This window comes from Apium graveolens, chromosome 8 (genome assembly GCF_009905375.1).
Source record: "Apium graveolens cultivar Ventura chromosome 8, ASM990537v1, whole genome shotgun sequence".
Lineage (NCBI taxonomy): Eukaryota > Viridiplantae > Streptophyta > Magnoliopsida > Apiales > Apiaceae > Apium > Apium graveolens.
Genome location: NC_133654.1, coordinates 62,841,424 through 62,985,602, shown reverse-complemented (window position 1 = coordinate 62,985,602; position 144,179 = coordinate 62,841,424). Strand labels below are relative to the sequence as shown.

The 144,179-nt window shown below is 37.4% G+C and overlaps 1 protein-coding gene and 1 non-coding gene across 2 annotated transcripts; one reads left to right on the top strand and one right to left on the bottom strand.

The window, feature by feature from the left end:
- The first annotated feature begins 8,278 nt into the window (after window positions 1–8,278).
- On the top strand, window positions 8,279–8,385 carry LOC141681500 (small nucleolar RNA R71). Its single transcript, XR_012558929.1, has one exon. It is a non-coding gene; the product is annotated as a small nucleolar RNA R71 (small nucleolar RNA).
- Window positions 8,386–91,310: 82,925 nt separating this feature from the next.
- LOC141679640 (uncharacterized) lies at window positions 91,311–132,956 on the bottom strand. Its single transcript, XM_074486087.1, has 3 exons — window positions 132,773–132,956; window positions 91,939–92,108; window positions 91,311–91,862 (listed from the first exon to the last, which is right to left on the bottom strand). The coding sequence occupies exons 1-3, from the start codon at window positions 132,954–132,956 to the stop codon at window positions 91,311–91,313; spliced, it is 906 nt and encodes a 301-aa protein (XP_074342188.1).
- Between the last annotated feature and the right edge of the window lie 11,223 nt (window positions 132,957–144,179).

Genomic DNA, 144,179 nt, shown 5'->3' with positions numbered 1-144,179 from the left:
AATAAATCCGTTGCAACCCCATGATCACGATTAGCCCATAATAGAACTTATCGCCAGCATGGCTTCATATGAAATCATGACAAACAAACACAAGAAAATAATAACTAAACTAATTATATTAAAACAGAGTACGTCACAAGAGTAAATAAGTCAAAGCAAGAAAACTAGCATCCAACGTTACAACGAAACAAGAATCACAAGAATATATGCTTCCTCTTCGTTGCGGTGTGCTAAATCGGTCTTCTTCCTTATCTCCTTCGCTTCTTGCGTAAAACACAATCTAAAACATAATCCCCTTAATACTCTCTGTGAAAACGTCTCAAATCTACCTATATAATAGTCCCATAAAACTCAGATTACATAGAAGTTGGAAGCCAAACAGAAGTAGAAGTCTAAAATAATTTATCTTTTCCCCCGACCCTGCGCGGCCGCTCAGCATAGCTGCGCGGGCGCGCAGGTTGCTGCGCGGCTGCTCAGCATTGCTGCGCGGGCGCGCAGGCCTCTACTGGAAAAAATCTAGGTTTGCTCCGTTTCTTCGCCGTAATCTGCCCATTCCTTTCCTCTCGCAATGGTGAACACATGCCAAGGCTTATTCTTGATGATTCCTCCCCCGAAATGCAACTAATACCCTGAAATGCATAAACACTAGAAAAACGCATCAAATACACAAAATAATTGATTTCAAGACACCAATTTAAGCCATTTTAAGACGTTCTAAGTGGTATAAAATGCCACTTATCACACCCCCAAACTTAAATCGATGCTTGTCCTCAAGCGTCACAGACTCAAAAACAAATAAAAATATGCATGAATGCAATCTATATGAAAATGCAACGATCCCCCTTACTACAATTAACCAACCAAATTGTCACATCTCAACGAATGCAGTTAGACAACTAAAGATCAATAAACTCATGCAACCGGACATACAGCCAGAAACGTGGTGTGTGCAAATGCTTAACAGATATGCTTCAGAACTAGACCAATTACTATGACTAGACTATCCTCAAGGCAATCCTACGATTATACAAAGAATAAAAATTCTAGGCACAAAGTGATATACAACACTACAAGAACTCTGGAGCTTACTACGGAATCGTGCTTTTTATTTACAACTCAAATGCTTATTTGACCGTGCAATGAGTGAGGTCCACAAAAGACTTATACAATGGTATCCATGTAACGAGCGTTAGGTTAGCGGATCCCAGACTCTAAAAGCCTTAGGTCACTAGGCACAAAGTCCCCTAAGAACTTAATAACTCGAATACCAAAGAGCCCACTCTTGATCAATTATGCAAAAAATATTTTTTTTTTATAACTTCTGAGCAAGTGCGTTTCGCTCCATCTTGCTCAACCCTAGACTACTCGCAACATATGCGAGCCGGCTACTAGCCATTTGACGCCTAGCCACAACTAGCAACAATTTCCATACTTTTTTCTCCAAAATTTTTTCTTTTTTCATGTCTTTATCACTAAGAACCTATAATCGAATTCTAAGCATAATAAGTAGATTGACCTTGAAAACAACCAAATCATAACAACAATCTAGCCCTTACGCACTCTTTAAGACTTAGTGGACTTACAATTGTTTCTAGCATGCATATCAACCTACACAACTTAATATCACTTTAATGCTATCACTACACTTGCATCAATATCACAATTCAGTCGATAACTTATTGCAAAAGGGATCATGGTAAATGCATGAGCTACATGACATTCATAAAAAAAAACTAAATGGCATAAATTATGCAACTATATGAACTAAACTATCATGAATATGCAACTAAATGACACACACACAATATTCCTTAACTACCACCCCCAAACTAAAAATCTTCACTGTCCTTAGTGAAAGTAGTAGAAAGGAACACAGGGTATACCTACTCGGAGTCATCATCATCATCACCCTCAGTGGGTGGAGTATCAGGCGGTGGGTATGCAGAGTCCTCACCAAAAACTGGCCACTGGATATCAGCTCCAAGGCTTCGAAAAGCAGTCCCTAACGCAAGGGTGAGCTCCTGAGCAAACCTGCTCTGCGTCTCATACATGGCATCCATCCGCCGTGAAAGCCTCCTATACTGGCATCACCCATCCCAGCACCCTCCTGAGCTCTCGACGAACCAGCCTCACCACGCCCTGGCCTAGCCATAGTAGCACCTCGTGCTGGACGCCCTCCTGGAAGACGATAACCCAGCCCATGCTCCTCAGGCTCACCACCGGTCCACTCCTGCATCCCATTCAGAGTGCCAGAATCTATCGGAGCTGCTGGCAACTGCAACTGCTCATGAGCCGGCCAGTTCACTCCCACTGCTCGGCATAGCTTCGTAACCGTGGATGCATAAGGGATGTTCATATGCTTTGCTCCCCTCAAAAACTTCAGAATTCCTTGGTAGATAAACTCACCAAGGTCCACATAGTATTCCTCATTCAGAATTCCCCACAACAGCTGTGCTCTCTCAACTGTGACCTCGTGTGCATGTGAAGAAGGCAAAATATTAGCACATATAAATGCATTCCATGCACGGGCATACCTGTTCATGGAGATCGCCGGAAAGTGACGATACTCATTATTGGCTGGACTGTGGTTCCAAATTGTGCCCGGTCGACAGAGAGTCGCACAAATCAAATCCAAGTCAAAATCCTCAGCAGTTTTTTCATTCCAGTTCTCCTCCTCGGGCTTCCTCTCTCGCTGTCCAATCACACGGCGAATCACCGCAGGATGATAATCAACCGTCAGCCCACGGACTACAGAAAACCCATTCTTTTCAGCCTTCGCATTCGCGTAGAACTCGCGAACAACGCTCATCGGTACTGCTTCGGGTGACTCACAAAAAGCTATCCACCCCTTCTCTGCAATCATGGGCAACAACTCACCATCCCTCCCTGATGGTAAAAACCCCCTCTCCTTCAGAATCGGCTTCCCCAACAGCCTAGTGTACTCCTCCTCCGCAGCTCTGTCAGTTAACCGAGGCCTTGCAGCAGTACCCCTCGATGAATCAGCAATAGGAACTGTGCTGCTGCTGTCAATAGTGCGTGCTCTCTTGGGTGCCATTGATTCGTGAATAAAAGTGTGTAAGAACTGATTTTTGATGTTTGTGAGAAGGTTTAAGTGTAGGAAGTTTTGTGGGAGATATGTAGGATAGGTGTATGTATATATAGGGTATGGATTAGATTAGGGTTTGGGAATTAAGGGCTAAAATGATGGGGTAGTGGGAACAATTCGTGGGTTTATGGGCTAAAACTGTTTTTGTGTTTTTGTTTGTTTTTTTTTTCTCTGAACTGTAAAAAATTTTCTGGAACTCGACCCCTGCGCGGCCGCTCAGCATTTCTGCGCGGGCGCGCAGCAAGCTGCGCGACCGCTCAGCATAGCTGCGCGGGCGCGCAGAGGGTCTCTGGAAAAAAATTTTTTCAGCCCCTGTTTTCTGATTTTTTTGTGTTTTTGGATAGGTTATTAACTTCTAAGGGTTCCTGTAACAACAATTCATGGGTTGCCTCCCATGCAGCGCTTCTTTTTCATCATTAGCTTGACGTTCCGTACCTTTCTCAAGTAGTCAACAAAATGGCATTAACCACCTCTCGGTTTGCCATGTCCCCATAGTAGTGCTTCAACCGCTGACCGTTAACCTTGAATGCATGGTCCGAATCATTCTCAAAAATTTTCACCGCTCCATGTGGAAACACAGTTTTGACAATAAAAGGTCCAGACCACCTTGATTTCAACTTCCCAGGAAAAAGTCGGAGCCGAGAGTTGAATAAAAGAACTTGTTGCCCTAGCACAAATAACTTAGGATGTAGCTTCCTATCGTGCCACCTCTTCACCTTTTCCTTATACATTTTGTTATTCTCGTACGCTTGAAGTCGAAATTTATCAAGTTCATTAAGCTGAAGCATTCTTTTCTTACCAGCTGCATCTAAATCCAGGTTCAATTTCTTCAATGCCCAGTAGGCCTTATGCTCAAGCTCCGCCGGTAGATGACATCCCTTACCGTACACCAACTGAAACGGTGACATCCCAAGTGGAGTTTTGTATGATGTTCTGTAAGCCCAAACAGCTTCATCGAGCTTTAAAGACCAATCCTTCCTTGATGGACAAACAACCTTCTCTAGAATGCGCTTTATCTCTCTGTTAGACACTTCCGCTTGACCATTTGTTTGCGGATGATAGGCAGTAGCTACTCGATGATTCACATTATAACGCTGCATCATAGAAGTGAACTTACGGTTGCAAAAATGCGATCCTTCATCACTTATGATTACCCGAGGTGTTCCAAACCTTGTGAAAAATTGCTTATGAAGAAAATTTAGCACTACCTTTGCATCATTTGTCGGTAAAGCTTTAACTTTGATCCATTTTGAGACATAATCGACTGCCAGCAAGATGTACTGATTATTGCAAGACGCGATAAAAGGCCCCATGAAATCGATTCCCCACACATCAAAGACCTCGACTTCAAGCATCACATTTAATGGCATCTCATCCTTCCTTGACAAATTTGCTACTCTTTGGCAACGATCACACCTTACAACAAACTGATGAGCATCCTTGAACAAAGTAGGCCAGAAAAAACCTACTTGCAGAATACGAGCTGCCGTCTTCTCACATCCATAGTGTCCACCATAAACCGTGGAATGGCAGTCTCGTAATATCCCCTCCGTCTCACAGAACGGGATACATCTCCTGATGATCTGGTCAGCTCCCTGTCTAAACAAATATGGTTCATCCCACATAAACCACTTCACCTCATGCAAAAACTTCTTCTTTTGAGCGGATGTCAAATGAAGAGGCATTATATTGCTGACAAGATAGTTTACAATATCTACAAACCATGATTCTTCCTCCTGAATTGCAAACAACTGCTCATCCGGAAAAGATTCATTGATTAACGTCCTATCTTGTGAAGTAGAATCGGGATTCTCCAACCTAGAGAGATGGTCAGCTACTTGATTCTCAGTACCTTTTCTGTATTTGATCTCTAACTCAAATTCCTGAAGTAAAAGCACCCAACGAATGAGTCTCGGCTTCGAATCCTTCTTAGAAACCAGATAGCGAATAGCTGCATGATCAGTGAATACTGTTACTTTCGTACCAAGCAGATAAGATCGAAATTTCTCAAAGCCAAAGACTATAGCCAAAAGCTCCTTCTCAGTAGTGGTGTAGTTCAATTGGGCACCATTTAAAGTCTTACTCGCATAGTAGACCACATGGAAGAGATTTTTCTTGCGCTGTCCCAGAACTGCACCTACCGCATAATCACTCGCATCACACATCATCTCAAACGGTTCTGTCCAATCTGGTGCTGTAATAACTGGTGCAGTGATCAAACTCTTCTTGAGAGTCTCGAATGCTGCCAAACATTCATCATCAAATTTGAACGGCACATCTTTCTCAAGCAAATTGCACAACGGCTTAGATATCTTTGAAAAGTCCTTGATGAATCGCCGATAAAAACCCGCATGACCAAGAAAACTACGGATTCCTTTCACAGAATTAGGTGGGGGAAGATTTTCAATGACTCCCGCCTTGGCCTTGTCCACCTCCAGACCCTTGCTAGAGACCTTATGCCCAAGGATAATGCCTTCACGCACCATAAAATGACATTTCTCCCAATTAAGCACCAAATTAGTTTCCACGCATCTTTTGATTACGGCGCGCAGATTATTCAAACATTCATCATATGAGTGTCCAAAGACGCAGAAGTCATCCATGAACACTTCGACGTTATTTCCAATCGTCAGAGAATATAGCCATCATACATCTCTGAAAAGTGGCCGGGGCGCCACATAACCCAAACGAAACTCTGCGAAAAGCAAATGTGCCAAATGGACAAGTGAATGTAGTCTTTTCCTGATCCTCTGGTGCAATACAAATCTGATTATACCCGGAATAACCATCCAGAAGACAAAAATACTCATGACCCGCTAATCTGTCAAGCATTTGATCAATAAATGGAAGGGGGAAGTGATCCTTCCTTGTGGCTTTGTTCAATTTTCTATAATCCATGCATACTCTCCATCCTGTAACTGTTCGAGTAGGGATGAGCTCATTCTTTTCATTTGCGACCACAGTGATACCTCCCTTCTTAGGTACACATTGTACGGGGCTCACCCACGAGCTGTCAGAAATAGGATAAATGATGCCTGCATATAACCATTTCAGAATTTCTTTCTTCACCACCTCCTTCATGATGGGATTCAGTCTTCACTGCTATTCCACAATTGGCTTACTACCTTCCTCTAGCAGAATTTTATGCATACAATATGAAAGACTTATCCCCTTGATGTCTGCTATGGTCCATCCTATAGCCGATTTGAATTCTCTCAAAATCCTTAAGAGCTTGTCTTCCTCACTACCTGAAAGGTCAGATGAAATAATAACAGGTAACGTAGATGAATCACCTAAAAAAGCATACCTCAAGTGTTCAGGTAATGTTTGAGCTCCAAGGTAGGTGCTTCCTCTATTGATGTTTTGAGCTTCCCTTCAGCATTCTTAAGGTCAGAAGTACCAAGAGATTCAAATGGTATGTCCAGCTTTCGCTTCCATGGAGAAGCGTTCAGATATTGTAATTGCTCGTTGCTATCTTCATCATCGCTGTCAAAATCCCCCAATAAGGCCTTTTCCAATGCATCAGACATTAGCATGTGATCGAGTTCCGAAGTAACCGCAGTATCAATCACATCCACCTTTAAGCACTCCTCATCTTCTGTAGGGAATTTCATTGCCTTGAATATATTGAAGGTCACATCCTGATCTTGGACCCGCATAGTAAGTTCACCTTTTTGCACATCTATCAAGGTACGGCCAGTAGCCAAGAAAGGCCTTCCCAAGATTATGGGAATCTTCTTATCTTCCTCAAAATCCAGAATAACAAAATCTGCTGGAAAGAAGAGCTTATCCACCTTGACGAGCACATCCTCAACTATGCCCCTTGGGTAAGTAATGGAACGGTCCGCCAATTGTAGCGACATGTATGTGGGTTTTGGATCAGGCAGATCCAGCTTTTTAAAGATCGACAACGGCATCAGATTAATGCTTGCTCCCAAATCACAAAGGCACTTGTCAAAAGTTAGATTGCCAATGGTACAAGGAATGGTGAAGCTTCCTGGATCTTTCAGTTTTGGTGGTAACTTTTGCTGCAGAACAGCGCTGCATTCTTCCGTGAGAGCAACGGTTTCAAGGTCATCCAGTTTCACCTTCCTTGAAAGAATAGTCTTCATAAACTTCGCATAACTAGGCATTTGTTCCAGAGCCTCAGCGAAAGGTATATTGATGTGAAGTTTCTTGAACACCTCCAGAAACTTCCCGAACTGTCTATCCAGCTTTTGTTGCTGCAATCTCTTAGGAAAAGGTGGTGGAGGATAGAGCTGTTTCTCCCCTGTATTAGCCTCAGGCAGAGTGTGTTCAACAGTAGTCTTCCTTGGTTCCGCCGCTTTCTCCTTTTGCTTAGATTCTTCTTCTCTAATTTCAGCTTCTACTTCTTTTACCTTTTCAGCCTCAGCTACTTTTCCAGACCTTAAGGTAATAGCCTTGACTTGCTCTTTAGCTTCCTTCCTGCCTGGTACTTCCGTGTCACTGGGAAGAGTGTCAGGTTCACGATTGAGCACTGCATTGGCTAATTGACCGATTTGATTTTCCAAGGTCTTGATAGAAACCGCCTGACTCTTGCACAACAGCTTAAGTTCCTCAAAATCAGCACTAGTAGGTGCAGCTGCACTTCCCTGTTGAGGATATGATTGCCTTGTAGCATACTGCTGTGGTTGCTGGAATCCAGGTGGGTTAAACTGTTTACTCACTCCTTGCTGATATGGTGGCTGAATAGCATTCTGATTATTCCCCCAGCTGAATTTTGGATGATTTCTGTTATTAGGATGATAGGTCGCTGGCACAGGCTGCTGTTGTCGCTGATAATTATTCACATACTGAACAGATTCGTTGACAAGAGAACACTGATCCGTAGCATGAGAACCTGCACAAAGCTCACAAACCATAGCTATTTGATTAACTCCATACATAGCCAGAGAATCAACCTTCATTGATAGCGCTTGGAGCTGGGCTGCAATAGCGGTGGCTGCATCAACTTCCAGAATACCTGCGACCTTGCCTGACGTCATCCTCTGAGTTGGGTTTTGATGCTCATTTGCAGCCATCGTCTCTATAAGATTATACGCCTCAGTATAGCTTTTAGCCCATAAGGCTCCTCTAGCTGCTGCATCGAGCATGGGTCGAGATTGGGCCCCCAAACCATTATAAAAACCAGTGATCACCATCCAATCCGGCATTCCATGATGTGGACATTTTCTCAACATTTCCTTGTAGCGTTCCCAAGCCTCGCACATAGATTCTGTAGGTTGCTGCGCAAACTGAGTAAGAGCACTCCTCATAGCAGCAGTCTTTGCCATTGGATAAAACTTCACCAGAAACTTTTACGCAAGATCTTGCCACGTAGTGATGGACCCAGCTGGTTCAGAATGTAACCAGTCTTTAGCCTTATCCCTCAGTGAGAATGGGAAAAGCCTCAACTTGATAGCCTCATCAGTCACGCCATTATACTTAAAAGTGCTGTAGATCTCAACAAAATTCCTTATGTGCATGTTGGGGTCTTCAGTTGCTGCTCCTCCAAAAGAGACAGAATTCTGCACCATCTGAATAGTGCCCGACTTGATTTCAAAGGTGTTAGCTTGAATAGCCGGATGAAGGATGCTTGACTGAATGTCATCAATTTTAGGCCGAGAAAAATCCATAAGAGCTGGATCAGCTTGAACAATACGATCTCCCATGTTTACTGGTTCTTTCTGCTCAGTTCCTGAATCCGAATCCTCAAAATCTAACTTCTCCAGAATATCAAGAACTTCGTCTGTCTCCTCAGCTGTATCTAAAGTCCTCTTGCGAGCACGAGAACGAGTTTGCATAAACGCTTGCTAAAGTACCTGAAACACAACCGAAAAGAGTAAGTAACTACTACGTCCTAATCACTGAGTCCTAATGACCAATGATGGTAAGTACATAAACTAAACAAATACGCCGAGTCCCCGGCAGCGGCGCCAAAAACTTGTTAGGGCGAAAACACGCACTAATATTCACGCAAGTATACGCGTTCGCAAGTAATATAGAATACTTTCTAGTTCGTTCCCTCAGAGACTCAGACTAAATTATTGTCTAATTAAACTCACTCACCAATGTATGATTACTTCTCAATGTTTAAGATAATAACACTTAAAATTGTTGATTAAATATTAACTATAATTAACTACTCAATTAACCACTTAACTAACACTTCAATTTATCAATAATAAAACACTCATGAGATCACAACTTCATTATTACTTCCTTCTATAGCCATTGTTATTACCTTTAGCATGTGACAGTGATGATATTAATCGAATAACACGAAACTGATAAAAGCCAACTTTCATTGTACTAATACCATTCTACCAAGCATCCACAATTAAGATAGAAGTTGAATAGTCATCAATTATGTTGAGTTCCTATATGTCTACAGAAATTGACAACACAACGATTTAAGCACAAGTTATCCCTTTTGATTACATAGGGCAAATAAAACTGTTAGAGTTACCCACTAATCATGCTCAACGTACATGAACCTATGCTAGCATGGCAAGTTCTAAATCTCAAGATCCACCGTCGCTTCACAAGAGATTAACACCCTATCTTATATGTTCGCGACGCACATAAGACGAATATGCACAACCAATACTAGATATCATGCAATCATCACACACTAAAGTATTAAACAATTAACTAAAGAATTCCATAATAAATCCGTTGCAACCCCATGATCACGATTAGCCCATAATAGAACTTATCGCCATCATGGGTTCATATGAAATCATGACAAACAAACACAAGAAAATAATAACTAAACTAATTATATTAAAACAGAGTACGTCACAAGAGTAAATAAGTCAAAGCAAGAAAACTAGCATCCAACGTTACAACGAAACAAGAATCACAAGAATATATGCTTCCTCTTCGTTGCGGTGTGCTAAATCGGTCTTCTTCCTTATCTCCTTCGCTTCTTGCGTAAAACACAATCTAAAACATAATCCCCTTGATACTCTCTGTGAAAACGTCTCAAATCTACCTATATAATAGTCCCATAAAACTCAGATTACATAGAAGTTGGAAGCCAAACAGAAGTAGAAGTCTAAAATAATTTATCTTTTCCCCCGACCCTGCGCGGCCGCTCAGCATAGCTGCGCGTGCGCGCAGGTTGCTGCGCGGCCGCTCAGCATTGCTGCGCGGGCGCGCAGGCCTCTACTGGAAAAAATCCAGGTTTGCTCCGTTTCTTCACCGTAATCTGCCCATTCCTTTCCTCTCGCAATGGTGAACACATGCCAAGGCTTATTCTTGATGATTCCTCCCCCGAAATGCAATTAATACCCTGAAATGCATAAACACTAGAAAAACGCATCAAATACACAAAATACTTGATTTCAAAACACGAATTTAAGCCATTTTAAGACGTTCTAAGTGGTATAAAATGCCACTTATCAACTGGCAGCAGGAATGGCACGTCACTGCCATTCCTGATGAGATATGGGACTCTGTCCCACAGGAGGTACTCACCCACCTCCTGTTCTTCTATATGGATTACCATCGCCGTCTGGAGCGATTGGAGGAGGAAAGGCTGGAAGCTTTCCGCCAGCAAGAGCGAATCATTCGACTCGCCATTCTGTTTGTTGAGAGTAGGAAGAATAAATGATTTATTTTCTTCTTCCTGTTTTTCTTCATCATCAGCCTTGCCCTGCTTCTTGAGCTAGGACAAAGGCTGTTGATGTTAGGTTTAGCAGCTTAGGGAAATCTTGTATAAGTTCTGATGTAATTTCAATTTCATGAATGTATTATCTTGATATATTAATGAAATTTGTTTTTGTTTCAAGATTTTGTCTCTGAGATAATTTGTAATGTATTGGTAAATCCTGATAAATAATCATATTCTGATGACCATATAAATTCTGTTTTAATTTAAGTTCTGATTTTCCTTTATCAGTACTTACTCATCTGATTTATTTTGGTCATTCTCACTCGACTTTATTTTCAGAATATTGATGTTGCAGTGAGAAATAATTAAATAAGTGGGAACGGTTTCAATTTTGAATTAAAACTGTTTCACCGTCATTAATGGAATAACTGGGTAAGTGAAACGGTTTTTCCTTGAAAAACTGCAAGTGGGTAAGTAATGATTACTGTTTTCTCGAGCCCAGTAACTATCCGTTATTACTGCATGTCTGACAGGTGTCCAACGGTAACATTTTTTTTTAGTATAAGTAAGAGAGAGAGAGGACTTTTTAATCCTTTATTTTCCTTCATACTTTTTCTCTCTACTTGCTTTTACTCTCCTTCTTCATCTAACGTTGGTTTTTCATACAGACATTTTATCAAACACCTAACAGGCACTCTTAAATTTCAATTTTTCACATGGCACCTAAGGATTTAATCATTGATGGAGCTAAATTTGTTCCAAACAACTATGCTGCAATTCTTGATCATGCTGAAGCTCCATCTGAATTGCATTTTGTGCAAGATCTTCTTGCACACAGTGAGATTGGGTATGCATTGACCCAACCTTCATTCTTTTCGAGCCAACAAGTTCTGACATTTTGGCGGACTGGGCACTTTGATAATGGTGGTACACATGGCACTCCCAGTATTGTTTTCGAAGTGGGTGATTCTTCATATGCAGTCACTCCTGGTACAATACGCAAGGCTCTACATCTCCCAGAAGGATGTACCTTTTCAATTCCAGAGGAATCAGCACTTCAGGAGTTAATGGCCAATTTGGGGTATGAACAGAGTTTGGCAAAGCTTGGGCATTTGAAACGGGCTCATATCAGAAGAGAATGGAGCTTCTTCTTCGACTGCATCACTAAAGCTTTTGGGAACAAGTGTTCGAATTTTGATGCTATCCCTATTATGAGTCAGCACATCGGGTATGCTATTATTAACCAAACTCATTTTGATTTTGCAACTGCTATAATTGGTTTTATTGGGGATAGGATTATAGAGGATAGGAATGTTGTCTACTTTGCTAGATTCTGTCAACTTATATATACTTTTTGTACTGATGAACCTCACTAGTCAGTTCCTCAACTCCACCTTTTAAGGTTACAAAACGTTACTTTAATGACCTGATAAATGCTGACACTAAGAAATCAGTGGTTAGACCTTTACAGATTCCTCAGTCTATAAAACAGATCTTAGTAAATGCTGATCCTGATACTTATAGATCTGTTTATTCTGATGTCCAACCAACAATAACCTCCCAAACACCACAACAACCATCAGCACCTACCACTCATTCTACTCAACCTACCCTCAGGCAATATATCAAATCCTATCTCTCCACTTCACAGAGAGTTCAACCCTCATCCTCAGCACTTACTGTGAAGCCTTCATCTTCCAAACCTAAGAGGACAAAGACTGTTCCTCAAACACCTCAAAAGAGAAGGAGGATTGCTTTGAGAGATGAATCTGATACTGAGGAACAGGTTCCTTCTTCAGAACCTGTTGTTAAAGAAGCTGAGAAAGTGACTTCTCAGACGGATTCTGGAATTGGGGGATCTAGGCTTCTCAAGAGGCTTAGAAGAATGACAGTTCCTGAAACTCCCAAGGAATCCAAATCTTCAAAGAGATACAAGAAACAGAGGGCAAAAAGACCTGTTTCAGATGATGAAGAAGCAGCAACTCAGGAAGGGGATCAGGAATCTCTGATCTCACAAGAAAAGGAATTTGCTAAAGTCACTTCTTCTCCATCAACTCCATCTCAGGAAGCTGTTTCTGAAAAGGTCAACACCCCATCTGTATCTCCTGTTGATCCAGGCACAAGTGCTGATATTGATGTTCCAACCTTAGTTGTGCCTGAAGTAATTCTCTTAGAAGCTCCAACAGCATATAATCCATCAACAACACCTGTTACTGATGCTGTTCAAACTCCAGAGTTATCTACTACACCTTCTCTGCATCTAGATGCTGATGATCAGAATATAGGTGAGCATCAGGATATGGCTGTTGATCAAAATTTCGAACCAGATCAACAATTAGAGGATGCTGAAGCCTCCATTGCTACTCACACTGTTGTGTTATCAGAAGATACTGATTCTGTAAGTTCTGATGCTGCAAATGCTAGAGATACTGGTGATGCTGCTCCAAATGCAGATGCTGATGCAGCAGGTCCTTCAGGACATGCTCCTCAACAAACTATTCTTAAGTCTGAACTTGTTAAGAAGTTTGTTACCAGAGAAGCACCAGTTCCTTGGAGTGAAACTTCTGCAGGACATGAGTGGACTAAGGAATGGAACTCAGTTTCCTGTGTTCCAAATGAAAAGCATCTTGTTGAGCACTTGACTAAAGCTGATGAAATGTTAAATTCTGATGATTTTAAAACCCAGCTTAGAGTCACTGCATTGAGTACTAAACATCTACAAGGTCTTCATTCAACTACTCATGCAGAGCTACACAAGATTCAGGAAGAATTCATCAAACAGGAACAAGTTCAAAAGATTGATAAGAAAAAGTTCTTCCAACCTACCTTTGACAGGATTGCTTATATTGAGAAGACTCAAGAGAAACAACAAGCTCAGATTAATAATATTCTGAAAAATCAAGCTTCTCAGCAATCTCAACTTACTGAAATCCAAGCCTCAGTGGAATTGCTTGTCTCTCTTCTACTTCCTGCTGATGCCAAAAAGGGGGAAAAAGTAATTAAGTCCGAATGCAAGACACTGAAAGGGAAGGATAATGAAAAGGATGATCAAGGAAGCTCTGGAATGGGTAGAGGTCATAGTCAAGGTAGAGGTTTCACATCAAGAAAAGCTAAAATCACAAGTCACAGGACAAGTTTTGATACTGGGAAAAGAATAAGTTCTGCTACTGGTAAAAGGATAAGTTCTGATGAACTTTTAGATCTTGATGAAGAAATGTCAAGACAGTTATTTCTTCAGGAAAATCCAGGAATGAACTTGGAGAGTTTAATGGAAGAAGAAGCCAGACTTAAATCAGAAAAAGCCATATCTAAATCTGAAGCTTCTGGTAAAAAGACACTTCCAAAACTCAAAGGCATTGTGATAAAAGAAAGGACAAATGTTGAAGCAATATAGGCTAAATCACAACCGAAGATAGATCCAAGATCCAAGGGTAAAGAAAAGGTTGGTGAACCTATCAAGGTTTATGTGCCTCTTGAGAATGAAGAAATCACTAATGAAAAGGATGATCTTGCTCTGACTTCAAGAAAAGTTCTTAAAATAACCTCTGACATGGCTCAAGTTGTTCAGAGTCAAGATAAAGTAAGTTCTGATATTTCAAAGAAGCAAGTAACCTCTGACACAGCTCAAGTTAACTAGATATCAGAAGATAGACCAAAGACACTCCTACCAGGATTCACTAGTAAAACAGGCTCAACCTTTGAAGACTGCTGCAAGTGGTTTTGAAGCAAGAGTAGTTACTGGAAAGGAAGCAAGAGATAAAACTGGATTGGGAAGTGCTGATGAAAGAAGAATACAGAACACTACCAATGATCCAACTTCCTTGAGTGAACCAGGTATTGGAGCAACTCCTGAGAGATTGAATCAACTAGAATCTGTACAAATGGTTTACCATACCTACTTGAAAGAACACATCTTGTTGTACTTCATGACAGATGGTAGGGTTTATCATATAAGGCAAAATGCCATTCCATTGAAGTATTTTGAAGAACTGGAGCATGTACTATTCTTACTTCAAGTGGATGACATATTGACAGGAAGTGCTGCAAACTATTTGAAGGATCATATTCAGAGACAGAAAAGGCTTTATTCTGTTAAGTCTGATAGCACATATGTTCCAAAGTACAGAGATCACAAGGATGATATAGTTGAAATGAAGCCCAACACTGCTAAAATTATAACTACCTTTCTAGGTTACAGGGCTGTGGAATTCAATCTTGAGTCTGATAAAGCTTATTTGATCAGACTGGATCAGGATATAAGAAAAGCAAAGATTAATGATCTCAGGGCTGTAATCTTTCAAATTGGTGAAGATACTGCAGAGCTTAAAGATGCTAAAAGGAGGATGATTGATGAACTTAGATATGCTGAGAGATGTTTGTTGAAGAACTATCTCAGAACAACTCCTGACATCAGAGAGATCAGAAGATGAAGCCAAGTCAAGATCTACAACTGATTAAATTCTAATATTTGTACAGACTGAAGCTGTTATCAGAAGTTAAATGTTGGTAAAGCTTTAAGGACTGTAAGTTATAGTTATCTAGTCTAATTCTCATGCATTTGTACTTAATGTTTTTGACATCATCAAATATCTGTTAAACTTGTATATTATGATAATTTACAAGTTGGGGGAGATTGTTAGATATATTTGATAATGTCATGGCTAATATGATTTATGTTTAGTTTTCAGATCTTACTTAACAGGACAAATCAGTACTTAACTGGGAATCAGTACTTATACTGGAAGTCAGGACTTAAGGATATCAGTACTTATATTATCAGGAGATAATCATCAGAAGATGGATATCAGAACTTAAGTGCTGAAGGACGTTCAGATAAGGACAGTAGCTGATTAAAGGAAAGAAGATCAAGATAAACATAAGAAGAGATATGCATGAAGAAGGAATTCTATGAAGAATAGAATACTTGGAAGAAAAGATATCTGATTGATATATTTTAGGAAGCAGAATTATATTCCATATTAATTAGCGATTATCTTGTAACTGTGTAGTATATAAACACAGACATAGGGTTTACACTATATGTGTTATAATATTCGAGAAGATTATTTATTGTAACCCTAGCCGCTCTCGTGATATTTGTTCATCACTGAGAGGTAACAGTTCCATACTGTAACAGAGTTTATTGTTTCAATAAAGTTTGTTTTTTGTTACTTGAAATATTAAAAGTTCGATTTGATTGTATTTTACACTGTATTCACCCCCTCTACAGTGTGTGTGACCTAACACTCGCCAACCTGAGAGGCATTATGACCTTGTCATTGAGAATGACAATGAGTTGTCAATCATTTATGATGACGACCCTGTGACCTATAATGAGGCTATGAGTAGTGTTGACTCAGAGAAATGGCATAGTGCCATGAAATCCGATATGGAATCTATGTATACCAACCAAGTATGGACTCTGTTTGAGGCGGCTGAAGGTGTTAAGCCTATTGGGTGCAAGTGGGTATACAAAAAAAAAGATTGGAGCAGATGGGCAGGTGGAGACCTATAAGGCCAGGCTCGTGGCAAAAGGATTCAGACAAAGGCAAGGGATTGACTTTGATGAAACTTTTTTTCCTGTAGCCCTGTTAAAATCAATTCGGATTTTGCTTGCGATTGCTGCTTACTACGAATATGAAATCTGGAAAATGGACGTGAAAATGGCCTTCCTCAATGCGAAACTTGAAGAGGAAGTGTATATGACACAGCCAGAGGGTTTTCTTTCCAAGGGAAATGAACACCTAGTGTGTAAGCTGGTGCGAACCATATATGGTTTAAATCAAGCTTCTCGTAGATGGAACATCCGTTTTGATGAGACAATCAAAGAGTTTGGTTTTATCAAAAACATATATGAACCATGTGTCTACAAAAAGGTTAGTGGGAGTGCGGTAACATTTCTTGTATTGTATTGAAAGAGGAGACATCAAGAGAGTTAACACACATAACAACGTAGCAGACCCACTCATAAAGCCACTTTCTCAAAGTCACTTTGATCGTCATAAAGACAAGATGGGTATTAGATACCAGAGTGATTGACTTTAGTACAAGTGGGAGATTGAAAGAGATGTGTCTAAGTCCAATCATGTATGATGATTTAGGAATAACTTTTATGTAATCTGTTTTGATTTCATTGATATTAATAAAAGACTTGTTTTGGTTTTATTGCGGGCTTTATCTATTTAAGTGTTTAAATAAGATATACCATAGTTTAGAGTAAAGCTTTTTATGGATTATGATGAGATCATAATAGCGAGACCTAAAAGATGATAACTCTAAACTTAAATATTTCCTGGTCGTAGGATTACTAACTGGTAATTAGTAATCCGCAAAGATTGGTACATACTATGCTTGCTTCATTATGAAGGATGTCTGTTCTCATAGACATTTGTGTGGTGACACTATAGCTAGTATGTAGGTGCTTATTATAGAATAAGTTCACTGAACATGACTCATACAGCTGAACAACTGATGGAGTTCACTCACATGTCAGCAGTTGTTCACATAGTGATAGTTGTACAAGTATCCTTAGAATTGAGGTCATCATAGTCATCTTGTGTACACTGAACTATTCTTTGGTTTAGTTCTTAGTCTCCAGGGATAATTATAAGGGCTCTACTAGGTATAGGAATTTGTACACGAAGATAGTGTATGATCAATAAAGGATCTACCCCTTCCAGTGAAGGAAGAGAATGTTCAATGCTGATCCACTTATGCTAGTTCAGGAATCTCTGCCCAGAGTGAATGAAATTAGTAAGGAGTTTCTAATTTCCATTAAATAGAACTAAGCATAGTGAATGGAAAAGAAAATGATTAAATAAGATAGGCTTGACACAAGTTCCATGCCTTGTATTTAATCGTGACATTACAGGGTAGCAGGAATTGATTGTACGATAACTACTCACTGAATAGGTTCTTGGTATTCTAAGCAGTGAATTCGTATTATCCGGATAGTCGCGATATGCTGAGAAGTATCCCTCACGATGTAAAATAAATATGATTAATTTATTAATTAATCATATTTAATGAATTAGAGAATTTATATAAATAATGATAAAATAGTTTTATTATTATTTATTTCTACTACCGGCTTAATATTGAACCTACAGGGTCACACCATAAAAGAGAATGATTTAATGGTGGAGGAATTAATTAATAATGGCTGGTAATTATTTATTTGTGAAATAAATAATTATTTGCAGATTTAATAATTGATTAAATGAGATTTAATTAATTCTTAATATTATTAATTAAGAATTTAATTTTGGAAATTAAATCAAGTGAGAGAATTATTTTTCTAAAGTGTTTAGAAAAGGGATTAATGATTAAAAGGTGTTTTAATTATTAGTTAATTGGTTAATAAGAATAATCAATTAAAGGGTTAATAATAATAATATTTTATGGAAAAATTTTAGCTGAAAATTTTGCCTATAAATATACTATTATAAGCCCTATTTGCCTCAACCCCAAATAATTAACCCTAATTCTAAAGTAGAACAAGATGGAGGCAACTAATTCTCTCAACCTCTTCCTCCTCCACCTCATTGTACTCTTGATGGATACCGGTGGAGTGCTTCACACTTGAGGAGCAGTTGCTAGGGATTTCCGTTCATCGTTCTTGGATCGCTATTAAAGACCTCCATCTTTCCATTAACGTAAAGCTTCTTAAGGTAAACATACTGAACTACGAATTAAATATTATTTTTCACATGGATCCTGCGGAGGGTTTCGGTTTTTTTTAAGATTTAAATTTACGTTTTCGTTGCGTTTATATGCTAAAAACCCTTCAATAAATTCTTGATGGTGATAAGAAAAAGGAGAATATTGCATTCCTTTCAAATTTAATTTTTCCCCTCAAGTTTTGCTTTTTAATTGGAACAAACAGTGTTATGGTGAGACGCTTTGTCGGAATGACGAAGAGTCGGGTGGGACGCCACCTAATCATGTGTTGTATGCCATATGGTATGAAAGACTAGCCATCTTAAGTACCAATGTGGTTGTCTCATTCATATTCAAATCATTACTTCTTCTTTCTTTTCAATTCTAAGTTTATTGAATTATGGATCCTTCTAGTTGTTTTGGTGCACTGTTGTTCTTTACCAAAGTCTTCCAAACAAAAATCAACCTATCATGAACCAAGCGGACAAAGTCCCAATCATTGAGTTTACATGCTTTAAATATTGGAAAACCAGGGCATATGGAAATGATTGCAAAATCACCAGCCTCAGTCAGTGATGCGCTAAGAATCAAGGGAATCTACTCTGATAATGAATACGTCTCCAAAAGCGAGAGCTTACGATATGTTTGTGGAATATGTTATTCAGAATACGGATGTGACAGCAGGAATGATTATTGTAAATACCTTATGTGTTAAAGTATTGGTAGATGTGGGAGCAACTTGATCGTTTATTTCTCAAGGTTGGTTGATAAAATGAACTACCCTGTTGAGTTGTTAGATAAGGTCATGACCATAACTAGCAAATCAAGAACGTGTAATTGTTAAATAAGTATGTACCAATTGCAAAATTGAGATTTCTAGCAATAAGTTTGTGCTAATATGATACCATTTAAGACAGGAGAACTTGACATTCTCTAGGTATTGGACTGACTATTGAAGCGTGATGGACCGTCATGATAAGAGGATAATTCTGAAGATGCCATGTGAGAAAGTGGTGACGTTTATGAGGTCAAAGGCAAGTATAGAAGTTTTTAACAATGATTCAAACCAAAAGGTTACGGTGACAAAAGATGCGAGCACTATGTTGATTACATGATAAATAGAAGCCAGGAGCCAGTAAAACTTGAAGATTTTATAGTAATCAATGAGTTCCATGACGTGTTTCTAGACGAGTTACCAGGACTTCTTCCAGATTGAGAAATTAAGTTCGCGATCGACTTAACACCTGAAATAAAACCATTGTCCAAGGCCCCGTACAGAATGGTGCCAGTTGAGATAAAGGAGCTAGCAAAGCAATTGCAAAAGTTGTTAGAAAAAGGAGTGATTAGACCTAATGTACCCCATGAGGTGCACCGGTATTAATTGTTAATAAGAAAGATGGAAGCATGAGACTATGTGTCGACTAGCAGAAGCTCAACAAGTTTACTATCAAGAGCAAGTATCTGTTACCTCAAAGTAATGATTTGTCTTATTAGTTGAAAGATGCAAAGTATTTTCTAGGATTAATTTAAGATTTAGGTATCATCAATTAAAGATTAAACCTAAGGATGTGCCGAAGGCAATTTCAGAACTAAGTACGATTATTATGAAATTTTAGCAATGTCATTTGGATTGACCAATATACCAACAACATTTGAACTTGATGGACAGAACCTTTAAGGAGTATCTGGATAAGTTGTATTTGTGTTATAGACGATATTTTGATTTACTCGATGTCAACGGAGGACCATGCAAAGTATTTAATGATAATTTTGGGAATTCTGAGAAGGAAAAAGTGTATGTTAAGTTTTCAAAGTGTGGGTTTTGGTTGCATGAATTTTAATTCAAAGTGATGAAGGAACCAAAGTGGATCCAGCAAGGATTAAAGTTACTATGAATGGGGAAAGACCAAAAGTACCAACAAAAGTGAGAAGTTTTTAGTATTGGCAGGATATTATCAAAAATTTGTTCAAGATTTCTCGAAGATCGCAACACCTTTGGCGAAGCTTACTAGGAAAGTGAAAAGTTTAGATGGAATTAATAAGTGTGAAGGAAGTTTTCAGGAATTGAAGAAGAGATTAATCATGGCACCTGTTTTATCACTTCAAGATGATCAAGGAGAGTTTGTAGTCTATAGTGATACTTCTCATAAGGGAATATGATGTGTGTTGATGCAGCACAATAAAGTTATTACATATGCATCTAGACAACTGAAACCTCATGAGCAGAAGTATCCTACTCATAACTTGGAACTAGCAGTAATAGTATTCACTTTGAAGATTTGGAAAACATTATATGTATGGAGAAAGGTGTGAGATTTATACAGACCATAAGAGTTTGAAGTATGTATTCACGAGGAAAAGCAAATGTAGTGGCAACGCGATAAGCAAAAAGGAGAAAGTGAATGTAGTGACTGCACCAGAAGAATTATCTGTGGAATTTCCGAAGTTGGAGTTGGAAGTCAGAATTTATAATCCAAAAGAAGCAAGGATGTATAGTATGACCCTTCAGCCAGAGTTGTTAAGAGAAGATAAAGAGATGTCAAGAGGAGATAATGGATCAGGATGTTAATAGTTTAGTAAGAGGAAATTTATGCACTCAGAAGAATGATCATGGTATTCTCAAATTTTCTTCCAGAACTTGGATGCTACAAGTGACAGAATTAAAGAATGAGATCCTACAGGGAACTCACAACATTAAGTATTTAATCTATTCAAGAAATACCAAGGTATAAAGAAATTTAGAGAAAAATATTGATAGCCAAATATGAAAAGGAAATTTCAAAATGGATTAGGAGGTGTTAGGCATATCAAAGAATTAAGGTGAAGTGTCAGAGACCTAGTGGATTATTACAACCATTAGAGATGCAGAATGAAAATGGGAGCATATTACTCTGAATTTTATAGTCAGATTACCAAGGATGAAAGCGAACCACGATGCCAATTGGGTTATGGTGGACCAGCTTGCTAAGTCAGCTCACTTTCTACCTATTAATGGAAGATTTTCATTGGACAAGTTGGTTCACATGTAATTAAAGGAGATAGTCATTCGTCATAGAGTTTCCGTGTCTATGGTAGTTGACCAAGATTCAAGATTTAATTCAAGGTTTTAGAAAAGTTTCTGAGAATGTTTGAGGAGCTAAGTTGAATATGAGTACAACTTATCATCCACCGACTAATGGCCAAAGCAAAAGAACGATTCAAACAATTGCAGATAAGTTATGTGTTTGTTTTTAGAAGAAATTGAGATGGAGTTGGGAAACGCGAAATACTTGGATTAGAGATGGTATAACAGATAAAGGATGTTGTCGAGATTATTTAGAAAAGGTTAAGTATAGCACAGGATCGTCAAAGGAAATGTGTAGATCAAGCTAGAAGAAGTACCGCGTTCGAAGAAGGAGATTTATTATTGTTAAAAGTGTCACCATGAAAAAGGGATCATCCACGATCGGAAAGAAATGAAAGCTGAGTCCTAGATACGTTGGACCTTTTAAAATTTTGAAACGTGTCAGTAAGATAGCATACGAATTAGCGTTACCTCCGCATATGCAACGTATTCAAAATATTTGTCATGTGACAATGTTTAAAAAGGTTAATCCATAATTCTAGGCATGCGATAGAATATGAGCCGATAGAACTTCAGGCAGAATTGTTCTATGTTGAGAATCCAATAGAAATCCTAGAAAAACGAGAGAAAGTGTTAAGAAAGAAAGTTACAAAGTTAGTAAGAGTATTGTAGAGAAACCCAAGGGTTAAAAAGTCAACCTGGGGTTTAGAAAGTGATATACGTAAAATAGTGCCCTTAATTATTGCTTAAGTGATTCTGATGGTAGAATCCTTTTAAGGGGGGAAGGATGTAATATCCGGGATATATCGCCTTAAGGGCAGAATTCTGAAGGCAAAATCCTTTTAACCGACTTCAACCGTTTTTACATTTTTACAACCAGGAAGTCTCGGGAAAACTCCTTCCTAACCTAATTGCAATATTCCAAGCATTTTCCATGTTTTGACTTCTTCGATCCGGAGTACGGTTTACCCTGTACGGGTCCCGGCGCTAAATTTTTGATACAATATTCGCTTCGGTAAATCGATAAAACCCGTACTTTCGAGAAATGGGATCTTTTGATTAAACTTGTAATATCCGGGATATATCGTGTAATTATGTTATTAATAAATGATTAATATATATGTTCAGTATCCATTATGTGAATTAATTGTTAAGTGTTAAATGTGTTTGGATGTTTAAAAATATTATCAATTGAGTATTTTAATTTTTATATGTCCAAAATAAAATATAGATAATTGTCATATCTTCCTAATTATTTTTATGTTGATTTATGGATTTATAAGGATCATATGAAATTTATAAAATCTTTTTACGAGTATTTAAAATCAATTTTATAAAAACGGGAACCAATCGACGTCATCCGTTGTTACGTTTTTGGAACCCAAAATTTCTCCAAGAACTCCTTCCTAACCTAATTGTAATATTCCGAGCATATTCCATGTTTCGACTTTTTCGATCCGGCGGACGGTTTGTTCTGCGCGGGTCCCGGCGCAACATTTGCGATACAATATTCGTTTCGGTAAATCAATAAAACCCGTATTTTCGATAAACGGGAGCTTTTTATTAAACTATTCCAATTATCACCTCGTAGTATGTGTAACCAGGCGCTGAGACCAAGACCGCAGTACAAATTGTACTAGTTTGGATAATTATCCCGAAAACCGATACCGTTTGTATCAGTTTTTATAAATAAACGTACCGTTTTATATCCGGAATGATCAAACGGGATACTAATTTTCTGTAATTATAAATAGCCTTTTCCCGTATTTTATTTCGTATCAAAATCATTTGCAGATAGTTAATTTTATAATTTTCAGAGAAAAATCCTAATTTCATAAACTGTTTTAAGAATCAAACAACAAAACGAAGGCGTTACCAATCTCTGTTTTCAAAGCTCGAGTACTCAATCCAAAGGATTTAAAGTGTTCTATCAGATTCTGAGCTTCGTTTTACTGCAGAAATCAAGGTTTATTTTCTATATTTTTATTTATTTTCGGATTAATTTTATTAAAAATATGATTTTTTGTTCGGATGATTGTTTGTATGATTTGATGATTGCATGTTATAAAGCTTGTTTTCCTGATGATTTTGATATATTATATGTCCGATTTGGAGTTCAATAACATGTTCAAATTTGAGTTTGATTTTCGAATTTTAAAATTAGGGTTTATAACCCGTATGAATGTTCTTAATTGAAATTTGGGGGTTTCTTATTCTGGAATAGATAGATGTTGTGGTATAGTGGATAGTGTTCTCTGTGAAATTTGCAATCCAGTCGTATAAGTTTCATGAATCAACGAGGTCTGTAGAGAAGGGAGTTGTGTTTTGAATATTTTCGAAGTTCGCCGGAAACTGGCAAACTTCACGGCCAAATTCCGGCCAACTCAGGGATTGTTAGGTTGTTTTGATTGCATGATTGTGTTCCTGGTAGTTTGTAGATGTGATCTGGAGCTTGTGGTAAGGTGAGGAGACCGGAATCGTGTTCTCCGGCAACCCCTACATTTTCCGGCGACGGAGGTGTAAAATTGCAGTTTGATACCTGAACTTTTGGGGACGATGCAGTTTAGTCCCTGAAGTTTCCAGACTTTGCAAATTAAGGATTCCTGTTTTAAAAATGTTTAAAAATCATATTTCCTATTTATTTTTATTATAAAAATTCGATTTTAATTTCTGAAAATTCTAAAAATTATTATTTTAATTCCGAAAATTATTTTTAATTCAAAAATAAATCTGAATTAATTAGTTAATTAATTTCAGTTAATTTTTAATTGATTAATCGGTCAATTAATTCGAAAATTAATTGATTAATTGATTTAATTAATTATTAATTGATTTTAATTAATTAATTAATTATATTTAATTATTTAAAATGATTTAAAAATTCCGAAAAATAGTTTCGAGTTTTAAAATGTTATTCTAAATTATTTCCAAGGCTCGATAATTATTATAAAATTGTTTCGAAGCCAGAATTGGCCAACCGAACCCTGTTTGTTACCCCGAAATTGATCCAACGGCCCGTTTTAATTCCGAAAAATGTTTTAAAAACCATTTTAAATACCAGAAAGCCTATTTATGACCCGAAATGTCTTTATAAATGATATGTCATTGATTATGTGAAGTATTATGTGTTATATGTGATATGTTGGTTGACTGTCGGTTTATATATTCGATGTTTACTGTTTATTGCGTAACTTTCAATCCGATAATCGGATTTAGGTGAAACGAAGGGTAGGTAGAAGTATGTGTTGAATAGAATCCTATGAGTTAAATATTGATAGATGCTTATTATGTGAGCAGAAGAGACAAGGCGTAGGAAAGGGAAACAGGTAGTTGAGGAGTAAGACGGTTGAGATTGGAAGCGAGTGCAGTGTAGTAAGCTAATACCAGGCAAGTGTTCTGAACTTTCTCGAGATATTGTCGTGATTGATATTCCTGTTTTATATTGCAAGTGCTTTGAAGCACCGAACCCTAAACTTTGATTCCAGTTATTGATCTTGAGCCGTAGCCTGATTCTTTCTAGACCGTTGATTGTTGTATACCCAAACACGAACCTCAAATATACGATACTACTCCACAAATACATACAAACTAAATACTATACACTAAATCGAGTTACCTACATACTCAAACCATTGTATTTTCTGCTTTGAAAGACCAAATCCTTGAAACCCTGAAACATTGATTCATTGTTATCCAATTATTTCACTACCTAGCATCCAAACTTTGAAAATACTCTTTTGATCGTTATACAGATTAAAACCATTTCATTATGGAACATCAAATGTTGTTAATGATTCTGGTTATTGTTTATTATTGTTTATTCTATTATTATGTTAGAATTGGATTGTTTTTATAAAATTGTGGACCAGATTCGTGGTCAGACCATATAATGGTCAAGTTAGGCCAATGTGTGCCTTGGATCCAGTAGTTAGAGCAGTGTTGTGTGCTTTGCTCGGGGTTAGTGCATGACTGATCAGCAGCCTAACCTTGGTTTTTAACATAAAAATATAATTTCCAATTCTAAATCATAATCCATTATTTACTTGATATCATAACCATGTTCACCTGATGATCATTATTCTCAGTTTTGTCATTGTGACTTGCTGAGCTAGTTAGCTCATTTGTGCGATATTGTTTCTGTTCTTTTCCAGTTAAAAAGGAACCGGTTGGTACAGAGGATCCCCAGTCCAGCGTGAGAGCTAGGGGTTCAGGTTGATTGAGCTGAGCTTGTAGGCTTCTTTTGGAATAATTAAGTCTGTAAAAGTTATAATAATGGTTAATACTCAGTTTTGAGTTTGGAATAGTTGGGATTTAAACGCTTATAATATAATAGTGTGTTTGGCTTGTCTGCATACTTTAACCTATTGCGGTCCGTGGTGGTTGGTAAGTAGGGTCACTGCATATTATCATTATCTTTATTATTGTTATTAGCAGGTTATAAATAAGGTGTGTGGACCCCAAACTTCTGACCCGAGTTTGGAGGGCGCCACAGGTTTGGTATCAGAGCTACAGGTTATAAGTCAGTGACACAAGCCTAGGCTAATGGGAATGGGTAGAGGGTTAGGATTAGAAGTAAGGAATAGAAATATAGAACATCAAGAGGTTGGGTGTTTTGGTATATCAGGTATTAGTATAATTCGCGTTATGGTTCGAGATTCTTATGTTGCGATATGATTTCAAATAGCAGCGATGGCCGACTCTTTCATTCCCATATCAGCTGATCACTCAGAGCCTTCAGTTGGAGTGCCGTCTTCGGATCCACGTCCTGTTATTCCACTAGTGTTGGCTATACTACCTCCACCTGTGTTGCAGCCCGTACCACTGCAGGCTATTCCACCTCCAGGCATGAGGCCTCCTGTCAGAGGACCCCCACCTGCTGATTCAGGCTTTACTAGTCATTCAGTTATAGGAGTACCTTTCCAGTTCTCTTCCTATCCTGTCCCATATCATCAGTTTGAGGCTTGCCTTATGGAGCAGCGATTCCTACAGGGTCAAATCCAGGAGTTATTGCATATCATGCGTACCAGAGACGTTGAGAGTGGTGAGAGGCGACTTAGAGAGAGGCTCCAGGTGTTTCGTAGAGCAGCTGCTATGAGGATTGTTGAGGCTACACATGAGGACATCACTCCTGATTTCCTAGTGGAGTGGGCTAAGTGGGTTCTAGAGGAGCTTGAGGAGATTGGAGGTCCAGACTTGCCATGAGCCAGAGATTTAGAGATGGAGATGCTGAGCAGTATTGTGATGGTTATGTAGTATGTACAGTAGTGTGTAGTGTATATCAGTAGACTTTTGAGTTGTATTTATAGACTAGCTATGCTGACTAGTGAGTAGGTTGTTGTACCCTTTTGCTTTTACTTCAGAAGCGTCTTTACGCTTGTGCTACCTAAAACTTTTGATCTATATATCAGTATCTTTTTCCTTTCCAGCACTGTCATTTACTTTATTGCACATGTTTTACCTTACCTTATTTATTGCACCAGTTATACCCCTGTGGTACCATGTACCCTATTTTTCATAACTGTTTATATTCTGTAAAGAAGCATGCAATTTACTTAGTTATAACTGTTTTCAAAAAAGAAGATATTTTTGTTTTATAAAACTTTTCTTTTCTACAAAGATTTTGGTTTAAAAGCTAAATAAGTTGTTTGATTCTTTACAGAAAAATGCCTTCTAGAAGAAATACCCGCACCAACACCCATAATGAAGAAACCAACAACAATAACAACCAAGATGATACAAATCCAAATGTGAACCCAGGACCTATAGACCCAACAATAGCCCAGATTCTTCAAATCTTGGCCCAACAAACAGTTCACCTGGCACAACAACAACAAAGACAGACCAATCCCCAAGTAACTTTCAAAACTTTTCAGGCAGTGAACCCACCAGAATTTAAGGGTTCCCTAGAGCCGATTGAAGAAATTATTTGTTTAAAGGAAATAGAGAAGGCATTTGCCTTAGTAAAAATAAAGGAAGAACAGAAGGTTGAGTTTGCAAGTTATTATCTGAAGAATGAGGCCACCTATTGGTGGGAGATGGTGAAGACATTGGAAGGTACAGATGTTATTACTTGGGAGAGGTTTAAGGAATTGTTTTTAGAAAAGTATTTTCCTCAGTTTGTCCAAGATCAAATGGAGTTGAAGTTTTTAGAATTAAAGCAAGGGAACATGTCGGTAACAGATTATGAGAGTAAGTTTGAGGAATTGTCAAGGTATGTGCCGTCGTATGTGGACACTGACAGGAAGTAGGCTAAAAGATTCCAGCAAGGTTTAAAACCATGGATCAGAGGGAAGGTAGCCATTTTTGAATTGGATACCTATGCAGGAGTGGTACAGAAGGCGATGATTGCAGAGACAGAGAGTGAGATATTCCAGAAGGAAAAGGAAAGCAAGAAAAGGAAATTTGAAGGGAATGAGGGCCAGTCACAACCAGGGAAGTTTCCAAATTTTAAAAAGGGCAAGCTTCGGCCAGAGAGGAATTTTTAATTTCAGGAGACAAAATGCAAGCGACGGAGGCTAGGGCAACCGTCCAGTTAATGTGAATCAGCCGAATCAATTGAGATTAACTTTTCCAGATTGTCAAGTATGTGGGAAGAAGCATGGGGGAGTTTGTAATAAGTTGAATGTAGTTTGTTTCAAGTGCAACCAGAAAGGGCACTATTCAAGGGAGTGCCGAAATCAGCCGACAAGAGAAACAGCAAATAAGGATCAGCCTATCCGGAATCCAGCAGTGAAGGTTCCAGCCATTGGATTTACGTGCTTTAAATGTGGGAAGCCAGGACATATAGCCAGGGATTACAAGACACCAGCCCCAGTCAGTAATGCATTGAGGATTATGGGATCTACCCTAGCAGTGAATGAGACTCCAAGGGCTAGAGTTTTTGATATGTCTGTGAAGGATGTTATCCAGGATATGGATGTCGTGGCAGGTACGCTTAATGTGAATTCTTTATGTGCCAAAGTGTTAATAGATTCAGGAGCAACCCGATCGTTTGTTTCACAAGATTTTGTTAGCAAGTTAAATTGTCCAGTTGAGTGTTTAAATGAAATAATGACTGTGGAATTAGCAAATGAAGAACGTATATATGTTAATCAAGTTTGTGGGAATTGTGAGATTGAGATTTCTGGTAGTAAGTTTTGTGTAGATTTGATACCATTTAAGTTAGGGGAGTTTGACGTTATATTAGGAATGGATTGGTTATCTAAGCACGATGCCCAGATAGATTGTCGAGATAAGAAGGTAATGGTGAAGACGCCAGACGAAAGAATAATAACGTTCAAGGGCCAGAAGCAAGTAAAGAAGTTCTTAACAATGATTCAAGCCAAGAAGTTATTATGGCAAGGATGCGAGCATTTCGTAGCATATGTGATCGACAGAAATCAGGAGCCATCAAAACTTGAAGATATTCCAGTAGTGAATGAATTTTCAGATGTGTTTCCCGATGAGTTACCAGGACTTCCTCCAGATAGAGAAATTGAATTTGCGATCGACTTAGCACCTGGAACAGAACCAGTATCCAAGGCCCCGTACAGAATGGCGCATGTTGAGATGAAAGAGCTAGCGAAGCAATTGCAAGAGTTGTTAGAGAAAGGAGTAATTAGACCTAGTGTATCCCCGTGGGGAGCCCCGGTATTATTTGTCAAGAAGAAAGATGGAAGTATGAGACTGTGCATCGACTATAAAGAACTCAATAAGCTTACAATCAAGAACAAGTATCCGTTACCTAGAATTGACGATTTGTTTGACCAATTGAAGGGAGCCAAGTACTTCTCCAAAATTGATTTAAGATCAGGATATCATCAACTGAAGATCAAGCCAAAAGATATACCAAAGACAGCCTTTAGAACAAGGTATGGACATTACGAATTTCTAGTGATGTCTTTTGGATTGACCAATGCCCCAGCAGCGTTTATGGACCTGATGAATAGAATTTTTAAGGAATATTTGGACAAGTTCATTATTGTGTTTATATATGATATTTTAATTTATTTAAAAATGGAAGAGGATCATGCGGAACATGTGAGAACAGCTTTGGAGATTTTAAGGAAAAAGAAGTTATATGCTAAATTCTCGAAGTGTGAGTTTTGGTTACAAGAGGTTCAGTTCTTAAGACACATAGTCAGTAACGAAGGGATCAAAGTGGACCCGACAAAGATCGAAGCAATTACGAATTGGGAGAGACCGAGAACACCCACTGAGGTAAGAAGTTTCTTGGGATTGGCGGGATATTATCGTCAATTCATCCAGAATTTCTCAAGGATTGCAACACCACTGATAAAGCTTAAACCAAAGAATGAAAAGTTTATATGGAACGACAAGTGCGAAGGAAGTTTTCAGGAATTGAAGCAAAGATTAATCACGGCACCTGTTTTGTCACTTCCAGACGATTAAGGGAATTTCGTAATTTATAGCGATGCTTCTCATAAAGGACTAGGATGTGTTTTAATGCAGCACGAAAAGATGATTGCGTATGCGTCAAGGCAATTGAAACCACACGAACAAAAGTATCCTACTCATGATTTGGAGCTAGCAGCCATAGTTTTCGCTTTAAAGATTTGGAGACATTATTTGTATGGAGAAAAGTGCGAGATTTTCACGGATCACAAAAGCTTAAAGTACATATTTGTTGGATTTTAACGCAGCGGGGGCATGGCAAAACACTTTTACACATACAAAATCCAAATAAAAGCATATAAATCGTGAATAAAAATTCGAGGGATCGAATCTAACCTTTTAAAATAATTCGGAGACAACGATCAGAGATCCTTAGCAGTTGCTCCTCAAGTGTGAAGCACTCCACCGGTATCCACCAAGAAAACGATGTTAAGGAGGAGGAAGGAGGTGGAGAGAATTGGGTTTTCCAAACTTTTTGGGTTTTCGGATTCGATGTGGGTTCAAATAAAATAGGGTCTATAATAGTGTATTTATAGGCAAAATTTTCAGCTGAAATTTTTCAATAAATATTATTATTATTATCCCATTTATTATTCTCATTAATAATTAAAACACCTTTTAATCATTAATCCTTTTTCTAAACACTTTAGAAATAATTCTCTCTCTTGATTTAATTTCCAAAAATTAAATCTTTTAATTAATAATATTAAGAACTTTTCTTAATTAATTTATAATCAATTAAATCTCATTTAATCAATTATTAAATTTGCCAATTAATTATTTAATTCACAAATAAATAATTATTAGCCATTATTAATTAATTCCTCCACCATTAAATCATTCTCTTTTTATGGTGTGACCCTGTAGGTTCAATATTAAGCCGGTAGTAGAAATAAATAATAATAAAACTATTTTATCATTATTTATATAAATTCTCTAATTTATTAAATATGATTAATTAATTAATCACATTTATTCTACATCGTGAGTGATGCTTCTCAACATATCGCGACTATCCGGATAATATAAATTCACTGCTTAGAATACCAAGAACCTGTCAGTGAATAGTTACCGTACAATAAACTCCTTCTACCCAACAATGTCCCGATTAAATACAAGGCATGGATCTCGTGTCAAGCCTATCTAATTCAATCACTTGCTTACCATTTACTATGCGTAGTTCTATGCAAATTAGAAACTCCTTTCTAATTTCATTCACTCTGGCCAGAGATTCCTGAACTAGCATAAGTGGATCAGTCTTGAACATTCGCTTCCTTCACTGGAAAGGGTAGATCCTTTATTGATCATACACTATCTTCGTGTACAAATTCCTATACCCAGAAGAGCCCTAATAATTGTTCCTGGAGACTAAGAACTAAACCAAAGTATAGTTCAGTGTACACAAGATGACTATGATGACCTCAAGTCTAAGGATACTTGTACAACTATCACTAAGCGAACAACTGCTGACACGTGAGTGAACTTCATCAGTTGTTCAGCTGGGCGAGTCATGTTCAGTGAACTTATTCTATAATAAGCACCTACATACTAGCTATAGTGTCACCACACAAATGTCTATGAGAACAGACATCCTTCATAATGAAGCAAGCATAGTATGTACCGATCTTTGCGGATTATTAATTACCAGTTAGTAATCCTACGACCAGGAACTATTTAAGTTTAGAGTTATCATCTTTTTAGGTCTCACTATTATGATCTCATCATAATCCATAAAAAGCTTTACTCTAAACTATGGTATATCTTATTTAAACACTTAAATAGATAGAGCCCGTAATAAAAAACAAAACAAGTCTTTTATTAATATCAATGAAATCAAAACAGATTACATAAAGAGTTATTCCTAAATCCTAATACCTGATTGGACTTAGGACATATTCCTTTCAATCTCCCACTTGTACTAAAGCCAATCACTCTGGTATCTAATACCTATCCTGTCATTATGATGATCAAAGTGACTTTCATAAAGTAGCTTTGTGAGGGGGTCTGCTATGTTGTTATGTGTGTCAACTCTAATTCAATACAATACAAGAAATGTTATTGCGCTCCCACTAACCCTTTTGTAGACGCATGGTTCATCTACGTTTTTGATAAAATCAAACTCTTTGATTGTCTCATCAAAATGAATGTTCCATCTTTCGAGAAGCTTGCTTTAAACCACATATGGTTTGTAGTAGCTTACACACTAGGTTTTCATTTCCCTTGGAAAGAAAATCATCTGGCTATATGCCAGATCTCATAGTCGTAGTAAGCAGCATTCGCAAGCAAAATCCGAACTGATTTTAACAGGGCTACAGGTAAAAGGTTTCATCAAAGTTAATCCATTGCCTTTGTTTGAATCCTTTTGCCACAAGCCTGGCCTTATAGGTCTCCACCTGGCCATCTGCTATAATCTATCTTTTGTATACTGTATACATAGATTCCATTATGGATTTCATGGCACTATGCCATTTCTCTAAGTCAACACTACTCATAGCCTCATTACAGGTCACAGGGTCGTCATCATCAATGATCGACAACTCATTGTCATTCACAATGACAAGGCCATATTACCTCTCAGGTTGGCGAGACACTCTCCCTGATCTATGAATGGGCTATTCCACAAAAGGTTGTTCAGTCAGAACAGGTGTTTCCACTTGATCCGTAGTAGTTTGTGCTTCTTGAACTTCATCAAGTTCAATTTTGCTCCCACTGTTTCCTTCAAGGATAAACTCCTTTTCCAAGAAGGTAGCATGTCTGGAGACAAACACCCGATGATCGGTGTAAAAGTAATACCCTAAAGTCTCTTTAGGATATCCCACAAAACTACATTTTACGGATCGATATTCCAGCTTATCTGGGTCAACTTTCTTGACATAATCTGGACATCCCCAAATCTTAACATGTTTAAGACTCGGTTTCCTTTCTTTCCATATCTCATACGGAGTTTGAGGAACAGATTTGGAAGGCACCTTATTTAGTAAATATGCTGAGGTTTCCAATGCATAACCCCATAGGAATACTAGAAGATTTGCATAGCTCATCATGGACCGAACTATGTCTAACAAAGTTCGATTTCTCCTTTCAGATACTAATCTGGAGGAGTCCACTGGGAGACTATACCATTTACTTTGAGATAATCCAGAAACTCTCCGTTCAAGTATTCACCACCTCGATCTAATCGAAGAGTTATAATACTATGTTTGGTTGTTTCTCCACTTCATACTTATATTCTTTGAACTTTTCAAAGGCCTCAGACTTGTGTTTCATCAAACACATATCCGAATCCAGATCTATCATCTATGAAAGTAATGAAGTATGAAAATCACCCATGGCTTGCGTAGACATTGGTCCACATACATCTGTGTATACCATTCCTAGCAAATCTACAGCCCTCTCTCCATGTCCACTAAATGGAGACTGCAGTGCCACTATGAAGTGAGATTTTCATCATCTCTTTTCTTTTATTAGTTTGTTCAATCTGAAGCAAATTATGTCACATATATATACAGACCATTATTTAAAGCACCACGTCCATAAAGAATATTATCTCTAAGAATAGAACATTCATTATTCTGAATAATAAATGAAAATCCAGCCAAGTCTAACATGGGAATAATATTCCTCACAATCAAGGGAACAAAATAACAATTATTTAAAACAATAGTCTTGCCCGTAGGCATATGTAAATGAAATGATTCTACATCTTCAGCAGCAACTCTTGCTCCATTTCCATCAGTAGAATCACCTCCTCTTCCTCAAGAGTCCTACTTCTCCTTGGTCCCTGCAACAATTGCAGATATGAGAACCACAGGCGGTATCTAATACCCAAGTAGAAATTTGATTTAATGACATATTCACTTCTATCATGAGCATACCTGAATCAGAAGCGGTAGTCTCACTACCCTTCTTCTTCTTCAATTCTGCAAGGTAAACCTTGCAGTTCCTCTTCCAGTGCCCCACCTTGTTACAGTGAAAGCAAACAATTTTGCTCTTGGGGTCTTCAGCTTTTGGTGGAACCGGCATTTTCTCACCTACTTTCTTCTTCTTGGAAGAGTTCCTCTTCCTTTTCTTAGGATTGGAACCTTCACCAATTAGAAGAACAGAACTCTTCTTAGGGGGAAAATTCGATTCCGCAGTCTTCAACATGTTGTGGAGTTCAGGCAGGCTGACATCCAACTTATTCATGTGAAAGTTCATAACAAACTGCGAGAACAAACTCGGAAGCGATTGCAAGACCAAGTCTTGGCTCAGCTCCCCATCCATGGCAAAACCAAGTTGTCCAAGACGTTCAATCAAATTGATCATCTTAAGTACATGGTCATTCACAGATGATCCCTCAGACATCCTACAACCGAACAACTCCTTCGATATCTCATATCGAGCTGTCCTCCCTGCCACATCATACAACTCTTGTAGATGTATGAGGATAGTGTGAGCATCCATATGCTCATGTTGCTTCTGTAGTTCAATGTTCATGGAAGCTAGCATGATGCATTGAGCAACATTTGCATCATCTATCCACTTACGATACATAATATGTTCATCATTATGTGCATCACTAGCAGGTTCAGTAGGCTTAGGTGAGTCAATCACGTATTCCAGCTTCTCAGTCCTGAGAACAATTCTCAAGTTTCGAAGCTAGTCAACATAATTAGGACCAGTCAATTTGTGAGCATCTAGTATGCTCCTGAGTGATAGTGCAGAAGACATAACGTACAAAGTAAATCTGTAAATGATAAACACATAACAACACTTAGCAAATATTCGATTTCATTTCAAAACACTATATGAATCGGGTCTTTATTCATAAGTGGCTCCCACTAGTTTTCCTAATTTATTCAACCCCTACGTGAAAAATTAAGCATTCATAATGCTAGTGGGAATAGGGATCCTACATTCCATTACACAACCCCGGCTGTGGCACGAAACGCCATGTAATGTTCAATAGGCAGACAACTCTTGTCAATTACATCTAATGTTATTCCCTAATCAAACTTTAGCCTCTTGAATAATTGAGTCACGACTGTGGCACGACAAACTCAATATTCTAAGTCAAGTCAAACCCAACATTCCGTACAATTGAATCAGTCCCCAAAGGCCCACGGCTGTGGCACGTAACGACCTTTAGATTCTTATTCAATGTACGCATCTCTATGTAATAGACAAGTATTTCTTATTTCGAAATCAAAGCCCTCGGCTGTGGCACGAAGCGACAATGATTCAAAAATAAGAACTACTTTCTACCATGTTGGAAGGCTATGACTGACACAAGCCCGTTGTATCATTGGCCAATTACTACTTGATATTATTTAATTTTAGAGGGATTATATTACGTTACAATCATAATCATATTATAAAGAGATTCTTCCTTTTAAATTAAATATTTCAAATCAATAATCAATAATCAGATGATTCCCAGATCGGGTGGAGCATTGTCAAGAGGCGTCACTTAATAACCCTTTCTTACAGATAGAAATCTGTTGTTGACAGAATCATCCTTTCTCTCATATCGAAAATTCATATTCAATTACGTGTTTCATAAACACAAGAATCTCATGATTGTATTCATAATATTGTTATTAAGGTTATGAAATAATTTCACTATACTAGGTTGTCTAACAAACACCTTATGTTTATTTAAGTTCACCGCATGATAAACTAAACATATATCACATATATCAACATGAATAAACATCAAGGTAGACATGTTATATCATCTATCACATTAGTCTAAGCATTATACATCTCTATGTATCACATGAAGCATTTAAAAGCAATTAAAACAGTCAAAAACAACTTTAAAACACTTCATGGAAATATAAACAGTTCAAAACTTTTATATAAATTAAAATTGATCACTCCATTAGATCCGTCTCGGAAAAATGAATCCAACGGTATATTGCACGCCCAAAACGGAGTTACGAAACTCCCAAAAAATCAATTTTAAAATCAACAGAAGGGCTGTAACGCATTACAGGAACGCGTTACAGGACCTGTAACACATTCCGGTGATGCGTTACACCCCTTTTAAGCCATTAAAGGGTGTAACGCATTCCGTGAATGCGCCACAGGTGTGTAACGCATTCCCGGAATACGTTACACCCTATATTTTTTTTTCTTTCAGCAGCCGTCTTTTTCTTCTCGGAAAACGAGCCTGTCAGTCTTCTCTTTCCGTGCACAACAGATGTAGCAGACAAGGACAGCAGTACAGATGGTTTTCTTTTACAGCAGCAATACAAACATATATATATATATATATATATACTATATACACATATATATATATATATATTTATTTATTTACGAATTTAATTGTAAGAAATTCAAAAATTCATAATAAAAAATCTATACATCATAAAATTATGAAAAAAATACCCAGACGATCTACAACACTTGTAGAACCCAGATCAACATTCAAAATTATTATGAGAAATGATTTCTCATCAGACAAAATTAATCCATAATATAACTTATAAAAATCATAATTAATTCCTACAAGCACATAAAATTCTGAAATTTTTACCACAGATCTATATGCATACAACCTATGCTCTGATACCATTGTCGGATTTTAACGCAGCGGGGGCATGGCAAAACACTTTTACACATACAAAATCCAAATAAAAGCATATAAATCTTGAATAAAAATTCGAGGGATCGAATCTAACCTTTTAAAATAATTCGGAGACAACGATCAGAGATCCTTAGCAGTTGCTCCTCAAGTGTGAAGCACTCCACCGGTATCCACCAAGAAAACGATGTTAAGGAGGAGGAAGGAGGTGGAGAGAATTGGGTTTTCTAAACTTTTTGGGTTTTCGGGTTCGATGTGGGTTCAAATAAAATAGGGTCTATAATAGTGTATTTATAGGCAAAATTTTCAGCTGAAATTTTCCCATAAATATTATTATTATTATCCCATTTATTATTCTCATTAATAATTAAAACACCTTTTAATCATTAATCCTTTTTCTAAACACTTTAGAAATAATTCTCTCTCTTGATTTAATTTCCAAAAATTAAATCCTTTAATTAATAATATTAAGAACTTTTCTTAATTAATTTATAATCAATTAAATCTCATTTAATCAATTATTAAATTTGCCAATTAATTATTTATTTCACAAATAAATAATTATTAGCCATTATTAATTAATTCCTCCACCATTAAATCATTCTCTTTTTATGGTGTGACCCTGTAGGTTCAATATTAAGCCGGTAGTAGAAATAAATAATAATAAAACTATTTTATCATTATTTATATAAATTCTCTAATTTATTAAATATGATTAATTAATTAATCACATTTATTCTACATCGTGAGTGATGCTTCTCAACATATCGCGACTATCCGGATAATATGAATTCACTGCTTAGAATACCAAGAACCTGTCAGTGAATAGTTACCGTACAATAAACTCCTTCTACCCAACAATGTCCCGATTAAATACAAGGCATGGATCTCGTGTCAAGCCTATCTAATTCAATCACTTGCTTACCATTTACTATGCGTAGTTCTATGCAAATTAGAAACTCCTTTCTAATTTCATTCACTCTGGCCAGAGATTCCTGAACTAGCATAAGTGGATCAGCCTTGAACATTCGCTTCCTTCACTGGAAGGGGTAGATCCTTTATTGATCATACACTATCTTCGTGTACAAATTCCTATACCCAGAAGAGCCCTAATAATTGTTCCTGGAGACTAAGAACTAAACCAAAGTATAGTTCAGTGTACACAAGATGACTATGATGACCTCAAGTCTAAGGATACTTGTACAACTATCACTAAGCGAACAACTGCTGACACGTGAGTGAACTCCATCAGTTGTTCAGCTGGACGAGTCATGTTCAGTGAACTTATTCTATAATAAGCACCTACATACTAGCTATAGTGTCACCACACAAATGTCTATGAGAACAGACATCCTTCGTAATGAAGCAAGCATAGTATGTACCGATCTTTGCGGATTATTAATTACCAGTTAGTAATCCTACGACCAGGAACTATTTAAGTTTAGAGTTATCATCTTTTTAGGTCTCACTATTATGATCTCATCATAATCCATAAAAAGCTTTACTCTAAACTATGGTATATCTTATTTAAACACTTAAATAGATTGAGCCCGTAATAAAAAACAAAACAAGTCTCTTATTAATATCAATGAAATCAAAACAGATTACATAAAGAGTTATTCCTAAATCCTAATACCTGATTGGACTTAGGACATATTCCTTTCAATATTCACACAGAAGGAACTTAATATGAGGCAAAGGAGATGGTTAGAATTGATCAAGGATTACGACTGCTCGATTAATTATCATCCCGATAAAGCGAACGTTGTAGCAGACGCGTTAAGTTGGAAGGAAAGATTAAATGAATTATCAATAACTGAAGAGATATATAAGAAATTTCAGAAATTGGAATTGGAGATTAGAATTTGCAAGCCTGAGGAAGTGAAAGTGTACAGTATGACTTTCCAACCGGAGTTATTGGAGAAATTAAAGAAAGGTCAGGAAGATGTAATGGATCAGGATATAAATCATTTGGTAGGTGAAGAATTATGCACATAAAAGGATGATCAAGGTATTCTGAGGTTTTCAGCTAGAATTTGGATTCCACCGGTGACGGAGTTAAAGAATGAAATTTTACAAGAGGCACATAGTTCAAGATATTCCATCCATCCAGGAAGTACCAAGATGTACAGAGATTTAAAAGAGAATTATTGGTGGCCAGATATGAAGAGGGAAATTGCGGAATGGGTTAGCAAATGTTATACCTGTCAAAGAGTTAAAGCAGAACATCAGAGACCAAGTGGATTGTTACAGCCATTGGAGATTCTAGAGTGGAAGTGGGAACATATTACCATGGATTTCATAGTTGGATTACCAAGGACAAGGGCTAATCATGATGCCATTTGGGTTATAGTGGATAGACTTACCAAGTCAGCTCATTTTCTGCCTATAAATGAAAGATTTTCGCTCGACAAGTTAGTCCATATGTACCTGAAGGAAATCGTAGTTCGTCATGGAGTTCCAGTGTCTATTATATCTGATCGAGATCCAAGGTTTAATTCAAGATTTTGGAAGAGTTTTCAAGAATGTTTGGGAACAAGACTGAATATGAGTACGGCCTATCACCCCCAGACGGATGGCCAAAGTGAAAGAACGATCCAGACAATCGAGGACATGTTGCGTGTTTGTGCTATTGATTTTAAAGGAAGTTGGAACAAACATTTACCTCTGGTAGAGTTTGCTTATAACAACAGTTATCATGCCAGTATTGGGATGTCACCCTATGAAGCCCTTTATGGACGCAAATGCAGATCTCCAGTGCATTGGGACGAAGTAGGAGAACGCAAAATACTTGGACCTGAATTGGTGCAGCGGACAAAGGAAGTTGTTGAAGTGATCCAGAAAAGATTAATAGCAGCACAAGACTGTCAAAGGAAATATGCAGACCAGTCCAGAAAAGACATGGAATTTGAAGAAGGAAACTTGGTACTACTGAAAGTATCACCATGGAAAGGACTAACGAGATTTGGAAAGAAAGGAAAGCTAATCCCAAGATATGTCGGACCCTTTGAGATTCCAAAGCGCGTTGGCAAAGTAGCTTACGAGTTGGCATTACCCCCGCACATGGAGCACATTTACAATGTTTTTCACGTATCAATGCTTAAGAAATATAATCCAGACTCCAGGCATATAATAGAATATGAGCCAATAGAGCTTCAGGCAGATTTGTCATATGTAGAGAGTCCGATAGAAATTCTAGAGGAAAGAGAGAAAGTATTGAGGAATAAAGTGGTAAAGCTAGTAAGAGTATTGTGGAGAAACCCAAAGGTTGAAGAGTCAACCTGGGAGTTGGAAAGTGATATGAGAGAAAAGTATCCTCATTTGTTTTCTTAGGAGATTCTTAGGACAGAATCCTTTTAAGGGGGGAAGGGTGTAATATCCGGGATATATCGTGTAATTATGTTATTAATAAATGATTAATATATGTATTCAGTATCCATTATGTGAATTAATTGTTAAGTATTAAATATGTTTGGATGTTTAAAAATATTATTAATTGAGTATTTTAATTTTTATATGTCCAAAATAAAATATAGATAATTGTCATATCTTCCTAATTATTTTTATGTTGATTTATGGATTTATAAGGATCATATGAAATTTATAAAATCTTTTCCTGAGTATTTAAAATCTATTTTATAAAAACGGAAACCAACCGACGTCATCCGTTGTTACGTTTTTGGAACCCAAAACTCTTATGAGAACTCCTTCCTAACCTAATTGTAATATTCCGAGCATATTCCATGCTCCGACTTTTTCGATCCGGCGTACGGTTTGTTCTGCGCGGGTCCCGGCGCAACATTTGCGATACAATATTCATTTCGGTAAATCAATAAAATCCGTATTTTCGATAAACGGGAGCTTTTTATTAAACTATTCCAATTATCACCTCGTAGTACGTGTAACCAGGCGCTGAGACCAAGACCGCAGTACAAATTGTAATGGTTTGGATAATTATCCCGAAAACCGATACCGTTTGGATCAGTTTTTATAAATAAACGTACCATTTTATATCCGGAATGATCCAACGGGATACTAATTTTCCTTAATTATAAATAGCCTTTTCCCGTATTTTATTTCGTATCAAAATCATTTGCAGATAGTTAATTTTATAATTTTCAGAGAAAAACCCTAATTTCATAAACTGTTTTAAGAATCAAACAGCAAAACGAAGGCGTTACCGATCTCTGTTTTCAAAGCTCGAGTACTCAATCCAAAGGATTTAAAGTGTTCTATCAGATTCTGAGCTTCGTTTTACTGCAGAAATCAAGGTTTATTTTCTATATTTTTATTTATTTTCGGATTAATTTTATTACAAATATGATTTTTTGTTCGGATGATTGTTTGTATGATTTGATGATTGCATGTTATAGAGCTTGTTTTCCTGATGATTTTGATATATTATACGTCTGATTTGGAGTTCAATAACATGTTCAAATTTGAGTTTGATTTTCGAATTTTAAAATTAGGGTTTATAACCCGTATGAATGTTCTTAATTGAAATTTGAGAGTTTCTTATTCTGGAATAGATAGATGTTGTGGTATAGTGGATTGTGTTCTCTGTGAAATTTGCAATCCAGTCGTATAAGTTTCATGAATCAACGAGGTCTGTAGAGAAGGGAGTTGTGTTTTGAATATTTTCGAAGTTCGCCGGAAACTGGCAAACTTCACGGCCAAATTCCGGCCAACTCAGGGATTGTTAGGTTGTTTTGATTGCATGATTGTGTTCCTGGTAGTTTGTAGATGTGATCTGGAGCTTGTGGTAAGGTGAGGAGACCAGAATCGTGTTCTCCGGCAACCCCTGCATTTTTCGGCGACGGAGGTGTAAAATTGCAGTTTGATACCTGAACTTTTGGGGACGATGCAGTTTGGTCCCTGAAGTTTTCAGACTTTGCAAATTAAGGATTCCTGTTTTAAAAATGTTTAAAAATCATATTTCCTATTTATTTTTATTATAAAAATTCGATTTTAATTTCTGAAAATTCTAAAAATTATTATTATAATTCCGAAAATTATTTTTAATTCAAAAATAAATCTGAATTAATTAGTTAATTAATTTCAGTTAATTTTTAATTGATTAATTGGTCAATTAATTCGAAAATTAATTGATTAATTGATTTAATTAATTATTAATTGATTTTAATTAATTATTTAATTACATTTAATTATTTAAAAATGATTTAAAAATTCTGAAAAATAGTTTCGAGCTTTAAAATATTATTCTAAATTATTTCCAAGGCTCGATAATTATTATAAAATTGTTTCGAAGCCAGAATTGGCCAACCGAACCCTGTTTGTTACCCCGAAATTGATCCAACGGCCCGTTTTAATTCTGAAAAATGTTTTAAAAACCATTTTAAATACCAGAAAGCCTATTTATGACCCGAAATGTCTTTATAAATGATATGTCATTGATTATGTGACGTATTATGTGTTATATGTGATATGTTGGTTGACTGTCGGTTTATATATTCGATGTTTACTGTTTATTGCGTAACTTTCAATCCGATAATCGGATTTGGGTGAAACGAAGGGTAGATAGAAGTATGTGTTGAATAGAATCCTATGAGTTAAATATTGATAGATGTTTATGATATGTGAGCAGAAGAGGCAAGGCGTAGGAAAGGGAAACGGGTAGTTGAGGAGTAAGACGGTTGAGATTGGAAGCGAGTGCAGTGTAGTAAGCTAATACCAGGCAAGTGTTCTGAACTTTCTCGAGATATTGTCGTGATTGATATTCCTATTTTATATTGCAAGTGCTTTGAAGCAATGAACCCTAAACTTTGATTCCAGTTATTGATCTTGAGTCGTAGCCTGATTCTTTCTAGACCATTGATTGTTGTATACCCAAACACGAACCTCAAATATACGATACTACTCCACAAATACATACAAACTAAATACTATACACTGAATCGAGTTACCTACATACTCAAACCATTGTATTTTATGTTTTGAAAGACCAAATCCTTGAAACCCTAAAACATTGATTCATTGTTATCCAATTCTTTCATTACCTAGCATCCAAACTTTGAAAATACTCTTTTGATCCTTATACAGATTAAAACCATTTCATTATGGAACATCAAATGTTGTTAATGATTCTGGTTATTGTTTATTATTGTTTATTCTGTTATTATGTTAAAATTGGATTGTTTTTATAAAATTGTGGACCAGATTCGTGGTTAGACCATATAATGGTCAAGTTAGGCCAATGTGTGCCTTGGATCCAGTAGTTAGAGCAGTGTCGTGTGCTTTGCTCGGGGTTAGTGCGTGACTGATCAGCAGCCTAACCTTGGTTTTTAACATAAAAATATAATATCCAATTCTAAATCATAATCCATTGTTCACTTGATATCATAACCATGTTCACCTGATGATCATTATTCTCAGTTTTGTCATTGTGACTTGCTGAGCTAGTTAGCTAATTTGTGCGATATTGTTTCTGTTCTTTTCCAGTTAAAAAGGAACCGGTTGGTACAGAGGATCCCCAGTCCAGCACGAGAGCTGGGGGTTCAGGTTGATTGAGCTGAGCTTGTAGGTTTCTTTTGGAATAATTAAGTCTGTAAAAGTTGTAATAATGTTTAATACTCAGTTTTGAGTTTGGAATAGTTGGGATTTAAACTCTTGTAATATAATAGTGTGTTTGGCTTGTGTGCATACTTTAACATGTTGCGGTCCGTGGTGGTTTGTAAGTAGGGTTACTGCATATTATCATTATCTTTATTATTGTTATTAGCAGGTTATAAATAAGGTGTGTGGACCCCAAACTTCTGACCCGGGTTTGGAGGGTGCCACAAAACTACTATATTATCTTCTCGTAATACGTGTAACCAAAGTGCTAAAACCAAGTCTGTATTTACAAAATGTATAGATTTGGATAATTATCCTAAAATCGGTACCGATTTGGATCTGTTTTATCAAATAAATGTAATATTTTATATCCGGTATGATCCAACGGGGTACCAATATTCCGTAATTATTAATAGCCTTTACCGTATTTTATTTTGTACAGAAAATCATTTGCAGTCAGTTAAATATATAATTTTTCAGAGAAATACCCTAAATTCATAGTGTTCTTCATAATCAAACCTAGATTTGAGGGCGTTACCGATATCCGATTTTGGAGTTCAAGTAACCGAATCGAAGGTATTGAAGAGTACTATCAGAATCAAGGACTTGTTTTACTACAGAATCAAAGGTTATTTTTCTATATTTTTTATTTAATTTCGAATTATTTTTGAATTAAAATATGATTTTTTGTTCGAGATGTTGTTTGTGTGATTTGATGCTTGAATATTGTAGATCTTTTCTTCCTGATCATTTGGTATATTATATGACTGATTTGGAGTTCAATAAGATGCTCAAATATGTGTTTGATTCTCGGAATTAGAAATTAGGGTTTATATGAACTATGAATGTTTTCAATTGAATTTGGGCGTTTCTTTGTTGAGGGTTATCCGTTGAAATTGATTACATGAATGAATAGATCGTGGAACAAGCAATCGAATGGTATAAACAAAATTAACAGACGATTCCTGGAATGGGTTGGCCGGAAAATGGTTCGAACCGGCGGCGGGATTTGCAGGCGAAGATTTTGTCCGTTTCATTGATTTGTTGATGATTTAAGTGCATACCTGAGTTCCTGGATGATTATAGTTTAATTCCTGTGATTTTGGCTGAGTTTTAGGTTAGTTCTGCGTCGCCGGAAAAGCTCGGGGTCGCCGTTAATGGCGACTGCCGGCGGGGACGACGGTGACGGGGGCGAAATTGCATATAAGCCCCTATAGTTTGCCAAAACTTGCAAAACTTGGACTTCTATTTTAAAACTGTACAAATATTAGATTTCTGTTTTATAAATTTATAAAAATTAGATTTCTGTTTATAATTATTTTCAAAAATTGTTTTTAATTATTTAAAATTGCAAAAATTCATTATTTTTAATTCTGAAAATTATTTTTAGTTTAAAAAGAAATTCGAATTATTTAATTAATTAATTTTAGTTGATAACTAATTATTTAATTGGTCAATTAATTTAAATAATAATTGATTATTTGATTTAATTAGTTATTAATTAATTTTAATTGATTATTTAATTGAATTTAATTATTTATTTTGATTTAAAAATTCTAAAAAATAGTTTCGAGCTTTAAAATATTATTTTAAATTATTTTCAAGGCTCGATAATTATTATAAAATGATTTTAAAGCCAGATTCGGGCAATCGAACTCTGTTATTTGTTATAAAATGATTCGGAGACCTGTTTTAATTCCAAAACATGTTTAAAAATTCATATTAAATACCAGAAAAATCTTTTTAACTTCAAACCTTATTTGAAAAATTATTTATATCGAATACCTTGCATGCTATGTGCTACGTGCTATCTGATTAATGTGATATATGGCTATGTGCTTATTGATTGGCTGCTTTAGTCATAGCTTTTAATCCGCAAATCGGATTTGGGTGAAACGAAGGGTAGATAAAACTTTATGACGTCTATGTGATGATTAAAATAATGTGAAATGAATATTGATAGATACTTATGATACCTAGCAGAGTAAGCGAGACGTAGAAAAAGGAAGCAGGTGATCAGAAAATGGAATCGATGCGTAGAAAATAAAGCAAGTGATCAATGAATAGAAGTGAGGCATAGAAAAAGTAGACAAGTGGTTGTTGAATAGAATCATTAGACAAGTACAAGTGAAGTTGGAATCATTTGAGATAAGGCAAGTAATTCTCAACCTTTCTCGAGATACATTATAAATATTTCTAAACCCTCTCGTGACATATTACTAGTATTCAAAATAGTTCTGCTTTATATTGTAAGTACTTTAAATCATTCAGTCATGAACCCTGATCATATCATTGGTTCTTGAGCTGTAAGCCTTATTCTTTGTAAACCATCCATTGTTGATTTACCAGATACTAAACCACACACAAATACGATACTACTCCATAAATACATATCCACCATACACCAAAAACTGGAACAAAATTGCTTGAACATACAAAAACTCTTATACTCAATCATACCTTGTAACATCAATGAACTAAACCTTGTGAAATCATTGTTCAGTTAAGACCTGATTCTTCTACAGGCCGGAAGCCATTCCTCATACATACCTTTATATACCCTGGTGATACTCATGAATTGCATTACGCTTTTATACAAATGTTTTATCCCTGTTGATTATGATCCTATTTTATTGAATTATATTGTTTATCATACTGAACTATTTTAGAATTGGATAGTTTTCTTTATGTGGACCAGATTCGTGGTCGAATTAGGCCAATGTGTTCCTTGAATCCAGTTTATAGAGCAAATCCGTGTGCCTTGCTCGGGGTTAGTGCGTGACTGATCAGCAGCCTAACCTTGGTTTTAAAATTTGAAATGAATATCCAATTCTAATGATTGTTTAACAAAAAACTTGATTCTTCTGAATCATCTCATTTGATCATTGTTTAACCTCATTTATTGTTATTATGACTTGCTGATCTAGTTAGCTCACTCTTGCGAATCTATTTATGTATTCTACAGTTAAAAAGGAAATGATTGATAGCGAGGTTTGCCAGTCCAATGTGCGAGCTAGGATTCCAGGTCGAGTTGGATCGAGCCAGCAGAAGCTTTAAATTATAGATGAGATATGCAAGCTTGTAAGAATAATTTCATTATCAGTTGTAAGTTAAACTAGTTGGGATTTGGTACGATGTAATAAAATTTAAGATTGTGGCTTGTTTTCATACTTTAACCTATTGCGATCCGTGGTTGTGTAAATCAGGGTCATTACAAATAATATTTTATATACAGGTTTATATATTGTGTGTGTGTGTTGTAGACCCCAAACATTTGACCCGGGTTTGGAGGGCGTCACATTCAATTTACACATGTAAAGAGTATCACAGTCTGTACTTTAATTATTATGAACTGAAACCCTTTTTAAATAAATCAAAAGTTGTTTCTACATGTGTAAACTCTAATATTAAGAATGTTAGCATGAACTCTGATTCAAAGTCTTCTGCTACAAATGTTAACAAACTTAAAAAGGCCAAAGTGTAATAACCCTAATTTTTGAAATTTTTGAAACCCTGATGAATAGTACTTTTGCTGATTTTGCTGATAAAGTAAAATTATCAGACTACACTATATAGGAGTACTGTTATGGAAATTCTGAGATCGTATTAGTATTCCATAAAGTAAATGAGTGTATATAAAGGTCATCAGAATTCAAATTCGAATACTTTGATTTTTCCCGAAAATCTGCCAGATACCGAAAAAATTAAGTATAAGGTAACATGATTAAAAGGAATTTAATTCAAGGATTATAACAGAGGATCATTAAAGGAATATAAGATATTGAGAAGGGCTTAGGGAAACTCAAGTAATAAGATCCCGGGTATGATCCCTCAAACGATCAACGAGAACGAGAGTTAAGCGAACCGTAAAACAAATAAGCGACCAAGAATCAAGCTTGTACAAGAAGCAAGGGAATTAAACAAGTGGATTAGAGCAAGTGACAGCATCACACCACAAAGAGAGGACATTTGGCTTATAGATGATTTAAGCAAAGTGATGCAAGCACTTTAATAGAGATATTTAGCAAATAAATCACTTGGTTAATTCATAACAAAGCATTTCATTGCACAAAAACCAAGGCAACAAGCAAAAAACTCTCTTCTTCTTCTCCCCATTCTTTCACTTCGACTTTTTCAAGGAAATGGAAGATTGAAATTCAAAACTCAAGCTCTAGGTCAAGGAAAATTACAAGGTTTGTTTCTTTGGATCCTATAATTCATAACTTAGTTATACCATGAGTTTAAGATCAAGATTCCATTATTCATCAAAGATGATGATGACTAGTAGTGAATAGTAACTTATTTTAATTTTCTTCATTTTCATAAAAACTTAAGGTTGATTAAGCATAGATCAAGGTTCCTAGAGGCTTGTTAGTGACTACCTACACTCCAAGAAAGGTATAAACTCTTGAACCCTTAGTTTTAAGTTTGGGTTGTTTGGATTATAATGGTGTTTAGATTAATGGGTTTGTTTGGTGTTGATGGATGTTGGATTGTTGTTGATTGATGGTTGATCTGGTATAGTTTAATTTTCGAAATCATGAGTTGTAGCCATCGTAATGCCCGATTTTCCAATGACTGTTTTGTATATAACTTTTGAACTTAAAAACCCAGCTGTTAAAGCTAACCACTGCTATGATTAGCTATATTATCTTTTAATCTTCGTTTTTATATGTGGATCGCTTCAATCAGATTTACGGTTTAGGAGAAATGATCATTTTAAGTAACGGCGTTTCGCGAACAAACACCTACCCCTCGAGTAACTTTGAGACCATGTTTAAGGCCCCTAAAAGACTTATCAGAACATGAAACAATTATGTAAATATTCTTAGGAAGTTAGTAAGGTCCTTGTGAAGGATTTGCATTAAAATATTTAACGGCCAATTTTATAAAAATGGTAGAGCCGATTGTACTCGAGCAACTAATGTAAATCCTTAAGCGTAGAATCGAGGGTTAGGATTTGCATGAGTAAAGCTCAGTTTCTTAAGCGACTGAGGACTAATCCCAAGTTTTGATACTGTTTATAGGTTATCGTACCAACCCATGACCCTCGCAGTCGCATTTGCATTTGTAGTCGCATTTGCATTCGCATCATTGAGGCAAGACTTCTATCCTTTAACTATTAACTTCTTGACTTTATGATATTGTTCATTATAAAGTGTTCATATGTGCAGATATATACATATATATATATGCATAGACTAGATATGAGTTGAGAATTATTTCGAGGTATGAACGACTCCTCTAAGATATGTATGTATGTATAAGGATTTGTGAATCCCTAGAATTGGAAAGAGTAATTAAGTGAAGTGGATTCAGATGAATGAGAAAGTTGTTAGTTAATTATTTCTGTTTTCATTATGTCGACCGGAAGTTGACCTTTCTTCTGACAGTATTCATCTTAGTTCAAAGATTGTTCCTTCGAATATTATATGATTGTATATTATTCCTTTCTTGGTTATCAGAGTTTGAAGTATTTAATCTTATTAAATACCAGAAGGAGAATAACAAACAAGTTTATCACAACCTAAACTCATAAAGACGATGTAGTCATAAATTCATTATCTATGTATTTTTCAAAATATTTTAGGAATAATGAAGGATTTAAGATGGACTTTGGTAAATAATGATTAAACGATAATAATTAATTATTTAAATAAAATTATTTTCTTTAGTTTAATTATGTTGAAATATTGGTTAAGGAATCTTAATTGATATTCAAATGAAGGCTAAATTCTAAAAGTATTATTTTAAATCAGAGAGTAAGAGTTTATTAAATATTTTAGCAATTATTAAGGCTTCCTGGTCAAATCGAGAATGTTCTTTGATTGATAATATTCCTTGATGGATAACAATTAATGTGATGACTGTTAAGATAAATAACAATAATAATGAGAATAAAGAGATAAGAATGATGTGATTAATATAGAAAAGATTGAGAGGTAATGAAAAGCAAAGATCCTTTTATAATGCATGGGACTCGGTTAGTGCAGGGATCATTGTACATGATGCCCTAGCAGATGGGACCGGATTGGTCAGCATACTATTAAAACTAGATTACGGTTAACATGAACGTCGGTACCGTGGACTGAGAATACCTGAAAGGCGGTACTTCCGCGTAAGTGGCCGTGTCTAATCAGTTCAGCCATTTTTAATTATGGCCCATGTGCTGCCAAAGGATGTGATCAAGTTCGAAAAGTGTTCTTGTCCATCATAAGGTCAGGATTCGAAAAGTGTTTTTTCCTTGGTCAAGTTCGAAAAGTATTCTTGTCCATCTACTAGTAGTAAAAAGGTTCCTCGGAAGGACATGATTGAAATGACTGATCATCATTTAATCATATCCAGTTGGTTGAAAATCCTAGTCCCTTAGAAAATAAATGTTTAAAATGTTTTTATATTGAATTGTCATCGATAAATGCTAATAATAAACAGAATAAATAAATAGCCTTATATCTAACAACATATTGGATTGTTAAGATTGTTTGGTAATGGAACATCTTAAAACTGATGTTGGTTGTGGAAAGAGGGAATGAGTAATTGTTGTTTTTAAATTATAGTCCAACTAAGTGATGGATAATGATTCATTAAAGATTGATTGAATGAAAAGTATATCATATAGTTACTTGAACTATTGGAGAACTATAAAATGGTTTGAGGTTTATGAAAGATGTTGAGGTTGAGGAACAATATAAAGGGTATAAAGGTTTGATTTTTTTCCCTATTACTCCTATTGAATTATATTCTATTTTTATAAGTTGATATTTACTGGTAGAACTTGCTAGGAATTATTTGCTCATTCTTGTTTTTCATCTTCCAACCCCACAGATAGCAATATGGACATACCATCGACAAGTAGCAAGGAAGTCGGTGATATCTATTAGTTCATATGACTTGCTTGAGGTGAAGGATTAAGCTGGTAGGCGACTAGTTATCCTAACATGTTTTTTTAAGTTAGATCATGTAAATTGTTATATTCTTGGGTTAAGTCTATATTGGACTGTTGATTATACTTCATCTAAAAGTAATAATCAGTAGTATAACTAGAAGAGATATTTGGAAGAATGTAATAATTATTGAATCACCGTATTTTTATGGTTCAGTATTGTATCGATGTGTTCTCTGAGAATATAGCATGTGTTTGTGTAAAAGGTAGGGGCTGAGATTGAGTAATTGGGTTGATGAGAATTATAAAGGAAATGTTTGAAAAAGGATTTGTAAATTTGATCGTGACAACCTAGATTCTTGACCCCGGATTTGGGGGTGTTACAGAATGGTATCAGAGAAAAGGGTATAGTACTCAGAGACGTGAGCGTAAGGAACTTAGTTATAATTAAGAGGACCGGGAATCCATATCAGATTCATAGTCGGACTACTGGATGTAGTACTGGCAGGTGAGAGAAAGATGTGAAACCTTGAGGGAATATTTGTGAACAAAAATTATTAGGCTCCTTATAATATTATAGGGGAACCCAAATGACTCTTTCTTAATAGAGTGAGACATATAATTGATTGATATGGCTGACAGAGAGCTTATAGCAATGTTGAAGAGTGAGATTGATATTGATACGTTTACTTTGGCTCAGATAGAGGGGCAGCGAGGAAGTTTGATAGAGCAAGAATCAAGCATCAAAAGAGAGATAAGATGGCTATTGTGCTTTTGTTCCACTTCTGACTAGAGTACTATATGAGGCCGACCCTTCAAGGGCACAAGGCGAGGATTATGAGAATGATGAGAAGATATTTTGAAACTTTTATGAATTATCCAAGGAATTGATATAAGATGGAGCAGAATCTCAAGAGGCAGTTGAGGTAGAGACAGTAAGTGTCTGGATGACTTAAATAGCATGAAGTTTTTTGCTCTTAGTCATGTATAGTTGTTCAGAGGGAAACGGTATATATGAGGACCAAGACCTTTAACTTCTCTGTATAATTAATGTTACTTATTACATGGAATAGGTTAAGGAATTATTTTGTATGCGAGATTCTAAATTCCCTGCGAACCACGATTTCACCAGGGATAGAGTTTACCATAGTATTCAGGACATTGGTTCCTTTAAGGAAGATTTATTATATACTTTGAGAATGTTATCAGGAATATACCTAGTATAATAGACCATGATGGATTACCTTAGAAAGTATGGATATTGGGAATGGACGGTCTGACTTTAAAAGGTTGTATATGGGTGAAATGAGTGAGACAATGATCTTAGAATCTACTAAATAAGAAGACCAGTGAATCTACGATGAGTCTTAATAAGACTGTTATAAGATACTAAGTATATGGTTTCTTCAATTTTAGATAAATGATGTGCTAGAAGTCCTAGTTATATACTTAATTCAGGGAGATATAAAATTCTTCTTTTCTTAAGTGGATTATACTATTTTTATTACATTATTTCGACGATGAAATGGAAATGGATCGAGTAAGGTGATTAGTCACACCCCCAACTTTAACAGCATAATAAATATAGCTATTACAATATTTTAAAAGAAATAATGCAACAAAATCCAAGATCTTACAGTTTAGGGTTTGGAACAGCCCAACACTACCAACTATTACATCTGATTACAAATACCGAGTCCTCACACAACTATTATTACTTATTCTACCTGAGCTCGAACATTAGCATCAGCATCACAGGTCTTACGGGCAGTCTGCTTGAATCTAACCATAGCTGCTAGCTGTAATATCAGGGTAAAGCAAGAAGTGAGCCAAATGCTCAACAAGTGCTAACAGCACAACACAAAACATAATTCGAGATATACTTTTAAGAATGCCAATGGAGAGACATAACTAATGATAACAAGAGATCAAACTATGTGAGATGGCATCATTTTGCTTGTATCAAAACAATTTTAAAAAATCATGTCTTAATCAAAATTATTTTATGACGCTACGGATTACAGCCGGTGATCAGCCGCGAAGTAATCCCGAACCTCGCTGGGTTCTAAAACATTAACGGGAATCCCTAGGCAAATTTTAAGCCTAATATAAGTGTGGAAAGGACTCGCGTCTCAGTCCAGATCCACTATTCAAGAAAACATTTATCCCCCTTTGGGACTGAAAACCCATATTTTATTTATTTCAAACGCTGATGCCGAATTGTAAAAAAATCTCTTTTAACAGTACACATTTTTATTAAGGGAATATAGATCAACTCGAAACACGGGAAATATGGTACTAAATCTCAGGGCCATGATTCACAAAACTTTACTCTATTAGGGTAACCAAAAGGTTTTCATATGTTAGAACTTGGACAGGAAAATATGGTGAGACTAATGGATAATATGAAGGGGTAATTCCAAACTGGGCTTAAAGCAATGGTTTCTCGTCAATGTACAGGTGTTGGATCATTAAGAAGATAAGCTTCACGAATACTATGGGTGTTAAGGTAATGATCTCTAGCTCAGGATGAATGTATATATCAGAATTGTCAAGCTTTAGGATAGGAAAGAGGGTATCAATCAATGAGGAATCATGTTGGTAAGTTTCTGACTATCAAAGTTCAAGGTAAGGTTCTATAGGGGTTCAAGCATCAGGATGAGATATCAATACTTAGGAATCATCATCATGTTAATCAAGAGGATCAATCAAGTATTATAACAACTCTTTATTTTATCATGGCATTTAACTATCATGAAAAGACTTTTGAACTACTTGCAATACATACTTGAGGGTTCATGGCATCTCTATGTAATTCAAAGATAAGCGAGAGATACGCTTGATTTAAACATATCAAAATGACTCAGGATAATTGCATCGATAAATATGAACAGTTTATAGTAAATATGAAGGTCAAGTTGAATCACTTGCCTTGAGATAGGCTGGTCTGGTCTGACTGGTAGGAGCAACTGGAGCTTCACTCGACTTTTATGGCAAGTTTTCCCTCGTCTCGAGATCCTACATAAATAATAATAATCCTTATTATAATATATTCTTACCATCTCAACCTATTTACAACCCGAAATTAAACACGGATGGCACTTAGGCCTATATGCACTTAATTTATATCCACCTTTATATTTCAAATGTACACACGTAGCCACATAATCACATATCGTATATTAATACCAAATAACACCATAATGCAACACTAGGCTTGGATGATCTCGACTCACAACTTAAGTCACTTGGTTGCTAAACTAGACAAGATCTTCAAATTTTGGCTTCCTAACTCGATGTGCCTTTCCTAAATTATCCAAAACCTATTGACCCTCACTTGTGCCTTTTTCTCTACTGACCTTATACTATCTTACAACTATGGTGGTCGACCTAATACTCACTTCTAAGTGTTCTAAAACTATGTGATAAGTGAAAATGCTCACTGGTACAAATTTCAGAATGACAACTATGGTTTCTTCAGTACATTAGACACTCTTAAACTACAAGTTTTCCTTCAAAACTTTTACACAAGACTCTCCTGACCTAAGGGCATCTCAAAAACTTGATGTGGCTCAAGGTCCTGGCTTGGGCCTTCTTGGGCCTAAGCTAAAATCCAAGGTTCCCCTGTTTTTCTGGGCAGAAAATGCCCTGACTTGAATTAACTTGTGACACATGGTTCTAACTCATATCCTATGAAATATGGTTGGAAAAACTTCTCTGACACTCCCTCTAACTAAGGCTCAATTGGACCTAATGAGGGCCTACCCATGACATGGACAAATCTCCCTATTTATAAGTTGCAACAAAACTGTCCCCTGCTGGACAGATTTTGTTATTCTACTTGTGCACCTAACCAAATGACATGCAAACCTCCAACCAACTCCTAAAACCTTTTATATACTCCCAATACTAACTTTGGTATCTTGGGCCTCAAAGTGCACAGCAATGACATGGTCAAAACTCACTCTAAACCTCAGGGTGCTATACTGATTTTTCTGCAGAAACTATAACTCTCTTTTTCCAAGGTTTTGACTTGACAAACTAAACTAACAACGACTCAATACTTAAACCAAGACTTATACATGGTATTCTACTGAACTAACTCCCTTATTCTCAAAATAACCTTGGTGAGATCATCCTTACCTAAGGTACAATTATGGCAAAATAAAAGAGACTACACTTCACAAATCACAAATCTTCATGCTTTTAAAACAACAAGATATATATTTTTATAAAAGATAACCACGAATTATTACCATGCAACAAGAAGCATAAATCAATATTAACACATTATTCCTACTGAAATTAAGGCTCACTAACAAAATCTTTCCAAATGATCAAAATCTTACAACATTCTAAGAGAAATCCACATGCATGCATGCCTTCGGGTTTTTCAAACCAAAACAACACATTTTCTACATATGTTCTATCATAAAATTGACATGCAAGCCTAGCATAAGATATACCTAGATGATCACTTAGCATGCAAAGAGTTTTATCAAATTTTCACCATAAAATTCAAGTCATTATCACATAAATATGCAAAAATTGATTTAAGCAATAAGAATAGTCTTAAGGACCATTCATTCGGCTCCCATATGGTCATGGCCGAATGAAATGGATGGGAATGGCCATTTAATCATCAAGAGTTTCCCTCTCAAGATTTGGTACTTCTCCATTCCTTGTAGTCCTCCCAAAAATAACCCTAAACTCACAAGAATCAAGGTTGTATTTTGAGTTTCACTAAAACCTTTACATGCAACCTTTAAACTTAAACTTTTCACTCATCACTCTTTGAATTATGTATGATCAAGATATAGGAAGTAACATTTACTTGATTGCAAAGTGGGTGCTTGAATGAAGAATGAAGAAAAGGGAGGGGGGTATGGCTTCGGCCAAAAAGCCGAGAGGAGAGGGGAGAGCCGAGAGGAGGGGGAGGAAAGGAGGAGTGTGGAAATGGTGGGGTGAATGTGGAGTAATAATCATGTTAGTTTGGTTTTTATTTGGCCAAAAGTGAGTGGATTTGAGATTTTACAAGAGTAACCTTCCAATATAGTTAGGTAGATTTGCATGCAAGGGTAAAGTGGTAATTTGGTTAGTAGAATGAAAGTGAGTGGGGTTAGAAATGTCTTCCTTGCCCCTTAGTTGAATTGGAAGAGTATTTGCATGCAAGGGTAGCCATGTAATTTACTAATTATAACAAATAAAATTTATAAAGATTTATTTTTATAAAATAAAATACAAGTTCAAAAATTATAAAATTTATACCATAAAATAACTTGGATTTTTAGAGACTTTATAAAATCGTTTTCAAAAATTGTGAACAAAATACCTTTTAAAAGAAAATTTTTCCAAAGCTTAGAATATTCCTTATAAATTAAAAATAAAGAAATTAAATAAACTCTTGCTTTGAAAAATCATATACTACACAAAGCAAATTTATAATGCAGAAATTTTCACTCACACTAGCGTACAATCATTGAATATATTTTCATTTGACTTTAATATTATACCCAATCCACAAATAATATTACATAAAATGCCGGTCGTAACATCCTCTCCCCCTTAAGGGATTCTGTCCCCAGAATCTAAGAGAAAAGATGAGGATGCCAGGAACGCATATCAGACTCTAACTCCCAAGTCGACTCTTCGACCTTAGGGTTCTTCCAAAATACTTTTACTATCTTTACTGACTTATTTCTAAGACTCTTTACTTGCCAGTCGAGTATTTTAACCGGTTGCTCCACAAATGACAGGTCTGCCTGAATTTCTACAGGTTCATATTCTATCACATGGCTAGCGTCAGGATTGTACTTCTTAAGCAACGACACATGGAATACATTATGCACATGCTGATACTGAGGTGGTAAGGCCAACTCATAGGCCACCTTTCCCACTTGACTCAAAATCTCAAAAGGACCTATGTATCTAGATGCTAACTTCCCTTTCTTGCCAAATCTCATCAACCCTTTTCTAGGTGACATCTTCAGCAACACAGCTTCGCCAATTTGGAATTGAACGTCCTTACGCGCTGGATCCGCATACTTCCTCTGTCTATCTTGAGCAGCAAGCAACCTTTTCTGAATTAAATTGACCGAGTCATGCAACTGTTGTACCAATTCCGAGCCGAGAATTCTTCCTTCTCCCACTTCATCCCAACTTGTTGGTGATCTACATTTTCGCCCGTACAAAGCTTCGTATGGTGGCATGCCGATACTGGAATGATAGCTGTTGTTATAAGAGAATTCAATCAACGGAAAATGGTCATCCCAACTTCCTGCAAAATCGATTGCACATCTGCGCATCATGTCTTCAATCGTTTGAATTGTCCTTTCACTCTGGCCATCAGTCCGTGGGTGGTACGCCGTGCTCATATTCAACTTTGTGCCAAGACATTCCTGAAATTGCTTCCAGAATCTCGAGTTAAATCGGGGATCTCTATCTGAAACTATTGATACGGGTACTCCATGCCTTAGTACGATTTCGCGCACATACAGATGAACCAACTTGTCCAGTGAAGACTTTTCATTTATTGGAAGGAAATGCGCCGACTTCGTAAGACGATCAATTATAACCCATATTGCGTCATGCCCGGATTTCGTTCGCGGTAGTCCCACTATAAAGTCCATAGCGATATTTTCCCATTTCCATTCAGGAATCTTCAGGGGCTGAATTAATCCGCTTGGTCGTTGATGTTCTGCCTTTACTTTCTGACAAGTATAGCACTTCGCAACCCATTCTGCCACGTCTCGCTTCATATTTGGCCACCAAAAGTTCTTCTTTAAGTCTCGATACATCTTGGTGCTTCCCGGGTGGATTGAAAATTTTGAATTGTGGGCTTCATGGAGGATCTCATTCTTTAATTCAGGTACATGGGGAATCCATATTCTGGATGAAAACCTTAGTATCCCTTGCTTATCCCTTTGAGTATTAATCTCCTCTCCAGATAACTGATTCTTCTCTTTTTCCATTACTTCCTCTTGACACTTCTTTATCTTTTCCACTAGTGTTGGATGAAAGGTCATTGCACGACAAACTTCCTCGACTTTTTCATAAGCACAAAGTTCCAATTCCAATTTTTCGATTTCTTCAAATAACTCTTTTGATGTTATCATCATATTCAATCTCTTCTTCCTACTCAGAGCATCGGCCACTACGTTCGCCTTTCCAGGATGGTAATTTATCGAGCAGTCATAGTCCTTGATCAATTCCATCCATCTCCTCTGCCTCATATTGAGCTCTTTTTGAGTAAAAATGTACTTTAAACTCTTGTGATCCGTGTAGATTTCACACTTCTCTCCATAGAGGTAGTGTCTCCAAATCTTGAGTGCGAACACTATGGAGGCTAGTTCCAAGTCATGCGTCGGGTACTTTAACTCATGCGGCTTCAACTGTCTTGACGCATATGCGATCACTTTACTGTGTTGCATCAACACACAACCCAAACCCTTATGTGAAGCGTCGCTGAATATTACAAAATTCCCTTGATCATCTAGAAGTACCAACACCGGAGCTGTTACCAGCTTCTGCTTTAACTCTTGAAAGCTATCTTCACATTCTGCACTCCATTCAAACTTTTGATTCTTTCTGGTTAACTTGGTCAATGGCATGGCGATCTTCGAGAAATCCTTGACGAATCTTCTATAGTATCCGACCAATCCTAGAAAACTTCACACTTCCGTAGGAGTCTTTGGCCTCTCCCAACTCATAACTGCCTCAATTTTTGCCGGATCCACTTTAACTCCCTCATTTCCAATAACATGCCCCAAAAATTGAACTTCCTTTAACCAAAACTCACATTTGGTAAACTTGGCATACAACTTCTCTTGTCGGAGTATCTCCAATGCTATCCAGAGGTGCTGCTTATGTTCTTCTTCCGACTTAGAAAAATTAAGGATGTCATCAATGAATACCACGACAAATTTGTCCAAATACTTCTTAAATACCCGATTCATCAGATCCATAAATGCGGCCGGAGCGTTGGTCAATCCAAACGGCATTACTAGGAATTCATAATGCCCATATCTAGTCCTGAATGCGGTCTTAGGAATATCTTCTTCTTTGATCTTTAATTGATGGTATCCCGATCTCAAATCAATCTTCGAAAAGCATTTTGCTCCCTTCAACTGATCAAAAATGTCATCTATCCTTGGTAGCGGGTAGCGGTTCTTGATCGTCACCTTATTCAACTCCCGGTAATCTATGCATAGACGCATACTCCCATCTTTCTTCCTTACAAACAGAACAGGTGCTCCCCATGGTGACGTACTTGGTCGTATCACTCCTTTATCCAATAATTCTTGTAGCTGGCTTGCCAACTCTTTCATTTCTGCTGGTGCCATCCTATATGGGGCCTTTGAAACTGGTTTCGTGCCTGGAGCAAGGTTGATCTCGAACTTAATTTGTCGATCTGGTGGTAAGCCTGGTAGTTCGTCGGGAAACACATCGGGGAACTCGCTAACTACAGGAATATCTTCCATTCTGAGGCTGCCTCTCTCTGAATCCACTACATAAGCTAGGAATGACTCACAACCTTTTCTAAGTAACTTCTTAGCCTGAACAATTGTAAGAAATAGTTGCTCTTGCCTCTGCCCCTTAAATACTACCTTCTCTCCACTCTTCGTCTTTAAATACACTCTCTTGGTCTTACAATTTATCTGAGCGCTATTCTCTCCTAACCAATCCATTCCTAAAATTATATCAAACTCTCCCAACTTGAAGAGTATCAAGTCGGCTGAGAACTTATACCCTGAAATATCAATCTCACACTTTGGACAAAATTGATTCACAGGAATCTTCTCTTGGTTCGCAATTACCACATTTACTACCTCACTCATAACCATTTTATCACATTGGAGCTTATCAACAAAAGATTCTGATATGAAAGATCTTGTTGCTCCCGAATCAATCAATACTTTAGCTTTGACATTATTGAGTAAAAGTGTACCTGCTATCACCTCATAATTCTGAACAGCATCCTTCATCTTCAAATCAAATGTCCTTGCTGTTGCTTGCGGGGTTGGTTCAGGTGGTGGAGGTAATGCCAATACCTCAGTTGGCACGCTTGCACTGGTACTTGCCACGTTCATCAGAGCTTTGACTGGTCCGGTTGCCTTACACTCCCTAGCCATGTGTCCAGTCTTCCCACACTTGTAGCACGTAACTTCTGGCTTCGGCATCTTACACTCATTCGCCAAATGTCCCTTCTGATTGCACCTATAACAGGTCATGCTCAGCTTATTGCATACTCCGGGGTGCCTTCTTCCACAGTGCTTGCATTCCGGTCTCTGGAACCTGTTTTCTCCAACTTGCCCTTGGCTTGCCTGGTTGTTCCCTTTTGATTCTTGCCTTTTGCCCAAATTTCCCTTCTTTTGAAAATTTCCGCCCTTCTGGAAACCAATCCTCTTTATATTCCGATCTTGCGAACTTCCAGCTTCAGACTTTTCTCCATAAAATAGAACCTTCCTCTTCTTGTTATCCCTCTCTTTCATTGACTGCATCCCATTATTCTCAATCAAAGCAGCTTTCTGTACTACTCCCGCATAAGTTTCAAGCTCAAACATAGCCACCCTATCTCTGATCTAAGGCTCCAATCCTTGCTGAAATTTCTTTGCTTTTTCCTCCTCAGTGCTGGTATACTTTGTCACAAACCTTGACAACTCAGTGAACTTCTTCTCATACTCCAATACAGTCATATTCCCTTGCTTCAACTCAAGAAATTTTAGCTCCATCTGATTTTGCATGTACTTAGGGTAATACTTGTCCAGAAATAACTTCTTAAATCTCTCCCAAGAAACCTGTTGAGTGACTTCCATATCTTTTACTGATTCCCACCAATAGATGACTTCTCCCTTCAAGAAGTAAGTAGCATATGGCATCTTCTGATCATCTCCTAACTGTACCAACTCAAAAGCCCTTTCCATCTCCTTGATCCATGTGTTATCTATCACTGGATCAGTGGTATCATGAAATGCAGGTGGATTCACATTCTGAAAAGCCTTGAAGGTGACAATTTGTCTAGGTGGTACTGGTGGTTCAGGTGGTTAGTGTAGCTCACGCTTATCTTGGTTTTCAATTCATTGTTGAAGAGTTAGTTATTGTTGAGCTATAGCATTGGTTTGCTGTTGCAAGGTTTCCAGTAGTCGAAGAATATTTGGGTCTGTGGTGGAGGTGGTTGTTGGGTTCTTCTTTTTGGGAGACATGATCCTGAAATAAGAGTTGTGTCAAAACAGATATGAATGATAAAATGATTCGAGGGTATCGCATGGCATTCTCATTTACATATGGGGTCAAGTTTCCAAATTAAGCAGATATGATGATAAAAACATAAAATAACAGTTGAGAGCAAATGGAACAATAGCACATAATTATTGAAATTTTAAAGGTCACAGTACATAGGATTGGGACATAGTCTGATTCTAGGAATAACAGGCTTATTTAAAGGAAAAACGGAAACAACTGGGGATTCCATAGAGTCTGATAGTACAACAACATGAAAGGTAAATGGAAAGAACTAAGGCTCCACTCCATCTGAACGGGGCTTGGTAGTCTTTTCCTCTCGAAGCGTCTTCACAATGCTCTGGAGCTCATCTGCCACCATCTGAATGACATACTGGCTGGTACGGTCCCGGTGCGCTGGCATCTCCTCAAGCTTAGTGTTGACGTACTGAACCAAGGTCTCAAGTCTCGCAGTCATCTGCTCCTTAGGCTTCCCTTCGTAGTTTCGGCTGTCCGGATACACGTTCTTCAGTCGGTCGTACTTGCCCTGAAGCATGTCGAACTTGCGCCTCAACTCAGCATACACTGTGAAAGCAATAGTGTCATCCGACCCAGAGGATGATGAGGAATGTGCCCTTTGCTGACAACCAATAAGAGGAGTATTAATATTAATTTACTTAACCTACTCTCTCGTATAATATCTATAACCTACACACAAATCCTATAACCTATTTGGGCTGTCCAGGGACTCTAAACCGTAGCTCTGAAACCAAAACCTGTCACACCCCCAACTTTAACAGCATAATAAATATAGCTATTACAATATTTTAAAAGAAATAATGCAACCAAATCCAAGATCTTACAGTTTAGGGTTTAGAACAGCCCAACACTACCAACTATTACATCTGATTACAAATACCGAGTCCTCACACAACTATTATTACTTATTCTACCTGAGCTCGAACATAAGCATCAGCATCACAGGTCTTACGGGCAGTCTGCTTGAATCTAACCATAGCTGCTAGCTGTAATATCAGGGTAAAGCAAGAAGTGAGCCAAATGCTCAACATGTGCTAACAGCACAACACAAAACATAATTCGAGATATACTTCTAAGAATGCCAATGGAGAGACATAACTTATGATAACGAGAGATAAAACTATGTGAGATGGCATCATTTTGCTTGTATCAAAACAATTTTAAAAAAATCATGTCTTAATCAAAATCATTTTATGACGCTACGAATTATAGCCGGTGATCAGCCGCGAAGTAATCCCGAACCTCGCTGGGTTCTAAAACATTAACGGGAATCCCTAGGCAACTTTTAAGCCTAATATAAGTATGGAAAGGACTCGCGTCTCAGTCCAGATCCACTATTCAAGAAAACATTTATCCCCCTTTGGGACTGAAAACCCATATTTTATTTATTTCAAAAGCTGATGCCGAATTGTAACAAAATCTCTTTTAACAGTACACATTTTTATTAAGGGAATATAGATCAACTCGAAACACGGGAAATATGGTACTAAATCTCAGGGCCATGATTCACAAAACTTTACTCTATTAGGGTAACCAAAAGGTTTTCATATGTCAGAACTTGGAAAGGAAAATATGGTGAGACTAATGGATAATATGAAGGGGTAATGCCAAACTGGGCTTAAAGCAATGGTTTCTCGTCAAGGTACAGGTGTTGGATCATTAAGAAGATAAGCTTCACGAATACTATGGGTGTTAAGGTAATGATCTCTAGCTCAAGATGAATGTATATATCAGAATTGTCAAGCTTTAGGATAGGAAAGAGGGTATCAATCAATGAGGAATCATGTTGGTAAGTTTCTGACTATCATAGTTCAAGGTAAGGTTCTATAGGGGTTCAAGCATCAGGATGAGATATCAATACTTAGAAATCATCATCATGTTAATCAAGAGGATCAATCAAGTATTATAACAACTCTTTATTTTATCATGGCATTTAACTATCATGAAAAGACTTTTGAACTACTTGCAATACATACTTGAGGGTTCATGGCATCTCTATGTAATTCAAAGATAAGCGAGAGATACGCTTGATTTAAATATATCAAAATGACTCAGGATAATTGCATCGATAAATATGAACTGTTTATAGTAAATATGAAGGTCAAGTTGAATCACTTGCCTTGAGATAGGCTGGTCTGGTCTGACTGGTAGGAGCAACTGGAGCTTCACTTGACTTTTATGGCAAGTTTTACCTCGTCTCGAGATCCTACATTAATAATAATCCTTATTATAATATATTCTTACCATCTCAACCTATTTACAACCCGAAATTAAACACGGATGGCACTTAGGCCTATATGCACTTAATTTATATCCACCTTTATATTTCAAATGTACACACGTAGCCACATAATCAGATATCGTATATTAATACCAAATAACACCATAATGCAACACTAGGCTTGGATGATCTCGACTCACAACTTAAGTCACTTGGTTGCTAAACTAGACAAGATCTTCAAATTTTGGCTTCCTAACTCGATGTGCCTTTCCTAAATTATCCAAAACCTATTGACCCTCACTTGCGCCTTTTTCTCTACTGACCTTATACTATCTTACAACTATAGTGGTCGACCTAATACTCACTTTTAAGTGTTCTAAAACTATGTGATAAGTGAAAGTGCTCACTGGTGCAAATTTCAGAATGACAACTATGGTTTCTTGAGTACACTAGACACTCTTAAACTACAATTTTTCCTTCAAAACTTTTACACACGACTCTCCTGACCTAAGGGCATCTGACAAACTTGATGTGGCTCAAGGGCCTGGCTTGGGCCTTCTTGGGCCTAAGCTAAAAGTCCAAGGTTCCCCTGTTTTTCTGGGCAGAAAATGCCCTGACTTGAATTAACTTGTGACACATGGTTCTAACTCATATCCTATGAACTATGGTTGGAAAAACTTCTCTGACACTCCCTCTAACTAAGGCCCAATTGGGCCTAATGAGGGCCTACCCATGACATGGTCAAATCTCCCTATTTCTAAGTTGCAACAAAACTGTCCCCTGCTGGACAGATTTTGTTATTCTACTTGTGCACCTAACCAAATGACATGCAAACCTCCAACCAACTCCTAAAACCTTTTATATACTCCCAATACTAACTTCTGGTAGCTTGGGCCTCAAAGTGCACACCAATGACATGGTCAAAACTCACTCTAAACCTCAGGGTGCTATACTGATTTTTCTGCAGAAACTATAACTCTCTTTTTCCAAGGTTTTGACTTGACAAACTCAACTAACAATGACTCAATACTTAAACCAAGACTTATACATGGTATTCTAATGAACTAACTCCCTTATTCTCAAAATAACCTTGGTGAGATCATCCTTACCTAAGGTACAATTATGGCAAAACAAAAGAGACTACACTTCACAAATCACAAATCTTCATGCTTTTGAAACAACAAGATATATATTTTTATAAAAGATAACCACAAATTATTACCATGCAACAAGAAGCATAAATAAATATTAACACATTATTCCTACTGAAATTAAGGCTCACTAACAAAATCTTTCCAAATGATCAAAATCTTATAACATTCTAAGAGAAATCCACATGCATGCATTCCTTCGGGTTTTTCAAACCAAAACAACACATTTTCTACATATGTTCTATGATAAAATTGACATGAAAGCCTAGCATAAGATATACCTAGATGATCACTTAGCATGCAAAGAGTTTTATCAAATTTTCACCACAAAATTCAAGTCATTATCACATAAACATGCAAAAATTGATTTAAGCAACAAGAATAGTCTTAAGGACCATTCATTCGGCTCCCATATGGTCATGGCCGAATCAAATGGATGGGAATGGCCATTTAATCATCAAGAGTTTCCCTCTCAAGATTTGGCACTTCTCCATTCCTTGTAGTCCTCTCAAAAACAACCCTAAACTCACAAGAATCAAGGTTGTATTTTGAGTTTCACTAAAACCTTTACATGCAACCTTTAAACTTAAACTTTTCACTCATCACTCTTTGAATTATGTATGATCAAGATATAGGAAGTAACATTTACTTGATTGCAAAGTGGGAGCTTGAATGAAGAATGAAGAAAAGGGAGGGGGGTATGGCTTCGGCCAAAAAGCCGAGAGGAGAGGGGAGAGCCGAGAGGAGGGGGAGGAAAGGAGGAGTGTGGAAATGGTGGGGTGAATGTGGAGTAATAATCATGTTAGTTTGGTTTTTATTTGGCCAAAAGTGAGTGGATTTGAGATTTTACAAGAGTAACCTTCCAATATAGTTAGGTAGATTTGCATGCAAGGGTAAAGTGGTAATTTGGTTAGTAGAATGAAAGTGAGTGGGGTTGGAAATGTCTTCCTTGCCCCTTAGTTGAATTGGAAGAGTATTTGCATGCAAGGGTAGCCATGTAATTTGCTAATTATAACAAATAAAATTTATAAAGATTTATTTTTATAAAATAAAATACAAGTTCAAAAATTATAAAATTTATACCATAAAATAACTTGGATTTTTAGAGACTTTATAAAATCATTTTTAAAATTTGTGAACAAAATACCTTTTAAAAGAAAAATTTTCCAAAGCTTAGAATATTCCTTATAAATCAAAAATAAAGAAATTAAATAAACTCTTGATTTGAAAAATCATATACTACACAAAGCAAATTTATAATGCAGAAATTTTCACTCACACTAGCGTACAATCATTGAATATATTTTCATTTGACTTTAATATTATACCCAATCCACAAATAATATTACATAAAATGCCGGTCGTAACATGATCAGTGGGTAGGAGATGATTGGGAATATTTTTAAAAATTTAACCTAAAGGTGTAATTAATGTAAATATTTTGGAAATTTCTGAATTATGCCACGCGGACAAAGAGTTATAAGGGTACTCCCTGAACCAGAGAATGAAGCCAGTAAAAACAACAGTACTTCGAATGGAGATATCCTCGAAGATTTTAATGAACATGATAATGAGCATTACGAAGAAGAAAAGGACAAAGACACCGGGAACCAGAGAGGTGACCCGGAAGTAAATCCCATGGATCAATTTATGGACTTGCTGAGGCAGAATTTAGATCGCCGCCCAAATCCAAGACAACCACTTGTTCCCCAACACACTGTGGCCAATTCCTTTCGAGCCTTTAAATCATTGAAACCTTCCAAGTTTGAGGGAACAGCAGACCCTGTGGTAGGTAGGGCCTGGATGATGGAATTGGAAAAGTCCTTTGAGATTATGCAGGTAGCTGAGAATCAGAAAACTATTTTTGCTACCTACTTGTTAATCCCTAACAATACAAAAAGAATTACAGAAGGGGGGTTGAATGTAATTCTGGCTACTTTTTAAGATTAATGAAAAATGGTTCTATCTTAATAATATATAAGTGTTTGATTTACAAAGTGCGGAATGAAGAATTAGATAAATCAAAACACAAGTAATAAAAACACAAGTCTTTAAAACTTTCTAGTGGATTTGAATGTATCCACCAGATATATATATATATATCAAGAGAACCCTGTGAAGCTTGAATAGCTCACAGCCAAAAGGCCTCATCTCTAAACTTACAAATATGAACAACTAAACTTACAGAGAAATGCTACAGGATTCAGCTTACAAATGTTTCTCTCAGAATGTATTTTCTTAGTCTTGTTGTTGTTCTACTTGCTACACTTGGTTTATATATCACCAAGACTACATAGTAATAAGACAAGATAATAAAACAAAACCCATCAAGTCTAATACCATGCTGTTTCACTACTCTATTCCAGCATCTTTGAATATCTTCATAATAGCATGGAAATGGTAATACTTCTTTGTTCTCAAAAATCCTGCTAAACAGGCTGCCACATTCCTTTTGCAAACACTCGACGCATGTGACTGTGTTGTCACTGTCAACAGCTATTTGAATTGATCATCCGTCGGGTACATGTTTGTTATCCGTCGGGTAGCCTTGTTGATCATCCGTCGGGTAGCTTTGTTGATCATCCGTCGTGTAGCCATTTATCACTTGACTCCATTTCATTTGTGCAGAATTACAAGACATCTTATATTTACATTTAATCAACCTATTCTGCACATCTACTAGCAGTCTACATGATTCATAAGCTACTATAGAATATATACAAAGTTGTTTGCAGAAATGTGCTACATTACTTATTGTTACATAAGCTACTCACCCGGTGGATATCAATTAGTTATCCGTCGGGACTATATTGAATCATCCGTCGGGACTATAATTGATCATCCGCCGGGTGCTACAAAATTTACTAAGTTAAATCTACTAAGGTGTTTTGTTTAGCTTATCATCAAGTACACAACATATTCCTAACAATCTCCCCCCAATTTATGTCTACTGGAATTGTAGCCATAAATTAAGAGAAACTTGATGATAACAAAACATTCGAAAGATACAGATTGACAAATAGTACATGAAACTGATAAGTGCTATAAATTTGCTGAAAGTTGAACAATGCAAAGTACACAAATAAATTTCTCACAATTGTTATCAAGATGCTCCTCTAGTCTGAGCAGATAAATCTATTTTCTTGATTGTCTGGATTTCTTCCCAAGCCTTCTGTTGTTTTCTTCAATTTGATTCTGAAGTTGTCTGTGGAATTCAAGTTCATCAGCTTCTGAGAGATCTAGCATTTCTTGCATTTCCAATAGAGTCTCACTGCTAGAGATACTCAATTGGTCCTCCAATCTGAAAAATCTTTTAACACCTTTTTCATCCTTGAACTCCATCAGCCAATAGGGCCTCAGATGCACTCTCTTTCCTGTAAAGGGAATAGATAGAGTTCTTGGAAGTGCATCTTTGGCTCTAATACTCCTTAGCTCCTCAATCTTCTTTAGAACTTGTCTTCTTGCAGTCACATTGTAACTAAAGTTCTTTTTGACTGATGAGTAGACCTTTATTAGCGCATATTGGCTTTCTAGGAGAATCCTGTTAAGTGGCCATGTGAACTCTCTTCCTCCCTTGTATTTGAATACTAGTCTTTCAGGAAGACGTCTGTAAGCATCAATTCCTCTAACTTCTTCCAATTCATCTAAGTAAAGGTTGATGTCGGAATACTCCTTGATGTCATAGATGTACAACATGTCTCCCTTGTTTACTATGGGTTGGGATTTGGTTAGCTTTGGATTTGAGAGATACAGGCTTCACTTTCTTGCTAGCTCTAGTTTTTGTCTTCTTTGTCTTGAAGATGGGTAAATTTAGCTCAGGAATTGGTAAACTATCCCAGTCTACTGGCTCATCCTTAGGAACAATTGGTTCACCATGAATATTTCTTGTTGGATCAACCACTTTGAATTCTTCAAATACCACTGAGGGTTTTGATGTCTGAGTTGTAGTTGTAGGCTTTTTGGGAAATTGGTCTTCCAATTCCACATCATTAAAGTTCACTTTCCTCTTGGAATGGAGTTTGTATCTAAATCTTCTTTTCTGCTGTTATTCTTCTTGCATTTTCAGATCCTTAGGTTCAGTAATTGCAGTTGGTTGTACAGGGAGTTCTGTTGTAGTTTTTACAGCTTGAAGCTTGGCCAAGATAACAGCTTGTTTTTTCTTTTGCTTTTGCTTTTTAGCATCCAAAGCAGCTTGTTTCTTTTCTAGCCTGATTCTTTCTTTCTCTTCCTTCTTAGCTTCCACAAATAGTGGGTGTCCAACCACCACACAAATCTCCTTACCATTTCTGTAAATTTTAGCAATTCTATTTTTAAGCACTGAATCAGTTGGATCCTTGTAGAATGCAATAGACCTAGCCAGCAGCTTCTTCTCATCTGGCCTAGGTGTTTCAAACACTGTATCCATAGGATTCTTGTCTGAAAACTTAGAGTAGTTCTTTTTGGCCTTCATAATGAGATCTTTCTTTGGAGATTTGATGCAGGAAGTTTGACTTCTTTCCAGATAGTTCATACTTATATCATTTACAGAAATTTTCATGACTTTGGAATGATGATTGAAGACTTTGTCTAGCTTCTGAATTGGCCCAAACTTTTGTTGAATATCTGCATCTAATTTTCTCCATTGTTCTTTTATTTCCTTTTCTAGAGCTGTAACATCAATCATCTTAGAATTTGATTTCAATTCAAGCTTTTCAACTGCTCTTTGGATTAGATCAATGTTATCCAACACTGGTGGCTTTGTGAAAGCAATTGTTGGCACAATCACTTTGCTGACTTGTATGTTTAGCACCTTTTGCTCCCCCTCACTTCTTGATTCCCCTTGACTGAATAAGACAATTGAGCTTTCTTTCTCCCCCTTTTTGTTATCAGCAAGTTGAGTAGAAGAAGAGGTTTGTGCTGCCACTAGCCTTTGAAGCAAGTCTATTTGTTATGCTTGGTGTAGATGAATTGTTGTTAGAGAAGCTTCCATTTCTGTCATTCTTTTGTCCAAGGAATCCACCTTGGTTGCAAGATCAGTGTTCTTCCTTAATTGACTTTTGATATCAAGCATTGTAGCTTCTGGAAGTTTTGTATCTAGTCTATCAGCTATATCTTTCTTCACTTGAGTGATCTCTGTTTGAATAGAAGTGATATCCGGATTGTGTTGGAAGCCTTGGATTTGCTGTAGTTGGAGAGAAGCAAGATGTGCTTGCAGAAGCTTCTTGGTGCTAGCATTTTTGGATGATTGGAGAGCAGACTGTGTTTGAGTGATAAGTTGGATGAGTCTGGTCTTTGAGAAGGCCCATGATGGCATGCCTGATCTGAAACTAGGGCCTACTTCTCCACCTATGTCCAATGGCTCTTCTTCACTTTTTTCATCCTCACTACCAAAGAAATCTTCTGAACCACCAGTCTCATAGTCAATATCACCAGCTGTAGAGGGCAGAGCTGTGATTGCATCCTTTGCTCTTTGCATAGACTGTGTGGTGTGCACCAAATTTAGCATTCTTTCTGCATTGTCATCTAAGGAGGTAGAATCTATAACAGCTTGACTTTGCTGAGATAGTCCCTCCCTGTTTGCATCCTGGACATTTATTAACTCACTTGCAATGACATCCAGCCTTATATCTCCTGTACCTGCATTTCTCTCATTATCTCTCTTTTTTTGCATCAAGGTCTCACATTGGCTCCCCACCCTTGTAACACCCTCCAAACCCGGGTCAAAAGTTTGGGGCCCACAACACACACACACACACCATATTTAACCTGTTATGAATATAATAATATGTAAATAAAATGACCCTACTTACCATAATCCACGGATCGATGCAGTTTAAAGTATGTCCACAAGCCACAATCTTATTTATTACACAAACGTACCAAAACCCAGTTTATTTATCTTACATCTGAATTTTCAACTTTATTACAAAATATAAACACAACCAAGCCAAACATCATCTGCTAGTCTATTCCAATTCAACCTGGATACCTAACTCGCACACTTGTCTGGGGATCCTCCCTACCACCAGTTTCCTTTTTCACTGGAAAAGAATATAAACAGTTTTGCAAGAGTGAGCTAACTAGCTCAGCAAGTCACAAAGACAGAAACTGAGATTAACAATGGTCAATTCATATGATAAAAGGAAATCAAGTTTACTGATAAGCAATGATTAGAATTGGATATTTATTTCCATTTTAAAAACCAAGGTTAGGCTGCTGATCAGTCATGCACTAACCCCGAGCAAGGCTCCCAGCTTTGCTCTATATACTGGATCCAAGGCACACATTGGCCTATTATGACCACGAATCTGGTCCGACCACGAATCTGGTCCGTATTTAAAAACAATCCAATTCTAGAATCACAATGTGATAAGCAATGTAACTCAATAGTTGAATCATAATTAACTTTTACTTTGAAATATAGGATGATCTGTAATTCCATTAAATAACAAGGAAATCACAAAGGTTGGGTTTCAATCAAGGAAAGAAACAGAAAGCAGAAGACCCAAGGGTTCAAGGGTTACAAGAATTGGTCTTCTGTTACACAAGATATAAGGGTTGGTATGATAGGCAATTTCGTATCAGGAATCAGTATGCTGTAGGTATGTATTTGTGAAGTAGTATCGTGTAGGTGGGGTTGTATATGTGAATTCAACAATCAACGGTGTATGAACAAACAGGCTGATGGCTCAAGACCAATAAGAATTAGGGTTTGGGGTATGTATTTCAAAGTACTTACAATATAAAATAATAACCGTTTAGAGTATTTACAACATAATGAAGAGCGTTCCAAATTACTTGCAATATAATCAAAAGGAGAAGAAACACTTGCCTTATCGATTCGCTTTCACTTTACTAGTACTTATCAATTGATTCCCACTCACTAATTACCTGCTTTCCCTTTCTACGTCTCGCTTCCTCCGTTAAACATCATATGTACTTATACATACTCATTCTCATTTCGTTCTATTCGTTACAAGCTTCTAACTACCCTTCGTTTCACCCAAATCCGACGTACGGATTGAAAGTTACAGCAGAAACAATCAAACAATGCACAAACAATCATTCTACATAGCAATCAGGTCACATATAACACATAGCACGTAAGATATTTAATCCAAATAATTTTTCAAATAAGATTCGGGGTCAAAATGATTTTTCAGGTATTTAATACAAATTTTTGAACATTTTTCGGAATTAAAATTGGACTTCGAATCATTTTATAATTAAATAATAAGGTTCGAACACCCGAATTTGACATTAAAATAGTTTTATAATAATTATCAAGCCTTGAAAATAATTTAAAATAATATTTTAAAGCTGGAACTATTTTTCAGAAATTTTAAATCAATTTTAAATAATTAAATCTAATTATTAAATTAATTAAAATTAATTAATAACTAATTAAATTAATTAATCAATTAATATTTAAATTAATTGACTAATTAAATAATTAATTATCAACTAAAATTAATTAATTAAATAATTAAGATTTATTTTAGAATTAAAATAATTTTTCAGAATTAAATATAAATTTTTAGAATTAATAAAAACAATTTCTGAATTATAAATAATTAAAAGGAATTTTAGAATAAAAGAAATTAGATTTTTGATTTATTTTTAAAATAAAAAATCAGAAACACTTTTTTTAAGAATTCACAAGTGGTTTTACATATCGAAACCGGGTCAGCAATTCTTATAAACGGGTCGGGAAGAAACCCAGAACCCGACCAGAAGAATAGCAGAATCCGGCGGCCGGAGCGTTTTCGCGCGGGCTCCGTTCCCCCCCCCCAAATGCCGCGGTTTTGCTTGGATTTAACGGGGCTTTTGTTCAACATCTCAGCAGAAATCGTATCATGGCAATACCCGCGAGAAATAGCCTCTGAAATGAAGAAGCCTGCGAATCGCCATTAACGCCGGCGAAGCTCCAAGCTTTTCTGGCAGGTCGATTCCGGCTCCCAACAGAAAAATTAACGACATGAATCAACTTATTTTTGAACGATCTATACACTGGTGGCCTTAGTTTTTACCCAGAATCAATAAATCGAGAGTTCCCAATTTCAAATGAAATTGTTCTTGAATAAACTCTAATTTTCATATCCGAGAATCAAAGTCACTTTTCTACATGATGCAAAGCTCAAAATCTGACATATTATATACCAAAATGATCATAAAAATATTATCTACATGATTATAACATCAAATCACATCAACAACATCAAGAACAAATTTTCATATTTAAATTCATAATAAAATTCGAATTAAAACAATTAGATAGAAGATTACCTGATGTTTCTAGGTTTGATTTGATGATTGATTATGATTCTATATTTCGAGAGCTTCATCTTGATATATTGTACGCTTGAATCGGAGTTCGGTAACGTCCTCGTTCGTGCGTTTGATTCTCACGAACGTATCGGTTTCTAGGGTTTTTCTCTGATGTACTATATTCGTACTGGTTGCAAATGAATAAACGAATAAAATGAAATAATAAATAGGCTATTTATATTTACAGAATATTAGTTCGTTTTGGATCGCATTGGATCAATAAAATAGTTGCTTAGCCGCTAAGTAACTGCAATAACGATCCGATTTGATATCAGTTCTGGATAATTATCAAAACAGGACTTCTTATAAAATACTTTATACGATAATAATGTAATATTATCCTGTCTTTCGAGAACACGGGCTTTATTGATTAACAAAATTGGTTAGCGTATCGAAAATTTTGCGCCAGTACGCGCACGGGTCAAACCGTAATCCGGATTGAAAAAGTCAAAACATGGAAAATGTATGGAACGATCATATTAGGTTAGGAAGGAGTTTTCGGAAGAGTTTCGGGTTGTAAAAACGTAAAAACGGTTGAGGTTGGACGATTCCCGGCTTTATAAAGTAATTTTGTAATTATTCATAAAATAATTAATAAATTCATAAGTCAATATAAAATCATATAATACTCCAAAAATTACCAGAAAAATACCTTAATTATCTATATTTTATTCTGGACATAATAGAATTAACACACTCACATTTTGTCACATATATACATCTAAATATTATTATCAATCAGCAGATAATTCACCAAAATTTACATAATAATTACATAAAAATCATTTATTGATAAAATAATTACACGCGATATCCCGGATATTACATCCTTCCCCCTTAAAAGGATTTTGTCCTCAGAATCTCCTAAGTAAACAAGTGAGGGTATTTTTCTCGCATATCACTTTCTAGTTCCCAAGTTGACTCTTCAACCTTTGGGTTTCTCCACAATACTTTTACTAACTTTACAACTTTATTCCTCAATATCTTTTCTCTCTTTTCTAGAATCTCTATCGGATTCTCTACATACGATAAATCTGCCTGAAGTTCTATCGGCTCATACTCAATTACATGCTTAGAATCTGGATTATATCTCTTAAGCATCGATATGTGAAAAACATTATGAACATGCTCCATGTGTGGGGGTAACGCCAATTCGTAAGCTACTTTGCCGACACGTTTTAGAATTTCAAATGGTCCAACGTATCTAGGGCTGAGTTTTCCTTTCCTTCCAAATCTAGTAAATCCTTTCCACGGTGACACTTTTAATAACACTAGATCTCCGTCTTCAAATTCCATGTCCTTTCTGGATTGATCTGCATATTTCCTTTGACGATCCTGTGCTACAATTAGCCTTTTCTGGATGACTTCCACAACTTCTTTTGTCTACTGCACCAATTCAGGTCCAAGTATTTTACGCTCTCCGATTTCATCCCAATATACTGGTGATCGACATTTGCGTCCATAAAGAGCTTCATAGGGAGGCATTCCGATACTAGCATGATAACTGTTATTATAAGCAAATTTCACTAAGGGTAAATGCTCGTCCTAATTTCCTTTGAAGTCAATAGCACAAACACGTAACATATCTTCAATAGTCTGGATTGTTCTCTCACTTTGGCCGTCTGTCTGCGGATGATAAGCTGTACTCATGTTTAACCTGGTTCCCAAGCATTCCTGAAAACTTCTCCAAAATCTCAAATTGAATCGTGGATCTCGATCAGATACAATAGAAACAGGGACTCCGTGATGAACTACTATTTCCTTCAAATACATGTGAACCAACTTATCCAGTGAAAACCTTTCATTGATAGGTAAGAAATGAGCTGATTTGGTTAGTCTGTCCACTATGACCCAGATAGCATCGTGGTTCATTTTCGTTCTTGGTAATCCTACTATAAAATCTATAGCAATATGCTCACATTTCCATTCTGGAATCTCTAATGGTTGTAACAATCTACTTGGTCTCTGGTGCTCTGCCTTAACTCTCTGACACGTATAACATTTGCTGACCCATTCCGCAATTTCTCTCTTCATGCCTGGCCACCAATAATTCTCTTTTAAATCTCTGTACATCTTAGTACTTCTCGGATGAATGGAATACCTTGAAATGTGAGCTTCGTGTAGAATTTCATTCTTCAGTCCTGCCACTGGTGGTATCCAAATTCTGGATGAAAATCTAAGAATACCTTGATCGTCCTTCTGAGTGCATAACTCTTCTCCAACCAACTGATTGATATCTTGATCCATTATTTCCTTTTGGCACTTTCTTATCTTTTCTAACAACTCTAGTTCAAAAGTCATACTATACATATTTGCTTCATCATGTTTGCAAATTCTGACTTCCAAATCCAATTTCTGAAATTCCCTGTATAATTCTTCAGGTATCGTCAACATGTTCAGTCTTTCTTTTCTGCTTAATGCATCTGCCACCACATTCGCCTTTCCTGGATGATAGTTAATCGTGCAACATAGTCCTTAATCAATTCCAACCACCTTATTTGCCTCATGTTGAGCTCCTTTTGCGTGAATATGTACTTCAAACTTTTATGATCAGTATAGATCTCACACTTTTTTCCATATAAGTAATGTCTCCAAATCTTCAAGGCGAATACTATTGCCGCTAGTTCCAAGTCATGAGTACGATACTTCTGCTCATGAGGTTTCAGTTTTCTCGACGCACATGCAATAACTTTATCATGCTGCATCAAAACACAACCTAATCCCTTATGAGAAGGATCACTATAGATAACAAAATTCCCTTGATCATCTGGAAGTGACAAAACAGGTGCCGTGATCAGTCTCTTCTTTAATTCTTGAAAGCTTTCTTCGCATTTCTCGTTCCATATAAACTTCTCACTTTTCCTGGTAAGCTTTGTCAAAGGCGTCGCAATCTTCGAGAAATCTTGAACAAATCATCGATAATATCCTGCCAGTCCTAAGAAACTTCTTACTTCTGTTGGTGTCTTTGGCCTTTCCCAATTCATAACATCTTCAATCTTTGCTGGGTCCACTTTGATTCCCTCATGACTCCTAACATGTCCTAAAAATTGAACTTCTTGTAACCAAAATTCACATTTTGAAAACTTGGCATACAACTTCTTCTTTCTCAGAATTTCCAAAGTTGTCCTTAGATGTTCCTTGTGATCTTTTATTGTCTTGGAGTAGATCAAAATATCATCGATAAACACAATTACAAACTTGTCCAAATATTCCTTGAAAATTCGGTTCATCAAGTCCATAAATGCTACTGGAGCATTGGTCAATCCAAAAGACATCACTAAGAATTCGTAATGACCATATCTTGTTTTAAAAGCTGTCTTTGGTATATCTTCGGGCTTAATCTTCAGTTGGTGATATCCGGATCTCAAATCAATCTTAGAGAAATACTTAGCTCCTTTCAGCTGATCAAACAAATCGTCAATTCGAGGTAACGGATACTTATTCTTAGTCGTAAGCTTATTGAGTTCCCGATAGTCGATGCACCTCATGCTTCCATCTTTCTTCTTAACAAATAAAACTGGTGCACCCCATAGGGATACACTGGGTTGAATCACTCCTTTCTCCAATAGTTTTTGCAATTCCTTTGCCAATTCCTTCATTTCAACAGGCGCCATTCTGTATGGGGCTTTAGATACTGGTTCCGTGCCAGGTGCTAAGTCGATTGCAAACTTAATTTCTCTATCTGGAGGAAGTCCTGGTAGTTCGTCTAGAAATATGTCTGGAAATTCATTTACCACAGGAATATTTTCAAGTTTTGCTGGCTCCTGACTTTTGTCTATCACGTAGGCAATGAAATGCTCACATCCTTGTCGTAATAGTTTCTTAGCTTGAATCATCGTCAAGAACTTCTTTGCTTGCTTCTGACCTTTGAACGTTACCGCCTTCTCGTCTGACGTCTTCAAAGTTACCTTCTTGTTATGACAGTTTATCTGAGCATCATGCTTAGATAGCCAATCCATTCCTAAAATAATGTCAAACTCTCCTAACTTAAATGGTATCAAGTCAGCGTCAAACTTATTGCCAGAAATCTCAATCTCACAGTTCTTGCACACTTGGTTCACAGATATACGCTCCTGATTTGCTAATTCTACCATCATAAGCTCACTTAATAATTCAATTGGGCAATTCAACTTATCAACAAAATCTTGAGAAATAAATGATCGAGTTGCTCCCGAATCTACTAGCACTTTAGCACATAAAGAGTTCACTGTAAGCGTACCTGCCACAACATCTGTGTCCATGATAGCATATTTAACAGACATGTCATAAACTCTAGCTCTGGGAGGTTCATTCACTACTAGAGGGGCTCCCATGATTCGCAATATATTATTGAATGGAACTGGTGCTTTGCAATCCCTTGCTATTTATCCTGGCTTTCCGCACTTGAAACAGGTATACCCATTTGCGAGAACCTTTCCTGCCTGATTTCTGGTAGGCTGATCCTTGTTGGCTGGCTCTCCGGCTGGCTGATTACGGCACTCCCTTGAATAGTGACCCCTCTAGTTGCACCTGTAGCAGACCAATTCAACTTGTTGCAAATTCCACCATATTTCTTTCCACAGACTTGGCAGTCAGGTATAGTTGGCCTCTACTGGGTTGGCTGGTTCCCAGTGGCTGGACGGTTACCCTGGCCTCCGTTGCCGGTATTCTGTCTGTTGAAATTTCTTCCGGGTTGGAACTTGCCTTTCCTCTAATTGAAATTTGGAAATCTCCCTGCTTGAAACTGTCTTTCACTCCCTTCAAACTTCCTCTTCTTTCCTTCCGTCTCTTTCTGAGATATTTCACTTTCTGTCTCCGCAATCATAGCTTTCTGCACAACTCTCACATACGTGTCCAATTCAAATATGGCCACCTTCCCACAGATCCATGGCTTGAGTCCTTGCTGAAACCTCTTAGCCTTCTTTCTATCAGTGTCCACATAGGATGGCACAAACCTGGACAACTCCTCAAACTTGCTTTCGTAATCTGTCACTGACATACTCCCCTGCTTTAACTCCAGAAATTTCAGTTCCATTTGATCCAGGACAAACTGAGGAAAATATTTCTTAAGAAACAATTCCTTGAATCTATCCCATGCAACATCATCAATACCTTCCAACACTTTAACAGTTTCCCACCAGTAGGTGGCTTCATTCTTCAGATAGTAACTTACAAATTCAGTCTTTTGCTCCTCTTTTACCTTAACTAAGGCAAATGCCTTCTCAATCTCCTTCAACCAGACTTTTGCCTCAATCGGATCTGCAGAACCCTTAAACTCTGGTGGATTCACCGCCTGAAAGGTCTTAAAGGTCACCTGAGGGTTAGTCTGCCTCTTCTGTTGTTGAGTCAGGTGGACAGTCTGTTGGGCCAAGATTTGATGAATCTGGGCTACAGCTGGGTCTATGGGACCTGGATTCACATTCTGGTTATTGCTGTCTTGGGTATTGTTGTTGTTGTTGGTTTCTTCATTTTGGTTGGTAGCACGGGTGTTTCTTCTAGGAGGCATTTTCTGTAAAGAATCAAACAACTTATTTAGCCTTTAAATCAAATCCTTTTAATGAAAAGATTTTGTAAAACAAATATATTTCTTTTTGAAAATATTTTCAATCATTGAACTAAGTAAATTGCATGCTTCTTTACAGAATATAAACAGTTAAGGGATAGGGTACATGTTATCGCAAAAGTTCATATCTGGTGCAGTAAGATAAAATAGGTATAGTAAAGTAGATTAACATACTGAAAAGGAAAGGTACTGGTGTATATCAAAGTTTGGTGGTATAAGCGCGTAATATTTTATTGAAGGCAATGGTGCAACAGGTCTATCCATTAATCAGCTAGTCTTGTTTATTTATATTCCCACCAGAGGTCTGATCTTACATATCCCACATTATTATACACATATCAGCTATCACATCATCTTCGTCGTCTAGTTTCAAGTACTCTCTGAGTCACCTGAATCACATTCCGAAATTCCCTCACATTCCTGTCGACATCTAAAGTCCTGATAACGTGTTGTAATTCCCAGATCTGTGCCAACAGAGCTTCTCGTGCCAAAAAGAAGAGCCTCATACTAGAGATTACTGAAGAAATTCATTGTCATAGAATACCAAATGAAATTTCAAAATCAAGGAAATCGAACGAGAAGGAATAGTGAAGAAGATGAAGTTATGACTGAGAGCAACCATACAAGTACATAAGATGGCCAGTCTTAGTACCGTATAGCTCACAACACATAGTTCGGTGGCGTCCCACCAAACCCTTTTATCACACAGACAAATAGTCAACACATATGCATTATTTGCCCCAATCATCCGATAGAGTCACCGAGATAAGAAACAATGTTTAGATAGAAAAACATTCACAAATAGGGAAGGAAAGAATCTGATTTATAATGAAATCAACAAAATCTTAAGACGTACCCACAGCCGAATGTCCAATAGAGTCAGAATTAGCAGGTGGAGGTCCTCGAATAGGTAGTTTCACATTTGGAGGTAGAATAGTTCGCATTGGTGCATTCGTCGCAACAGGTATTATGGTTGACATCGGAGAAAGAGCAGGACGTGGATTAGATGACGGTCCTCCGATGAAAAGCTCCGAGTAATCAGATGATATTGAAATAAAGGAAACTGCCATCGCTGCTTATATAAAAATCACGTTGCTAGATAAGAATCTCGAATCTCGGCATCATACTAAAACCTACTATTTAGTCGCACTCAACCTTTTGACGCTCTATTTCTTTATTTCCTAATACTAATCTTAACCCTTTACCCATTTTCGATAATCTAAGCTAGTGGCAGCGACTTTAAACCGTAGCTCTGATACCAAACTGTAACACCCTCCAAACCCGGGTCAGAAGTTTGGGGCCCACAACACACACACACACCATATTAAACCTGTTATGAATATAATAATATGTATTTAAAATGACCCTACTTACCATAATCCACGGATCGATGCAGTTTAAAGTATGTCCACAAGCCACAATCTTATTTATTACACAAACGTTCCAAAACCCAGTTTATTTATCTTACATCTGAAGTTTCAACTTTATTAAAAACTATAAACACAACCAAGCCAAACATCCTCTGCTAGTCTATTCCATTTCAACCTGGATACCTAGCTTGCACACTTGTATGGGGATCCTCGCTACCACCAGTTTCCTTTTTCACTGGAAAAGAACATAAACAGTTTTGCAAGAGTGAGCTAACTAGCTCAGCAAGTCACAAAGACAGAAACTGAGATTAACAATGGTCAATTGACATGATATAAGGATTCAAGTTTACTGATTAGCAATTATTAGAATTGGATATTCATTTCCATTTTAAAAACCAAGGTTAGGCTGCTGATCAGTCACGCACTAACCCCGAGCAAGGCTCCCAACTTTGCTCTATATACTGGATCCAAAGCACACACTGGCCTATTATGACCACGAATCTGGTCCGGTCACGAATCTGGTCCATAGTTAAAAACAATCCAATTCTAGAATCGCAATGTGATAATCAATGTAACTCAATAGTTGAATCATAATTAACATTTACTTTGAAATATATGATGATCTGTAATTCCATGAAATAAGTAGGAAATCACAAAGGTTGAGTTTCAATCAAGAAAAGAAACAGAAAGCAGAAAACCCAAGGGTTCAAGGGTTACAAGAATTGGTCTTCTATTACACAAGATATAAGGGTTGGTATGATAGGCAATTTCGTATCAGGAATCAGTATGCGGTAGGTATGTATTTGTGGAGTAGTATCGTGTAGGTGGGGTTGTATATGTGAATTCAACAATCAACGGTGTATGAACAAACAGGTTGATGGCTCAAGACCAATAAGAATCAGGGTTTGGGGTATGTATTTTAAAGTACTTGCAATATAAAATAATAACCGTTTAGAGTATTTATAAAATAATGAAGAGCGTTCCAAATTACTTGCAATATAATCAAGAGGAGAAGAAACACTTGCATTATCAATTCGCTTTCACTTTACTAGTACTTATCAATTGATTCCCACTCACTGATTACCTGCTTTCTCTTTCTACATCTCGCTTCCTCTGTTAAACATCACATGTACTTATCAATACTCATTCTCATTTCGTTCTATTCGTTATAAGCTTCTAACTACCTTTCGTTTCACCCAAATCCGACGTACAGATTGAAAGTTACAGCAGAAACAATCAAACAATACACAAACAATCATTCTACACAGCAATCAGGTCACATATAACATATAGCACGTAAGATATTTAATTTAAATAATTTTTCAAAGAAGATTCAGGGTCAAAATGATTTTTCAAGTATTTAATACGAATTTTTGAACATTTTTCGGAATTAAAATTGGACTCCGAATCATTTTATAATTAAATAATAGGGTTCAAACACCCGGATTTGACATTAAAATAGTTTTATAATAATTATCAAGCCATAAAAATAATTTAAAATAATATTTTAAAGCTCGAACTATTTTTCAGAATTTTTAAATCAATTTTAAATAATTAAATCTAATTATTAAATCAATTAAAATTAATTAATAACTAATTAAATTAATTAATCAATTAATATTTAAATTAATTGACTAATTAAATAATTAATTATCAACTAAAATTAATTAATTAAATAATTAAGATTTATTTTAGAATTAAAATAATTTTTCAAAATTAAATATAAATTTTTAGAATTAATAAAAACAATTTCTGAATTATAAATAATTAAAAGGAATTTTAGAAGAAAAGAAATTAGATTTTTGATTTATTTTTAAAACCAAAAATCAGAAACACGTTTTTTAAGAATTCACAAGTGGTTTTACAGATCGAAACCGTGTCAACAGTTCTTATAAACGGGTCGGGAAGAAACCCAGAACCCGGCCGGAAGAACAGCAGAATCCAGCGGCCGGAGCGTTTTCCTGCGGGCTCCGTTTCCTCCCCCGAACGCCGTGGTTTTGCTTGGTTTTAACGGGGCTTTTGTTCAACATCTGAGCAGAAATCGTATCATGGCAATACCCGCGATAAATAGCCTCTGAAACGAAGAAGCCGGCGAATCGCCATTAACGTCGGCGAAGCTCCAAGCTTTTCCGGCAGGTCGATTCCGGCTCCCAACAGAAAAATTAACGACATGAATCAACTTGTTTTTGAACGATCTATACACTGGTGGCATTAGTTTTTACCCAGAATCAATAAATCGAGAGTTCCCAATTTCAATTGAAATTGTTCTTGAATATAAACTCTAATTTTCATATCCGAGAATCAAAGCCACTTTTGTACATGATGCAAAGCTCAAAATTTGACATATTATATACCAAAATGATCATAAAAATATATCTACATGATTATAACATCAAATCACATCAAGAACAAATTTTCATATTTAAATTCATAATAAATTCGAATTAAAACAATTAGACAAAAGATTACCTGATGTTTCTGGGTTTGATTTGATGATTGATTATGATTCTATATTTCGAGAGCTTCATTTTGATATATTGTACGCTTGAATCGGAGTTCGGTAACGTCCTCGTTCGTGCATTTGATTCTCAGGAACGTATCGGTTTCTAGGGTTTTTCTCTGTATTTACTGTATTTGTACTGGTTGCAAATGAATAAACGAATAAAATGAAATAATAAATAGGCTATTTATATTTACGGAATATTAGTTCGTTTTGGATCGTATTGGATCAATAAAATAGTTGCTTAGCCGCTAAGTAACTGCAATAACGATCCGATTTGATATCAGTTTTGGATAATTATCAAAACCGGACTTCTTATAAAATACTTTATACGATAATAATGTAATATTATCCCGTCTTTCGAGAACACGGGCTTTATTGATTAACAAAATTGGTTAGCGTATCGAAAATTTTGCGCCGGGACGCGCATGGGTCAAACCGTAATCCGGATTGAAAAAGTCAAAACATGGAAAATGTCCGGAACGATCATATTAGGTTAGAAAGGAGTTTTCGGAAGAGTTTCGGGTTGTAAAAACGTAAAAACAGTTGAGGTTGGACGATTCCCGGCTTTATAAAGTAATTTTGTAATTATTCAAAAAATAATTAATAAATTCATAAGTCAATATAAAATCATATAATACTCCAAAAATTACCAGAAAAATACCTTAATTATCTATATGTTATTCTGGACATAATAGAATTAACACACTTACATTTTATCACATATATACATCTAAATATTATTATCAATCAGCAGATAATTCACCAAAATTCACATAATAATTACATAAAATCATTTATTGATAAAATAATTACACGCGATATCCCGGATATTACAACCCTCACACCCTCACCTTCACCATCTATGGTGGGACTCCTCTCACTCACTTTTGCCAGTCCTGAAGAAATGGACTGCATTTGATCACTCTTTTTCTCTCCTTTTTCCTGGGAGCAACCCGTACTCTCACTCAATTCACTCCCTTCCCTCAGTCCTACGAGTGATTGCACTACTACTAAGTCTTCTGCACTTGTAATAATTGAAGAAATTTGAAGTTGTGCAGAGACACCCGACGAATGATGAATATCCATCGGGTTAGTAGTACGGCTATTCGACGGATGACTGTTGTCAGGCTTATCCGTCGGGATACAATCACTACTGGATGGATGGTGAATATCCATCGGGATAGAAGAAATAATTGAGTTTGGAGTGGAGACTATTGTAGACTCTGTGCAGATTGATGAAAATTTTGGCACAGATGTCTCAACAGCCTCAGAAAGAAATGGCAAGTGAGCCAACAAATCATCTAGAAGATGATGCTCACTTGCATGGATTTGTGGCTTCTCCAAGAGAGTTAAAGATGGAGAGTTTGGAAGTGATGTATTTATCATGTCAACATCCAATGAGTGTGTGGGAGAATTTGGTGTATCAGGTGCTTCAATAATGAGAGATTTTGGCTGTGACTCCACATTTATTGGAGCCACATCAACCTGACTTTGAGATGGTGCAGTGACTGGGTCTTTAGCACCAGTTTGCACAGTGTGTGATCCCTGTGCATCCCCAAGGGTTTTTGGTTTCTTCTTTCTAATATAAGTTTGGGGTGAGATTGTGTCCCTTACCCTTTTGGCCCGTGCTCTTGGCTGAGAGCTTTGTTCAATAGTCACATCCTTTTGGGAGGATGTAACTAGTAATGAGCTTGAATCCTTTTTAAGCACTACAGTTTGTTGAGAAACTGCAGTGTGGCTAGGCTGGGAAACACTCACCTGTCCAACCTTATCCTTAGGGCTTCTTTAATTTTCACCCTGTCCCTCACCTTTCTTGCCCACCTTCACACTCCCCTCTTTGGTGTAAGTGGATTTTACAACTGATTTCTTTTGAAAGAAATCAGAGGGGGCTTTCTTAGCTTTGGATTTAGAAACTTTTGTTGGTTTGGTAGCTTGGGTAGGTATCTGTTTGGTCATTGGCACAGATACCATAGCTACACTTGAATGCAAAGAAATGTGTGAGGTTGGAAGAGTAGAGACAGTAGGAATTACCTCACTTACTTGAGGTCCCTCCATTATTGGAAAATAGAATAAGGGTACCTCCTTGTGATGATCTGCTCTATTAAGATCTGCAATTATTCTTCTTTCTTGAACCCAACAATTCAGCTTGTTGGTTGGGTTCTCAATCACAATATTCTCAATAAGATGGTTAGCAAGCATCATAAAGAATCTAGCATAGTAGACACCTTTACCTCTCTTATTGATCTCTCCTAACTTATAGCCTAACTCAAACAAAACCAAATCACTGAAATTAAAGTACTTATCAGTAACTAGCATGTAAAGCACGTTAAGCATAGAAATGCTGATAGAATCAAAGTTGCTAAATCTTACCAGAGAACAGTTTAGTTACCACATCACACAAATAACTCCATTCTTTCCTAAGACCCAACCTCCTAATTTCACTTAATTTAGAAGTAGTGAGTGCATAGCCCATGGAATTAAGCATATTAACAATGTCAGTGTCTTTGTGTGAAGCAGTTACAGTATTATCAGGAATCTTGAAGCATTCTTTAACAATATCACTATTTATACAAAACTGCTTACCTTTCAGAGTGAATGTGATGGTCTTGTCTATCGAGTTGTACACTGCAGTTGTCCATATCTCTTCAACAACCTCACAGTAAACGGTGGGTGATTCCAGCATGGCATAGTTGAGTTTGAAGTTCTTCACAAAATCCATCATTTTGTGATAGTCACGAGATTGCTGAATCTCCTTGTTCACCAAGGCTGAGAAGTTGTTTTTCTCATAGATATAACCGGTTTGAGACATGATTTTCACTACAGGTGCCATTGTTAGAGGTTTGGAATTTGCAGAGAGAGAGTTTGCTTTTGAGAAGAAAGAAATTAGAGCATTTGAATCTTGAGAATGATAAAAGAAATGAATAAAAGTGAATTTGCTTTTATACTATTTCAGAAATTAACTGACAAAAATAATAAAGTAAAATAAAGTAACCAATAAGAATTGCCCAAAATAGACATTTAAAAATATATAAACTGTAAAAAATTTGTCATTTATCCGTCGTGTCATGCTTACAAACTGTAAGTATACTCGACGGATAATATTCAGGGAATTAACGACAAGGATTGAGATAATTCGACGGATGAAGATAAATCATTTATCCGTCGAGTTATAAAATATTCCAGAAACATAATTGATTTTATTGACAAATTGTATTCCGATGGATGATCAAACTTGATGGATAATGATCATCCGTCGGGACGTAAATTTTTGTAATAACCCCAAAATTTTGAACTTTTTTGTAACCCTTATGAATAGTGTTTTGCTGATATTGCTGAATAAGAAAACTGTTCATGCCACACTATGTAGAGGTTCTTTTATGGATATTCTCAGATTTTATTAGTACTCTATATGATATATAAGTGTATGTAAAGATCGTCAGAATCCAAATTTGAACCTTTTGATTTTTCCCGAATGATAGGGATAAATAAATTATGATTGTATAATTAAATACTGCATTAATTGTACAAGCTGTGGGCTGCTAGGCCCAATAAAAAGATATATGAAACTCAGACCAGAAAGGTTAAGCCTGATGGACCAGATCAGGCCTGATGGAATAAAAAAGGCCCAAAAGCCCTAATTATTAATTAATTTCGTAATTAATTAATAAGGGAAAAATCAGCTATTGAGAAGAGTCCCGATAAGGATATAAATCCTTATAGATTAGCCTCAAGGGGACCTAAAAGGATAAGGAATCAGCTTCCTACTTCCTAGGACTCCTAAGTCTATCCTAATTCAGAGGCTTGTCCACCAAGTCTCCTATACCAAGTCCAATTCAAGGACTCCCACATCTATATAAGGGGCGTCACCCCACAAATCAGAACTACGTTTTTTGGCTTGATTCTCTAATTCACAGAGATACGTAGGCATCTCGTAAAGGCAGAATTAAGCTACGAAGTACGAGAGCAGCCATTAAAGGCCTTGAGCTCCCGAATCTTAGTATTAAATACAGCAAGTAGTAACCTTAGCTTTTTATCCATAACATTTGGCGCCGTCTGTGGGAAAAACAACAACCATGGCGAGAACACGGAGAACAATTGGAGCTCTAGAGGAAGGAACACCATCAGAGACAACCCAGGTGATTTCATCAACCGTGGAGGTTCCTCCCCATTCAACTTATGCATCTACTCAGGGGGAAGCCCAGACAGGGGCAACTCAACCTCAGCCACAAGGGACAACTCCCCCGACTATTCAAGGTATGAATCCTCAAGTTCAACAAGTACATATACCTGTGAATTCTCGACCCGTCGGGTATGAATATTCAACTGTTGTTACTACTAACCCCCCTTATGGGATGCCCCTTCACCCTGAGGTTGGAGGAAGCGGATATGCTGGGCGAAGTGAAGCACGAGGGCGGTCGCCCCCCTATATACGAGGTTTGGATCCTATCCCTGAGGATCGGGAATTTTCTGGTCCATACACTGAGAGAGACTCCGAATCTTCGGATGATGAAGTGGCCCCGAGAAGGAGGCGTCCTGGAAAAGAGCCAATGGCCGATGGAAGGCAACGCCCCCAAAGCACCCCAGGGGCGAATCCCCAAGAAGTGCAGGAAAAGATCAGGGCTCATGAGGCTGAAATCCAAAGGCTGAGGCGTGACTTGGAGGCTCACCAAGCCACCAGAACCCACATACCTCCTAGGGGGAGAAATCCTCCTCCTATCATAGACCTGGATGGTCCGGTAAGAAGAAGGGCTGCTGTCCCAAGAACTGATCCAAGCAATCTCCTTCCCCTTGGAGATCCTGATGATCCAACTCCACCCTTCACAGAAGAGATAATGAATGCCCATATCTCAAGGAAATTCAAGATGCCCACTATCAAAGCCTATGATGGCACGGGAGACCCCGCTAATCATGTTAGGACATTCTCTAATGCACTGCTGCTGCAACCCGTGAACGATGCTATAAAATGTCGGGCCTTTCCTCAAACCCTGTCGGGTATGGCTCAAAGATGGTACAGTCGCCTACCCCCAAATTCTATTGGATCATTCAGAGAATTAAGTCAGGCTTTTATTAAGCAATTCATCAGTGGAAGAGTCCATGAGAAAAGTTCAGCATCTCTTATGAGTCTTGTGCAGGGAGCTAAGGAATCCTTAAGAGATTACCTGAATCGTTTTACAAAGGAGGCTTTAAAAGTCCCAGACCTTGATGATAAGGTAGCCATGATAGCACTGCAACAAGGAACTAGGGATGAGTTTTTCAAGATGTCTTTGGCCAAACGACCCCCTGAGAGCATGTTGCAGCTCCAAGAGAGGGCAGGGAAGTATATCAAGGTTGAAGAAAGTATGAGGAAGACCGTAGTAAGTAATGAGCCCACTGGAGGCAAGAAACGAAAAACTGATTTGGAGTATATCGCTAAGGATAAATATCCTAGAACTGAACAAAACCCTGATTCAACCCCCAAGAAGGGAGGACCTGGGCAAAAGTTCACTGAATACGCTAAGCTGAATGCTCCCAGAAGTCAGATTTTGATGGAGATTGAGAAAGACAGAGATATTCGCTGGCCTAAGCCCTTGAAGGCTGATCCCGCCAAGCTAGATAAGGGCAAGCATTGCAGGTTTCATAAAGATGTTGGCCATGACACCGATGAGTGTAGACAGTTGAAAGATGAAATTGAGTTTTTGATTCGAAAAGGAAGATTGAACAAGTATACTGGAGATGGAGGAGACAGAAATAATAATGGAAGGAAGAACTTTGAAGATCGTAGGAGGGACCAAGATGATCAGGGGCGGAATCCCCAACCTAGAGGACCAGTTATAAACACCATTTATGGAGGGCCGAGACCTCGAGGGCCTGTGATAAACACGATCTTTGGAGGTCCAACTGCTGCTGGATTGTCCAAAAATTCCAGAAAGGCATATACTAGAGAGGTTATGCATATTGTTGGAGAAGCCCCGAAGAGGGCCAGGACAGAAGTAACATTGGCTTTTGATGATTCCGACCTAGAGGGTGTGAAGTTTCCCCATGACGACCCGCTGGTCATAACGCCGATAATAGGAAATAGCCCGGTTAAGAGGGTCCTTGTGGATAATGGTGCTTCTGTGGATATCTTGCTCCACGACACCTTTCTAAGGATGGGGTATAACGACTCCCAGTTAACACCAACCGACATGCCGATATATGGATTTGCTGGAGTAGAATGTCCTGTGGAAGGGATAATCAAGTTGCCAACCACTATAGGTACGGAGCCAAGGCAAGCAACGCAGATGCTGGATTTCGTAGTGGTAAAGGCTAGTTCAACTTATAATGCTATCATGGGGAGAACAGGGATACATGCCTTCAAGGCAGTCCCCTCTTCCTACCATTCAGTCATGAAGTTTCCCACCCGAAACGGGATTGGAGAAGAGAGAGGGGATCAAAAAATGGCTAGAAGCTGTTATGTGGCCTCTTTGAGGGCAGATGGAGTCGGAGGGCAGGTTCTTCCTATTGAAGATATGGATGTTCGAGAAAATGATGAGAATAGAGGAAGGCCAGCAGAAGAATTGGTTTCGGTTCCTTTAGATCCCAAGAATCCTGAGAGGATGACTTTCATTGGAGCCACATTAGAGGAGCCCCTTAGAGGGAAGTTAGTGAAATTTTTGCAAGAAAGTAGTGATGTGTTTGCATGGTCAGCAGCTGATATGCCAGGCATAGACCCGGAGTTAATTACTCACAAGTTAAACGTGGATCCAAGCCGGAAGACTGTAAAACAAAAGAAAAGAAATTTTGCCCCGGAAAGACAAGAGGCTATAAAGCAGGAAGTGGAAAAGCTCTTAGAGGCTGGTTTCATTGAGGAGATTCAATTTCCGGAGTGGTTAGCAAACCCTGTAATGGTGAAGAAGGCTAATGGAAAGTGGAGGATGTGTATAGACTTCACCAATCTGAATGATGCATGCCCCAAAGACTGTTTTCCGCTGCCTAGAATTGATACTTTGATTGATGCCACCGCTGGACATGAGATGCTGAGTTTCATGGATGGGTTTAGCGGATACAACCAGATCAAAATGCATAAGGATGACATTCCAAAGGTATCATTTATCACTGACTTTGGTGTTTATTGTTATCTTGTTATGGCGTTTGGTCTCAAGAATGCAGGAGCCACCTATCAAAGGTTGGTGAAAAAAATTTTTAAGGATCTTATTGGGAAGACTATGGAAGTCTATGTTGATGACATGCTAGTCAAGAGTCTAGTAAAGACTGATCATATAACCCATTTGAGGGAAGCTTTTGAGGTCCTGAGGTACCACAAGATGATGTTGAATCCTACGAAGTGTGCTTTCGGAGTAGGATCTGGAAAATTCTTGGGATTGATGGTCTCAAAGAGGGGAATTGAGGCTAACCCGATAAAATAAAGGCAATCCTGGACATGGAACCCCCAAAAACTGTCAAGGATGTTCAGAAACTCACAGGAAGGGTTGCTGCGCTAGGACGATTCATCTCCAAGTCAGGAGACAAGTGCTTGTCATTCTTCAAGTCATTAAAGAACATTAAAGACTTTGTATGGAGTGAGGAAAATCAGAAGGCATTTGAAGAGTTAAAGAAGTATATGGGCCAGGCCCCGTTGTTGGCCAAGCCAGTTCTGGGTGAAGTTTTATTCTTGTACTTGGCTGTTTCAGAAAGCGCCTTGAGCGCGGTGTTGGTTAAGGAGGAACTGAAAGTCCAGAAACCCGTATACTATGTCAGCAAAATTTTGCATGGTGCTGAGTTGAATTATTCAGCCATTGAGAAATTCGCTTTAGCCTTGGTAATGGCTTCAAGAAAGCTGCGTCCTTATTTTCAAGCTCACCAAATTGAAGTGCTAACAAATCAGCCACTGAGAAATATCATTCACAGTCCCAAGGCAAGTGGGAGACTGATTAAGTGGGCAATAGAGTTGGGAGAGTTCGATCTCAAGTATAAGCCACGTATGGCCATAAAAGCCCAGGCACTAGCTGACTTCGTGGTGGAATGTACCATACCCAACCAAGAAGTCGGGGGGCAGGAAGATACCATACCTCAAGACAAGGGAGTCGACAATGGGGACAAGGAGAAAGAATATTGGGTTCTCTATTTTGATGGAGCATCAAAAACAAATTCCAGTGGAGCAGGGTTGGTTTTGCAAAGCCCTGATGGATTCTTAATTGAGTATGCCATGAAGCTAGACTTCCCAACCACAAACAATGAGGCAGAGTATGAAGCCCTGATTGCTGGCCTTGGTCTAGCTGGGACACTTAGAGTCAAAAACTTAAAGGTCCGTGGAGACTCGAAGTTGATCATATCCCAGGTAAAGGGAGAATTTGAAGCAAGGGATGATACGATGGCTAAGTATGTTCGCCTAGTAAGGGCTGTGATGACCCAATTTAATGAATGCCATGTTGAACACATTCCAAGGGAAGAAAATGCTAAAGCAGATGCGCTATCAAAGTTTGCTTCATCTGAGATTGAAGAAAGTTCAGGAAGTGTGTACTTCCGTGTTTTGAAGACACGAAGCATAGATGTTAAGCTTGTGGCTCCCGTAGGCTTGGGGACGTCATGGATTGATCCCATCAAGGCTCACATTCAGACCGGTTGGTTGCCAAGCGATGCAATTGAGGCACGGAAGTTAACTGTTCGAGCACTAAGGTACTCTTTGATAGATGGGATTCTATATAAAAGATCTTTCGTGGTTCCTTACTTGAGGTGTCTCAGGCCCGATGAGGCACGCTTAGCTCTTGAGGAAGTGCATGGAGGTATTTGTGGGCAACACTTGGGGGGCAGGGCCTTGGCTCATAAGATAACTCGTTTAGGCTTCTATTGGCCAGAAATGATGGCTGATGCCAAAGAATATGTAAAGAAGTGTGACCGCTGTCAGAAGCATGCACCAATTGTTAGACAACCCCCTGAGATGCTGACCTCTATCAACTCGCCTATTCCCTTTGCCATGTGGGGGATGGATATTCTAGGGCCTTTTCCTATGGCCACGGCACAAAGGAAATTTCTGATTGTAGCCATTGATTATTTCACCAAGTGGATTGAAGCCAAACCCTTGGCCAAAATCACTACTAAGCAGGTTGCACAATTCCTGTGGGAAAACATTATGTGCCGATATGGAATTCCCCGTATCCTTGTCACTGACAATGGAACACAATTCAACAATGAGGAATTCAAGAAGTATTGTGAAGAAAATGAAATCGAGTTACGATTCACTTCTGTGGCTCACCCGCAAGCCAATGGACAAGCAGAGGTAGCAAATCGGATAATCCTGGATGGACTAAAGAAGAGGATCGAGAAGTCAAGAAATAATTGGGTAGATGAGATACTTCCAATATTATGGGCCTACAGGACTACTTGTAGAGTCACGACAGATGCAACTCCTTTCATGTTGGCATATGGGGCGGAAGCAGTAGTTCCCGTGGAGATATCACATTCCTCTCCAAGGATTCAGGCTTTCGATGAAAAAGAAAATGAGGAAGGGCAGAGATTAGCCCTGGATTTAGTTGATGAAGTGCGAGATAAAGCACATGCAAAGATAGTAGAATATCAGAAAAAAGCTTCATTCTACTACAACCTAAGGGTTAAAGAAAGGTTTTTTAAACAAGGCGATCTAATCTTGAGGAAGATAGAAGCATCTGGTGTAGGACAAAAAGGGAAGCTTGCCCCGAATTGGGAAGGGCTGTACAGAGTCAAGAGTGTTCAAGGTAGAGGAACCTACAAGCTAGAGACTATGGATGGTTTTGAAGTCCCGAGAACTTGGCATGCACAAAACCTGAAGGTTTACTATGTGTAGGGAAGCCGGATACGATTCTCACTCGTCAGGATGGCGAGTAGGTTGAAAAGCACCTTGAAGCTTTGCTTGCTTAGGATTTATATGTTTTAGTTTTATTACGAAATTTATTAAGACTTGTGTAAGGGACGAATCCCAGACAATTTTATGAAATTCATAAGTTCTTCAAAGTATGTTTGTGGCCTAACAAATAAAAATCAAATGCATGGATGCAAGCATAAAAGGTGATAAATGAAATAGATCTGATAGATGTTACAAAAGTTTGATAAATAAAGTCTCGAAAATAAAAAAAAGGCCACGCAGGGCTGAAAAAGCTCTAAGGAGCTGAAGTACCCTCGGCATCCATATCATCGTCCTCTCCACTCTCGCTGGATGTCTCTGTCGTCTCGGAGGAGGAGGAAGAGCTGTCGTCCTCAGCAGGTCTGGAAGAAGACTCGGGAGGAGGAAGGAGTGGATCCTGAGGAACATGGTCCGAGACAACTACTCGGGTACGAAACCTCTGTAGCAAAGCCTCGTCATCAGGGCAGATGTAGTCCGTCGGGTTAATATCAGGACAAGCCTCGTTCACGGTCCCAAGGGCCGTGTCCCAACCAGTCCTAAAAAACTCGGGAAAGACTGAATCATCCCTAATCCTCATGGATTGGGCAAACTCCTCCGAGTCCAGATAGTTGTCTATAGCTTTATCCTTCTCCGCCCGAAGTACCACCAGCTCGGCGTTAGACTCTCCGAGTTCTTCCTCCTTGCGCTTGAGCTTCTTCTCCAGGGTAGCATACTTCTTCTGTTGCCTCCTGAGGGCATTATCGGCCTTATCAGAAGCCCGCTTCCATGATTCGGCTTGCCTCACAGCGCCTTGAAAATAGGCGTTAGACTGAAACAAAGCAATTAACAAAGTATAAGGCAATGCTACAAAAACGAAAAATAAGTTCAAAAAAGAGAAGGCATACCGAAGCCAGAGACTGAGCTCCCATGAGCTTGATCCTCTCAAGATCAGGGGTGGCCACCACATCAGTAAAATCCTTGGGGGTCACGCTATGGTAAGACCAATCCCAAGCATGTTTCGTGGAACCAACTACGGTGTCCCCTCGGCGGAATCCCCAGAGAGGCTGAAAGGCGCCTGTGGCAGTAGCAGTAGGGGCAGCAGCAGTGATAGGAGTACCATGGCCTCCAGCTCCTTCAGTTGAGGCCTCCCCTATAGGCTCTTTGTGCTTCTTCAAAAAGATAGGCTCCGTGGCCTTTCCCCGGGTGTCTAGGCCTGCGAGCCGAGCTTTCTTCATCCTAGCTGTTTCCTCAACCAAAGGAACATTGTCCTCGTTAATCTCCTTAGCAGCTGAAACAAAGCAAAGGACAAAATAAGTGAAGTTAATAATGCATGAAATGAAGTAAAATTGAGAAGGGAAGAAAAATACCCTGTTGAGAAACAGAGGATAGTCCCACATGAATCAGGGAAAACTCCTCTAAGAGAGTCCAGCTGGTGGTCGTGCCATCATCCTGAGTAAGCCCATTATAAATAATAGTTTCTTCAGGAGTTAAGTGAATGGATTTGAGGCTACCATCACTGACCTTCCCAAAGGAAGATCGAAAAAGTGTGCCCCAGTCACCATTCTCCCAACGTAACCCGACGAAACTATTCCTCCAATTTTGATTATTATCAGGAATAGAGGCACTGTTAAAAATATGTTTGCTTTTGGGCCTTTGCTTGACATAGACCCAGCCGCAGATGCTGGAAGAACTATTGTAACACTGAAAGACTTTCCTAAAAACAGCTACAGAAAGAGGAAAGCCCTCCCTAAGACAGCAGACCATAAAACATAGAATGTTCCTCCAGGCGTTTGGAGGAAGCTGACACGGGTTGATTTGTAAATCAGCCAAAAGATGAGGAATAAAGGGGTGAAAAGGAAACCTAAGCCCAGCATTAAGGGCATCTGTGTAAATGAAGAGAGTATCGGGTCTCCAGTGGCAAGTACGATCACCACCAGAGACTGGAACTAATCTAAGGGGAGGAAGGACGTTATAACGAGCATTTAGTTTATTGAAATCTATGTTGTGCCAAGTATTACAATGATTAAAAGAGTCGAGATGTGCAGTGGAGGGATATTCATCCCCCCTAGTGTTAATCATATCGATTAAAGACATATATGAAGAATGGATCTCGATATCCTTACCTCGTTTTGAAGCCGAGGCTATCTTGGCCGCCCTCTCAGAACTCTTGTTAGCCATTAGTAAAGCTAGGAAGGAGAGGTTGGAAAACTAAAGGAGGGGATTTGAGAGAGGAAAGGTTAGAAAGTTGGAGGAAGGATGAGGAGAAGTTGTAGAATGAGTAGAGAGGTGAAATGAGAGGTGTGGAGAAATCAAACTCTCACCCCACCTTTATATAGCCAAGGAAGGGGGATAATGGGCCTTAAAAAGCCCATTTGGGCCCAAAGCTTAGAAGGTTCTGGAACTATCCAAGAAGTTCCTGGAAAAACCAAGTGAAAAATTTTAATTTTTAAAAGATTCTAGAAGAATCCAGAAAAACCTTAGAAGAACCTGGAATTTGGGCTTAAAGATAAAGGCCCAGAACTAAGGCCCAGGTATAAAAGCCATGTTTGAGGCCCAAATACCTTTTTAAGAGGGGTGAAAGAAAAGCCCAGTTAAAAACAGAGGGCCCAAAGATTAGCCCAATAAAACTAGCCCAGAAAAGGGCCCATTTAGTTGAAAATCAAAGGCCCAAAAGGGAAAACCCAGATTTATTAGGGAATAGGCCCAGGATTAAAACCCACTAAAGGGTTGGCCCAAGAAAATCTAATCAGAAAAAGGGATGGCCCAAGATAGAGGCCCAGGAAAGTTAGAAATAAAAAGTTGGTACCCTTTACCTAATTCGATCAGGACTTGCCTTAAAATCCTAGTCGAATGAATTGAGGTAGAATTTCCTTCGACCAGGGCTGAAAAAAGGGGCTAATTCGGTCAAGAAAAAATTCTGACCAAAATTCTTGGTCGAAAATACCGGAATAATTTTTAACCCTGCTTCTTGACCCAGCTCAACCAGAAATCATAAGAATTCCTGATCGAAATGCTTAAGGTCGAATAGAATTCGATCAAGGCTCAAAACCAGACTTAATTCGATCAGGATTTAGACCCGTTCGACCAAGAAATACGAAGGAATCCTGGCCGAACCAATCCTGCTCGAAATAGCCTCGACCAAGGCAAGAAAGGTGGTTAATTCGGTCAGAAACACAGGAATCCTGACCGAAAGGGACGAAAATTCCTAGTCGAAAATTTCTGCTCGAAAAAATAAAAAAATAAAAAAAAATATTAAAAAAAAAAGCAAAAATCCTGGTCGAAATTCGACCAGGAAGTGAGATCGAATGTATCCTCCTCGAATTCCCTTCGACCAAGGCACAACAAAGGCTAATTCGACCAGGATCCTGGTCGAATGGATTCCTGGTCGAAAATTGTATAAAAAAAAAAAAAAAAAAAAAAGAGAGAGAAAAGGAAGAAAAAGGGAAGAAAAAATCCTGGAAAATTACAAAAAATAAGGAAATTCCTTAAATAGTTTCTGAAAAATGTTAATGTTTTCAGAAATAAGGAATAAATCCAGAAATTAAGGATAAATCCCAGAAATTAAGGGAAAAAATCCAGAAATTAAGGATAAATCCCAGAAATTAAGGGAAAAATCCAGAAATTAAGGGAAAATCCAGAAATTAAGGATAAATCCCAGAAATTAAGGGAAAATTCCAGAAATTAAGGATAAATCCCAGAAATTAAGGGAAAAATCCAGAAATTAAGGGAAAAATCCAGAAATTAAGGATAAATCCCAGAAAAATAAGGAAAAATCCCAGAAAAATTAGGGAAAATCCCAGAAAAATTAGGGAAAATTCCAGCAATTAGGGAAAAATCCCGGAAATAAGGGAAAAATTCCTGGAAATCAAAATAATTCCTAAATAAAAGGAAAAATTCGTTGTAAACGTGTAGGTCGCTCCACACTTTACGGAAAAACGAAACCCTGTAAGGGAACAAATAGACTTAACTTCTGCGAAACCTATTCAATGTTTCCCAAAAGTTGGGGGGCAAATGATAGGGTTAAATTATGATTGTATAATTAAATACTGCATTAATTGTACAAGCTGTGGGCTGCTAGGCCCAATAAAAAGATATATGAAACTCAAACCAGAAAGGTTAAGCCTGATGGACCAGATCAGGCCTGATGGAATAAAAAAGGCCCAAAAGCCCTAATTATTAATTAATTTCGTAATTAATTAATAAGGGAAAAATCAGCTATTGAGAAGAGTCCCGATAAGGATATAAATCCTTATAGATTAGCCTCAAGGGGACCTAAAAGGATAAGGAATCAGCTTCCTACTTCCTAGGACTCCTAAGTCTATCCTAATTCAGAGGCTTGTCCACCAAGTCTCCTATACCAAGTCCAATTCAAGGACTCCCACATCTATATAAGGGGCCTCACCCCACAAATCAGAACTACGTTTTTTGGCTTGATTCTCTAATTCACAGAGATACGTAGGCATCTCGTAAAGGCAGAATTAAGCTACGAAGTACGAGAGCAGCCATTAAAGGCCTTGAGCTCATGAATCTTAGTATTAAATACAGCAAGTAGTAACCTTAGCTTTTTATCCATAACACCGAAAATCCACCAGATATCGAAAGAATTGAGTATAAGGTAACAGGATAAAAAGGATTTAAATTCAAGGATTTTAATAGAGGATCATAAAAAGGAATATAATGTATTGAGAAAGGTTAAGGGAACCTAAGTAATAAGATCCCGGGTATGATCCCTCAAACGATAAACGAAAATGAAAGTTAAGCGAACCGTATAACAGATCAGCGGTCATTAGCCAAATAATTAAAAGCTAATCAAAGAGATTAGTGGGGATGATGTCATCAAACCAATGAGAAGAGGACAAAGAAGGGAGGGTGACATCACATGGTGACATAAGCATGACCAAGCAAGTGTGTTGGTTGAATTCGAACCACACAAAAGTTACCATGGTAAAAAGGTAATAAAACAAAACAAAACAAATCAAAAAAATCAACCAACCAAGCCAACAATTCATTTTCACCAAAAACACAACATTTTCTCACCTTTCTTCTTCCATGCTCTCGGCTTTTTCTTCTTTTCCAAAGCAAGAAAATCAAAAATCAAGTTCCAAGCATTGTTAAATCACAAGGTAATTATCTAAGACTCCTTATGCATAGTTATGGATATCCTATAAGTTTGAGCTCCTAAATCATTCACAATATCTTCCTAAAAATCATGGAAGAAGATGGTGAATAGTGTTTTTCAAGAACTAAAATTTTTGTTCTTGAAGTTTTGTTTAGTTTAAGCTTGGATAAGGACTTTAAGGGTGATTCCAAGCCATTCTCTTGATTCTCCACTCTCCAGGGAAGGTATAACCCCTCCAAACCCTAACTTTATTTGATTAATTACGTTTAGTTTTGTTGATTTTAATTCATGGGAGGCTTGCTTGTTGTGAATGTAGAGATTAGTTAGTTTTGTGAAGTTTCGGAGTGGTAATTCTTGGATTATTGAGTAATGAACTTAAGTGTAGTTAAATTCAAGTTTAAGAATAAGTATAAATTATTAATGTTGAGTTGTTGGGGCTGTTATGATGTAGTATGGATGGAGTTTTGATTGGGTTGTGATTGTGGATTGATTGTGGGTTGAATTGGAGTGTTTTAAATTTGGGTAATCGCGTAAACATAGCCGTCATAATGTCCGATTTACTTTAGACTGTTTTTGTTCTTAACATTATGACCCGTGAACTCACTGCTAGGTTTTGACCATTGCCATGATTAGATAGTTCATGTTACGAGCTTCGTTTTGATATGTAGTTCGTTTGATTCCGATGTACGGTTTAGGAGAAACAGCCATTTTAAGTAATGACATTTCGCGAACGAATCATTCCCCCTCGCCTTACTTTGAAACCTTGGTTAAGGACCTTAAAGGACTAATTGGAGTATGAAACATTTATGTAAGGTGTGTTAGGGAGTTGGTAAGATACTCGCAAAAGAATTGCCTTAAAACTCGTAATGGTTAATTTATTAAAAATGGTGGAGCCGAGGGTACTCGAGCGACTTAAGAGAATCAGTAAGCGCAAAGCGAGCGTTAGAGTCTAAATTGGTTAAAGTATAGATTTATAAGTGACTTTGGTTTAATTCCAACTTATATGTTGTTTATAGGTTACCAGACTCGTCCCAAGCCATTTATAACCCCCAGTCGCTCAGGCAAGTTTTTTACCCGTTATACTGTTGTTGTGATGTATACATATGTATATGCATTATCTTGTGATAGATGCATGATGGTTAATTAGCAAACTCTTGCGATATATTGTAGCATGTGATATGGTATATATGCATGCCTGTTTCGTATTCTTGATACATATATCTGTTGATTCAGTTGATAATACCAATGCTAGAGATAAGCGGTAATTTGCATATACCCTTAGTATAGGGGACCCAAAGGTGAACTTTGTTCTAAAACCGGGAGTCGATGCTCCCGAGTATAATATATATATATATTTATATATATATGAATAGTTTTTAAAACTATGAATCAAATAAGGTTTATTCGATAACCTTATTTTATTAATGACTATTATTTTGAATATTCATTCGAGGGCTTATGACCCCGTTTATTTTATTATTGAATATTATTTTGAATATTCATTCGAGGGCTTATGACCCCGTTTATTTTATTATTGAATATTATTTTGAATATTCATTCGAGGGCTTATGACCCCGTTTATTTTATTATTGAATATTATTTTGAATATTCATTCGAGGGCTTATGACCCCGTTTATTTTATTATTGAATATTATTTTGAATATTCATTCGAGGGTTTATGACTCCGTTTATTTTATTAATGAATATTATTTTGAATATTCATTCGAGGACTTATGACTCCGATTAATTAATAATTATTATTCTTTATTTTATTAAGGAATAATGTGTCGATGATCAAACTCACTTTTGATTATTCAAATAAAGATGGTACTTTCGTATAAGTATATCTTTGGTTATTTAATAATCATTGCAAGTATAAGTTTTAAAACTTCTACTTCAATTATTTTTATAAAGATTATTCTTTATGATAATATTATTTAAATATTAATATTCAGATATTTCCTAATATATTGGGACTGATTTATTTTATTAAATCAGCATCACTCCAAACATTCTTAAAAATGTTTTGCGAGTCTTCAAAATGATTTTAAAAGTTAGAGCAGATCCCAAAACTCATTTTTATATTTAAGATCTTCCTTTCAAAGGGGATTTAAATATCCGCTCAAAACCTGAGGGATCCGGCTCTGTGGTGTGTTTTATATTCGCAACAAGGTTGCTATTTTGATAAAAGAGTTTTTGATTACTTACCCAACACTTGGGAAGTAAAATTCTTGGAACAAGTTAATCCATTAACAGGCATCGCCTGGGAAATATCGGCGAGTTTTTCTTTCCAACTAGATACGACTTCTGGGTGGAGTCGTATCAACAAGTTTCTACTTGGGGAAAGGGGGAACGAGCTTTACGTTTCAGAGTCATGGATTTCATCTGAACTAGGAGTGGCGTAAGTGGTCGAGTGGCGCCGGCCCAGCCTAATTATATTGGCCCAAATGGCCTGGAAGTTCCGCTAAGACGGTCCATTCCTTAGGAGTCCAGTGTTCGGTTGACAATTAAATCCGACAGGTTCTCCTCTACATGTAGAAAATGGTGGGGTTGCACTACTATGACTGATCATCGTAAGTGGTCTTCCTGGCGCGGCAAACTCCCGTAATGAGTTCTTCATCCAATTGGATATTTCTGCAACACTACCCAAAGCACTTCGATAGAAAGGCTACGGTTGGGCGATTGTTGAGTGTTGGCAGGGTCAAGTTTTCAAAATGATGTTTGCATCAAATGAAGTATCTCGTAACTTTATTTTATTTTGATGATATTTTAAAGATTGATTCTATACAAGCTTTGTCTTGTAGCTTAATCTATGGGATGAACTATTTATACATTGAACGGTGGTAGTTCAAGTAGTATTCGGAAAAGATATAAGTATTTTGGAGTATCTTGTAACTTCATCTTTTAAACTTATATCTAGTAAATGATTATCTTGTGCATGTCAAAGATTTTCAGAAAAACGTTGAGACAAGGTTAGATATATGAGATCACCTTGCAACGATATTTTATACAGTTATAAACTGAAACTCTGTGTATATTGTGCATGGAAGAGGACTTCCAAGATTTTGAAAAGTATATATACATATATACTGAATATTTTGCGACTTGGTCGCGGTAAGATATCAAACTTGGTTCATTTCTTCTTGACCAAGACTTTCATGAGTACTATGAGAATGCTCATATATTGTAAATCATTATACATATTATTTTGGTGGGCTTGTTGCTCACCCTTGCTTTCTTCTTTCATCACACAACATCAGATAGACAAGATGAACAAGACCAAGCTTCCAATTCGCAAGCGGTTAGAAAATGTTCCGCAGTTTTCTGGAAGCGTTGATGCCGCTGTAGCTGAGGTAGGAGCTACCAATAGGCTAGGTTTTCAACTATTGATGAACCAGACTTATGTATAATATGAATTGTAATAATGGCAAAGAAATGTAAATTTATTCAGAACCTTCTTGAGGTGTAATGGCTTATTATGTGGAATAAAATGACTTGTGTTATTTTTGGGTATTCATCTCTGAGACTATAACTTGCGGTGTGTGTGTGTATATTGTGAGGTCACAGTACGCAGTACAGAGTGGTGGATTGTTAAGATTAAGTGTTGTTAAGGGATATGGAACTCGTGACAACCCGAATTCCCGACCCCGGATTTGGGGGGTGCTACAGAAATGGTATCAGAGCTAAGGGTTATAAACCCCAGAGATGATGTGACGTTAAGATAATAAGTTCACTCAGATAAGAAGAACTCTTGCCAAGTTCATGGTCAGACTACTTAACGTAGTACTGACAGTTAAAACCCTTACGGGAACCCTTATAAATATTATGATAGTAACATAGTTCGTTCTCGTATAGGGCAGCATGGCACCGAACCCTGAGGTTCAGGAGCATCAGCATGAGGATGTTTTATTACATGTTGGAGATCAAATTGTGAATCTGATAGAGTACCCTAACGAGGGACCAGATGAGATTCATATTGAGAATGTTGCGGTTGAGGATGTTATCCCAGAAGGGATTGTTCTTGAGGAGGATCTCGTGGAGGATCCTGACGAGAATGAAGAGAGGACCGCTGAGGAATTGATGACCGTAGTCAGGGCGACTACCAGAGCAAGAACGGCCGCGAGGGTGGCACTAGAGGATGAAGAGTTACCAAGGGCACAAAGGTTAATGAGGGAAGGAGTGGGGCCTTCCACGGTACCAATTACACTAGTATCAGACCCTCTTCCAGAGGTTCCTGAAGACATCCATGAGGTTCCACCAATTCCCGTTCCCTCCCCTATACAGAGCCCAGCACCTACTGAGGAAATGCCACCTTTATCTCCTGCACCATTGTCACCTGATACCGTGCTTGGTTATCCATTTGGATCCCCTGGGCCTGCACCACCTGCACCCCATGGACTGCTAGATGCAACCACTCAGGCTTCTCTTATCGCCAATTATTATATGACTTTGGGTGGCCTGTCTGAGGCCTGTAATGCTAGGAGTGATCTGTTGGATCGACTTACTGCAGCAAGGATTGAGGGCGGGGTACTTCCGGCAGGATTAGCTCATAGCATGGAAAGGATTGAGGCTACCACCCGTGTTACAGCTAGAGGCTATCTTGAGGGTCAGATTGATCCAGCTCTACTTGCAACTATCCTAGACCTCATCACCGCTTTAATGGAGCAGGTTAGGGATGTCGTGCGTGCCCACATTTCTTGATCCATGGTAGTGTGCAGAGTCTGAGCAATCTGACCAGAATTTCATGTAGCACCGCTTTTGGAGGATTAGCCTAAGTTATGAATGATTAGTTTTAATGACTAGATGATTATCTATGGTAGTACTTTTGGGATAGAAGCGATCAGATCAAATGATGTAATTTTCTTTAATGTGTTCAGTTGTTGTACCCTCGAACAAATGGTTATGTATATATTCGTTAATTTCAGTTCAGATCAGTTTGTTTGTGATAAGTTCATATTGTTAGTTGCACTATCAGCACTTAATAGTTTCATGAAGTTTATAGAACTTGAGAATTCATAATTTGCAATCATGCAAGGATTATACGAGGGAAAGATTTAAGCAAAGTAAGTAAGACAAATATCCAGAGGTTCTCAAAAAATTTTCCCAAGCATTATGCCCCATGAGGAATAAGATTAGGGGAAAACCTTGAATGTGATAATCAGGGAGGTCGTAATTAAGGTATAAGGAACCCAGAATATAATGAAGTGGAAAATAAGGATTTTAAATTAAAAGATGACCCCAATTATGGGGAGTAGGAAGAAATATTTAGACTGAGAAAACAGAAGTCGAGCAAGATAGGAAGAACCAGGATGGTACTCCTATTGGGAAATTCATGGACCTATCTAAACAGAACTTATACTTTTATTTCCAACCACCACCTTGAGGAAACAATGCGGTGAGAAATTTTTTTCAGGACCTTTAAGTCGCTAAGCTCTCAGAGTTCCAAGGAACAAGCTGACCTAGCCGAGGCAAGAGCCTGGCTAAAGGAAATAGAGAAATGATTTTATATTCTAAATGATTGATGAAGCGCAAAAGACTGTTTTTGTCGCTTACCCTCCCAAGAGAGAGGCCACCCGCTGGTGAAAAGCCAAGAAAGGCACGGAGCAAGAGATTATAATAAACTGATTAAAGTTCAGTCAATTGTTTTCAGGAAAGTAATTCCCAAGGTTATGGAGAGAGTGTAAAAGCTTTAGAGCCAGAACAAAGGCGGACGAGTATGATGAAATATGAAGCTAAGTTGTAAAAGTTGTCAAGATTCGTTCTGATGACAAGAATCCCAGAACGATGTGATGTTTGAAGATTCGAGGAAACCTTGAGATAGTTCGAAGGATAAATAATGACACGCGGATAGACTGAGGAGACAAGGAAGTAAGAAATTAGGAAAATTGGATGAAGGAAGTGACCTTCAAGAATGTGAAGTGTAAGACCAGTGGCTTGATACCCAGAAAGGGAGACGCCAGGTATGAAAGATATCCCAGCATTGAGGTGACTGTTGAGATAAACAACAAAAGTAAATAAGGAATTATTAAGAAGAAGTTCACGTTGAACACGACCAATATCTTCCAGAACATCCTTGTTATCGTTACCAAATTAGGCAAGAAAGGTGGATAACTGTTGTTATCTTTTGGAGGCCATATTGATTGACCTCATTTTGAATACATATGTTATTATGAAATTAGACATATACTATCGAGGTGGAAATGATTGAATAAGACACCCTTATCAGGAATATATGACTTGATTTATCCATGAAAGGATGCATGTACCTTTTTAAAGGTGGAATTAAAGATAGAACATCGGTAACTTAAAATGAATCCTAGGGGAATGCATAAAAGTTGGCATTTCACCCTTAATAGGGATAGTATGAGTTTTGACAGTATGAATTGGAAAAGATTAAGGTAATAACAACCTTTAAGTATCAGTGGAGAATTTTTTTTCAGAAACATATAGACAATGGTTCTAGTATTTGTATAGGGTATTTTGATATGCCCTGTATCTAGGGAATACAGGAGGAACGATTCAAGGATAACCTTAGAGGTTTTACAAGGAGAAAGGTAATATTCAAAATTCTCAAGAATAGAAATTTTGATAAAGGAAATATGACGTAATAAAAATAATGCCAAGTGGGGCACATGTTAAACCATGAGAAAGTATAGATTGAACCCAACAAAGGTCAAGAATGGTGAAAACAAGAAGGACCCAAGATAAGAGACGTCCTAAGTACGATCGAGAGTCAGTCGTGACAATGATTAACCTCTAAAGACTGAGGCAATAACTTATGGAAAAATGGTGGTATTTTTTTTTTACTCATCAGATTTTAAGGAAAACATCTTCACACAAGCAGTGATTGGAAATGAGGTAGAAAATTTAGTTGGAGATCGTTCAAACGACATTGACTGTAAGGAAATTTTACTATCAGGAAAAGCCAAAGAGGTGGCCGATACTTTAAAGGTAAGAGGATAATTATAGGCTCTTGTGCCAAAGGAATACAGTGATGATGGTTAAAGCTATGATGGTTGTATTATGGTTTGGAAGATTGACATTCCTTCTGATGACTGTGCAATACCCAACCGTAATAGTAGTTGGTAAAGGTTTAATTCGTGTAATCGCCATGAGCGGGCTATCTATCTCAGAAGGTACTATCTTGAGATAAGTCAGGACCATGTTTCAAAAAGGACTAGACGAACCTTTGAGTTAAGTCTTCTATTGAAGGCATATGATTAAGAATGGTATTAACCTGCTATCGGTGCTTTGGTTGAAACTCTTCTGCAATTTTATATGCTTCATGTCATGTATGTATGTCAGGATCAGGAGTGTTCTTCGTGAATTATGAATGGTGATTATGTTAACTCCTTAGAAGAATTCTATACGACATGTATGGACTCCGTATGGTTAGATATTAAAATTTCATGGAAAGTGAATTACGACAGTAGGTCAGTGGTGAACCATAGTAATGCAGCAATGATTCTGCGAGTAATGAGTCGATTACAACCATGAGAGTTGTATGGGAATGGATGTTGAGATTGAGTACCACTAATCGGGTCGTGGTGGTGTATAAGTTATCATTGATAGACTAATTAAGTAGATTGTCTACCTATTGAATACTTATTCCTTCTTATCAATAGAGAGTCGTATTACTATACGAGGAAGGTTGCGGTGCAAGCATAGAATTCTAGTAACGATGATGTATAAAATGAGATTCCAGATTCGATTTTCGATGTCGAGGGAGTTTCGAAGGTGATTGTGTATAAGCTCGAGCAAGAGCATGGGTCCATAGAATGATGGATGGAATAGTAAATATTTAAGCATGTGAAATGTGATGCTATTATATTTGATGTGGATTTATATACATATATGTTTTGTTCTCCTATGTTAAACCTCTATAGTTCAGAGGTAGATTCCAAGCCAGATATTTTGTGGCAGTATATTTTTCATATATACAATTCTCTTCAATTCATTCTTTTCTCTTCTTTTCATTTCATATAAACTGAGAAGAACAACCCTTCCGGAAGGGGAGGTATTGCCGAAAGACTATCTATCTGTGTGATAGAAGCCGAGTAGGATACCATCTATTGTTTAATTGCTTGTCAAGTACTAAAGGCTGGCCACCTTCTGTACTAACTATGCGATATAACAAGTGTTCATGATCATAGTGATCTCTTAATAAATTCTTTTACTTCTATATGAAGGACCAAGCTTTCGAAGATGGAGGCAGCTAGAGAGGAAGTGGTACCAAGTATGGTGGTATTCCGATTCTAACACGTTCGTGATACTAAGGTTGACGCGATTATTAAAAGGTTATAGAACGCTAACAAGCAAAGGTGTAACCAGTATAATATTAGGAATGGAAGGTAGTAGCGATTACGAACTGGAAATGAATGGGTATTGAGAAGCAAAAGCTCTAATGCTAAAAGCTATAATAAGAGTCTATGCAATAGACTTGGAAGAATTTGGAATGATCACTTAACGCGGATGAGTTTTCTCACGATAATAGATCGTATGTTAGGTATTGAGATGTCGTCTTATGAGATCTTTGAGGGAAGACAATGTCGATCTCCCTTATGTTAGGATGAAGTTGTAGAGCGCAAGATGCTCGGACCACCAGTGGTCCAAAGGACCAAGAATATAATAGATTTAATCAGAGGACGGCTAGTAGCAGCCCAAGACAGACAGAAGAAATATGCTGACCTAGCCCGAAAGGACAAGGAGTATGGAGTAGGGGACTTAGTACTACTAAAAGTATCCCCTTGGAAGGGGTTAATGAGATTTGGAAAGAAAGGAAAACTAAGCCCAAGATACATTGGACCTTTTGAGATACTAAGACGGATTGGGAAGTTGGCTTACGAGCTAGCCTTACCCCCGAACCTACAACAAGTTCATAATGTGTTCCATATGTCAATGCTAAGGAAGTATCATCAGGATGCCAGACACATAGTGGAGTACGAGCATGTGGATATGCAACCATATCTGACTTACGTGGAGAAACCAGTAAAGATTATGGATAAGAAGGAGCAGGTGCTTCGGAACAAAGTGATCAAGCTAGTCAGAGTGCTATGGCAGAATCATAATGTAGAAGAATCAACTTGGGAACTAGAGAGCGCAATTCTAGAAAAGTACCCCCATTTGTTTTCTATTTGATTCCGGGATGGAATCCTTTTAAGGAGGGGAGACTGTAATAACCCCAAAATTTTGAACTTTTTTGTAACCCTTATGAATAGTGTTTTGCTGATATTGCTGAATAAGAAAACTGTTCATGCCACACTATGTAGGGGTTCTTTTATGGATATTCTGAGATTTTATTAGTACTCTATATGATATATAAGTGTATATAAAGATCGTCAGAATCCAAATTTGAACCTTTTGATTTTTCCCGAAAATCCACCAGATATCGAAAGAATTGAGTATAAGGTAACAGGATAAAAAGGATTTAAATTCAAGGATTTTAATAGAGGATCATAAAAAGGAATATAATGTATTGAGAAAGGTTAAGGGAACCTAAGTAATAAGATCCCGGGTATGATCTCTCAAACGATAAATGAAAACGAAAGTTAAGCGAACCGTATAACAGATCAGCGGTCATTAGCCAAATAATTAAAAGCTAATCAAAGAGATTAGTGGGGATGATGTCATCAAACCAATGAGAAGAGGACAAAGGAGGGAGGGTGACATCACATGGTGACATAAGCATGACCAAGCAAGTGTGTTGTTGGTTGAATTTGAACCACACAAAAGTTACCATGGTAAAAAGGTAATAAAACAAAACAAAACAAATCAAAAAAAATCAACCAACCAAGCCAACAATTCATTTTCACCAAAAACACAACATTTTCTCACCTTTCTTCTTCCATGCTCTCGGCTTTTTCTTCTTTTCCAAAGCAAGAAAATCAAAAATCAAGTTGCAAGCATTGTTAAATCACAAGGAAATTATCTAAGACTCCTTATGCATAGTTATGGATATCCTATAAGTTTGAGCTCCTAAATCATTCACAATCTCTTCCTAAAAATCATGGAAGAAGATGGTGAATAGTTTTTTTCAAGAACTAAAATTTTTGTTCTTGAAGTTTTGTTTAGTTTAAGCTTGGATAAGGACTTTAAGGGTGATTCCAAGCCATTCTCTTGATTCTCCACTCTCCAAGGAAGGTATAACCCCTCCAAACCCTAACTTTATTTTCGTAATTAGGTTTAGTTTTGTTGATTTTAATTCATGGGAGGCTTGTTTGTTGTGAATGTAGAGATTAGTTAGTTTTGTGAAGTTTTGGAGTGGTAATTCTTGGATTGTTGAGTAATGAACTTAAGTGTAGTTAAATTCAAGTTTAAGAATAAGTATAAATTGTTAATGTTGAGTTTTTGGGGCTGTTATGATGTAGTATGGATGGATTTTTGATTGGGTTGTTATTGTGGATTGATTGTGGGTTGAATTGGAGTGTTTTAAATTTGGGTAATCGCGTAAACATAGCCGTCGTAATGTCCGATTTACTTTAGACTGTTTTTGTTCTTAACATTAGGACCAGTGAACTCACTGTTAGGTTTTGACCATTGCCATTATTAGATAGTTCATGTTACGAGCTTCGTTTTGATATGTAGTTCGTTTGATTCCGATGTACGATTTAGGAGAAACGGCCGTTTTAAGTAACGACATTTCGCGAACGAATCATTCCCCCTCGCCTTACTTTGAAACCTTGGTTAAGGACCTTAAAAACTAATTGGAGTATGAAACATTTATGTAAAGTGTGTTAGGCAGTTGGTAAGACACTCGTGAAAGAATCGCCTTAAAACTCGTAATGGTTAATTTATTAAAAATGGTGGAGCCGAGGGTACTCGAGCGACTTAAGAGAATCAGTAAGCGCAAAGCGAGCGTTAGAGTCTAAATTGGTTAAAGTATAGATTTATAAGTGACTTTGGTTTAATTCCAACTTATATGTTGTTTATAGGTTACCAGACTCGTCCCAAGCCATTTATAACCCCCAGTCGCTCAGGAAAGTTTTCTACCCGTTATACTATTGTTGTGATGTATACATATGTATATGTATTATCTTGTGATAGATGCATGATGGTTAATTAGCAAACTCTTGCGATATATTGTAGCATGTGATATGGTATATATGCATGCCTGTTTCGTATTCTTGATACATATATCTGTTGATTCAGTTGATAATACCTATGCTAGAGATAAGCGGTAATTTGCATATACCCTTAGTATAGGGGACCCAAAGGTGAACTTTGTTCTAAAACCGGGAGTCGATGCTCCCGAGTATAATATATATATATATATATATATGAATAGTTTTTAAAACTATGAATCAAATAAGGTTTATTCGATAACCTTATTTTATTAATAAATATTATTTTGAATATTCATTTGAGGGCTTATGACCCCGTTTATTTTATTAGTGAATATTATTTTGAATATTCATTCGAGGGCTTATGACCCCGTTAATTTTATTATTGAATATTATTTTGAATATTCATTTGAGGGCTTATGACCCCGTTTATTTTATTATTGAATATTATTTTGAATATTTATTCGAGGGTTTATGACTCCGTTTATTTTATTAATGAATATTATTTTGAATATTCATTCGAGGACTTATGACTCCGATTAATTACTAATTATTATTCGTTATTTTATTAAGGAATAATGTGTCGATGATCAAACTCACTTTTGATTATTCAAATAAAGATGGTACTTTCGTATAAGTATATCTTTGGTTATTTAATAATCATTGCAAGTATAAGTTTTAAAACTTCTACTTCAATTATTTTTATAAAGATTATTCTTTATGAGAATATTATTTAAATAATAATATTCAGATATTTCCTAATATATTGGGACTGATAAATTTTATTAAATCAGCATCACTTCAAACATACATAAAAATGTTTTGCGAGTCTTCAAAATGATTTTAAAAGTTAGAGCGGATCCCAAAACTCATTTTTATATTTAAGATCTTCCTTTCAAAGGGGATTTAAATATCCGCTCAAAACCTGAGGGATCCGGCTCTGTGGTGTGTTTTATATTCGCAACAAGGTTGCTATTTTGATAAAAGAGTTTTTGATTACTTACCCAACACTCGGGAAGTAAAATTCTTGGAAGAAGTTAATCCATTAACAGGCATCGCCTGGGAAATATCGGTGAGTTTTCCTTTCCAACTAGATACGACTTCTGGGTGGAGTCGTATCAACAAGTTTCTACTTGGGGAAAGGGGGAACGAGCTTTACGTTCCAGAGTCATGGATTTCATCTGAACTAGGAGTGGCGTAAGTGGTCGAGTGGCGCCGGCCCAGCCTAATTATATTGGCCCAAATGGCCTGGAAGTTCCGCTAAGACGGTCCATTCCTTAGGAGTCCAGTGTTCGGTTGACAAGTAAATCCGACAGGTTCTCCTCTGCATGTAGAAAATGGTGGGGTTGCACTACTACGACTGATCATCGTAAGTGGTCTTCCTGGCGCGGCAAACTCCCGTAATGAGTTCATCATCCAATTGGATATTTCTGCAACACTACTCAGAGCACTTCGATAGAAAGGCTACGGTTGGGCGATTGTTGAGTGTTGGCAGGGTCAAGTTTTCAAAATGATGTTTGCATCAAATGAAGTATCTCGCAACTTCATTTTATTTTGATGATATTTTAAAGATTGATTCTATACAAGCTTTGTCTTGTAACTTAATCTATGGGATGAACTATTTATACATTGAACGGTGGTAGTTCAAGTAGTACTCGGAAATGATATAAGTATATTGGAGTATCATGTAACTTCATCTTTTAAACTTATATCTAGTAAATGATTATCTTGTGCATGTCAAAGATTTTCAGAAAAACGTTGAGACAAGGTTAGATATATGAGATCACCTTGCAACGATATTTTATACAGTTATAAACTGGAACTCTATGTATATTGTGCATGGAAGAGGACTTCCAAGATTTTGAAAAGTATATATACATATATACTGAATATTTTGCGACTTGGTCGCGGTAAGATATCAAACTTGGTTCATTTCTTCTTGACCAAGACTTTCATGAGTACTATGAGAATGCTCATATATTGTAAATCATTATTCATATTATTTTGGTGGGCTTGTTACTCACCCTTGCTTTCTTCTTTCATCACACAACATCAGATAGACAAGATGAACAGGACCAAGCTTCCAATTCGCAAGCGGTTAGAAAATGTTCCGCAGTTTTCTGGAAGCGTTGATGCCGCCGTAGCTGAGGTAGGAGCTACCAATAGGCTAGGTTTTCAACTATTGATGAACCAGACTTATGTATAATATGAATTGTAATAATGGCAAAGAAATGTAAATTTATTCAGAACCTTCTTGAGGTGTAATGGATTATTATGTGGAATAAAATGACTTGTGTTATTTTTGGGTATTCATCTCTGAGATTATAACTTGCAGTGTGTGTATATTGTGGGGTCACAGTACGCAGTACAGAGTGGTTGATTGGTAAGATTAAGTGTTGTTAAGGGATATAGAACTCGTGACAACCCGAATCCCCGACCCCGGAATTGGGGGGGGTGCTACAATTTTGACAGGCGAAATTTCATCCAAAACAGAAAAATCAATTAAATTTCTGGCTACATAACCACTTGCAAAAAAATCTGAAATAATTCAAGAGAAACTAAGCATACCTAATTCACTTACCAACCTTGAAAAGGTGGATTCATCAAGTGGTTTGGTAAATATATCTGCAAGCTGCTTTTCACTTGGAACAAAATGAAGCTCCACAGTACCATTCATCACATGTTCCCTTATGAAGTGGTACTTGATGTCTATGTGCTTTGTCCTTGAATGCTGTACTGGATTTTCAGTGATGGCAATTGCACTTGTGTTATCACAGAAAATGGGAATCCTATCCACTTGTAGACCATAGTCCAACAATTGATTTTTCATCCACAAAATTTGTGCACAGCAACTGCCTACAGCAATATATTCAGCTTCAGCTGTAGAAGTAGAGACTGAATTTTGTTTTTTACTGAACCAGGACACAAGCTTGTTCCCTATAAATTGACAGGTTCCTGTTGTACTTTTTCTGTCTATTTTGTAACCTGCATAATCTGCATCTGAATAACCAGTTAGATCAAAAACAGAATCTCTAGGGTACCAAATGCCAAGTTTTGGTTTTCCCTTGAGATATCTGAAAATTCTCTTTATAGCTACTAAATGAGATTCTCTAGGATCATCCTGAAATTTAGCACAAAGACAAGTAGCAAACATTATATCTGGCCTACTAGCTGTTAAGTACAGAAGTGAGCCAACCATACCTCTATAACTTGAAATATCCACAGACTTTTCAGTAGTGTTTAATTCAAGCTTAGTTGCAGTGGCCATGGGAGTTTTTGCAAATGTGCAATCTATTAGATCAAACTTCTTTAAAAGATCATGAATGCATTTAGTTTGACTAATGAATATTCTATCACTAACTTGTTTAACTTGTAGGCCAAGAAAGTAAGTTAGTTCTCCCATCATGCTCATTTCATACTTACTTTGCACCAATTTGGCAAACTTTTTGCAAAGTTTTTCATCTGTAGAGCCAAATATAATATCATCTACATAAATTTGAACAAGTATACTAGAGCCATTAATATTTCTAAAGAATAAAGTTTTATCCACAGTACCTCTTGTGAAGTGATTTTCCAAAAGGAACTTTGATAAAGTGTCATACCAGGCTCTAGGTGCTTGCTTCAGTCCATAGAGTGCTTTCAAAAGATAGTAGACATGATTTGGGAAATTTAGATCTTCAAAACCAGGAGGCTGACTGACATAGACTTCCTCCTCAAAATCTCCATTTAGGCTGACTGGCATGGGCTGTATAGGCTAAGAAAATTCTGATGGCTTCAAGTCTTGTAACATGAGCAAAAGTTTCATCAAAATCTATTCCTTCTTGTTGACAGTAGCCCTTAGCAACCAATCTAGCTTTGTTTCTGACCACTATGCCATTTTCATCCATCTTATTTCTAAATACCCATTTGGTGTCAATTGGATTCTTTTCTTTAGGCTTGGGTACCAGCTTCCATACTTTATTCCTTTCAAATTGGTTTAGCTCCTCCTGCATAGCTAAAATCCAATCAGGATCCAACAAAGCTTCTTCTACCTTCTTTGGTTCTTCCTTAGATAGGAAGCTACTATATAAACATTGTTAGGCACAAAGCATGCGCTAAATAATTCACGCAAGTATACGCGTTCGCAAGTAATATAGAATGATTTCTAGTTCGTTCCCACAGAGACTCTAATTAATTATATTTAATTACACTTACTCACTAATGTATGATTATTCTTCAATGCCAAGACAATAACAATTAAGGTTGGTTAACTAATATTAACTACGAGAATTAAACACTTGAATTAACAATATTAAACACACATGAGATCCTAACTTCATTACTACTTCATTCAATAGTTATTGTTATTAACCTTAGCATGTAATGGTGATGATATTTATCGAATAACACGAAACTGATAAATGCCAACTTTTGTTGTACGAATACCATTCTACCAAGCATCCATAAATTAGATAGAAGTTGAATAGGCATCAATTATGTTGAGACCCTATATGTCTATAGAATTTGACAACATAACGATTTAAGCACAAGTTATTCATGATGATTACACAGGGAAAGTAAAACGGTTAGAGTTACCCACTAATCATGCATACAACGCATGAACTTATGCTAGCATGGCAAGTTCTAAATCTCAAGATCCACTGTCGCTTTATAAGAGATTAACAGGCTATCGTACATGTTCGCGACGCATATAAGACGAATAAGCACAACCTATACTAGATATCATACTATCACCACATACCAAGATATTAAACAATTAACTAAAGAAATCCATAGTAAATCCTCTGGAATCCCATGATCACGATTAGCACATAATAGAACTCATCGTCACCATGGGTTCATATGAAAGCATGATAATAACACAACTATTAGGAATATGTGTATTAGTTTGATGATAAGTTCAGCAAAACACTTAAGTAGAAATCTAGTGTTTGTAGCCTCAACGGATAAGACCATCTTGGCTATCCGTTGAAGGAGTAGCCTTACTTAGCAATAAGTTTGGTATTGTAGCACATCTCACTCTCTGGTTTCAAGCTGTAATTCTTAGATGTTGTTAGGAGATAATCAGTCATGTTGACTACTAATGGATGTACAAATAGGAGGGCTAATTGTAAATATTTCATGCCTTGTAATTTTGTATAAGTGAAGAAGTGTCAATGGATATTGAAGACCTTCAACGGATAAGAAACTAAGCTTCAACGGATGTCTCTAACGCTTCAACGGATAAAGCTTCCACTGCTAGAGCATCAACGGATAAAGCCATCAACGGATGAAAGCTTCAACGGATGCACTACTAGAGCATCAACGGATAAAGCCATCAACGGATGAAAGCTTCAACGAATGCTCAGTCTCATAGCAGTTGATAGTGACAGTTAACAAAGCTGACAGAGGCACATGGATTGACAGAGATGTGGTAGCCTATTTCAGGAACAGCAGAAAAAGCAGCCGTTTTTAGTCTGGTTCAAAATGGAAAGTCAACAGATAATTCCATATTACACTGGATAAAAATGGAACAGAAACAAGTGGAGAACTATTGTCTTATTATACTTTATCTTTGTCTTCACTTGTAAACTTGGTGTTATATAAACCAAGTAGTAGCTAGTAATTAGGTGTGAATTTTCCCTGAGCTGTTTAGAAATATCAAGAGAGAAAATCATCTAGTTTGTACTAGGAAGCAGCTGTGATTTAGTTTTGAATCACAGATTTTCTGAAATAACACATCTCTGGTGGAACAACAAATCCACCAGAAAAGTTTTTAAGTTCTTTGTGTTTATTACATTTGTGTTTGAATATATATCTGTCTACATCAGCTCCAAGCAATTCACACACATTTGATCACTCAAACACTTAGCCTTACAAACTGCTCAAAACTTGAAAAAGTTTTGAGATTTACATTCAACCCCCCTTCTGTAAATCTCATTGTTAGTCCACTGGGAATAACAATTGGTATCAGAGCAAGCTCTTAACATACAAAGAGTTTAAAGATCTATTCTGCTAACATCATGAGTAAGAAGGATATTGGTGTAAAGATTCCAATCCTAGAAAGAGATAACTATCATCACTGGAAGGTGAAGATGCATTTACATCTTCTCTCTCAAGATGAAAGCTACATCAACTGCATTGAGAATGGTCCTCACATCCCACACAAGGTGGCCACAGCTGCTACTGCTACAGTTGCTGTTGGACAGTCTATTCCCAAGCCAAAGGCAGAATGGACTGTTGAAGATATTGAAGAGGTCCACAAGGACAAGAAAGCCATGAACATTTTGTTTAATGGCCTGGATCAAGATATGTTTGACAATGTCATCAATAGCCAAACTGCTAAGGAAATTTGGGATACTGTGCAGCTTATCTGTGAAGGCACTGAGCAAGTTAGAGAAAACAAAATGCAGCTTCTCATTCAACAATATGAATATTTTCATTTTGAAGAAGGAGAATCATTGAATGATACATTCAACAGATTTCAGAAACTATTGAATGGATTAAAGCTGTATGGGAGAGTGTACCAAGTCAAGGACTCCAATTTAAAATTTCTAAGGTCTCTACCAAAGGAATGGAAGCCTATGACTGTTTCTCTAAGAAATTCTCAAGATTATAAGGACTTCACACTTGAAAGATTATATGGAATTTTGAAGACTTATGAACTTGAGATGGAGCAAGATGAGCTGTTGGAAAAGGGAAAGAGAAAAGGAGGATCAGTTGCACTTGTAGCTGACAGTGAAAAAGTTGAAGCCAGAAATGAGGAAAAGACAATGCCAAGTCTCAAAATTGGCACAAGCAAATCAGAATCAAGCAAGGGTAAAGAGCAAGTTGCTGAGGATGAAGACAATTCCAGTCAGGATGAATCTGATGATATTGATGAACATCTGGCCTTTCTGTCCAGGAGGTTTGCAAAGATGAAGTTCAGGAAAAACACAAAGTTCACTAAGCCAAACAAATACATGGTGGACAAATCAAAGTTCAAATGTTACAACTGTGGCATTAGTGGACACTTTGCAAGTGAGTGTAGGAAGCCAAATTCTGAGAAAAAGAAATTTGAGCAAGTTGATTACAAAAGGAAGTATTTTGATTTGCTCAAACAAAAGGAAAGAGCTTTTCTCACTCAAGATGATTGGGCAGCAGATGGGGTAAATGAAGATGATGATGTGGAATATGTCAACCTAGCCCTGATGGCTAATTCTGATGAAAATGAAACTAGTTCATCAAGCAACCAGGTAATTACTACTGATCTCTCTCAGCTTTCTAAACATGAATGCAATGAAGCCATAAATGATATGTCCAATGAATTATATTATTTGCGTGTTTCTCTTAAATCACTAGCTAAAGAAAACACTAGGATTAAAGAAAACAATGTGTTTTTAAGTGATAGGAATTCTGTGTTAGAGAGTCAGGTAATTGAGCTTGAAAAGATTAAACTTAAATGCTTGACTGTTGAGAGTGAACTAGAAGAAGCTGTTAAGAAAGTAGAAATTCTTTCTAAACAGTTAGAAAGTGAGCAAGAGGTAATTAAGCCCTGGAAAACATCTAGGGATGTTGGTGTTCAAATTGCCAAGGTTCAGGGAATTGAATCATTCTGTGAGGATGCCTGGAAGAAAAACAAAAAGAAGTTAGAATTAATTGATGGATTGTCAACGGATGTGGAATCAACGGATGATGAAAGTTATCCGTTAAAGGAAGAAAAGGAGCATCCGTTGAAGGCTCATCAATTAAAACAGGCAAGTTCTTTTAAAAATAAAAAGAATGATTCAACTCTCAAGAACTTTGTCAAAGAAGGAGCTAGCACATCCAGAGATGTCAGTAAGGTGAATATAGGACACATGACTTTAGATCAGTTGAAAGATAGGCTTAAGTTGGTTGAGGATAAGAAGGAAACTAAAAGAAAATCTAAAAGAAATGGGAAGGTAGGGATTAATAAACATAACAATTACACACCTGATAGGTATGCTCCTAGAAAAAGCTGTGTACATTGTAAAAGTGTTAATCACCTATCTGATAATTGCAAATCTGTTAAAAATGCTCCCATGCCTTCAAATCCCTCCATGCCTAACATGTTTATGTCACCTCTGCATGTTATGCCTGTTATGTCTCACCAGAATCCCCATGCACATTTTGCAAACATGCCATACATTAACAATCCTTACTTTACTGCATTTAGTATGCCTCAAATGCCATACAATATGCCTATGTGGAATAACATGTTTGCACAACCTATGCCTTATCAAATTCAATCAAATGTGTTAAATGATTCTGTGACTAACCCTACACTTCAACCAACCACATCTGAGACCAAGGTTGACCCAAAGTTACCTAAGTCAAAAGATGCAGGAGGAATGAAGTCTAGGAAAAAGACTAACAAGGCTGGACCCAAGGAAACTTGGGTACCAAAATCAACTTGATTGATTTTGTTGTGTGCAGGGACAAAGAAGGAATCTATGGTACTTGGACAGTGGTTGTTCAAGACACATGACAAGAGATTTCACCCTGCTCACAGAGTTTAAGGAGAGAGCTGGCCCTAGCATAACCTTTGGAGATGACAGCAAAGGATTCACTATGGGATATGGCTTGATTTCAAAAGAAAATGTCATCATTGATGAAGTTGCATTGGTTGATGGTCTCAAACACAATTTATTGAGCATCAGTCAACTATGTGACAGAGGGAATACTGTTTCCTTCAATTCTGAAGCCTGTATTGTCACAAGTAAAAAGGACAATAAAGTGGTTCTAACTGAGTTAGAAAAGGGAATGTGTACTTAGCTGATTTCAACTCTACAGATGCAGAATCCATTACTTGTCTTCTCAGCAAAGCAAGTCCAGTTGAAAGTTGGCTATGACACAAGAAGCTGTCCCATTTGAATTTCAAGACAATGAATGATCTAGTCAAAAAGGACTTAGTTAGAGGAATGCCTCTAGTGGAATTTACAAGGGATAGACTGTGTGATGCTTGTCAGAAAGGAAAGCAAAAGAAAGTATCAATCAGTAAGAAGCTTGAATCTGCAATTGATGAACCACTGCAACTTCTACACATGGATCTTTTTGGACCAGTCAATGTATTGTCAATTTCAAGGAAAAGATACTGCCTAGTGATTGTAGATGATTTCTCAAAGTTTTCATGGGTTTATTTTCTTGGATCAAAGGATGAAGCTAGTGAAATCATCATCAATCATATCAAGCAAGTCAACAATCATCCTGATTTCAATGTAAAGAATATTAGGAGTGACAATGGAACTGAGTTCAAGAATTCAACCATGAAGATGTTCTGTGAAGAAAATGGGATCATGCATGAGTTCTCAGCTCCAAGAACTCCACAACAAAATGGTGTGGTGGAAAGGAAGAACAGATCACTAATTGAAGCTGCAAGGACAATGCTTGAGGAGTCAAAACTCCCAACTTATTTTTGGGCTGAGGCTGTTAACTGTGCATGTTACACTCAGAATATTTCTCTAATCAATCAAGCAAAATACATGACTCCCTATCAATTATTCAAGAGAAGAAAACCAACTTTAAACTTTCTACATGTCTTTGGTTGCAAATGTTACATCTTAAGGAATCAATCTGATCACAAAGGAAATTTTGATGCAAAGGCTGATGAAGGAATATTTGTTGGTTATTCTGCTGGAAAATCATATAGGGTCTACAATCTAAGAACCAACATTGTCATGGAATCTGTACATGTTGTGTTTGATGATAAAAAGATTGATGGACTAACAGATGAGGGACATCATGAAGGACTCAAATTTGACAATATTGAGATATATTGTGATGATAGTGAAGATGAGAATGATGAAGAAGGCATCTCAAGAAGAAACCGGAGTCTGCCTTTGGATAATGCACAGAATGTTGCATCCGTTGAAAGTCATAATTCAGCTTCCGTTGAAAGAAGCAATGCAGCATCCGTTGAAAGACAAAGTGCATCATTCGTTGAAGTTCATAACGAAGCATCCGTTGATCACAGTCTGTCAACGGATAATCAATTCACCTCATCAGTTGATAGAACTCCCAATTCCTTTCAAAGGACCAGCAACTCAGGGGGAGTTTCAACAAATCAACATTCTATCTCACATCATGACAATACTGAGGCAACCTCATCAAGGGCTAATCTACCACCTCAAAGGAAATGGACCAAGAATCACCCTTTTGAACTGATCATTGGTGATGCTACATCTAAAGTACAAACTAGAAGGGCTATTCAAGATGAATGTCTGTATAGTAGCTTTCTATCACAGGAGGAACCTAAGCGAGTGGAAGAAGCTCTTTTGGATCCAGATTGGATTTTAGCAATGCAAGAGGAGCTAAACCAATTTGAGAGGAACAAAGTGTGGAAGCTGGTACCCAAGCCAAAGAATAAGAGTTCTATTGACACAAAATGGGTATTCAGAAACAAGATAGATGAAAATGGCATTGTCATAAGGAATAAAGCCAGATTGGTTGCCAAAGGCTATTCTCAACAAGAGGGAATAGATTTTGATGAAACATTTGCTCCAGTTGCAAGACTTGAAGCCATCAGAATCTTTCTAGCCTATGCAGCTAATGCCAATTTCAAAGTCTATCAGATGGGTGTCAAGAGTGCATTTCTAAATGGGGAATTGGAGGAAGAAGTTTATGTAAGCCAACCTCCAGGTTTTGAAGATCCAAATTTTCCAGACCATGTGTATTATTTGTTGAAAGCACTTTATGGACTAAAGCAAACACCTAGAGCCTGGTATGAGACTTTATCAAAGTTCCTTCTAGATAATCACTTCACAAGAGGTACTGTTGACAAAACTCTCTTCTTTAGAAATGTTAATGGCTCTAAGATACTTGTACAAATTTATGTAGATGATATTATATTTGGATCTACAGATGATAAACTTTGTAAAAAGTTTGCTAAATTAATGCAAAGTAAATATGAAATAAGCATGATGGGAGGGCTAACTTACTTTCTTGGTTTACAAGTTAAACAAGTTAGTAGTGGAATTTTCATTAGTCAAACTAAATATATTTATGATCTTTTAAAGAAGTTTGACTTAATGAATTGTTCACCTGCAAAAACTCCCATGGCCACTGCCACCAAGCTTGAATTAAACAAGGCTGAAAAGTCTGTGGATATTACAAGTTATAGAGGCATGGTTGGCTCACTTTTATATTTAACTGCCAGTAGACCTGATATTATGTTTTCTACATGTCTCTGTTCTAGATTTCAAGCTGACCCTAAAGAATCTCACTTAGTGGCTATTAAAAGAATTTTCAGATATCTCAAGGGGACTCCAAATCTAGGAATTTGGTACCCTAGAGAGTCTGGTTTTGATCTAATTGGCTACTCAGATGCAGATTATGCAGGTTGCAAAATAGACAGGAAAAGCACAACAGGCACCTGTCAATTTCTAGGAAACAAGCTTGTATCATGGTTCAACAAGAAGCAGAATTATGTTTCCACATCAACAGCTGAAGCTGAATACATTGCAGCTGGTAGTTGCTGTGCACAAATACTGTGGATGAGGAACCAGTTATTTGACTATGGTATAACTGTTGACAAAATTCCAATATTTTGTGACAACACAAGTGCCATTGCCATTACTGAAAATCCAGTGCAGCACTCAAGAACCAAGCACATTGATATCAAGTACCACTTCATTAGGGAACATGTGATGAAAGGTACAGTGGAACTTCATTTTGTTCCAAGTGAAAAGCAGATTGCAGACATATTTACCAAGCCACTTGATGAATCAACATTCACAAGATTAGTAAGTGAGTTAGGTATGCTTAACTATTCATAATCTATGTCTTCTATGTAATCTGTCTTGTAGCCTGAAATGAATTTGCTGCAAGAACAAAGTTGGCTTTAATCAAGACTTATCCTATCAACGGATATTCCCTATCCGTTGAAAGCCAAAATTGTTCTATCAACGGATATTCATTATCCGTTGAAAGACAAATACATTTCTGGTAATTTTATCCTTCAACGGATAAAATAGTGTTGTTTATCAATGGATAACTATTTACCTTATCCGTTGATGTGTCATGTCAGTGAGTCTCACCCGTTGATTCTTTTACTCAACCGTTGATACAGATATACAGTGTTGTATGTATTTGTATTTACAGTAGTTTTCAGAATTTCTACAGTTTCATTTATTCCTGAACGGCTATCACTTACTTAAAAGTATCATTTAATTATTTTATTTGTGTTTTAATTCAAGAAAATATAAAAGCCCAATTGAATTCTTATTTTCACTTTACGCTTTCTTGCAATTATCATTCTCTTTCTCTCTCAATTCTCAAGTTTTTCTCTGCAACCTCTACTCACAACAATGGCACCAGTAGTCAAAATTATGTCTCAAACAGGATTTGTTTATGAAAAGAATAATTTCATAGTCTTGGTTGAAAAGAATGAAGCCCATTCTGATTATCACAAGATGATGGACTTCATCAAGAACTGCAAACTGAGCTGTGCAATGCTGGAAGCCCCAACCATCTACTGTGAAGTGATTGAGGAGATTTGGACAACTGCAGAGTTCAACTCCACAGATATGACTATTGCCTTCTCTCTCAAAGGTAAGGACTATTGCATTAATTGTGATGATATACAATCTTGCTTTAAGTTGCCTGAGAATAATGCCATGACACCACATACTGATAAAGATGTCTTTGCAATGCTAGATTCCATAGGCTATGCTTTTGATTCTGCTAGTTTAGGTAGTATTAGAAGGAAAGGCCTTAGGAAAGAATGGAATTTTCTTGGAGATGCCTTTATTAAGGTTTTCTCTTGGAAGATTAGCAATTTTGATGCTATCACTTCATCTCTTGTTAATATGCTCTATATGCTAGTTTATGATAGGTACTTTAATTTTAGCAACTGTGTTATGCTAGAATTAGGTTCCAGATTAGGCAACAAAGCTAATAGACCACATAACATCTACTTTGCTAGATTCTTTATGTTATTGGCTAACCATGTTGCTGAAGGTTTGGTTATATCCAATGAGAATAATAAACTCAAATGCTGGGCACAAGAGAAAAGGGTCCTTGCAGACCTTTTGAGAATGAACCTCAACAGCCAGGTGCCATTGGTATACTTGCCAATCATGAATGCACCACAGGTAAGTGAGGTAAATGTTTCTATAACTCCTACTATTTCCAACCCCAATGTTTCTTTGCCTTCTAGTGTGGCTATGGAACCTGTGTCATTGTCCAAACAGGCTCCTACCAAAGCCACCAAATCTAAAGTTTCCAAAGTCAAGTCAAAGAAACCTACCTCTGTTGTTTCTCAAAAGACAACAGTTGTAACAACTACCATAAACCCTGAAGGGAGTGAACAGGGTGTGAGTGGTGAGGGGAGGGGTGAACATCAAAAAGCCCCCCAGGATAAGGTGGGAGAGGTGAGTGGTACCCAAACCAGCCAAGCCACAGTCTCTCAAAAGACTGTAGTGGTTCAAAAGGAGTCCAGCACATCCCTAGTTGCATCCTCCCAAAAGGATATAACTATTGAAAATAGTCCCCAACCAGGGACACAGAACAAAAGAGGGAGGGACACTGAAGCTACACATTCACCAATTCAAGCCTTTTCAAGGAAGAAGAAGGCCAAAACCCTAGTTTCCACACAAGGGACACACACAACACAGATACATCCACCAGTATCTGTGCCTTCTCAAATTCAGCTTGATGTGATTCCAGTAAATATGGAATCACAGCCCCATTCTCTCAATATAGAAACCCACCATTCCTCAAACTCTCCAACACCCTCTCTGGATGTGGATATGATATTCACATCAATTCCTGATTCTCCCTCATTAAAACTCAGGGAGGAGCCCCACTCAAAACCTGGTGATCATCATCTTTTAGATGATTTGTTGGATCATCAGCCAATTCTTTCAGATGTAGTTGCAGAATCTGTGTCACCACACTTAAAATCAATCCACACAGATTCAACAATTATATCACTTTCTATCTCTACATCATTTCCTTCTTCAACGGATATCTCTCATCCGTTGACAAGTGGTTGTTCTTCAACGGATAAGCTTAACAGCAGTTATCCGTTGATACCATCAGTTTCTACTTCAACGGATACTCCCTATCCGTTGATGGCCTCTACACACTTAACAGAAACAACTCCAACTGTAGAGGACATGGAAACTGTACAATCACTTTTAGGCTTGAGGGAAGGGAGTGATTTTTTGAGTGAGAGGTTGGGTTGCTCCCAGGCAAAAGGAGAGGTTGAGAGTCACCAAATGCATGTTATTTCTTCCAGCATGGCAAAAGTAAGTGAGAGGAGTGCCACCTTAAAAGGTGAAGGTGAGGGTGTGAGGGTGTGTGTGAGCCAGGGGGAGCCCCTGATGCAAGAAAAGAGAGAAATTGAGAGAAAGGCAGGTACAGAAGCTATAAGGGTGGATCCAGCCATTGCTAGTGAGTTAATGAAAGTGGATGATGCAGATAAGGAAAGACACTTTCAACAACATTACAAAGCTGTCATTGATAACATTTCCTTGGATGCTGACACTTTTACTCACCCTGTTTCAGCCTATCAATTATTGGCTGCACAGGGCAATGTGGAGGCAGAACAGACACTACACATTGTACACACTTCAGAATCTCTTCTTAGAGACAATGCTGCTGTCAACAGGCTGCCTTCTCAAGCTGGTGAGCCATCTGAAGAATTTGCAGTAAATTCTAATGATGATGACTCTAATTCTTTGAATGAGAGCATGAACTTAGGGGGAGTAGCAGGCCCAAGTTCTGTTCCTAATCTTCCTGCATGGGCATGGGCAAAACCATCAACACCAGGAGAGTTTGGTATCACTTTGGTCAAACAAGTCATGACAATTCAGCAGGCCATTCAGGAGACTCAGGATGCTGGTACCAAGGCAATTCTTTAAGCTCATCTGGAATCTCTGCATCTCTTGCAGTTGCAGCATTACCAGCAAAATCTAAGTGTGGATGAGCTCAAGCTGGACATTGCTGATCTGAAATCCTACAATGCTGAGCAATTGGATTCAGTTATACCCTATGGTACTATGCAAGATTTGTTGGGGAGACTGAGGAAGGCATCTGATGTTGACAAGAGGCTGGCCAGATTGGAAGATAGGGTTCAAATCATTGAAGACTCTATGGTCACCATTCTTCAGAATCAACAAACTCAAACAAATCTACTCATGTAGCTGGCACAAGCACAAGGCTTGACCCCTACCCTTGATGATAACAAAAAGGGGGAGAATAAAGGGGAAGGGGAAGGAGAGCCATCTACAACAGTTCAGATTTCTCAAGTGCTAGTTCCTGTCATCACAACTTCTCCACCAATTCAAGTCAAAGGAAAGCTAGATGGAATTAATCTAATCCAGATAGCAGCAGCTGAATTGCAAGTCAAAGAGCAAAGGAAGAAGATTGATGAAAAGATGCAACTAATATTTGGTTCTACAACTTCTCAATCACAATCTGTGAAGCATAGCACAAAAGTGGAATCAATTATTATGAAACTCAAGCTAGTAGGGAGGCATAAGGATGGAGAAACTTCTTCCAAAGATCTGCAACCTATGGTTCTCAAGCCCAACAACAGATCCAATAAGGACTCTACAAAGAATCCTCTAAAAGAGGTAGATTTTCCTCTTCCAAAAGCTGATGAGGACAAGCTTTTAGGTAGAAGTATTGCATATCTCAAAGAGACCATGGATGAGGCTGTAAGGAGAAACATGGCTATTATCTTCAGAGAGGGAAAAAGCATATGTGTGATGCAAGGACATCCCAAATTCTCAATAGCCAAGAGGGAAGAAACCAAAAGGTTGAAGGAAGAAGCCAAACAGCTAAAGGCTGACAAAAGAGCACAAGCAAAGCTTGAAAAACAGCTAAAGTCAAGTCAGGCTGAAGAACAGAAAGAAATTGAAGACAAAGGTGAAGATGAAGCTATGGGGGACATGGTTGGTACTGAGATGGAGGAAAGAAGTAAGGAAGAATGGCAGAAAGGGAAAAGAAAGAAGGTCAATGCAAAGAGAAAGAAGGTAGATAAGACTGAAGAAACCCAATCAATATCCAAACCACTACCCTCTATTCCTGAACCCATTGTACCTGACCCCTTCATGAACATTCATGGTGAAACAATCATTCCCAATGAGGAACCAATTGATTGGGACACCATCAAATTGCCCACCTTCTTAACCTCTTCTCCACCATCAAAGAAGCAGAAAAGAAGAATCAAATCAACACCCTCTAAAGCCTCAATCAAATTCACACAGAAGCCTAAGCCTAAACCTCAAACCTCTAAAGATGATTATGTTCACATCTGTGACATAAAAGAATTTTCAGACATTGAACTCTATCTGGATGAGGTGGAGGATGTAAGGGGAATAGCTGCCTACAGACAGCTACCAGAAAGACTAGTGTTCAAATACAAAGGAGCTGGGGAAAGAACATGGCCTCTTCACAGAATTCTGAATGAAGGCTAGTCTACCTTGATTAGAGTCTACTCAGCCATACATAAGGATTCTGGCTTTACCAGAACTACCAGGACTGAGATTCTCAACAAGATTGCCAACATAAGGAAAACTTGGAGGAAGCCCAATGCCTTGCCTAGAACTTTACTCATTCAAGAGAGAGGTATTACAATTCACAAATCACCTCATTGGTTGATGGAGTTCAGAGACAACAAAGGAGTCAGAAGATTTTTCAGAATTGAAGATCAGCTAAAGATTGCCAGTAATGAAACTCTCAAGGATATGCAATCTAAGTTAGATATCAATGAAGAAGATGAAGCTGAATTCTACAGACAACTTTAACTTCAAATAGAGGAGAATGATAGGAGGCTAGGAAAGAAAACCAGGGATCAAAGGAAAAGAAAGTAATTTGCTCATGCTAAAGGAGCACCCTTGGAAACAATGTATTTCTTCAATTTCATCTCAGCATATACACTTTTGCAGCACTTTTGAATTTCTGCTTTGTTACAGTTTATATATTTGTTAAGTGTTTTATTATCATCAAGCTAAACCCAAATTTATGCCTACAGTTCTAGTAGACATAAATAGGGGGAGATTCAGCAAAACACTTAAATAGAAATCTAGTGTTTGTAGCCTCAACGGATAAGACCATCTTGGCTATCCGTTGAAGGAGTAACCTTACTTAGCAATAAGTTTGGTATTGTAGCACATCTCACTCTCTGGTTTCAAGCTGTAATTCTTAGATGTTGTTAGGAGATAATAAGTCATGTTGACTACTAATGGATGTACAAATAGGAGGGCTAATTGTAAATATTTCATGCCTTGTAATTTTGTATAAGTGAAGAAGTGTCAACGGATATTGAAGACCTTCAACGGATAAGAAACTAAGCTTCAACGGATGTCTCTAACGCTTCAACGGATAAAGCTTCAACTGCTAGAGCATCAACGGATAAAGCCATCAACGGATGAAAGCTTCAACGGATGCACTGCTAGAGCATCAACGGATAAAGCCATCAACGGATGAAAGCTTCAACGGATGCTCAGTCTCATAGCAGTTGATAGTGACAGTTAACAAAGCTGACAGAGGCACATGGATTGATAGAGATGTGGTAGCCTATTTCAAGAACATCAGAAAAAGCAGCCGTTTTTAGTCTGGTTCAAAATGGAAAGTCAACAAATAATTCCATATTACACTGGATAAAAATGGAACAAAAACAAGTGGAGAACTATTGTCTTATTGTACTTTATCTTTGTCTTCACTTGTAAACTTGGTGTTATATAAACCAAGTAGTAGCTAGTAATTAGGTGTGAATTTTCCCTGAGCTGTTTAGAAATATCAAGAGAGAAAATCATCTAGTTTGTACTAGGAAGCAGCTTGATTTAGTTTTGAATCACAAATTTTCTGAAATAACACATCTCTGGTGGAACAACAAATCCACCAGAAAAGTTTTTAAGTTCTTTGTGTTTATTACATTTGTGTTTGAATATATATCTGTCTGCATCAACTCCAAGCAATTCACACACATTTGATCACTCAAACACTTAGCCTTACAAACTGCTCAAAACTTGAAAAAGTTTTGAGATTTACATTCAACCCCCCTTCTGTAAATCTCATTGTTAGTCCACTGGGAATAACAACAACGATATAAGGATGAAAAACACTTAATAAATAATGAAGTATGTCACAAGAGTATTAAGGTTCAAAGCATAAAGAAAACTAGCATCCATAGTTACAACGAATTAAAAGAATCACAAGATAAACGAATGCTTCCTCTTCTTCGTTGTTGCGTGCTAAAACGGTCTTCTCAATCTCCTTGCCTTCGCTCTCCTTGTTCTTGTTTTTTTTCTGAAAACGTCTAGCGCCAACAGAAGCCCAATTATACTTGAATTAATAAAATCCAGATTCTGAAATTCCGCACGCACGCGGTCTCCTGCTGCCTCCACGCGGCCGCTTGCTGGCACGCGGTTGCCTGCTTCTAGCGCGCGGTCGCGTGCTACCCTTCTGGAAAATACACAAAAACACTAGAAAACACTAGAAAACACGTCAAATACACAAAATATTTGAGTCCACGACACCAATTCAAGCTGTTATGAGACGCTCTAAGTGGTATAAAATGCCACTTATCACACCCCCAAACTTGAATCGATGTTTGTCCTCAAGCATCACAGACTCAATGTAATAACCCCAATTTTTGGAATTTTTGAAACCCTTATGAATAGTGTTTTGCTGATTATGCTGAATAAGAAAACTTTTCATGCCACACTATGTAGGGGTTCTTTTATTGATCTTCTGGGATATTATTAGTACTCTATGTGGTATATAAATGTATGTAATGATCGTCAGAATCCAAATCCGAACACTTTGATTTTTCCCGGAAATCTACCAGATATAGAAAGAATTGAGTATAAGGTAACAGAATAAAAAGGATTTGAATTCAAGGATTATAAGAGAGGATCATAAAAGGAATATAATGTATTGAGAAAGGTTAATGAAACCTAAGTAATAAGATCCCGGGTATGATCCCTCAAACGATAAACGAAAACGAAAGTTAAGCTAACCGCAAAACAGATCAGCGGTCATTAGGCAAGCAATTAAGAGTTAATCAAGGAGGTTAGGGATGATGATGTCATCAAACCAATAAGAGGAGGACAAGTGGGGGAGGGTAACATAACAAGGTGACATAAGCATGACAAAGAAAGGTGTGTTGTTGGTTGATTAAGAACCACACAAAAGTTACCATAGTAAAAGGTAATAAATCAAAACAAAACAAATCAACCAAGCCAACCAACAATTCATTTCACCAAAAATACAAAGTTATTTCCCTTTCTTCATCAAAAGCTCTCGGCTTTCTTCTTCTTCAAAGAAAGAAAAAGTCAAAATCCTAGCTCCAAGCTTTGTTAATTAGCAAGGTAATTATCTAAGACTCCTTATGCATAGATATAGCTATCCTATAAGTTTGAGCTTCTAATTAATTCACAATCTCTTCCTAAAAATCATGGAAAAAGAGGGTGAATAGTGTTTTTTAAGAACTAAAATTTTTGTTCTTGAGTTTTTGTTTAGATTAAGCTTGGATAAGGACTTTTAAGGGTGATTCCAAGCTAATTACTTGATTCTCCACTCTTCAAGGAAGGTATAACCCCTCCAAACCCTAAATTTACTTTGAGTATTAGGTTTAGTTTTGTTGTTATAGTTCATGAGAGGCTTGATTGTTGTGTATGTAGAGGTTAGTTGGTTTTGTGATGTTTTTGGAGTTGTAATTCCTGGATTATTGATTAATGAACTTAAGTATAGTTTAAATTCATGTTTGAGAATAGTATAAATTGATAATATTGAGTTTTTGGGGCTGTTATGGTGAAGTATGGATGGAGTTTGGTTGGGATGTTGATTGTGGGTTGGTTGTGGGTTGATTTGGAGTGGTATAAATTTGGGTAATCGCGTAAACATAGCCGTCGTAATGCCCGATTTACTTTAGACTGTTTTTGTTCTTAACATTAGGACCCGTGAACTCACTTCTAGGTTTTGACCATTGGTATGATTATATAGTTCATGTTACGAGCTTCGTTTTGATATGTGGTTCGTTTGAATCCGATGTACGGTTTAGGAGAAACGACCATTTTAAGTAACGGCGTTTCGCGAACGAACCATTACCCCTCTCCTTACTTTGAAACATAGGTTAAAGACCTAAAAGGACTAATTGGAATTTGAAACATTTATGTAAAGTGTATTAGGCAGTTGTTAAGGCACTCGCGAAAGAATCGCCTTAAAACTCTTAATGGTTAATTTATTAAAAATGGTGGAGCCGAGGGTACTCGAGCGACTTAAGAGAATCATTAAGCGCAAAGCGAGCGTTAGAGTCTAAATTGGTTAAAGTATAGATTTATAAGTGACTTTGGTTTAATTGCAACTTATATATTGTTTATAGGTTACCAGACTCGTCCCAAGCCATTTATAACCCCCAGTCGCTCAGGCAAGTTTTCTACCCATTATACTGTTGTTGTGATGTATACATATGTATATGCATTATCTTGTGATAGATGCATGATGGTTAATTAGCAAATCTTGCGATATATTGGAGCATGTGATATGGTATATATGCATGTCTGTTTCGTAATCTTGATATATACCTGTTGATTAAATGCTTATAGTTGCATATTACCTATGCTAGAGATAAGCAGTAGTTACGTATACCCTTAGTATAGGGGATCCAAAGGTGGACATTTTTCTAAAACCGGGAGTCGATGTTCCCGAGTATATTATATATATTTTTATATATATATATAGATATAGTTTTTAAGACTATGAATCGAATAAGGTTTATTCGATAACTTTATTTTATTAATGAATATTATTTTGAATATTCATTCGGGGGCTTATGACTCCGTTTATTTTATTAATGAATATTATTTTGAATATTCATTCGAGGTCTTATGACTCTGTTTATTTTATTAATGAATATTATTTTGAATATTCATTCGTGGACTTATGACTCCGATTATTTACTAATTATTATTCTTTATTTTATTAAAGAATAATGTGTCGATAATCAAACTCACTTTGATTATTCAAATAAAGATATTACTTTTGTATAAGTATATCTTTGGTTATTTAATATTCATTTCAAGTATAAGTTATACAACTTCTACTTCAATTATTTTTATAAAGATTATTCTTTATGGGAATATTATTTAAATAATAATATTCAGATATTTTCTAATATATCGGGACTGATTTATTTCATTAAATCAGCATTACTCCAAACACTCTTTAAAGTGTTTTCGAGTCTTCAAAATGATTTTTAAAAGTTAGAGCGGATCCCAAAACTCATTTTTTATATTTAAGATCTTCCTTTTAAAGAGGATTTAAATATTCGCTCAAAACCTGAGGGATCCGGCTCTGTGGTGTATTTTATATTCACAACGAGGTTGCTGCTTTGGTAAATGAATTGATTACTTACCCAACGTTCGGGAAGTAAGTCCATCTATTGAGTCGGCATAAGCAACATGGGCTCAGTGGGCGTCCATGAAAGTGTAAGTGGCTCAGTGGGAGTCCATCAAATGCGTAAGTGGCTGAGTGGCAGTCCAGCATAAGGTCCTATTGCGGCCAGGGTGATGACCAGTGGGGAATTCGTCCATCTACTAGTAGAAAAGGTTACTTATTGATATCTTTGCCTGATCAGCAAGATATCAGGTTTATGCCAAAATTCTTTTCTTTCCAAATTCATTGGATATTACAACTCTGTTCATACTTTGCATGACAGAGGTTTTCAAGAAATGTATGAGAGATATATATATGGATATATATATCGGGACTTAATGAAGTATCTCATAACTTCATTTCTTTTGAATGATATTTCAAGGATTGAATCTATTCAAATCATATCTTGTAGTCTCATCTATGTGATGAACTTTTGACACAGATTATACCTTGAACGGTGGTAGTTCAAGTAGTATTCGGAAAAGATATAAGTATATTGGAGTATCTTGTAACTTCATCTTTTAAACTTATATCTAGTAAATGATTATTTTGTGCATGTCAAAGATTTTCAGAAAAACGTTGAGACAAGGTTAGATATATGAGATCACCTTGCAACGATATTTTTATACAGTTATAAACTGGAACTTTGTGTATATGATGCATGGAAGAGGATTTCCAAGATTTTGAAAAGATATATATACATATATACTGAATATTTTGCGACTTGGTCGCGTTAAGTTATCAAACTTGGTTCATTTCTTCTTGACCAAGACTTTCATGAGTACGATGAGAATGTTCATACATTGTTAATTATTGTATATATTATTTCGGTGGGCTTGTTGCTCACCCTTGCTTTCTTCTTTCATCACACAACAACAGATAGAAAAGATGAACAGGACCAAGCTTCCAATTCGCAAGCGGTTAGGAAACGTTCCGCAGTTTTCAGGAAGCGTTGATGCCGTTGTAGCTGAGGTAGAAATTACCAATAGGCTAGACTTTCAACTTCTGATGTACCAGACTTATGTATCTATATGAATTGTAATAATGGCAAAGAAATGTAAATTTATTAAGAAACCCTTTTAAGGTGTAACGGTTTATAATGGTGGAATAAAATGACTTGTGTTATTTTTGGTATTCATCTCTGAGACTATAACTTGTGGTGTGTGTGTGTATATTGTGGGGTCACAGTACTCAGTAGTTGGTTGACTGTTAGGATTAAGTATTGATAAGGGAAATGGAACTCGTGACAACCCGAATCCCCGACCCCGGATTTGGGGGTGTTACACTCAAACTCAGAATAAAACTTGCATGAATGCAACTATATGAATGTTGCGATCCCCTCGCGATGACTAAACCAACCAACACATGACATATCAACAAATCCAATTAGACGAATAAAGATCAATCAAATCACGCAAGCTAACATACAACTAGAAACGTGGTGTGTGCGAATGCTTAACATATATGCTTCGAAACTAAATCAATCATCATAAATTATTATCCTCAAGGCAATCACACGCTTATACAAAGAATATATTCTAGACACAAAATGACTTATAACACTACAAGATTATTGGAGTTTCTTATGGAATCATGCTTTTATTCAACACATAAACAAATGCTTATTTGATCGTGCAATGAGTGAGGTCCATAAAAGACTTATGCAATGGTACCCATTTAGCGAGCGTTAGGTTAGCGGATCCCAGACTATAAAAGCCTTAGGTCACTAGGCACAAAGTCCCCTAAGAACTTAATAACTCGAATACCAAAGAGCTCACTCGTGATCAATTATGCATTAAACCGTATTTTTTTTTCTTTTCTTTTTTTTTCTATCATTTTTTTTCAATTTCTGAGCAAGTGCGTTTCGCTCCATCTTGCTCAACGCTAGACTACTCGTATACAATACGAGCCGGCTACTAGCCATTTGACGCCTAGCCACAACTAGCAATGAATTCCAATTTTTATCTCCATTTTTTATCTTTTCATGTCTTTTATCATTGAGGGCCTATCATACATTCTAAGTATAAGCAATAAATTAACCTCAAAAACCATCAAACCATGACAACGATCTAGTCCTTAAGCATACTCTAAGACTTAATGAAATTACAAGTGTTTCTAGCATGCCTATCAACCTAACAAGATTCAACATCACTCTAATGCCTATCACTACACTTGCATCAATATCACATATTAATCGATAAAGCAACACAAAGGGATCATGGTATATACATGAGCTATATGTCATGATAAATAAAGCTATAAAATAAAATAAACTATATGGCAAAAATATGCAACTACATGAACTAAACTATCATGAATATGCAACTATATGACACACACACAAATATGTTCCTTAACTACCACCCACAAACTTAAAATCTTCACTGTCCCCAGTGAAGGTAATAGAAAGGAACACAGGGTATACCTGTTAGTGTTTGTGCCCTAGAGACAACACTATTATGTTTATATTATGAAATATTTGGATTATTAATTCTGATTATATGGATTATTCGTTAGTAATTTATTATATCTTTATTTTCTGCGATAAGATGTTAGATTAATAAATGTCCTTGGAATATGATATGTAATTTTATATCTCTAAGTACGTGACTTAGAAATGAGATTATGAGAATAGTATCGATATTCCTAAAGATTCCTAGTCGAGTATTATTATTAAGGGACAATAATAATACATTAAGACTAGTGTGAATGTTGACTGATGATCATATCTCATTGATCATAGGTATAGTGATACTAAAGTCAAAACATAGGCACATGTATTATATACATGGTGCTGGAAGACCCAATGTGAGATTCTACATATCTGTTGTGTCATAAGTAATTCTCACAGTGATAATGATGTATTGGTCCTTAGACTTGAAATCATTATATTTCTATATGAGAATTAATATACTTTGGTTGCATCAAAAGTTACCTTTGACCGGGTGATGATAAAAGTGTATATTGGGTATATTATGAATCATATGAGAAATATGAATGATCTAGAAAGGATTTAACCCTCCTATTTTAGGAGTGATATTATTGGCCTCTTGTTTGAGTTAGACTATGAAATGCATGGCCATGCTCAAATGTTGATTTGATGTTATAGTCTACTCATCGATCAAGGAAACCTGGATTAAATTATGAAGAGGATGACACATAACATGCCTCGAGTATAATCCATAATATATGGTTAAAAGGATTAAAGTACATTGTACATTATACACAAAAGGTTTAATCGATCACCGATTTAATTATTATTACTTGGGTAACAATGATGTATTACTAGATGCCGCTCATTGTTTATGATTTTAAATTAGATTTAAAATTGTTGCCAACGTAATAATAACCTAAAGGGTCGCACAAAGAATGATTGGAGGATTATTTAATTTAAATTCAGATTTAAATTAAATGTAAGTAATTCAAATTATTTGTTATTAATTAATTGTGACTTAATTAATTAAATAAATAGGAAATTCGAATTTAATATTAAATTCGAAATTAAGTTATTGGATGATTAAGTGAGACTTAATAATACAATAATTAGAATTTCGAATTTAATAATAATAATAACTCTAAAATTAAGTTTAGGGTTGGAGGCCCATTAGCTCTTGCATATATAATATCTTTTTCTAATAGAATTAGGGTTACACATTTTATTTGATAAAACATAAACCCTAGAACTTGAAGAGAGATAGAGAGAGCAAGAAGGCGGCCTCAAGAACGTGCTAGTACACACCCATCCTCCGGGCGATCATTCGTGTGGATACCTTCAAGGCGTAGATCGTTCCAGCGACGGGCTACGTGGTGATCATTCAAGACCCCCATCGTTCCATTAACGTAAAGCTTCTTAAGGTAAACATACTGAACTACGAATTAAATATTATTTTCGCATGGATCCTGCGGAGGGTTTCGATTTTAAAGAATTAAATTTACGTTTTCGTTGCATTTATGTGCTAAAACCCTTCAATACCTACTCATACGAATCATCATCATCACCCTTAGAAGGTGGAGTGTCAGGAGGTGGATAAGCAGAATCCTCACCAAAAATGGGCCATTGGATGTTAGCTCCAAGGCCTCTAAATGCAGTCCCAAGTGCCTGGGTGAGCACCTACGCAAACCGACTCTGTGACTCATACATCGCATCCATCCTCCTGGAAAGCCTTCTGTACTAGACATCAGCCAATCCCGAACCATCTCCTCCCTGGGCTCTCAAAGAACCTACCTCTTCCTGAACCTGACTGGGCCTAGCCATGGTAGCACCAGCTGCTGGAACTCCTCTTGGAAGGTGATACCCCAAACCATGTGACTCGGGCTCTCCACCCGTCCACTCCTGCATTGCATTCAAAGTCGATGAATCATTAGGAGCGGTCGGCATCTGCAGCTGCTCATAAGAAGGCCACTGGACTCCACATTCCTTGCAAAGCTTCGTGACAATAGAGGCATACGGGATAGAGTACTGCGATTTACCCCTCAAAAACTTCAAAATCCCTTGGTAGATGTACTCACCAAGCTCCACATAATATTCAACATTCGGAATCCCCCATAACAACCTCGCCCTCTCCACTGTAACCTCATGTGCATGCGAAGAAGGAAGAATATTAGCATATATAAATGCATTCCAAGCATGAGCATACTTGTTCATCGCGACAGCAGGAAAAGTATGATAATCGTTGGATCCCCTTTTGAACTTCCACACTGTGTCCGGCTGACAGAGAGTAGCAATAATCAAGTCCAAATCAAAGTCCTCAGGGGCCTTTGAATTCCAGTTCTCCTCCTATGGTTTCCTTTATCGTTGTCCAATCACACGGCGAATCGCCTCGGGCTAATAATCAACAGTAAGCCCATGAACAACAGAAAACCCATTCTTGTCGGCCTTGGCGTTCACATAGAACTCGCAAATAATACTCATCGGTACCACCTCAGTTGACTCGCAGAATGTAATCCATCCCTTCTCAGCAATCATCGACAGCAACTCACCATCCCTCCCTGATGGCAATAACCCCCTCTCCCTCATAATCGGCTTAGTCAGAAGCTTGGCGTACTCTTCTTCAGCAGCCCTATCCAACAATCGGGGCCTCGCAGCAGTATTCCTCGAAGAATCAGTAGCAGTCGGATTGGTGCTGCTGCTACCCACAGTTCGCGATCTCTTTCGGGCCATGAGAACTGAGAATAAGAGTTAGAGAGTTTGTGTTTGGTGTGTAGCAAAGATTTTGTAGAGTTGAAAGTGTGTGGCATGTGTATGTAGAGGTTGTATGTATTTATAGGGCAAGATTAGGGTTAGAATTTAATTAGGAGTGGGGATTGTGGCTAAGTAGGGGAAGAAATTGTGGGTTAATGGGTTATATTTGTTTGTGAATTATTTTTTTTTGTTTTTTTTTTAGGCTGAAAAATGATTTTTCAAAAGGCAGGGACGCACGCGGTCGCATGGTACCAGCACGCGGTCGTCTGCTGGCACGCGGTCGCGCGCTCCTAGCACGCTGGCGCATGCTAGGCTACTGGGAAAAAAAATTCTTCTAATTTTTTTCGGATTTTTTTGGGTTTTTAGATAAAGTACTAAATTTTAAGGTGTCATATGGTCTCATACCTTGGGTTTCCTCCCAAGAAGCGCTTCTTTTACGTCATTAGCTTGACGTGGAGTTATGCGATCAAGTTGACAATAAAACGGCACTAACCACTTCACGGTTTGCCGTATCCTCATAATAGTGCTTCAATCTATGACCATTTACTTTGAATGCTTGGCCCGGATCGTTCTCAAAAATCTCCACCCCTCCATCTGGAAACACAATTTCGACGATAAATGGTCCAGACCACCCTGATTTCAACTTTCCAGGAAAAAATCGGAGACGAGAGTTGAATAGAAGAACTTGTTGCCCCGACACGAATGACTTAAGCAATAGCTTCCTGTCATGCCACCTTTTTACCTTTTCCTTGTACATTTTGTTGTTCTCGTACGCTTGAAGTCGAAATTCATCAAGTTCATTTAACTGAAGCATTCGCTTTTTCCCAACTGCATCTAGATCAAGGTTTAACTTCTTCAATGCCCAATAAGCCTTATACTCAAGCTCCACTGGTAAATGACATCCCTTACCATAGACAGGTTGAAATGGGGATATCCCAAGTGGAGTCTTGTATGCTGTTCTATAAGCCCAAACAGCTTCATCAAGCTTCAAAGACTAATCTTTCCTTGACGGACAAACGACTTTCTCTAGAATGCACTTGATCTCTCTATTAGACACTTCAGCTTGACCATTAGTTTGCGGATGATAGGCAGTAGCAATACAATGATTCACATTGTAGCGTTGCATTATAGAAGTGATGTCACACCCCCAACTTAAATAGCAAAATAAATATAGCTATTACATTATTTTAATGAAGAATACACAACCAAAATCCAAGATCTTACAGTTTAGGGTTTGGAACAGCCCAACACTACCAACTATTACATCTGATTACAAATACCGAGTCCTCACACAACTATTATTACTTATTCTACCTGAGCTCGAACATAAGCATCAGCATCACAGGTCTTACGGGCAGTCTGCTTGAATCTAACCATAGATGCTAGCTGTAATATAAGGGTAAAGCAAGAAGTAAGCCAAATGCTCAACAAGTGCTAACAGTACGACACAGAACATAAATTGAGATATACTTTTAAGAATGATAATGGAAATACATAACCAAAGGTAATGAGAGATAAAAACTATGTGAGATGGCATCATTTTGCTTGCATCAAAACAATTTTAAAATCATGTCTTAATCAAAATCATTTTATGACGCTACGGATTACAGCCGGTGATCAGCCGCGAAGTAATCCCGAACCTCACTGGGTTCTAAAACATTAATGGGAATCCCTAGGCAACTTTTAAGCCTAATATAAGTGTGGAAAGGACTCGCGTCTCAGTCCAGATCCACTATTCAAGAAAACATTTATCCCCCTTTGGGACTAAAAACCCACATTTTAATTATTTTTAAAACTGATGCCGATTTATGACAAAATCTCTTTTGACTGTAAACATTTTTATCAAGGGATTATAGATCAACTCGAAACACGGGAAACAAGGTACTGAATATCAGAGCCATGATTCACAAAACTATTCTCTATTCAAGTAATTGAATGGTTTTTATATATCAATGATTGGACAAGAGGATTTAGTGAGGCTAATGGATAATATGAAGGGTAATGCCAATTTGGGCTCAAAGCAATGGTTTCTCATAAAGGTTCAATTGCTGGATCATCAAGAAGGTAAGCTTCATGAATACTAAGGGTGTTAAGGTATGAAGAATGAACTTTAACTCAGGACATATCAGAATTGTCAAGCTTTAGGATAAGAAAGAGGGTATCAATCAATGAGGAATCAAGCTGGTAAGTATCTGACTATCAGAATTCAAAGTAAGGTTCTATAGGGATTCAAGTATCAGGATGAGATATTAATACTTAGGAAACATCAACATGTTAATCAAGAGGATCCATCAAGTAATATATCAACTCTTCATTTTATCATGGCATTAAACTATCATGAAGGACTTTTGAACTACTTGCAATACGTACTCGAAGGTTCATGGCATCTCTATGTAACTCAAAGATAAACAAAAGATACGCTTGATTGAAATATATCAAAATGACTCAGGATAATTGCATCAATATATAAGAACTATTTGTAGTAAATACGAAGGTCAAGTTGAATCACTTGCCTTGAGATAGGCTGGTCTGGTCTGACTGGTAGGAGCAACAACTGGAGCTTCACTCGACTTTTATGGAAAGTTTTCCCTCGTCTCGAGATCCTACATAAATAATAATAATAATCCTCATTATAATATATTCTCACCAACTTAACCTATTTACAACTCGAAATTAAACACGGATGGCACTTAGGCCTAAATGCACTTAATTTATATTCACTTTTAAATTACAATTGCACACACATAGCCACATATTCACATATCATATATTAACACCAAATAACACCATATATACCATAATGCAACACTAGGCTTGGATGATCTCGACTCACAACTTAAGTCACTTGGTCGCTAAACTAGACAAGGTCTTCTAATTTCGGTTTCCTAACTCGATGTGCCTTTCCTAAATTATCCAAAACCTATTGACCCTCACTTGTGCCTTTTTCTCTACTGACCTTATAATATCTTACAACTATGGTGGTCGACCTAATACTCACTTCTAAGTGTTCTAAAACTATGTGATAAGTGATAGTGCTCACTGGTGCAAATTTCAGAATGACAACTATGGTTTCTTGAGTACATTAGACACTCTTAAACTACAATTTTTCCTTCAAAATTTTTATACAAGACTCTCCTGACCTAAGGGAATCTCACAAACTTGATGTGGCTCAAGGGCCGGGCTTGGGCCTTCTTGGGCCTAAGCTAAAAGTCCAAGGTTCCCCTGTTTTTCTGGGCAGAAAATGCCCTGACTTGAATTAACTTGTGACACATGGTTCTAGCTCAAATCCTATGAACTATGGTTGGAAAAACTTCTCTGACATACCCTCTAACTAAGGCCCAATTGGTCCTAATGAGGGCCTACCCATGACATGGTCAAATTTCCCTATTTCTAAGTTGCAACAAAACTGTCCCCTGCTGGACAGATTTTGTGATTCTACTTGTGCACCTAACCAAATGACATGCAAACCTCCAACAAACTCCTAAAACCTTTTATATACTCCCAATACTAACTTCTGGTAGCTTTGGCCTCAAAGTGCACACCAATGACATGGTCAAAACTCACTCTAAACCTCAGGGTGCTATACTGATTTTTCTGCAGAAACTATAACTCTCATTTTCCAAGGTTTTGACTTGACAAACCCAACTAACAACAACTAAATACTTAAACCAAGACTTATATATGGTATTCTACTGAACTAACTCCCTTTCTCTCAAAATAACCTTGGTGAGATCATCCTTACCTAAGGTACAATTATGGCAAAACAAAAGAGACTACACTTCACAAATCACAAATCTTCATGCTTTTGAAACAACAAGATATATATTTTTATAAAAGATAACCACGAATTATTACCATGCAACAAGAAGCATAAATAAATATTAACACATTATTCCTACTGAAATTAAGGCTCACTAACAAAATCTTTCCAAAAGATCAAAATCTGACAACATTCTAAGAGAAATCCACATGCATGCATGCCTTCGGGTTTTTCAAACCAAAACAACATATTTTCTATATATGTTCTATCATAACGTTGACATGAAAGCCTAGCATAAGGTATACCTAGATGATCACTTAGCATGCAAAGAGTTTTATCAAGACTTCACTAAGATTTTCATGTTATCATCACAAAAACACACAAAGTGGAACATGACAACCAAAACACCATCCATTCGACTCCTATCAAGTCATGGCCGAATGGATTAGGGTGAAAACAACAATTGCATGAGTGTAGCATACTCATGTCTAGCCATTCTCAACCCTTTGCTACTATAACTCATGGTGAAAGCCTTGAATTCACAAGAATCAAGGATATTCACTTGGAGTTTTAACAAAACACCACCATGCAAGGTCAACACATAAGTTTTTCTACTCTACACTCTTAAGATATACAAGAACAACATGTAGGGAGTAGGATTACTTGATAATAGGATGACTATTTGAGTGAGAAATGAAGAAAGAAGGGGATGGGGGCTCGGTTTTTGGGAATTGCCGAGAGGGGAGGGGGAAAAACCGAGAGGAGGGGGAGGAAAGGAGGAGTGTGGAAATGGTGGGGTGAATGTGGAGTAATAATCATGTTAGTTTGGTTTTTATTTGGACAAAAGTGAGTGGATTTGAGATTTTACAAGAGTAACCTTCCAATTATAGTTAGGTAGATTTGCATGCAAGGGTAAAGGGGTAATTTGGTTAGTAGAATGAAAGTGAGTGGGGTTGGAAATGTCTTCCTTGCCCCTAAGTTGAATTGGAAGAGTATTTGCATGCAAGGGTAGCCACGTAATTTGCTAATTATAACAAATAAAATTTATAAAGATTTATTTTTATAAAATAAAATACAAGTTCAAAAATTATAAAATTTATATCATAAAATAACTTGGATTTTTAGAGACTTTATAAAATCATTTTCAAAATTTGTGAACAAAATACCTTTTAAAAGAAATTTTTTCCAAAGCTTAGAATATTCCTTATAAATCAGAAATAAATAAATTAAATAAACTCTTGCTTTGAAAAATCATATACTACACAAAGCAAATTTATAATGCAGAAATTTTCACTCACACTAGCGTACAATCATTGAATATATTTTTATTTGACTTTAATATTATACCCAATCCACAAATAATATTACATAAAATGCCGGTCATAACATCCTCTCCCCCTTAAGGGATTCTGTCCCCAGAATCTAAGAGAAAAGATGAGGATGTCGGGAACGCATATCAGACTCTAACTCCCAAGTCGACTCTTCGACCTTTGGGTTCCTCCAAAGTACTTTTACTAACTTTACTGATTTATTTCTAAGACTCTTTACTTGCCAGTCGAGTATTTTAACCGGTTGCTCCACAAATGACAGGTCTGCCTGAATTTCTACAGGTTCATATTCTATCACATGGCTAGCGTCTGGATTGTACTTCTTAAGTAACGACACATGGAACACATTATGCACATGCCGATACTAAGGTGGTAAGGCCAACTCGTAGGCCACCTTTCCCACTTGACTCAAAATCTCAAAAGGACCTATGTATCTAGGTGCTAACTTCCCTTTCTTGCCAAATCTTATCAACCCTTTTCTAGGTGACACCTTCAGCAACACAGCTTCGCCAATTTGGAATTGAACGTCCTTACGCGCTGGATCTGCATACTTCCTCTGTCTATCTTGAGCAGCAAGCAACCTTTTCTGAATTAACTTGACCGAGTCATGCAACTGTTGTACCAAATCCGAGCCGAGAATTCTTCCTTCTCCCACTTCATCCCAACTTGTTGGTGATCTACATTTTCGCCCGTACAAAGCTTCGTATGGTGGCATGCCGATACTGGAATGATAGTTGTTGTTGTAAGAGAACTCAATCAACGGCAAATGGTCGTCCCAACTTCCTGCAAAATCGATTGCACAACTGTGCAACATATCTTCAATTGTTTGAATTGTCCTTTCACTCTGGCCATCAGTCTGCGGGTGGTACGCCGTGCTCATATTCAGCTTCGTGCCAAGACATTCCTGAAATTGCTTCCAGAATCTTGAGTTAAATCGGGGATCTCTGTCTGAAACTATTGATACGGGTACTCCATGCATTAGTACGATTTCGCGCACATACAGATGAACCAACTTGTCCAATGACGACTTCTCGTTTATTGGAAGGAAATGCGCCGACTTCGTAAGACGATCAACTATAACCCATATTGCGTCATGTCTGGATTTCATTCGCGGTAGTCCCACTATAAAGTCCATAGCGATATTTTCCCATTTCCATTCTGGAATCTTCAGGGGCTGAATTAATCCGCTTGGTCGTTGATGTTCTGCCTTTACTTTCTGACAAGTATAGCACTTCGCAACCCATTCTACCACGTCTCGCTTCATATTTGGCCACCAAAAGTTCTTCTTTAAGTCTCGATACATCTTGGTGCTTCCCGGATGGATTGAAAATTTCGAATTGTGGGCTTCATGGAGGATCTCATTCTTTAATTCAGGTACATGGGGAATCCTTATTCTGGACGAAAACCTTAGTATCCCTTGCTCATCCCTTTGAGTATCAATCTCCTCTCCAGATAACTGTTTCTTCTCTTTCTCCATTACTTCTTCTTGACACTTCTTTATCTTTTCCACTAGTGTTGGCTGAAAGGTCATTGCACGATAAACTTCCTCAACTTTTCCATAAGCACAAAGTTCCAATTCCTATTTTTCGATTTCTTTAGATAACTCTTTTGATGTTATCATCATATTCAATCTCTCCTTCCTACTCAGAGCATCGACCACTACGTTCGCCTTTCCAGGATGGTAATTTATCGAGCAGTCATAGTCCTTGATCAGTTCCAGCCATCTCCTCTGCCTCATATTGAGCTCTTTCTGAGTAAAAATGTACTTTAAACTCTTGTGATCCGTGTAGATTTCACACTTCTCTCTATAGAGGTAATGTCTCCAGATCTTGAGTGTGAACACTATGGCGGCTAGTTCCAAGTCATGCGTCGGGTACTTTAACTCATGCGGCTTCAACTGTCTTGACGCATATGCGATCACTTTACTGTGTTGCATTAACATACAACCCAAACCCTTATGTGAAGCGTCGCTGAATATTACAAAATTCCCTTGATCATCTGGAAGTACCAACACCGGAGCTGTTACCAACTTCTGCTTTAACTCTTGAAAGCTATCTTCACATTCTGCACTCCATTCAAACTTTTGATTCTTTCTGGTTAACTTGGTCAATGGCGTGGCGATCTTCGAGAAATCCTTGACGAATCTTCTATAGTATCCGGCCAATCCTAGAAAACTTCGCACTTCCGTAGGAGTCTTTGGCCTCTCCCAACTCATAACTGCCTCAATCTTTGTCGGATCCACTTTAACTCCCTTATTTCCAATAACATGCCCCAAAAATTGAACTTCCTTTAACCAAAACTCACATTTGGTGAACTTGGCATACAACTTCTCTTGTCGGAGTATCTCCAAGGCTATCTAGAGGTGCTGCTTATGTTCTTCTTCCGACTTAGAATAAATAAGGATGTCATCAATAAATACCATGACAAATTTGTCCAAATACTTCTTAAATACCCGATTCATCAGATCCATAAATGTGGCCGGAGCGTTGGTCAATCCAAACGGCATTACTAGGAATTCATAATGCCCATATCTGGTCCTGAATGCGGTCTTAGGAATATCTTCTTCTTTGATCTTTAATTGATGGTATCCCGATCTCAAATCAATCTTCGAAAAGCATTTTGCTCCCTTCAACTGATCAAAAAGGTCATCTATCCTTGGTAGCGGGTAACGGTTCTTAATCGTCACCTTATTCAACTCCTGGTAATCTATGCATAGACGCATACTCCCATCTTTCTTCTTTACAAACAGAACAGGTGCTCCCCAAGGCGACGTACTTGGTCGTATCACTCCTTTATCCAATAATTCTTGTAGCTGGCTCGCCAACTCTTTCATTTCTGCTGGTGCCATCCTATATGGGGCCTTTGAAACTGGTTCCGTGTCTGGAGCAAGGTTGATCTCAAACTCAATTTGTCGATCTGGTGGTAAGCCTGGTAGTTCGTCGAGAAACACATCGGGAAACTCGCTAACTACAGGAATATCTTCCATGCTGAAGCCGCCTCTCTCTGAATCCACTACATATGCTAGGAACGACTCACAACCTTTTCTAAGCAACTTCTTAGCCTGAACGATTGTAAGAAATAGTTGCTCTTGCCTCTGCCCCTTAAATACTACCTTCTCTCCACTCTTCGTCTTTAAATACACTCTCTTGGTCTTACAATTAATCTGAGCGCTATTCTCTCCTAACCAATCCATTCCTAAAATTATATCAAACTCTCCCAACTTGAAGAGTATCAAGTCGGCTGAAAACTTATATCCCGAAATATCGATCTCACACTTTGGACAAAATTGATTCACAGGAATCTTCTCTTGGTTTGCAATTACCACATTTACTACCTCACTCATAACCATTTTATCACATTGGAGCTTATCAACAAAAGATTCTGATATGAAAGATCTTGTTGCTCCCGAATCAATCAATACTTTAGCTTTGACATTATTGAGTAAAAGTGTACCTGCTATCACCTCAGAATTCTGAACAGCATCTTTCATCTTTAGATCAAATGTCCTTGCTGTTGCTTGCGGGGTTGGTGCGGGTGGTGGAGGTAATGCCAATACCTCAACTGGCACGCTTGCACTGGTACTTGCCATGTTCATCAGAGCTTTGACTGGTCCTGTTGCCTTACACTCCCTAGCCATGTGTCCAGTCTTCCCACACTTGTAGCACGTAACTCCTGGCTTCGGCATCTTGCACTCATTTGCCAAATGTCCCTTCTGATTGCACCTATAACAGGTCATGCTCAGCTTATTACATACTCCGAGGTGCCTTCTTCCACAGTGCTTGCATTCCGGTCTCTGAAACCTATTTTCTCCAACTTACCCTTAGCTTGCCTGGTTGTTTCCTTTTGATTCTTGCCTTTTACCCAAATTTCCCTTCTTTTGAAAATTTCCGCCCTTCTGAAAACCAATTCTCTTTACATTCCGATCTTGCGAACTTCCAGCTTCAGACTTTTCTCCATAAAATGGAACCTTCCTCTTCTTGTTATCCCTCTCTTTCCTTGACTGCATCCCATTATTCTCAATCAGAGCAGCTTTCTGTACTACTCCCGCATAAGTTTCAAGCTCAAACATAGCCACCCTATCTCTGATCCAAGGCTCCAATCCTTGCTGAAATTTCTTTGCTTTTTCCTCCTCAGTGCTGGTATACTTTGTCACAAACCTTGACAACTCAGTGAACTTCTTCTCATACTCCAATACAGTCATATTCCCTTGCTTCAACTCCAGAAATTTTAGCTCCATCTGATTCTGCATGTACTTAGGGTAATACTTGTCCATAAATAACTTTTTAAATCTCTCCCAAGAAACCTGATGAGTGACTTCCATAGCCTTTACTGATTCCCACCAATAGATAACTTTTCCCTTCAAGAAGTAAGTCGCATACGGCGTCTTCTGATCGTCTCCTAACTGCACCAACTCAAAAGCCCTTTCCATCTCCTTGATCCATGTGTTAGCTATCACTAGATCAGTGGTATCATGAAATATAGGTGGATTCACATTCTGAAAAGCCTTGAAAGTGACAATTTGTCTAGGTGGTACTGGTGGTTCAGGTGGTTGGTGTGGCTCACGGTTATCTTGGTTTTCAATTCGTTGTTGAAGAGTTAGTTGTTGTTGAGCTATAGCATTGGTTTGCTGTTGTAAGGTTTCCAGTAGTCGAAGAATATTTGGGTCTGTGGTGAAGGTGGTTGTTGGGTTCTTCTTTTTGGGAGGCATGATCCTGAAATAAGAGTTATGTCAAAACAGATATAAATGATAAAATGATTCGAGGGTATCGCATGGCATTCTCATTTACATATGGGGTCAAATTTCCAAATTAAGCAGATATGATGATAAAAACATAAAATAACAGTTGAGAGCAAATGGAACAATAGCACATAATTATTGAAATTTTAAAGGTCACAGTACATAGGATTGGGACATAGTCTGATTCTAGGAATAACAGGCTTATTTAAAGGAAAAACGGAAACAATTGGGGATTCCATAGAGTCTGATAGTACAATAACATGAAAGGTAAATGGAAAGAACTAAGGCTCCACTCCATCTGAACGGGGCTTGGTAGTCTTTTCCTCTCGAAGCGTCTTCACAATGCTCTGGAGCTCATCCGCCACCATCTGAATGACATACTGGCTGGTACGGTCCCGGTGCGCTGGCATCTCCTCAAGCTTAGTGTTGACGTACCGAACCAAGGTCTCAAGTCTCGCAATCATCTGCTCCTTGGGCTTCCCTTCGTAGTTTCGGCTGTCCCGATACACGTTCTTCAGTCGGTCTATCAGTTGGTCGTACTTGCCCTGAAGCATGTCGAACTCGCGCCTCAACTCAGCATACACGGAGAAAGC

Bases quoted from the DNA above. Each gene is read 5' to 3' on its own strand.
- LOC141679640 (XM_074486087.1), bottom strand. From the start codon at position 132,956: ATGCCGACCGCTCCTAATGATTCATCGACTTTGAATGCAATGCAGGAG. The intron at 92,109-132,772 runs GTTCGGGATTGG...CTACTGCCACAG, and splicing joins GAGAGCCCAGGGAGGAGATG to GCGCCTTTCAGCCTCTCTGG. The intron at 91,863-91,938 runs GTATGCCTTCTC...GCTTTGTTTCAG, and splicing joins GAGCTCAGTCTCTGGCTTCG to TCTAACGCCTATTTTCAAGG.